Raw genomic sequence first — 140,498 nt, forward strand, 5'->3', positions numbered from 1 at the left:
TCTTGGTTTTGCTCAGGTCATGATCTCACAGTGCATGAGTTCGAGGCCCGCATGGGGCTCTGCACTGACAGCACGAAGCCTGCCTCTGATTCTCTGTCTCCCTCTCTCTCTCCCCCTCACCTGCTTGCTCTCTATCTCTCTCTCAAAATAAATACATAAACATTAAAAAACAAGAAGACATTTTAAAAAACAGAACATTCCTCGTCTTGTGTTTATCTGATGTTTTCCCATGGTTAAATTGAGATAACGCATTCTCAGCAGGAATACTGCTGAGGCAATGTGTCCTCAGGATATCCTATCTGGAGACACATGATGTCCCTCTGTCCCCCATAGATGATGTTAATTTAGATCACCCAGTCAAGGTGTTGCCCAGTTTCTCCACTTATGATTACTTTTCTCCCCCTTGCAACTAATAAGCAGTCTATGGGAAAACACTTTAAGACCATTCAAATATCCTCCGCATCAAAATTTCCCCTAGATTTAGCATCCATTGATGGTCTAATTCGGGTTTACCATGGTGGTGTAAACATCTCTTTGCACAAGTTTGTAGAGATGGGAATGTATCAGATAAAATGGGAACATACTGAAAGAACACAGGAGCAGGGAAATGGCCAGAATCTGGAACAATCTAAGCATTGAAATAAATAATGATAATAAATTATAACATTGAAGGAAAGTAATAATCCACGAACCCACAGTAAACCAAGCCTGGGGTGGCTCAGTCTGTTGAGCATCCGACTTCAGCTCAGGTCGTGATCTCACAGTTTGTGAGTTCGAGCCCCACGTTGGGCTCTGTGCTGACAGCTCAGAGCCTGGAACCTGCTTTGGATTCTGTGTCCCCCCCTCTCTGTGTCTCCCCTCCTTGTGCTCTTTCTCTCAAAAATAAATAAACATTAAAAAAAACCAACAGCATAAATCTCAGTTTGGGCTTCCAGTGACCCCACTGTGCAGTGGTAGCTATGCCCCTCTATGCTACTATATTGCTGTGCCTCTCCTCTGACCTGCCACCATCATGTGACACTTTCCTAATTAGGAAACAGAGCTGAATTGAGCCCTGGCCTCTATCTCCTCCTGCCCCAAGGGAAGCAGGCCCTGCAGGATCAGGTATGGGACCTGGAGCTGAGGGTCTTGGACCCTGGAAACTGAGTCACAGCCTCAGGGTCCCCTTGTCCCAAGGGTTCAGCTCTGCCAGAGGGCTCTATTTTCCCTTTTAAAGAGACACCCAGTAGGGGCGGCTCGGTCAGTTGAGCATCCAACTCTTGATTTCTGCTCAGGTCATGATCTCCCGGTTTGTGGGATCGAGCCCCACGTTGGGGTTTGCACTGACAGCGTGGAGCCTGCTTGGGATTCTCTCTCTCCCTCTCTCACTGCCCCTCCCCTGCTCATTCACTCTAAATAAATAAATAAATAAATAAATAAATAAATAAAAACTTAAAAAATAAAAGAGACACCCAGTAAGTGGAATCTCCCTCAAAGACATCACTCAGCCCTCTAGGGAGGGTCCCCTGCCCACCACCTTGGAACTGGCCGTGGTACAACCCCAGGGAAGCTCTTCTGCCAAAGAAGAAGATATTCCTGCCTTTCCACTAGTGCCCAGAGCCTCACTCAGGGGCCGATGATGTAGCGCCAGCTTCCTCTCTTTCCTTCCTTGGCCATTTACCGGCCCGCCCGAGGGGTCCTCCCCAGATGCTCCTTTACCTGTGGCTCTGCTCCCCAAATCCGACTCAGGAATATTCATCTTGCCCCATCCCCAACCCCCTCCATGAATCATTATTTCTGGGACGGACCAGATCTAACGTCTTAGACTAATTTGATTTCGGGCAGGCCTCTTTGAATTATAAGAATGACAGTAAGCAAAACAGGCATCATTGTCTAAGTGTATTACAGTGATGAGGAACGGACACTGCAGCCAGACCACCTCCTCCTGATCCCAACTGTGCAAAACAAATGTGCACAAGTTACTTAATCTCTCTGTGCCTCAGTTTCCTCATCTGTGAACAAGGCCTGATGGTAGTACCTACCTGAGGGCTGTTGAGGAGTAAATGAGGTAAGAATGTTAGTGTTGGGGAGCCTGGCTGGCTCAGGCAGTAGAGCGTGCAACTCTTGATCTCAGAGTCCTGAGTTCAAGCCCCAGATTGGGCATAGAGTTTAAACGTTTAAAAAAATTTTTTTTTAATTTTTTATTTATTTTGAGAGACAGAATCCCAAGCAGGCTCTGCACCATCAGCACAGAGCCGGATGCGGGGCTTGAACTCAAGAACGGTGAGATCGTGACCTGAGCCGAGATCAAGAGTCAGACACTTAACCGACTGCGTCACCCAGGAGCCCCTAAATTTTTTTTTTTAATTTTTTTAACGTTTATTTATTTTTGAGACAGAGAGAGACAGAGCATGAACAGGGGAGGGTCAGAGAGAGAGTGGGACACAGAATCGGAAGCAGGCTCCAGGCTGTGAGCCATCAGCCCAGAGCCTGACGTGGGGCTCGAACTCACGGACAGCAAGATCATGACGGGAGCCGAAGTCGGACGCTCAACCGACTGAGCCACCCAGGCGCCCCTTTTTTTTTAATTTTAGAGAGAGAGAGTGTGGGGGAGAGGGGCAGAGAGAGAGAATCTCAAGCAGGCTCCACACTCAGCATGGACTCGATCCCAGGACCCTGGGATCATGACCTGAGAGAAAATCAAAAGTCAGTGGCTCAACTGACTGAACCACCAGGAGCCCTGGGGGTAGAGTTTAAAAATAATAAAAATAGGAGCGCCTGGGTGGCTCAGTTGGTTAAGTATCTGACTTTGGCTCAGGTCATGATCTCAGAGCTTGTGGGTTCAAGCCCTGCTTCAGGCTCTGTGCTGACAGCTCAGAACCTGGAGCCTGCTTCAGATTCTGTGTCTCCCTCTCTCTCTGCCCCTCCCCTGCTCGTGCTCTGTCTCTCTCAAAAATAAACATTAAAATAAATAAATTAATTAATAAAAAGACTTTTAAAAAACAATGTAAAGGTTAACTGGCACATAGTAAGCATCATGTGTTTGCTTTTATAATAATTGTAATTGTTAACTCCAGGAGTGTAGTGAAGGGTATGGACTCTGGAATCACAGGCTGGGTTTGTACCATGGTTCTCCCACTTATGGTTGGAATTTGGGCAAAGCTTTTGACCTCCCTCTGCCTCAGTTTCCACATCTGTGAAATAGGAGTGAAAAACAACTCTTGCCTTTTAGGGTGTTTCTGGATTAAATGAGGTAAAATGTGCCAAAGTGCTTAAAACAGGGTCAGACACATTGTAAATTGTTCAAAAAACTTTATCATTTACTATTATTATTTTTATTTCACTGTTTTTATTTTTAAGTAATCTCTATGCCCCATGTGGGGCTCAAACTCACAACCCCAAGATCAAGAGTCATATGCTCTACTGACTGAGCCATCCAGGTGCCCCACACCATTATTATTTTTAATCTAGTGAGGAAGACAGTGATATTCTTACTGTCATTTTAGAGATGAGAAAACTGAGATTCAGGCTAAGTACCTTGCCAGTAAGTAGTACAGCAGGGATTTACTTGTGCCCTGGTCTGACTGGCGCCAAGGTCTTGGTCACCACACTATGCGGACGGAGCAGGTTTAGAGGGAGTTTACGAGGAAGAAGGAATCTGCTGCTCCGAGCCAGGATTGAATGTCTAGCCTCGTGAAATATTTGTGCAGGCTCAAAAGCCACTTCGTCAAAGGCGCCCTCTCTGATCTCTCCCCCGTGACAATGAACCCCTTCCTCCCTAGATCTGCTTACACCTTGACCTTCGTGTCACACTCTGCCTTGTCTTGTTTGTCAGCTGCTCCACATCTACTTTCCCCTTAGACTTGGGAGGTGAGGTGAGGAAGGGCTAGACATTGTTCATTTTGGGGGTCTCAGTATGGGAAGTGGGCGAAAAAGGTCCTAGAACTGGCTTGAAATTGCCTAAGTTAAATGTAATTACGGAGGGAAAGGTATTTATGTTTAACTTTCCTCCTTCCAATCAAGGTGACCCTGAAAACTATCACAGACATATACATATATATGATTACAAAGGAATGTACATTCAACGTAGGAAATTTGGCAAGTCCAGAAAAGCATTAATTAATAATAATTATTAATAAAACAAAAGTTATCTGGGGTGCCTGGGTGGCTCAGTTGGGTAAGTGCCCGACTCCTGATTTCAGCTCAGGTCATGATCTCATAGTTCATGGGTTTGAGCCCCAAATGTGTTTGAGTGCTCTCTCTCTCTCAAAATAAATAAACTTAAAAAAAAAGATAAAATAAAAGTTATCTATAAAACTCTCATTCAACAATTTGTTAATATGTTGGCAAATTTTCTTCTATGCTTATAACTAAATAAATAAAAATAAATAAACGGGCTCATAATGCATAAGCTGTTTCATAGCCTCCCTTTTCCAAACACATTGTGAACATTTTTGTAGACATTAAATGTCCTTTTTGTTTGTTTGTTATTATTTGTTTATTTTGGGGAGAGTGCAAGCAGGGGAGGGGCAGAGAGAGGGGACAGAGGAGCCAAAGCAGGCTCTGTGCTGACAGCAGCAACCCAGACTCGAACTCACAAACCACGAGATCATGACCTGAGCTGAAGTCGGCTGCTCGACCCACTGAGCCATCTGAGGCCCCTGGATAAAGGTTACCTGAAATTCCATTTATGTATCCCTGATCTCCACCCCACTGCCTTGTAGAGGACAAGCTAGCAGACTTTGTACAGGAGGTCAGGACCCCTGCAGCCTTACAAACTGCTACCCGTGAAGGGAGGACATGTGGTTTTTGTAAGGGCAAACCAGACGCGTCTCACCCACCTGTCAGAAGTCAGTCCTTTGGCAAATAGTTACAGACAGTCCTTGCCTTTCAGTGGTCCAGTTTGTGATTTTTCGACTTTATGATGGTGCGAAGCACATACACATTCAGTAGAAACTCTACTTCGAATTGTGAATTTGGATCTTTTACCTTGAAATGTGAATTTGAATCTTTTCCCGGGCTCGTGATATACGAGGCTCTCCCGTGATGTCGGTGGCAGGACGAAGCTTCTAGTCAGCCCCAAGATCAGGAGGGTCACAACCCATACACTGATAACCATTCTGTACCCATACAACCGTTCTGTCCCTCACTTTCAGTACAGTATTCAATACGTGACATGAGACAGTCAGCACCTTATTATATAATTTTTTTTAACGTTTATTTATTTTTGAGACAGAGAGAGACAGAGCATGAACGGGGGAGGGTCAGAGAGAGAGTGGGACACAGAATCGGAAGCAGGCTCCAGGCTGTGAGCCATCAGCCCAGAGCCCAACTCGGGGCTCGAACTCACAGACCGCGAGATCGTGACCTGAGCTAAAGTCGGACGCTTAACCGACTGAGCCACCCAGGCGCCCCAGTCAGCACCTTATTATAAAATGGGCCCTGTGGTAGATGATTTTGCCTACCTGTAGGCTAATGTTAAGTGTTCCTAGCACAGGTCAGGCAGCCTGGGCGAAGCTGTGATGTTCAGCAGGTTAGATGTATTCGATGTGTTTTTGTCTTATGACACTTTCAATTTAGGATGCGTTTGTCGGGACGTAGCTACTGTAAGTTGAGGGAGATGTGTACTCACTCATGGCGCTGCCAGGCTGGGTGGTGCAAGCACTGAGACAGAGGACACCCCCTGTCTCCCAGGAGCTCATGCGGAGAGCTACTACCTTACCCTGAGCTATATGTAGGCAGGATGGACAGAGGGACCGCTGGGGAGCAGCGGGCTACTCAAGAGAAGGAGAGTTCGCAGAAAGTGCTACAGGCATGACATTGGCATTGGTGCCCCGGGAAAGGGGTGAGGGGCCTGGGAATCCTTCTCTCGGTTGGAAGTCAGGTTGGCAATCCCACAGGTTTCCATCTAGTTACCATCCCGGGAGGGGAGGTGCGTACTCATTTATTTTGAGTAAAAAATGTCTCCCCTGTTTCCGTGTTTCTCTCATGTGTTCTTTCAAAACCCCCACGTGTTACTGCCAATTACTTGTCAGCGTCCTCTGAGTTTCCTGCTCAGATCAGTAAAGCTGGAGAAAGGGATAGGATTACCCCAGTTGTCTGGATGTTCGCGCCACTTTCTTTTCCACCTTGGACCTGACTAAGCTTCAGTGATGCTAGAAGGCTTCTCTTTAGGGCAAGAGAATGGGCTGTTTCCCAAGCCGCAGCCACGTGTTCTTGTCCACGATTTGTGCCCCAGCATTTGTCTGGGGCTGCGGAAATCCCAGAAGGGCAATGTCTGGTTTTCCCTGGGGTCCAGTTGGAACCCGCTCTTTCCAAGCCTGAGCCCCACAGCTCAGCCTCACCCTCATTGCAGAGGTGGGACACAGCGGATATGCTCCCACTTATCTGTGCTTAGTATAGCCACAGACTTGGCAAGAAGCTTTCCTCACCTTCCCATTTGCTCAGTGGGAACAGCAAGTGGTCTTGACTGTCCTAGCTTGGGGGTAAGGGGCAAGGACAGGAAAGGGGAGGGACTGGAGTGTAGGCGAAGGGCAGGCTGGGAAGGGCCTCCCGAAGGAGTTCAAATTTTATTCTCCAAGCAATGGGTTGTCATTCGTATCTTTTCAACAAGACAGAGACATCACCAGTCTAAGCTTTAGAAAATAACCTGCTAGCATCGAGAAGGACGGATTGAAAGTCAGGAGCCCTGGTGGCACCAGCAGAACAAGGGCAGAGCCGTGGGAATGCAGAGGGGGCACATTCCAGAGACATTCAGGAAGTAGAAAGCCCTGAATTCGCAGCATATGAACTTGGTAGCTCAGATGAATGGGAGGTGCCCTTCTTCAGGACAGAGAGTTCTGGCGAAGGAGGATGTGGAGTTCACGGCTTCCAGGCTTGCCACGCTGAAGGTGAGGTGGTTCTGCGCCAGGCTGTCCAATGGCAGTTACACATTCCAGGCAGGAGCTCAGGAGAGGGAGTGGGGACCCCAGGATGGGTCATCACCCCAGACAGCTGGCGGCAGACGCCGTGCTACTATCATCAGTAACGATGCTAGCCGTCACTGCACATTTTGATGTGCCAGGCAGTGGTGTGGGCGCTTCACATGCGTGGATTTGTGTAAACCTCACCCCGATCTTTGGAGGTAAGGCACTGTTGTGAGCTCCAAATTCAGGTGAGGAAAACAGGCCCAGAGAAAGTTCAGTAACTGGCCTAAAGTCATGCAGCACGCAAGTGGGGGGCAATCGGGGCTTGGTACCTGCTCCACTCTAGCCCCACTGGGAGAACATCTTGGGAGTTGTGGGATTTAAGGAAAAGGCAAGAGGACTGTACCCTGGAGAAGCTCCTGGGGCAGGCAGGGCTGAAGAAAGGAAGGAGCTGGTAGGAAAACAAAGGTGGGAAGCCACGGGGTGGGAGTCATTTCAGGGTGTTAACTGCCCCTGGAATGCTGGGGGCAGGGTCTCAACTGCAGGATCCAATGGGGATTGAGGGATTAGACAGCATGTCTGGTTTCTTTCTGGAGAAGTTTATTGAGCTATCGAGGAATGGGCAAGAGAGAACCAGGGCAATGGCCGGAGGGCAGGGCAGGGTTACATGCTTCTTAAAAAGGGGGGCATCCCTCAGGTTTGAAGGTATGAAGCAGAGAAGGGGAGAAAGAACCGATGGAGCCTCCTGGAGCGTGGGGGTTGTGCCTGAGAGCATATGTCATCCTCTGAGCTGAGCAGGGACAACAGGGGCCCAACCCAGGGCAGAAGCTGGGGGAATAAGGTGGGGGTGGGGTGGAGGAGGAAGGAACAGGACTTGGTAACCAATAGAATATAGGGCAAGGGACACTTGAGATCTGAGGTTTCCAGCTGCCAAAGAGGAGGAGGAGGAGGATTGGACAGGCAAAGGCTCCGAGTTCGATTTTAGCCTCCTTGCCTGTGAGGTGTCCGAGGGACCTGCAGGCCTGGCCTGGGAGCCTCTGGGCCCTTATGGCTCAGAGGCAGTGGTAGGAGTGAGGGAAGTTACCCAGGGTGGGTATCAGAGGCAGGGGAGGGGTCTGAGGAAAAGCTTCCAGAAAGACAGCCCTGAAAGGAAGGATAAGGTAGCAATGCCCAAGAAGTGTCCTTCAATGAAGAGCGTCCATTCGAGTGACTGATTTCATTTGATGACTGTATTAATAGCGTATTAAAAGATTTTATGAACACTCAGGGGCAAATGCAAATAGCGGTATCTCCAAGTCTGCGGATGCGTTTTCTGGGCTCTGCAGGTGACAGGGAGGAACTGCAGAAGCATCTTGCAAGTAGGCAGAAAAGTGAACCGCACTGTGGGCTGGAATAAGGTAACACTCATGATGACATAATCTCGAAGACCCGCAAAGAGGATCAATCCCAAGCTCCCAGTTACAACTTCAGGACAGGAGCCAGGAGGCAGTTGGTCTAGATTAAGGGTCTTTGATCTGGGGTCTAGGGACTACCTCCTGAGGTTTCAAGCACCCCCCCCCCCCCCCCGCAAGGGCATGTACCACCAAGTGAAGGAGCATGAGGTGGGGTGTGGGGTGGAGAGGAGATCCTCAGAGGGTCTGGGCACCCCACCCTGGAGCTGTACTCCAAATGCTAACCTGATGTTGGACCTCCCCAAGGAGGGTGTGGTTCTGAGGTTTCTCCTCCTCACAAGTTCCCAACTTGCTAAAGAAACCTTCCCTTGACATGCAAATGATGGAAACACACGGTGTCTGGGGCACTCTGGTTTGTGGTTTTTACCATCAGATGTCTCTGTGGCTGAGCAGGTTGACTTGTCTCAGCAGAGCTAGGGGGAAGCCCTCAGAGGAAGAGGGGAGAGGGGCTATTCCCTGGAGTCTGGGCCCACATGGGAAGTGGGCCTCCAAGGCAGGCTGTGGAAGAGGAGGGTGCAGACCCTTCGCAAGCTGTCGGGGGCGGGGCTGGAACTGCACCCTCCTCAGACCTCCTATGTAGCTCCTCTTCAATGCAGAATACTGGGCTGTCGCCACCTGCCCCCGCCCCCCGCCCCGGCCCCACACTGGAGTTTGAAGCCAAACCACATGAAAAAGAATAGTCAAATCTGATCTCCCATTTATTGGACAAGTTCTTCTGTGGAAAATCTTCTCAGGGCTCAGAAGCCCCCAAAAGTGACCGGGGATGCTGGGAGATGGGGAGATGGCAGGAGGTATCTGATGATGTGATGTGATGGATAACCGCTTTGATCTCCTGACCCCCTCCTCACCATCTCCTCCGACCTCGGCATTTTGTTTCCTTCCCGGAGCCCTAGCTTCCCAGGGGCCACCCTTCCCCCACACCTCAGCTGTCCCAGGCCCAGATGTGCGTCGTCCACCCTCTGCACCCGCCCGGGCAGCTCTGCTCTTAGGTGGCCCTCCGACCCACGCGCTCGGGTCCCCGCCCCACCCCGGCCCGTCTCCGGGAGCGCCTTCCCGGCGCCGGTCCCCGAGCAGGGAGGGGCAGGACGCCCCGCACCCCACTAGCCGGGGGAGACCGAGGCTCCTAGCTCACGCCCTCCGGCCCGCCGGTGGGGGCTCACGGCGGCTGGTGCGGGGGCGACGCAGGGGAGACCCCGCCAACCGTCCCCCGGAGCCCCCCAGCCCCGCGACTGTGCCGCTTCCCGCCCCCCCCCCCCCATTCCGGCTTCCCTCCTCTCTCGGAGGGGGTCGGGCCTCGGAGCGGGTCTGGGGGCGCCGCGGCCTGGCCGGCGCCCCGCCCGCGGTCCCGCTCCTCCCCGTGCGGCCCCACTTGTGGCCCCGCCGGCGGCCGCGCAGGGACAGCTGCATTTCTCGCCGCCCGCCGCTAGGAAGCTGGCCTCGCCTCGCATTCTCCGCCTCCCGCGCCCCAGCCGCGCCGCCGCGCCGGGCCCGCCGCCGCCACCGCCGCCACCGCCGCCGGCGCGGGATCGCGGCCCCTCCCCCGCCCGCCGGCCCCTCGGGCCCGCGGGGCAGCGGACGCGCGTGGCGGCTGCTCGGTAAGACCCTCCCTTCGCTCCCCCGCGCGAGCCGGCTCCGGCCCGGCCCGGCGGCCCCACCTTCTCGGGCGCCGATCGCCGCGGCGCCGCCGGGAGGGCCGGGCCGGCGCGAGTTTGATTCCCGGCGCTGCCGCCGCGGCTTCCCGGGAGCCCGCGCCGCCCCAGCCGCGTGCGCCGGGTCGCGGCCCTCGCCTCCTCCCCGAGCCCCCTCCTCACCCAGGCCGTGGGCGCGCGAGGCGGGCGGGCACAGGGGGGCGGGGAGCGGGGAGCGGGGCTCGGGGCTCGAGGGGTGGTCGCGGGCGGGCGGGCGGCGCCGGGATGGGCTGCGAGGCCTCCCTGAGCCGGCGCCGCCCTGAGCCCCTGCCCCGGCCGCTCCCCCTTTTGTGTGGGCGCCCCTCGCAGCGCTGCCCGGGCCTGGGGGCGCTGGCTGGCGGGGGGCGCCTGCTGAGGGCAGAGCTCCTCCTAGGAGGAGGGGAGGCTGGCTTCCCGTCCCCGCCGATGTCACAGGTCGGCTCAGCCTTTTCTGGTCCCACCCGGTCCCCTGGGAGCTGCATCTCCCGGTGGCTCGCTAGGGAAAGTTCAGAACGCACTGTCCCCGCCCCTGCTCCCCCGCCCCTCGGCTCGGTATGCCCCGGGCTCTAAGCTCCAGGGGGTTGGTGTTGGCGTTTATTCATTCTTTCCTCTTCAGTTTCTCCTTGCATTGTTGCCTTACACCCGGCACCGGCTTGGCCTTTTCTTTTCTCCTTAAAAGAAGTTTTGGCTGCAGGAAATTTTTACTGAAATGAAATTCCTGGAGAGGGACTTGTTTTAGGGGAAAGGAGGTTTTAGATTTTCCTTTATTTTATTAATTTTATTATATGTGTGTGTGTGTGTGTGTGTGTGTGTGTGTGTGTGTGTGTGTACATTCACACACACACACACACACACACACACACACACACACACACACACATATGTATGTATTTTGGTGAGAGTGAGGGGAATGACTGGGAGTTTAGATGTAAGATGTCCTAGAGGTGGTACGGGATGCAAGGAGACCATCTCACTCCCCACCCGGCCCTGAGGCAGGAACACCACCCCACATGGGGAATAACCTTGCCTGTTGGTTATTCTGAGCATCCTGAGCCACCTGGTCCTGCAGAAAGGACTCAGGGAGATGTTCTGGGCCTCTCATGCTCTTTCTCTGGCAGGCATGCTCATCTTTACCGCCTGGTGGAGTTAGCCATGTATGCCTGAAGAAGTGAGGGACACAGGGAATTCTCATGGAGGAGGTCACCTTACCATGAGATTTGGCCCCTTTGTGGAATCAAGTGTGAAACTGGGCCCTCTCTGTTGTCAGGGGTCGATGCCATTGGGACCTCTATTTTGAATGGAGGGTGGCATCTCTGGGATGGAGAGAGAAACCTGGCTCACGTCACCAGGAGGCTGAAGGGTGTGTGCAGGAGGGTTGGGTTTGAAATCCGCCTGTCCCCTTTCTGCTGCTGGAAGGAGCAGGAGACAAGGGAACAGGAGTGGTGCGTCAGGCCTGGGCACATCCTTAAACAGGAGAGAGAACTTGGACGACTAGGATGGCCCAGCAGTGGTAACATGACTAGGGAGGGGACTTGGGGCCAGAGGCTGGGGTCATGGGCCCCTTTGAGAATCTGGTGAAAGCCCCAGCTCCTGCTGTCTCCAAAGTGCACGTGTGCAGGGACACATTTTGTATACGCTATCATGATGTTACCATACCCTTTGGAACTGGAACCCCTTGGAAGACCCCTGATCTACAGTCTCGGTCCAGCAAAGTCCATTCAGAACGGTTCTCTCCTTTGTGGCCAGTCAGTGAATAATCCCAGTGTGCGAAGAGTAGACTTCTCAGGAGGTCGTTTCTCATGACCTTCTCATGCAACTTTGGGCGTGTGGCCACGGTGACCTGGAAACTCTGGACCAGAGCCCAGCTCCCTACAGTCAGCCAGAGGATGGGGGCAGATGGCTGGGGCAGGGGGCTTCTCCAGGGGCTGTCTGTGTGGCGAGAAGGCTCTAGGCGCTGCATGGGGGCCACAGTTCTATCGGATTAGAGGCAAGTATAATTTCACTGGGTATGGAGCCAGGCGCTTTAAGAGCCCCAGCTTATTCTTGGCGAATAGGGCTTGAGGTGGAAGGAGGAGCTTCAGTGGAGAGTGCAAGTGTGAAAACACTGCCCCTCTTGAGGAGTTTTGGGGCACCATTGTCCAAGGCCAGGATCCAGGTACTGTAGGTTCCTTTGGACTTTAAACGACAGTGGGGGGCCCAGAGGAGACAGATGTCACCGACCCCAGTGCACCCCAGGAGGTGTGGCCTGCCTTTGGTTTCTTAACCAAAGTGCCCTAGTTTGGCTGCTCAGGTGTTCGTGGCACCTACGCTTGCTGTCGGATCTAGAAGGGCCTTTAGTAGGGGTTGCCATCTCTGACCTCTCTGCTTTGGTGTTGAGAAGCACTTCTGAGGCTCAAGTGCCCCGAGACAGTGGTAGCTCATGGGCATTTTGCTTTATTTAAGTAGCCAGCACAGTGTTTGGGGTACAGCAGTACCCACACTTGTTCCCTCCTTCAGAGCTTCCTACATTTCCTCAGGAGTATTCTAAAGCCTTGGGGGCAGGAAGCTGGAGTCAGGCAGGGGTCACCTCTAACTATGCAAAATGGCCCAGAGGAGGAGATGCCTCCATTTCATTGACTCTGACAGGCTCCTTTGCTTACAGGAAGAGCCACAGGAGGCCTTGGAGACGCCATAGTCCAAGTCCCTGAATTTGGGACTTGGAAGTTGTCTTGGTGAGATGTCAGGGTCCTGTGGCAGTGACTAAAATTTCACATTCACTGCTGCTGCCCTGGATAGCACTGGCGAGTTGAGGATGCTGGTTGTGGTGGCTCACTCAGTGCTTCTCTGATCTCTGCCTTCAGCCTCCCAGTGAGCACGTCTGATCTGTCACAGCAGTTATAATGGGCTCCTAATAACGCGGCTATTACGCTTATTTTTAATTTTTGGTTTTTTGTTTTTTTTAGAGAGTGCACATGAGTGGGGGAGGGACCGAGGAGCGGGGGAGACTCTCATGCAGGCTCCACGCTCAGTGCGGAGCCGGACACGGGGCTTGATCCCACGACTCAAGGATCATGACCTGAGCGGAAACCAAGAATCGGACGCTCAACTGACTGAGCCACCCACAGGGGCCTCTCTTATTATTTTTAAAACAGGTCATAAATGGCAAATGCTATAACAATGCCTGTAAACAGAAACTCCCTTGTAAAATGTGGCCTTTCCATTTCTGTTATGGTGGCACCAAGTGTCTCTGAGGAATGATTGGTGAGATAAAGAAGTTCCAGCTCCCTCTAACCTCCTTCCCCCAGAGGCAGCTGGGGCCCTTTGGTGTCCTCCCCCCACCCCTTAGCTCAGTGGTTTGGAGCATAGGATCCGAAGTTAGAGTCCCAGCCCTCTCTCTTCCTCTCTGATTTTATAAGTGCCTCAGTCTCTCAGCTTTAGAAAGCGTGGAAGGAGAACTAATGTGTATGCCAAAGAATAAATGTTCTTTAGTGTAGAAGCTATTAGTACTATTATTTTTGTTAACTTTTTTTTAATGTTTATTTATTTTTGAGAGAGGGTGTGCGGCAGTGGGGGAGGGGGAGAGGGAGAGGATCCCAAGAGGGCTCTACGCTGACAGCAGCTACCCCATGTGGGGCTCGAACTCACAAACCACAAGATCATGACCTGAGCAAAGTCCAACGCTCAACGGACTGAGCCACCCAAGTGCCCCTATTATTACTGTTATTATTTCTGCACATGGGTGCTAATGTTCTGAGGCTCCTTGTTGTTAAGGAAAATCTTTGGTAAAGATTTTACAGTCTAAAGACTGTAGAGGTGGAAGCTGGCTTTAGGAGGAGTAGGATGAAGTGTGTTCAGGCTTTTAAATTATGAGCAAAGGGTTCTGCATGGTGGGGAGATGGGAGCCTGAAATGTCAAGGGTGATGATAGAGAAGCATAGTTGGGTACAGAATGACTCAGCATCTGTAGCCCTGCTGTGGAACCGACTCTTCTCCCTTCTTTTTGGGTAAGAGAATAAGCTGATGAGAGTAAGGGAGTTGGGAAAGGGTCATAATAAGGTAGGAGAGTTGCATGACTTTTATGTTGATGCTAACATTGGTTCTGGAGAAAGGGAGTGTAGCGGGGGTGGGGGGCAGGCCCCCTATGCAGTCAAGAGTGAAAGCTGCAAGGTGGAGGGGGTTTCAGGAAGGAATAGATCTGCTGAATAATTCCAGCACTCCCTGAGCACTTGCTATGGCTCAAAGCCTGTTCCAGGTGCTTCTCACGGATCAGCTCATTTAATTCTCACAAGACTCTATGAGATGTCAGATCTGTTTTTCAGTTAAGAAACAGAGACGTAAAGAGGTTAAATAACTTGCCCAAGATCACATGTCTAGAAGGTGGTAGAGCCAGGATTTGAATCCAAGAGGCCTGTCTCTGTAGAGCTTACATCCTTAGAGAAATTCTGGGCTAGGGGTGGAGAGAGGCGAGGACGGTGGGGCTGGGGCTAAAGGCCTTCGTGCTCTGCTGGAAGGGCAGCCCAGGCCACATTCAGACATCACCAGAAGGTGCCTGGAGTGTTCAGTCTGCCGAGAACCGCTGGCCAAGTGCCAGGCACTCTGCTGGGGCTGACCCCCCGTACAAAGGTCATTGAGGCCCCTGCCTGCAAGATGCCTGTGGTCTTGTAGGGGAGACAGGTTAGCCCAGAACTCCACGGCAAGCACTGCTGTGAGACAAAGCACTGCAGAGGGGACGCTCTACCGTCCAGAAGAGCTGGGGTGGGGAAGGCTGCCTGCAAGAGAGGGCACTTGAGCCGAGTGAGAGCAAAGGTGGCCGCTGTCTCCAGGACATCACTCTCCCACTCTGTGAACTTTGATTAGAACCGAGGGTCAAATTTTCTGGATCCTGCAACACCCTGGCTGGGGTGAGGCAGGAACTGGGAAGTGCAGTTGGCTTCCTTGATGTCTTTGTGGTTTTTAAGTGTCATCTCCTGTAATGCTTGCAGTGAACTTGCTGAAGAAGAAATAGAAATCTAAGAGTTACTGCCCAGAGGGGCACCTGGCTGGCTCCGTCGGTGGAGCATGCAACTCTTTTTTCTTTTTAAGTTTATTTAATGAGAGAGAGAGAGAGAGAGAGAGAGAGAGAGAGGGCAGGGGAGGGGGAGAGAGATAAAAGAGAGAGAGAGATTCCCAAGCAGGTTCTGCTTTGTCAGCACGATGCGAAGCCGGATGTGGGGCTCGAGCTCATGAACTGTGAGATCATGACCTGAGCAGGAATCAAGAGTTGGATGCTTAGCCCGCTGAGCCACCTAGGTGCCGCTGGAGCATGCGACTCGTGATCTTGGGGTTGTAAGTTTGAGCCCCACGTTGGGTGTAGGGATTACTTTAAAAAAAAAGTAGAGTTATTGCTCAGAGCACAGTGATTCACTCCTGTCTCTCCAGAGGCAAATGAACGTAAGCTGTGGAGGAAGGACTCGAGTAAGGGATGAGGAAAACGTTCCTTGCAGATAGGATGTGAGATGTGAGAACAAGTGACTCATAGGAGCAGAGGGGAATGGCCTCCCCTGAAGGTCTTTAGAAATGGGAACAAGTTTCATTTGTCTTGGTGGTTTCAGAGATTTCATCTGGAGACAGGAAGATGAAGTAGAGGCCCCCAGAGGTCTGTGTCAGCTCAGCGATAGGAGGGTGAAAGGAGCTGGAATTTCTGAGCTAGAAGATGGCTCAAATCTGGCCTAGGTCCTTATTTTGCCGTAACACGGAGCGGCTCATCCATTAGTCAGTGAGCCGGGACACGAAGCACATCTGCCCAACAGCTGGGGTCTTGCCCTGCGCTGATCCCAGTCAGAGGGGATGCTTACCGGGAGTGCCCACGGGGTGGGGTCCAAGCCTTGTGACGAGGCCTGCGGGAAACCCGCAAGGAGTTGACCTTTGGGCTGTTGGCACTAGAGAAAAGCATCAGCTGTGCTCAGATGCTTCTGAGGATGCCTGTTCCCTGCTGGAGCTACTGGGTCATCCAGGTCACCCTGCTGGCCTGGCACCCAGAAGAGCTTTGGGTGCACATTTGGCGCCTTTGGCGAACCTTGCCGAATGAAAAGTAAATAGCAGAAGTCATTACTCTTTTGCCATACACTTGTTGGGCCAGCACCCTTGTCCTTGCACTTCTGTGTAGCATAGGCCGACAGTAGAATCATTGTCTAATCCCCCCAGGCGCAGAGAAAGGTGTCCCAAAGCGTGCTGGGGCGAGGGGAATTGACACAACACAGTTTAGGATCTTCCTCAAAACTTACAGTTCTTTGAAAGAACATCAAGGGCTGACGTTATGTTCATTTATAATGACCTGCTTTTTTCGTTTGCTTTGGGTTTGTCATTGATCCTAGCACAAAAGTAAAGGCTGAATTTTCCAAATTGAGAAAAAGCATAAGGATATAGTGATCTAAACTGCATTCAGCAAGAGAGCCACAGAGATCTCTGAAGAGAAACAAGGCTTGCTCTCAGAAGGGAATCTGATTAAGAATGAGCCAACGGGCGCCCGGGTGGCTCAGTCGGTTAAGCGTCCAACTTCGGCTCAAGTCGTGATATCACGGTTTGTGAGTTCGAGCCCTGCATCGAGCCCTGCACTGGCAGTGCAGAGCCTGCTTGGGATTCTCTCCCTCCCCCTCTCTCTCTGCCCCTCCATAACTTGTGCTCTCTCTGTCAAAATAAATAAATTAAAAAAAAAATAAAGAATGAGCCAAATATGAACAGATGCTGAACAGTGGCTTTGAAATACTGGGTGGTGGGCTTCACTTGCTGGGATCAGTTTAAATGGACTCATGCAAATTAAAACAAAGCAGCAACAGAAATCACTCTGCCTCCTCCTCTAACCTTGTTGTTCCTTGTTTGTTAAGGAAGCAGTAGGTACTAGGGGGCCATTCTCCAGAGCTCTGGTTTGGAGCTCTGTTGAGAAGATTTTCAGTGGTCATGTAGGGTGATCGGGCATAGGAAATGATTTCATTTTGTTCAGGTCTGAGATTAGTTTCGGTTTCAGGCTGTGCCAGGAGCTGAGAGAGCCAGCGAGCTCTGGCGAGCGGCGGGAGGGGTGAGCTGGGAGAGAGCCTCCCCGCTGGCCGCGTGTGGGCCCGTGGTAAGGTGGCCAGACAGGGAGCCCCTGGGTTGCGCAGGGAGAGGAAGAAGATGAATCAGAGATGGAGTCGGGCTAGGAAGCCGTGGAGGGTCTGTGTGTCTGGGGACTGGGATGTGTGATGAGGAAGGGAGTGTATGAAGATATCAACAGGAGTGTGTAGGACACAACGTTGCGCAGTTACCTGACTGCTGAGCCACCGGGCTGGGCGGTCACAGGGAAGCTGTGAAACACATCACCTGCGTCAGGTGGATTTTCCACGAGCAGATGTAGACCTGAGAGGAGAGCAGGTGTAAGTATGCCACAAGGCCTACACACACCTTGGACTGACATCCTTGAAACTAGCCCCCACTGTGCACATTTTCTTGCATTTGACTTTCCTTAAAAAAAAAAGAAAAAAGAAGAAGAAGTCAAATTAAGGTTTGCGCGCTGACAGTTGAGAATTAGCAGACCCTAGCAAGTTTGGGGTGTCCTGTAAGAACTTCAAGCTGTCATTTTTCCAAAGACGGTTTGGGGCCTGTCTGGTTGTTTTACAGGGTATCATTATCCTGGAAAACCAGGAGTTCTCCTCTGCTGGTGGGATCTGGGGAAGGCACACACAGATGTTTCAGTCCATCTTAGCAGTCCCACCACATCATTGCATTTTATTTCTCCAAGTCATAAATTCATTTTATTTCTAAAAGAGAGAATCACTGGGGTGCCTGGCTGACTCAGTTGGTAGAGCATGTGATTCTTGATCTTGGGGATGTTGGTTTGAGCCCCACACTGGGTGTAATGATTACTTAAAAAAATAAAATCTTTTAAAAAAATTTTTAAATGTTTTATTTATTTTTGAGAGAGAGAGAGAGAGAGAGAGAAAGAGAGACAGAGCATGAGCAGGGGAGGGTCAGAGAGAGAGGGAGACACAGAATCTGAAGCAGGCTCCAGGCTCTGAGCTGTCAGCACAGAGCCTGATGGCAGGGGCTTGAACTCACGGACCACAAGATCATGATCTGAGCTGAAGTCAGATGCCTAACCAACTGAGCCACCCAGGTGCCCCAAAATCTTTTTTTTTTAAAGTTTATTTCTTTATTTTGAGAGAGATAGAGCATGAGCAGGGGAGGAGCAGAAAGAGAGAGGTAGAGAGAGAGAATCCCAAGCAGCCTTCGTGCTGTCATCACAGAGCTGAATGCGGGGCTCGAACTCATGAACCGTGAGATCATGACCTAAGCCGAGATCAAGAGTTGGATGCTAGGGGCGCCTGGGTGGCTTGGTCGGTTAAGCTTCCGACTTCAGCTCAGGTCATGATCTCACGGTCTGTGAGTTCGAGCCCCGCGTCGGGCTCTGTGCTGACAGCTCAGAGCCTGGAGCCTGTTTCAGATTCTGTGTTTCCCTCTCTCTCTGCTCCTCCCCCGTTCATGCTCTGTCTCTCTCTGTCTCAAAAATAAAATAAAAAACGTTAAAAAAAAAATTAAAAAAAAAAAAAAAAAAGAGTTGGATGCTTAACCGACTGAGCCACCCACATACCTCCCCCAAATAAAAATCTTTAAAAATAAATAAATAAGAGAGAATTACTGAATTTCGTTTATTTATAAAGTTTATTTATTTGTTTTGAGAGAGAGCAAGCAAGCAGAGGAGGGGCAGAGAGAATCCCAAGCAGGCTGTGCACTCTCAGCCCAGAGCCCCACGTGGGGCTCGAACCGGGAACCACAAGATCATGACCTCAGCTGAAACCAAGAGGCTTAACTGACTGAGCCACCCAGGTAGCCCTTGAGGATCACTGAATTTTAAAGCCAGAAAGGATTTCAAAGCTCGCCCAGCCCGTTCCTGGAAGAATTTGTGATCCTGGGTTGTTAAGGCAGCTCAGAAAGACCTATGGTATGTGGTTAAGAACATGAGTTTGAACGCCGCCTCTGCAGTCGCTGTTGGGTTTTTAGGGCAAGTTACTCAGTCTCTCAGAATCTTGGTTTCCTGACCCACACAACGAGGGTATCGCTGTTCCCTAATAATTGCTAATGATAATCAAATACTTAATGGTTTTTTTAACTTTTTTTTTAAAGTTTATTTCTATTTTTGAGAGAGAGAGAGAGAGCACGAGGGGAGGAGCAGAGAGAGAGGGGGACAGAGGCTCTGAAGCAGGCTCTGCACTGACAGCAGAGGGTCTGATGCGGGGCTCAAACCCATGAACTGTGAGATGGTGACCTGAGCCGAAGTCGGACGCTTAACGGACTGAGCCACCCAGGTGCCCCGTGAATCAAATACTTACTGAGTCCTTAGCGCAAGGCTTAGCATATTTGCAAGTTAGCATATTTGCTAACACGTAAGTGTTAGCTGCTGTTGCTGGTGCCAGTTGTTGTTTGTATTATCATTTTGTGAAATGACGTGGTAGTTGGTGGTAGGGCCAGGGCTACATGTGAAACGCTTTTCATTGCTAGCTCTCCAGCATGGCCAGAAGGTGACTTCATCAGTCTTGATATACGACGTGAAGAGCATTCATGGAAGCGCATGTGTAGAAATCTTGTAACGAGCGTTCATAACAGAGCTAGAAGAGATGGGCTTAATCCATTGATTAGATACAATTAAGAGTTTGGGCAGGAGCATATGCTTACCAAATAATTTGTTTCCACAAGTATCATTTACTCGTGTTTGGAGGTTCCCTAAATGCCAGCTTGGTTACCTCTGCTGGAAAGGTTGGTGTGTTTTTTGATGTTTTTGTGGAAGAGTTCGTCTCAAACTGGAAACCTCCATTTCGATGAGTTGTGGCGGCAAGTGAGGCTTTGGTTGTAATGGAAATATTTCTGTAGCCTGGCTGCTATTTATCAAGGGTGAAGACAGTGCGTGTTTAAAAAAACTATGGGCTTGGCAGAAGTCCACACGGCTTAGGCCAGGCCTGCATAAATGTGCTCCCAAATGATTTGCACTGACCTTTTTTGCAAATCGCTGACAGCCTAGGAGCCTCCCGAGGGAGCCCTTTTAGTCTGAAACATTATTGAGGCCCGTACAAGCCTCCGCCGTGAGTGGTCTTTTGACACCTCTGACGGGGTGGCACCTTCTCCTAAGGCCGCTTTGGTGTGTTTTCTTGGAATATGAAAACAAATGGAAATTGATTTTGTTTGGCAAATCCTGCACCCTTCCCTTGAGATACTGCCACTCTCTGGGGGCTACGGAACTGAAATCTGTTTTTGATGCTGATCCATGGCACTTCTTAAATTTCTGTGCCTGAGGGAGGGAGCGTGCGAAAGTGTGAAGCTCGTCAGCGTGTCATTTGGAGTCCAAGACCAGAGGTCCGGTCTCACCCCTGCCACGAATGGACCGTGTCGTTCTGAGCAGATCACCTAACTTCTTGGTTTGTACTTTTCTTGAGGTTAAGCTATTGTTACACCCACAACAACAAATGCCTATTGAACACATCTGCTAAACAGAGCTGTGAATAATAATCCCTATCGCGCAGGATCGTTGTGATGGTCCAGTAATAACAGCTAGCATTTATTACATGCCTGTTGCCTGCCAGCCACCTTCTTAAGCACATTAATTTATTTACTCAGCCCTAGACGAGGATGGTATTATCACCACTTTACTGAGGCACAGAGGGTTGAATCAACTCGCCCGAGATCCTTCAGCTAGTTAGTTGAGGAAGTGGGACGCGAACCCAGAAAGCCAGGCTGCTGAGTCTGTAGATGGTGTTTACAAGAGGGCTTTATTCTGTGGTAGCGTTGGACTTTTTATTCTTTCACTGCTCCTCTTCTTTTATTTGAGGAGCCGAGGGAGGGATAAGCTGAGCCTGGAGGTAGATTAAGTGTACAGATCACAGTGTTGGAAAGAATGAGGGGACGGAGCATATGAGAGCTTTTTTTGGAGTTATAGGGAAACAGCTGCTTCTAAGTTTGGGACAGAGTTGAGGAGAGCCGCAGGGACAGAGAAGGACGTTTTCTGGGTGGATTTTTACTATCTGCCATGAGGGAGTGCACCGTCTATGGATTTAAGAGCCACGTGCCTCTTTCCCCTTCTATCACATTTTATCTGGAAGCCTGTCTTTCAATCCCAACTCAGCCCTCAGCTGTGACAACTATAGAAACTTAGAAAACGAGCCAAGGATAGTGAATTCTTGGGACGTGAAAGGAAAGGTGAAGCAAGGGCTTTTTAGTGAATTTCTTCCTTGTTACCAGATTTCTATCAAGGACTTATGGGGATGAGCCATAGAGTGGCTTGCGTTTAATGAAGAGAAGATTGGAAACTTGGGTGACTTCCTTTTTTCTCATGAATCGACTTAATAAGGGACTGAATCATCCTATTAGCTATCGTCCTGGAAAAGAAAAAAGAAAGGAGAGAGCAAGAGAGTGGGATGGCATTTGACCAAAACCAGAAGCCTTCTGTGGCAGTCTCCCCAGACAGAGGCCAGGCGGACACGAGGGGCCTTGAGGTTCAAGCCAAGGCTGAGGTCCCTCCAGGGGCTCTGGGAAGAGCTCCCAGCTTCCTGTCACTGCCACCCTCAGCCCTTGCCATCCCTGTGAGGCTCTGGGGAATGAACAGGCCTTAAGGGGAAATGAATAGGGGGTGTAAGGGTCATTTTTAAATGACAAACCACTGGTGCAATTCACACACAGCAGTGATAATTTTGAAGACATTAACATACAAATTCATTACATAAAACTAGACAATTCAAAAACAGCTTTTGACCTTCAGGGATGTGAATGGCTACTTCTGACCCCTGTCCTGTGAAGGTGGCAGGGGCCCTCCCTGTGCTGATGCCTGATGCCTTGGACCGTCTTTGGGGATCTCTCGGTCTCTTCCGGGACTCCAGACAGGAGGCATCCAGGTGTGAGCACATCCTGCCTGCCCAGCCCCACCGGCAAGTCGCCCTGTTCTCTGAGTTTGCCAAGAGGCTGGGGAACACATCCTTTTCTGAGCCACTCTTTGTGACCTTTTTGTGGACCTTAATTTGGATTCTGAGCTGAGGCTGGGGTCGCCAGGGGAATGTGAAGTCTGCCCGGGAGAGACGGTGGGGAGGGTTGCAAGGAAGCTCCTCACACCAGCCCCTGGAATGTTAAAAGGGTGGTCGTGTTTTCAGACTCTCTCTGGCTTCGTGGCACACATTTTCCAGAGTGTTGGCTTTTCTCAACAATGTCTCTCTGTCCCCATTTTGCCTCGTTTTCCTTCCTGCCCCAGCCATCAGCAGCCGCCACTGTTAACAGCTCCCATTCATAAGAGGACTTATTCTGTGTCAAGCATTTCACTTAAGTAATTCAATTTAGTCCTGTATCAGCCCTGTGAGCCCGGGACTGTTGTCTGTTTAGAAGTAGGAGCTGTGACTAAGGACTAAGGTGTGAAGTAACTTGTCCAAATAATGCAGCCATTTACTAGGTAGGACGGTTTTTGGTTTTAAACTTGTATTGCGAAATTTTTCTTTTCTTTTCTTTTTTTTTTTAATGTTTCTTTATTTTGAGAGAGGGGCAGAGGAGGGGCAGAGAGAGAGAGAGAGACAATCCCAAGCAGGCTCAGCTCTGTCAGTGTAGACCCCAAATCGGGGCTCGATCTCATGAACTGTGAGATCATGACCTGAACTGAAATCAAAAGTTGGACGCTCAACCCGCTGAGCCACCCAGGCGCCCCTTATTGTGAAAATTTTCAAATATACACAGAAGTAGAGAGACCAGTATAGTACATTCGCATATCCTCATCATCAGACTTCTCCAAGCTTTATTTATGGAGAAGCACTGTCTCCGTGCTTCTGTGGGTTCAGCATACAGCAGATACCGTCGTGTGAATTAGAAGACAGGACCCTTTCTCGGGGGACCGAGCTTGGTAAGCAGAGCATAGGCTAGATTCCAGCCCCATTTGCCCCCTTGGATGGGCACCTTGTGAAGTGAACAGCTCACACAACTGTATATGGCAACCCTACGAGCTAACTTCTCATCTAACTTCTGGCATAAAGGAAGGGGACAATAGCGAGATACCAGTTCTGGACAATGATGATTTCTCTGGTTGGTCCTCAACTATGTGGGGTCAGGAGAGAAAAGCGTAGTCGTTGGAGACTTTTGGGGCTAAGATAAATGAAGTGGGGGGCGGTGATTCCCAGAGGAGATCCTTCTGCTACAGAGGAGGGTGCGGGCAGAGGAGTTGTGTCTTCCGTTGCTCTTGCTTTCTACCAGCCACCTGCTCTCTTGGTGACTCCTCCCTGATGCCTTCTCTCTTATGTTCTGTGCCCAGGGCAGGGGAAGCACTTGTGTGTGGCCATGAGGCCGGTGGGAGGGGAGCTGGGAGGGAGCAGGGTGTGAAAACCTGCTGTGAACTCACTCTTGGCTGCCACCGTCCTGGAGTTGCTGGGACCAGCTGCCTTTCCCTCCTGGCAGCTTACCTTTTCTCAGAGCTCAGTGTAGCCAGGCGCTGGCTGGGGGGGGGAGGGGGGGGTTGGGGGGGGGAGGGGGGAGCTGCTTTCACACCTGTGGAACTGTTCTTTTTTAAAAAAGCCCCAGAGTGAGCATGTGGGTCACCAGATGAGGAGCTTCTTGAGGGAGGGACTGGGTCTTTTTTTTTTTTTTTTTTTTTTTTTTTTTGGTGCAGTGCTTTTGGCTCTCCCCATTACAGCATTTGGCACTGGTGCTCTAAAAATATTTGTTAAGCAAATGAATGTTAAAACAAACAAATGTAGCATCCTGCAGACCAGGCAAATGTGCTGAAGGGCACAACAGGTCGAATAACTTGTGAACTTCAGTCAGGAGAGGCTAGACCTGTGCTGTAGTAATAATCAAACCCTAATGTGCCAGGGGCTTGACACAATCTGGGTTTCATTTGTGCTCATGGAGAGTCTGATGCCGTTCAGCAGTCCTCCCCTATCCACACCGTCTGAAATCTGGGACCTTTAAAGTTATCACAGGAGGGGCGCCTGGGTGGCGCAGTCGGTTAAGCGTCCGACTTCAGCCAGGTCACGATCTCGCGGTCCGTGAGTTCGAGCCCCGCGTCAGGCTCTGGGCTGATGGCTCGGAGCCTGGAGCCTGTTTCCGATTCTGTGTCTCCCTCTCTCTCTGCCCCTCCCCCGTTCATGCTCTGTCTCTCTCTGTCCCAAAAATAAATAAAAAACGTTGAAAAAAAAAATTAAAAAAAAAAAAAGTTATCACAGGAGTGGAAGAGAGATGGAGACAGCCCCTGGCTTCTAGCCGCCTCGCAAGGAACAGACACCCCTACTTCCATTCACATTTCATTGGCGGGAGCTAGTCCCATGGATTCAACCTAACCGCTAGCGAGGCTGGGAAACACAGCAGGGCAAAGGGCTGTCTTCCCAGTTTAGAGGTGAGGATTTTGTATTTCTTGCCGGTGGCTTTAGTCCATTGGAGTGCCCCCGGCCTAATCACTTATCCTCAGTTATCCGAGTTTTGTTTCGTTTTTTACCTGCCACTACCTTTAATCCTTTAAGGGGAGGAGGCACGAGATGGCACTGAAGGAGAGTCACACAGCACCGACTGTAACCTCTCCTTTACTACACGTTGGTCATGTGACTTCCATTGAGTCACTTCACCTCTGTGAGCCTCTTTCGTCATTTATAAAAGGAGGATAATAGCGCAGCCCATCTCTTAGTTCAGACTCTACTGACAGCCAGTAACAGAAACCTAGCTTGAGCTATTCGAAACCACAGGGGAATGGAAGATGGAGGGCAGGGACTACGGCTGGCCTCCCAAGTACCTACAAATGCAGGACGCCACTGCTTCCGTGTGTGTGTGCCAGAGGTCATGGGCCCTCAGCTTCCAACTAGACCGGTTCTGGTTCCAGTAACCATCAGGCTGAATAGCAGCTCAGAACCTTGATTCAAATTCCTGGTGAAAGAAGCTGGTTGGCCCATTCGTGTCAGCTGTCTCCTGTTGGTCTCATCAGCTGGAGCCAGGAGGCCATGGACTGTATAGTACCACCAAGGCCTGGGGGGTGACCCTGTAAAGGGGGGTAGAGACGGTCCTCAGAAAGGGGCCTGTGCTTAGCTGGTTCAAGGACTGGCGAGTCGGTTGGGTAATATCTGGAGTGCTGCGTTAACGTGAGCTGGCCTGTTGGTGTGCGATTTCTCATTAGGAATCTCGGAGATTGCACTGCCCCGAAGGGGGATGGGAGAGGTTGTAATCTTGTGAGCGAGGGGCCTACTTTGAAACAGAAACAAAAGATAAAACTCTCCTAGAGGCAGAGGAGCTGTGTGTGGGAAGGTCACGGAGCCTGGACCCTGGATGGGAGGGAATGGACAGGACTGGCTTGGGGCATTGCCCAGGGTCAAGCTAGGTTCACAGGCCATTAGACCCTAACATGGTGAAACAGAGAGTACCTTGACTGTGCTCTCACCTGCCTAAATATGGATGCTTCTGTAGCTGAAACTGTGATGTGGAAAGGAACTGAGCCCAGGTTATGGCACTTCGTTCCTTGTCTGGCACTGTCCCAGCTGGCTGTGTGACTGTGAACGAGTCACTTCACCTCTCTGGGCTGAGTTCTCTGAAGATCCTGAAGTGCAGTATATGCGTGTGTCTGTGCAAGGTGGGGTTAAGGCCTGGAGTCTGGAATTAAGACAGCTGGGGCCGAGTCCTTATTCTCACTCTGCTAAGCTGTATGAGCTGGGGAAATGTCTTTACCTCCTTGAGTCTGGGTTTCCTCACTTGTGAAATGATGATATTTGAGGTACCTTCCTCATATGGTTATGGTGGGGATTATATGAAATGAGTGCCCCATAAAATATCAGCTAATACTATGAACAGAAGCCAAAGCTGGCCACTTGCAGGGACCTGTGACCTGGTAATTCTGTGCCCGCAGACCCTCTGCGTTGGAATGAGCATGAGGGCTGTATAGGGGTGTGGCGGGCCGGGTGCAGCCAGAAGTCCTGAGAGGCTAGGGGGCTGGAGGGAGCTTGGGGAGACTGCTGACAGAGGCAGGTCTAGCAGGCTGACGCTCAGGTCCTTGTATTCATTCAGTTCTGCCAGCACTGCCAGGTGCCAGGTGCCAGGTGAAGCTTACAGCCCCTGGAGTGCCTGCCTGCCCACCATTCTTCCCACACCCCATCTGCTTCCAGCAATTTGTTGAATTCGGGGGTTGGGGGGCTCCTTCCTTTCAGCCCTGGGGGGTGGGTGCGCGGAGGTTTGGGAGGCTCTGGGTGCAAAAGGGGGCTCAGGGTTGGGATTAAAGTGCTTCCCTTTGTGAAACTGCAGACCTCGGAGAGCTGAAAAATAAATGAAGAAACCCTTCTGAGCGCAGAGCAATTTGAGGGCTGAATTATTTAGAGGCTGCTATCCCTCCGGCCGGTCCTGGGGGAAGGGGGGCTAGGGAGGAATGTAGGACCCGCTGGGGCCGAAGGTCCCTGACCCGGCCTGGGCTGCCCCTTTGTCCTGGGGTCAGCGCCGCGGTGGCCTCCCGCAGCCCGGCGACCCCGGCTGGCCTCCCGGGTCCTGCTAGGCTCCGATGCGAGGCGATAATGAGTTACATAAAGAAGTGACCCCATTAGGGGCCGGCGGGCAGTGTCACCCCCAGCGTGGATGGGTCACCGGCCCCTCCTCCAGGGAGCCACCGAGGGGGGCTGCCGCTGGGCTGCTGGGGGGAAGCCCTAATCCTCTTTCGTTTCGTTCAGGATTATGTTTTGAGCCGAAGACTTGAGGAAAAGCAGCGCCTCCAGCAGCTACGGGGCCCCGGAGAGGGTGTCCCGGCGCTGAGGCCTGCTGTGTCCTGCCAGGGGTGGACCGTGGCCATGGCAACTCCTGCCCAGGGCTGCGTAAACATGGGCTTTCAAAGGGGGCCTTGTTCCCTGCGGGAGCCCTTCAGTTCCAGTCCGCTGGGGCTTTTCAGGCCTGGGGAGGAAAGGGAGGGCAGCGGGGAGGGGCGGGCCTGCTGGTGCTGGTGAGGAAGTGTCACTCGCGTCCCCCCCTCTCCCCCGCCCTAGGAATGTTTCCTGGAGGCCCCAGTTTCCAGAGCTCCTGCTTCTGGGGAATGAAAAGAAGCGTAAGCATCAGGAATTCGTTCAGTCTCCAGGCAACAGGGTGTGTGTGTGTTTGTGTGTGTGTTTGTGTGTGTGTGTGTGTGTGTGTGTAATTGAGGGGAGGGAAGGAAGCTTGGAAAAAAAAATCACTCTCCCTCTGGCCACCTCAGAACGGAAGCCCTCAGTCCCCAGACGGATTTCAGCAAGCTAGCCAGGGCCACCGGAAGCAGATCCTTTTGGCAATGAATATCAAATGAGTAATCTCACAGAAAACGTCGAATCATTCATTAAGTGTAATGTAACCTCATGGGCAGTGTGTATGCTTATGTATGAGAATACATACAAAATACCGGTGAATTTTTGTGAGAAGGCTGATCTTTGGAGCTTGAATAGACTCCACTGTCTTTGGGGGAGCCTGGCCCTGGGTTCCCCTCCCATCATTTTGTCTTTAAGGTAACCCCAGTGTAAAAACCGGGAAGGATGCGTGGCTGATCACTAAACATCCACGTCATTTATAAGGCATCTTCTGTGTGTTGGTTACTAAATGAGTGATGAATGCATTTCCACTAGGGAAGGTGGGGTTGTGACCCAGTCTTTCCCCTTGACGCTGCCCTCCTCTCTGGCCTTGTGTGAAGACGCATCCAGCAGGTGTGGGGAGGAGAGGAGGCAGAACACAGATCTGACTGCTCTCTCAACTGTTAAGGTTGGCCAGCCCTCTGTGAGTTCTGATGCTACTGGGGCTCCTTGAGGGACGTGTGAGAAAAGATGCTAGCCTTTCAGGCTCAGATTCGGACAGCGGGTTCTGAGCCTGCTTATATTATTTTCAAGTCACTGTCAGTCTGAGGACCACAGGGTCCTGTCTGGTACTGCTACCAACCCCCAGTGTCACACCTTACGTTCTGGTCAAGAGGGGTGGGAATCGGGGCGCACCTGGGAGGCTCAGTCGGTTGAGCGTCTGAATCTTGATTTTTGCCCAGGGCATGAGCGAAAGGTTGGTGGGATCCAGCCCCATGTCCAGTTCTGCCCTGACATTGTGGCGCCTGCTTGGGATTCTCTCTCTCTTTCTCTGTCTCTTTGCCCCTCCCCTTCTCATTCTCTCTCTCTCGCTCTCACAAAATAAATAAATAAACATTAAAAAAAAAGAGGGATGGGAATCCACAAAGTTGAGTGAACATAGGTGGGTGCCCTGGCCACTCAGCCAAGTTTCCTCACACCCAAGGGAGAGCATGAAGGGTTCTCATTCACAGGCTGGACACTGAGAGCAGAAGCAGGTGGCTAGATTCTCATGGACTCTTATGTCTTCTGCCCCCTCCTCCTCTCAAAGCTTGGAAGGGTCTAAATTCTTCTTGTCATTAGCTGCTGAATTTGGGGGAGCTGGTGCTATTTGAAGCGGCTTCTTCATTTGAAGATGGAGTGGAGGAGGCTCAATAACTTTCCAAACTTTTCTGATTAACACAAAATAGGAGAAACTGCATGGAGCTTTGTGGAGAGAGAGTAAAAAAAGGAAGATATAGTTCATGCTTCTGGAGAGATCCGGTCTAATGGATGAACCAACCAACACACGAAAAGAACATTAAGGGTTTGTAAAGTGACAGACATTCTTGTTTGCTTGTTGAATCTGGGGCCAGAATCAGAATGGTGTGGGATGGGGCCCTGGCGTGGGTGAGTTTTATAAGCTCCCCGGGTGTTCCTCATGTGCCACCAGTGTCCCAGGGCACTGTTCACAAATGGGGATGGTTCTGTTTCCCGGAAGACATTGGTTGTGTCTGGAGATATTTTTGGTTGGCATTCCTGGGGTTACTGGCATTTGTGGGTAGAGGCCAGGGATGCCACTACCCATCTTCCAATATACAGAAATATGTCTCCTCAAAGAGAATGATCTGGTCCCAAATGTCAAGACAATGTTAAGAAACCTTGCTCTTGTGACCGCACCAGACCTTCTGGAGATTTGTGTTGAGCAGAAGTCTGAGAGCAGGAAGGACCAGCGGTCGGGTGCAAAGGAGCCAGGTGGGAGCATCGTGCAGGGAGATAGCACATGGCGGGGTTTGGAGGTAGGAGAATGTGATATGGTTTTTGCAAAGGGAGAAAGGCTTGTGGTTGCATGAAAGTCATCTGAGACGTAGAAGGAGGTTTTCAGCCATGTGTCCCTTGGAGTTGGGCTTGCATCGGGTCGGAGGGACTTTTGGTTGGGACATCAAGCCCTTCTGACTGTTGGCTGTGTATGTCAGTGACTCTTAGGCCTCTGTCCGCTCTGGGTGAGTGAAGGAGCCCCTGTCAGGTACCGTCCAGTCTCACTCTGGGGCTGGCTTTCCTTGAGCTCATGCATATAGGAAAGCTGCCCGCCATCCCTCTGGCACCAGGAACAGGCAGTGCCCTTTGCCTTAGTTAATGGCTTCGTGCGTGGCCCCTTCTTTCGTGTCCTCCCTGCTTTTTAGGGAAGGTGAGGAGAGGCCCAAGTCTGCTGAGTCCATGCTGTCTGCCCACTTCCTAATGGTCCTGGCTCATGGCAGTTGGTCTGTCATGTTTTTGAATAAACGAATGAATCCTTGAATGAATGGAAGATCGGGGCCTTCCGCAGTGAATTGCCCCTTTTATAAGTACATAGCCCTTCAGTCCTTGTGCCATAAGTTGTAATAGGAGAGGCTGAGATTGGCAATAAGGAGGAAGGTCTCTATTGTCAAGAATTTCCAGGGAGTAGAACGCGTAACCGGAGGGTCACCTGAGGGAAGTGGGGGCCGTTCCTCTTTGGAGAAGAGCTGGCCTTTTCTGGCTGCAGGATTGGCCACCGAGGGGCCAATTTTGCCCTCCCAGGGTGACCCACATTACGTTCCCTCCTCTGAGGCTTCCAGCTTTTAATTAGATTTCTTAGCTCTTAGAGTAGACGTGAATATCCTTTTATAAGGAGTAAAAAGTGCTGTCTGAACACGCACGTGTAGTAATTCTCCTGGGGCATCACTGCTGGACATCCACAGGCTGGCACTCTGGCACGAGCGGAGCGAGGCCGTGAGCACAGTTCAGCCAAAACACCCCCTCTCCTAGGGTATGTTTAGAGGCAGCATTCCTCTGAATGTCTGCTCCTGCTTCTGAGCTGGCTTTTCTCTGCCTTCAGTCAAACCCTTGGGACAGAAAGGGCTTCTGTTGGTGCAATTCAGGAGAAAAGGGCCCCTGGATGTCCCAGGCTCAGGCTGGTGTGGTAAAGGATGTGTCTCAAGGGCTGCCTGTGAGCTGAGCCCAATCCTACCTTCCTCATAGCCAGGCCCAAGTAGTGAGCCTCTTCTTGGGCCCTTTGCTAGACTCTGGCTGGCTTTGTCAGGCGAAGTTTCTGGCACCTGCCTCATCTGCCGTGGTGTGCTTGTGCAGTTAGAACCTTGCTGCTCAAAGTCCAGACTCCGGACTGACAGCCTCACATCACCTGATTAGAAACGGGGAGTCTCAGGCCCCACCTCAGACTGCCAGAGTCAGTCTGCGTTTTACCAAGATCCCTGGTGGTTCATGTGCACGTTCAAGTCTGAGAAGCACCATGCTAGAAGACTTTGCATGCTGAGTGGACAACTGAGGGGATGGCTGGAGGCTCGCGCACATATGCCCCCGTCTTTGCAGAGTGCTTTAGAACAGGGCTTCTTTGGGGCGCCTGGGTGGCTCAGTTGGTTAAGCGTCTGACTTCGGCTCAGGTCGTGATCTCATGGTTCATGGGTTCAAGCCCCTCATGGGGTTCTGGGCTGACAGCTCACAGCCTGGAGCCTGCTTCGGATTGTGTGTCTCCCTCTCTCTCTGGCCCTCCCCTGCTTGCTCTCTGTCTCTGTCTCAAAAATGAATAAACATTAAAAAAAATTTTTTTTTAAATAGAACAGGGCTTCTTCAACCAGCTGAGGTGAAGGATGGGTTGTTTTCATTCGTTCAGGGATGGGTATGGGGTCCCAATGAGTATGACCAGTCTGCACAAGTCTGACAGTGTCTGAACGGCTCTGTATGTGTTCCCTGTTCTAAGAGGCAAGTCCACCACCACCTGCTGGGTTGCTGTGGCAATGTCAAATTGCTAGAAACATCTTTAAATCTACTTTCTTTTCCTGTACTTAACTTGCCAGGGACCCATAACAGTTTGTGGATGGTCTGTGGACTTGCTTTCAGTGGTCCTGGTCTAGAACCCTGTGCTTAGGGTCAGATAGACCCAGGTTTGAACCTTGGCTCTCTCACTTATTTGCTGTGTTTTCTTGGGCAACTGTTTGACCTCTCTGAGCCTTCATTTTGTCATCTGTAAATCAGAGATGATAATGTCCTTACCTCATAGGATTGGGATGAGGATTAAATGAGGGAAGCACAGAGCCCAGCGCACAGAATGCACACTTAATGGTATTGGCTGTCCAATGGCACTATTGTTATTGTTTAATGTCTTGGAACATCTGAAAATGAAGACAGTAGTGCTGGTTAAAGGATGCCTTTGTTTCTAGATATATAGTGGTCTTTAAAACTAGCAAATTCCTTTGGGACAGAAACATTTTTCCCCTGCTAACTTCTGGTAGTTTAGGGCTGCTGATAATGAATTTTCCTCTGTATGGATCCAAGCGAAACCCAAAATCGGAATTAGGACAGTGTTGGAACTTGTTTTTAAGTGATGGAAAGAAATAGTAAGCACTGTAGGAAATCCCTATCGTCCCGCAGGGCCTTGCTCTGAAAGCTTTCTCTTCCCTCTACCTGGGTGGACTTTCAGTGCCAAGTTGCCTAATCCTAAACTGCCAGTTCATCCTTCCTTTCTGGAAATTCAGGCTGCCCTCTTGGCTATTTCTTCAGAGGAAAGAGGTAAAGGGAAGATGTAGAGGACCCAAGTCAGAAGATCTGTGTTCTAGAGTCATCTTAGCAAGGCTAATACCTCATTGGCATACAGTTCTTGGCCTCTTTTTGAGGCCCAGGCCCTTTGGATAATCTAAAGAGAACTTTGACACTCCCTTCCACCCTGAACAGTGAATGCACACACAAACACCAAGACTGTATGTTCGATTTTGGGGGACTGGTGGGGGTCGGGTCCATGGACCTCATCAAACCCTCAAGAACTCTTCCACAAGGCTTGCTTCTCGTGTACCAGAATATCTAAGTGACCCGCAGCATGGGACAAGGGTTAAATGCACAGGCTTTGGAGTCAGAGTGCTGGGGTCTCAATCATTCTTCTGCTAGTTGCTAGCTTGTTGACCTTGGGCGAGTTACTTATGTCTTCCAAGCCTCAGCTTTCCCATCGATAAAGTGGGGATAAGAGTGCGCCTACCTCAGTAGGGTAGTTGTGAGATTAGAACAGGTAACATTTGTCAAATGTACATATTGCACTATTGTTTCCCCTACAGAATGTCCCATTGCCTTCTGAAGGAGTCCCACGTCGGTAGCAAGAGCCCACGTAACCCCTTTTTCACAGCATCCAGTATTTGGACTGAGAAAATGAGGCTTTCCTGTGGATGGGGCAGTGGGGGGGGGGGGGCGGGTGGCACAGACCCCTTGCCATACCTCTTGGAAATTTGAAGGGCTGGGGAGCTTTGGAGCAAGGCTCCTAGAAACCCACTAACCCCAGCTGCTCCTGTTCAGTAATTGCCATGCGCTGTTGGTTTTGGCTGCAGGCGCACAGATCCCTGCCTCCGGAGCTTCCCTGAAACTAGACGCCCAACCCAGAAGGCTGGGGAGGAGTCGAAATGAAGAATGGAGAAGTAGACTTTTTTTTTCTCTCCTTAATTAACTCTGGCTCTTTTGCTCCCTGGGCTCTCTGCAGCCCCAGCAATTAGTGGGAGTGTTAACTGGGGTCAGGGCAGTGGCAGGGCTTCAGGGAGCTCCTGGGGAAGTGCTGAGGAGGCGGCGGAGGAAGTGCCTCTCAGGCCAGGAATGAGGGCTTCGCCTCCTGCTGCCCCGGGGCCCTCCTACCCCTTGCCGACCCCTTTCAGCTGAGCTGCCCAGACACCCAGGCTGCCCCCGTTACATTCCCCGCTCTGGCTCAGCTGTTCTGTGAGAATGGCGAGGAGTAAAAGGACTCCAAACATTGGCCCCCACCGGGCCCTTAATTACATTAACGCACAAAGCGGCAGTGCCGGCCGGCTGCTCCGGGTGCAGCGCCTGGCCTGTCCCCGAACAATTGCCCTTCTGTTCTCACGGCCTGTTTTCCCCCAGCTGCGCCTCCTTTCATCTGGGCCTCTTTCCCAGGGACGCGGGCGCATTCCCAGGAGGGTGGAATCTCAGTCCTAACCTTCTTACTTCTTCCCTGGTTTGGTCGGTTTCGTTTCCTCCCTTGGCCTCCCTGAGCGGTCCCTTTCCCCTCTGGTTCAGGAGGCCCATATGAGCCCCGTCTCGCACGCTCTGGACGCCGCCCCGTCCAGTCTGGGTTTGGAGCGTGTGGGGGGGAATGATTGCGGTGGGGGGGTTAATGTGCTCTTCTGTTTTTGGTTCTAGTTTGCAAGTTGTCACGAAAGGGAAGCAGAATGCCCACTTTATAACGACACCCCACTAATCATAATGATGCTTTCCATTTGTTTAGAATTTGGTAGTTTTTAGAAGTGCTGTCCCATACATGTCTCACCGACCTGGGAATTTTTGTGTACGGCGGCCAGGACGGGTACCCCTGACCCCTCATTCAGGGGAGCTCAGGGACCAGGAAGCCACAGAGCCAGGCCAAGACCCAGGGTGGACTCCCAGGCCCCCCTGCCTCCTTGGCTTCATGAGCATGGCCCTTTTTCAGGCCTCCTCAGTGCCTCAGCAGAAATGCTGGCCACAGAAGGATGTCCAGGAGGGGCACTGTTGGTGTTGGTGAGCTGGAGCTCCTTGCCATGACCTGCAAGTGAGGGGCCCCCGAGAAGTTGCATTTCCAATATCTCCACTTGACTCTGTCCCCTTCCCCAGCTTCAAGGGCTGAGGCTGTCACTTCTGCTTCTTACTCATTTTAGTGTTGAGCCATTCCAGATGCTTAGGTCTTTTGAGACTCCAGAGAAGGAAATTCTCTAGTCCTCCCCACATTCCAGGGTCAGCCGGCCCTGGCACGCGGCACAGGCCTCCTGACCCTGATGTGAGCTTGCCAGTAAGCGCACCCGTGGGATCTGCTTTCTGGACCTGGGCTTGCCTGCCCAGCTCAGGGAGGCAGCAGGCCTGCGGCCCCAGCCAGATGCCCTCTCACCACCGCCGGGCCGGCCATCGGGCGGCTAAGCACAGGCGGCTGGGTGCCTGCTGCCCCCCCACCCCATCCCCCGGGGAGCATCTCTGCTTGCAGAACCAGGCCTTGCTCAGGCGGCACAGCCCCTGTAATTAGTGTTCTTCATGAGACAGCTGGTGCAGTTTTTTTTGCTTTAAACCCCCTTCCTTCTTCACAATTGCACACGGCTTAGGGACCTGCCATTCTCACTCCCACCGACATTCCCACGAGGCTCCTGAACCCCATATGGTGAAGCTTGTCTCTTTTCTCTCCTTGTGGCCGGGTGGGGAGTGGCGCAGGCAAGAATCCTTGTCCGCTGGGGGTCTCCAAGGGACACTGGGCCCCCGCGGGTGGCAGCTGGCTTCTGCTTCTCTGCCTGGGGCGGGGCACCTGACTGGGCCCTGTTTCACTTAAGCGTCTTTCACCAAAATCTTTTAGAGCACTTTAAGAGCTAATGGGCTTTTTGTTAACATTCCCTGGAGAATTTCAGCCCCTTGGGAAGGGTACCCCACTGGCTTGTTGCCCAGGTGTCAGCACTGCGCCCGCTAGCCTCTGGACTGCAGCTGGGCCAGTTCTGTGTCACTGCTGAGGGTCGCCTGGGGTTTATGCCATCCCCGCAGATCTGCATCCGGACTCTCAGGCTCACTGCCTGTAGTCAGAATGTGTTCCTCTTATTCCTGCGCACTTTACATGCTCATGAAGAAGAACTGGAAAATGGTTAATTTCTGACACAGAATGATCATTCTGATAATTTAAGCACTGCCACTGATAACGTTTGGTTGTATTTCCTTCTGCTTTTTTTTTTTTAATGCGCATAGATTTTAAAAATAGTTGTAATCTTACTAATTACCTACTTTTTTTGTAGGTAGCTTTTTCGTGTAACTGCAAAATGAGCATTTTTAATGTAATGGCATGATTTTATTTTATTATTACTTTTTAAATGTTTATTTATTTTTGAGAGAGAGAGAGCGCGACAGTGCAAGTCGGGAGGGGCAGAGAGAGGAGACAGAATCCGAAGCAGGCTCCAGGCTCTGAGCTGTCAGCACAGAGCCCACTGTAGGGCTCAAACTCATAAACCCTGAGATTATGACCTGAGCCGAAGTCGGACACTTAACTGACTGAGCCACCCAGGCACCCCTGAAATGGCATGATTTTAAAACATGATTTCTGGGTGGCTCAGTCACTTAAGTGTCCGACTTCGGCTCAGGTCATGATCTCGTGGTTTGTGAGTTTGAGTCCCCCCACTGGGCTCTGTGCTGAGCCTCCTTTGGATTTTGTGTCTCCCTTTCTCTCTGCCCCTCTGCCACTCATGCTCTCTCACTGTCTCTCAAATAAATAAACATTTAAAAATTTTTTTAAAAATGTGGTTTCAAATGACTGTAAGATATTTCATCGAATGGTCATACCATTGTTTATTTGCACATTCCACTGTTGTTGACCTCTCCCTCCCCAGTTCGTCTTTGTTTTGAGCCTCAGAACTTTATGGAACATGACAGTCAAGAGCCATTTGTTTGGGTTGTATTGGTGTAATATTAATCCAGAACTGGGACCTCTGCCAAGGCCTCTTCTTGCCAAGGTGCTGGGAGGAGGGACCTGGCTATGGTATAGGTCTGGCTGCGACAGAGGTTCCTAGCATGGCCCCTTTAGTCCTCAACTTCCTAGTCCTTAAAGTGGGGGGACTCATGTGAGTGGCCATCAGGAAGCTTCTGTGGCTTATGCAGGGGTAACTCGGTGGGACACAAGTTTAGACTGGCTCTCAGAACCCATCAGGAAATTGGTTGAGTCTCATTTCCAGCCTTGGGCCTGGCATGGTGGCCCAGGTGCCAGAAACATGCTGCTGTGACCCAGCTTGGTCTCCTTCCTTGAGCTGTTTTGGACTCTTGCCCTATCCCACAAGCAGAGCCATCCCTCCAGACCTCCTGGGTATTCGCCCTGGAGTCATCAGGTGCTGTTTACCCTTTCCCAGACGGCCTGGGAAGCTCAGTGGCCTGGGCTGCTGGACACTGCCTAGGGCCAGTGCCTTGTTTAGCCACTCTAAATGTCAGGGCAGAAACCAGCCTTCTCTCCCAGTGCCTCTTTTTTTTTTTTTATGTTTATTTTTGAGAGAGAGAGAGAGGGAGAGAGAGACAGAGAAACAGCACGAGTGGGGGTGGGCAGAGAGAGAGGGAGACACAGAATCTGAAACAGGCTCCAGGCTCTGAGCTGTCAGCACAGAGCCCAATGTGGGGCTGGAACTCCAGAACAGCGAGATCATGACCTAGGCCGAAGTCGGACACTTAACCGACTGAGCCACCCAGGTGTCCCCTCCACCCCCCGCCCAGTACCTCTTAATTCCACATCTGATGGGGGTGCCTGGCTGGCTCAGCCTGAGGAGCATGCAACTCTTGATCTCAGGGTTATGAGTTTGAGCCCCACGTTGGGTGTAGAGATTACTTAGATAAATAAAGCTTAAAAAGCTTAAAAAGAATACATCTGATGGTGATAAGGATTAATAATAAATATAATGATAATAAGCAGTGTCCTTTGTACTTGAGACCCACAGCCACTTTCAGTTCTGTTGACCCTTTTCCCTCTCTTCCTGCCCCAGTGAAGGGATAAGTTGAGGCGTTGAGAGATTTGAGTTTGGTGCAGTAGTGTAACTAGGCAGGAAGGATTGGCCAGGCTTGGGTTCCAGTCCTGGCTCTGTCCTCTGATGTTCCCTTGTTGCTCAGTCTTCCTCAAATATCCAATGAAAACAGTCTTCCTCAAATATCCAATGAAAACAGCGATGCCTGACTTGCAAAGCTGATACAAGGATCGCATGAGAGTCTTTCTGTAAAATTCCCTGTGACATAGTAGGTGCTCCCTCAGTCTTGTTTTGTGGATATTGTTCAGGGTCACAAAATACCAGAGGGACTTGCCCACCCAGTCCCCTCCCTGCTCACGTTTTCCTGGAGTCTCTTCAACTGTGTGTTTACCTAGCCAGCTCTAGGCAGGAAGCTTTCCTGTTGGGCCGATCAGAGAAGTATGGCAGACCAGAGCTGACATCGTTTTCAGCTCCTGGCTAGGACATTCTGCCAAGACAGGCCATGTTCTCCTACACCTCGCTCATTCAAGTGAAAGTAACTGGGGCCTTTTCCTTTTGGCTTTATCCTTGGCTGGTCTGGAGAAGGCAGCTCCACATGAATGCTGGGTGTGGTGTCATGATTAATTTGCAAGTATGTCTTCTTGGTCACACATGTCTGCAGGCTCTTGTTGGAACCTAAAAAAGCCAACAGGAAGCCCAAGAGAGTCATCTGGGAACAGGCTTTGCTTCTGGGTCCTGCCACCCTAACTAAGGTCACAAAGTTGGCTGCTTCCAGCAGGCACTGAACTCCAGCCTGGCTAGACTGAGCTGGCTCTTGAGTGTCCAGAGAAGAATCTTACAGACTTTCCAGCCGTCTTCCCAAGACCTTGAGTTTTGGATGCCATTCCTCTGGAGGCCACGGATCCATAGCATCGACATCACCTGGGAGCTAGTTGGAAATGCAGAATCTCAGGCCTCAAATCAAACCTATTGAGTCAGGACTTGGAGTTTAGCAAAATCCCTAGGAGGTTCGTGTATATGTTAGAGGTTGGGAGGCACTGATTTAGATCAGTTCTCAGCCAGGTGAAGTTAGAATCAGCTGTAAAAATGGGGCACCCGGGTGGCTCAGTTAAGAGTCTGACCTCAGCTCAGGTCATGATCTCATGGTTCGTGGGTTCGAGCGCTATATTGGTCACTCTGCTATCATCGCAGAGCCCCTTCGGATCCTCTGCCCCCCTCTCTCTCTGCCCCTCACTCACTCTCGTTCTCTCTCTCTCTCTCTTTCGATCTCTCTCTCAAAAATAAATAGACATAGGGGCACCTGGATGGCTCAGTCGGTTACATGTCCTGACTTAGGCTCAGGTCATGATCTCGTGGTTTGTGAGTTCGAGCCCCGCGTCGGGCTCTGTGCTGACAGCTCAGAGCCTGGAGCCTGCTTCAGATTCTGTCTCCCTCTCTCTCTGCCCCTCCCTTGCTCATGATCTGTCTCTCAACAATAAATAAACGTTAAAAAAAAATAGACATTAAAAAATACAGTTAAAAAAAAAGTATAAGCTGTAAAAAATGTACTGATTCCCTAGGTCCTTCCCCAGACCACTGAATCAGAATCACTGTGGATAAGATCTGTGCACTGGTGGTTTTTTGGTTTGTTTGTTTTGTTTTGTTTTTTTAAGTTTGTTTATTTATTTTGAGAGAGAGAGAGAGAGAGTGAGGGAGGGGCAGAGAGAGAGAATGCCAAGCAGGCTCTGCACTGTGAGTGCAGAGCCCAATGCAGGGCTTTAACCCGTGAACTAAACCATGAGATCATGACCTGAGCTGAAACCAAGAGTCCAACACTTAGCAGACTGAGCCACCCAGGCTCCCCTGGGCACTGGTATTAAAAAAGAAAAAAATTTCCTCAGTGATTCTAATATGCAGCTGTAGCAGAGAATTAGTTTAGACCCTTATCTTTGGGATGGATGTTCGTAAATGACGATGATCATGAGAGTGCTAGTTGCTGTTTATTGACCTTCTACTCTGCAGAAAGGTCATTACCCTTACCTAGCGTGCTGGATGAAGGTCTTTAGCTTTATCTAGAATCCTGCATGAAGGTTCTTTACCTTTATCTAGGATCTTTACTTAAACCTGAAGGTTGTAGCCCTCTCACTGAGGCTCAGAGAAGTGACGCAAGGCCCCCAAGGCCACGTAAGTGGTGGGGCTGGAACTGCCTGCCCAGACGCTATACTGAAGCTCGGGATGGTTCAGATGGGTCTGGTTCTCCTTGGAAAATCCGGCAGCGGGTTCTTTTCTTTCCTGCCTCAGTTTCAATGGTACTTTCAGATGGTGTGGCTTGGGGATCATTTAGTTCGAGGAAAGGCACAGCAGCTTTTAGCCCTCAGATTCATGTGTCTCCTAGAATGAAGGGATGGGGGCGCCTGGGTGGCTCAGTCAGTTTAACGTCCGTCTTTGGCTCAGGTCATGATCTCACAGTTCGTGGGTTCGAGCCCCGCATCGGGCTTTGTGCTGACAGCTCAGAGCCTGGAACCTGCTTCGGATTCCATGTTTCCCTCTCTCTCTGATCCTCTCCTGCTCACACTTGGTGTCTCTCTCTCAAAAATAAAATAAACATTAAAAAAAAAAAAGAAACATTAAACATTAAAAAAAAAAGGGGCGCCTGGGTGGCTCAGTCGGTTAAGCATCCGACTTCGGCTCAGGTCATGATCTCGCGGTTCGTGAGTTCAAGCCCCGCATCGGGCTCTGTGCTGACAGCTCAGAGCCTGGAGCCTGTTTCAGATTCTGTGTCTCCCTCTCTCTTTCTGACCGTCCTCCATTCATGCTCTGTCTCTCTCTGTCTCAAAAATAAATACACGTTAAAAAAAAAATTAAAAAAAAAACATTAAAAAAAAAAAGAATGAAGGGATGGAGGGGTGGGGTGAATGGCAGACAATGATAGAGAAATCTCAGGGAAGGGAGGTATTTCCACAGGTCATAGAGCCCCAGCCCAGCTCTGTCTGTGTGAAGCTAGCGGTGGGTTCCACCAAGTCCCTGTGTCCCTGTGTCCCCAAACTCCGCACTCCTCCAGATGAGCAGTGCTCCTTCCAGTTCTGCAAATCTGAGTTTCTACGATAACAGTGGGGAGACTGAGGCATTGGCCAGAAGCAAGCCAGACCGCAGACCCTAAGTCATCTGCTCCAGGAGTAGCCGGGAGGCCACCGCGCTGGGGATGGTTGCCATGGGGGAGTCAGCGCACGGTGGAGGGGGGAGTACACAGAACCCTGAAGCGGAACCTCCCCGGGAGTTGTGAGCCTGCAGAGAAACCAGGCGAGAAGTGCAAAGAAAATGGGCCAGACATTGAGAAATGGCCCTTTCTTTCATGTTTTGAACCATGTCCAAACCTAACTTCTGAGTTCGAATAAGGATTTGAAAATCAGCCTGAGGCTCCCACGGAATCTAAATCCAGGTTACTGTGTGCATCTTCCTTATAAAGTCATGGAATCGCTGTGTTGAGGGAATGGAATGAGCAAGGGTGGGTGTTTCACTGCTTCTTTTTTTTTTTCTTTCATTGCTTTTCTTTTTAAGAAAACTCCTCGCCCTTGTATTGTATGGCACCTTGCTATTCTCAGGGGCCTTTGTGCATGTCACTGCATTGCTGATCCCTGCACCATCTCTGTGGGGCCCAAAGAGTGTGTGAATGACCCCCGATATGTAGCAGAGGACGCACAGGCCCACAGATGCTAAATGAGAGCCTTAAGGCCCCACAGCAAATTGGGGCATAGCCTGGCCTGGAATCTGGGTCTTCAGACCCCAAGCACAGCAGTCCTTGTGTCCCACCAGTGCTTTTCTGGTGACTCCCTCCTTGGGCCTTCCAGGGTCTGGAGCTGGACGCTGTCATAGCCTTGGTGTAGGTGTAGCTCATAAAATACAGTCAGTTTCAGTCATCTGCACTTGTGTTTTACTTATTTATTTATTTTGAGAAAGGGCGCAGTGAGTGAGGGTGGAGAGAGAGAGAGAATCCCGTGAGAGCAGAGAGAGAGAAGCGGGGCTCACCTGAAGCGGGGCTCGAGCTCATCCGATGTGAGGCTCGAACTCATGAACCGTGTGATCATGACTTGAGCCGAAGTCCGATGCTTAACCGACTGAGCCACCCAGGCGCCCCTGCACTTCTGTTTTAAAACATGGTTTCCTTTTAAATTATATAGCCAATGCACAACTATATTACTTTCATTAAAAATTTCAAATGATACAAATAAATAGCCCCCTTTGGCTACCCTCTCCCTAGCCCACTCTTCAGAAGCAACCACTGATGATAATTTGATGTGAATGCTCCTAGTCCGTTAAAAAAAAATGCATTTTGCACGTGTTACTGATGGATTATTATAATCCCTAACCATCTTGCTTGCTTTAATTGCCAGCTGTGAGTGCATGTGTGTAGAGAAAGCAAACGTTCTAATATTACCTTCAGCAAGATAAAACCAGGGTGGTAAATCAGCCGGACTGGGGGTTTAAAGCAGTGATTCTCCAACTTGCATGTGCATATGAATCACCCATAGATTGTTCTAAAATGCAGATTCTGATTCAGCAGGTCTGGTATAGGTCCTAGGATCCTGTATTTCTTTTCTTTTCTTTTTTTTTTTTTAATGTTTATTTGTTTTTGAGAGGCAGAGTGCGAGCAGGGGAGGGGCAGAGAGAGAGGGAGACACAGAATTGGAAGCAGGCTCCAGGCTCCGAGCTGTCAGCACAGAGCCCGAAGCGGGGCTCCAACCCATGAACCGTGAGATCATGACCTGAGCTGAAGTTGGATGCTTAACCAACTGAGCTACCCACGCGCCCCAGATCCTGCATTTCTAATCAGCTCCCAGTTGGCACAGATTCTGCCAATTGTAGGCCACATTTTAAGCAGGAAGGGTTTAGAGCACAGGCCCTGGGCTCAAACACACCTGCCGGGCCTTTCATTGCCAGGTGACTGAGCTGGGCAAGTGTGTAAGCTTTCTGTGCTTGTACAAAGAGGATAAGAAGGACACCTTATCCATGGGATTCTTGTGAAAACAAAATGATCTGGGGCACGTGGAGCATTTATTCCAGTGCCTGGCACGTAGTGAGCGCCCGATAAATATAAGTTATTAGTGTGACCTAGAGATGAACACCATTATGTTGTCTAAGCCAAACAGAAAACGCTTGCTGGTTGGCTAGTATTTGGAACTGTCTGTACTGATGCACTTCTCCATTATTCGTTCCGTGTCATAATCACCATCGTCATCATCAGGATTTTTAATACGCTTTGTATGGTATTCTTTACTTATGAGGGAACTGAGGCTCGGGGAGTTTTTGAGTGAATTAACCAGATCCACAGAGCTAAGAAGTAGCAGAAACAAACTTACACCCAGGTTCCAGGTCTGGTGCTTGTTGTATATACGCTGTAGCTGACTTCTCTTGTCTGCGGAGCGGGAGCTAGAGCCTCTGAGGGTGGTGCCAGGGAAATTTTGACAAACTGTATCCCCTTACACATTTTTAAAATTCACATGTAAAGACTTCTATCATAACTTTAAGTAGAGTGTATTACCAGGCTGACGGTATGTCACCTACTTGCTTCGAATATATTTTTGTCAAACACAGCCCTAACACAGCAGGCTCAGCCCATGCAACTACGGAAAATGTCTGTCATAATTCCTAATGGGCAGACTGGACCTCGTTGTTCGAGCCCTCAGCCAAATCTTACTTTGTGTCAGAAAAAGTCAGACTTCATTTTGCGATTTGAATAAATGTGTTAAACGGGTGTCCCTGTGTCCGCTTCCTTGCTTCCCGATCCTAACCCTGAAATAAACAGATGGGTAGGTAAGGAGGTAGATAAGGCCTTGGTAAAATAAGGCCAGCTCCCTTCTCAATGTCCATCCCCTGGGGACTCCCCCCCCCCCGCCCGCCCCCCCCACGGGGGCTGCATTCTCCAGTAGTCCCTTTGTTTGTCTGGTGGCTTTCACCGCCCACCCCCCCTCCACGGAGAGCACCAGCGTGCAGTTAGGATGGCTAGGGGTGGGTCTTTCTTTTGGGAAATGTTTAGGAGGGCCATCATGAAAAGAGAGCTGTAGATCCAGATGGTTCCCAGCACCGTCTTTTCTCGTTTTGGAAAGGACTACCTGGGGCGCCTGGGTGGCTCAGTCGGTTAAGCATCTGACTCTTGATTTCGGCTCAGGTCATGATCTCCTGGTTTGTGAGTTTGAGCCCTACGTTGGCTCTGTGCTGACAGCATGGAGCCTGCTTGGGATTCTCTCTCCCTTCTCTCTGCCCCATCCTGATGGGTGCTTTTTCTTTCTCTCAAAATAAATTAAAAAAAAATTTTTTTGGAAGGAAGGAAGGAAGAAAAAAGAAAGAACGAGAAAGAAAGAAAGAAAGAAAGAGTGAGCAAGTGAGCAGACTGTCTGTGGAAATGAGGTTTTGGAAATTGATTCCTTGAAAGCCAACACCCCGGGAAGTGCCCGCATTTCCCAGATGTATGCTGGTGGGAAGAACACTAAACCAGGTGCCCCACCAGAGATGCTACCCAGGGTTTTGCTCTGCAAATGTTATACCGCTCACTCCAGAGCTTGTGGGCCTTTGGGACTCTTTTGCTGGAGCTGGAGTCTTCCTCCTGTGGGCTCCCCAGTGACACCTTGGACCCATGCCCCATTGTCTCTTCCCAGCTCCCCTTTTCCCAGTGAGATGGCAAGAGCTCACACTATATACCTCCTTGTTACAGGTAAACTGAGGCCCAGAACAGGAGACTAACTTCATGGCCACACGCCAGTCCACGTACCCCACCAAGAAAGCCACTGGCCTTCCCAGGGGGAGCATCACAAGGCAAAAAAGCCTTGGGTGGGTCAGAAGAGCTGGTCTTCAGAGCTCATCCCCTGCCTCAGTGAAAGTCACTTGCACTCTCTCGTCCTCAGCATCTCTGCTAAATGGGCTGATGTGGCAGGCATTTGGCCGAGTGTTCACAGGCTTGGAGGCCGGGCACACCATGCTTTGCCATTTACTAGCTGAGTGACCTTAGACAAGTTTCTTACCTCTCTGTGCCTGTCTCCCCCTCAGGAAACCGGGATAAGGATAGTATCTCCCTCCTGGGCCGGTTGAGAGGGTCAATGAAACAAAAGCTATTTAGTGTCTGGCCCACACAGCATGCTCAGTAAATATTATTGTTGCTGTTATGCTTGTTTTTTGTTCTCCGTAGGAATTGTAGTCAGGAGAAAAAACTGAGTGGAGTGAAGTCCCAGCTGAGGCTTTCCAAGGGCAGGGCTGTGCTAGTGTGTGGCATCGTCTCCTTCCTAGGATGGCAACACGTGCGGAGGGGCGCTTAATATGTGTCACCTGATGACTGACGAGAGCCAGCCCGGAGGCTCTCATTACTGCCCTGGGCCCCTGCCATCTGCTGAGCCTGCGGTTGGCATCTTCCTCTGGCCTTCACCCTCCCGGGAGCATTTCAAGCCTCCGGCCTTGTGCCCGGGGTGGGTGGGGGGGGTTTGCTGAAGACTGCCCCCTTCTGCTCCCCACGTTTCCCCTCAGCTAATAGCTTTGAGAGTGCCCTGCTTTTGGGGTCCACCTGCCTGGCCCCTCCTGCTGCGGGTTCCTGCGCTCTTTGGGGGTGCTCTTTGGGTGTGCGTGGGGCCACAGACGCTCAGCCTACTCACCCTTCTGTTTCCAAGCTGGCCCGTCTCCGTTTCTCACGGGCCCCTCCCAGCAGATATTTCATAAAGAGTCTTGTCCCCACCCCTCCATCCCTTCCCCTTGGGAATTTTGTCATCTTTTCTTACAAACTTTCAGCTGGAAGTCACTCCCTGGCTCTCTGTCCTCAGCCTCAGACACGGAAATAGTGAAACAAAATAAACGCTCCAATTCACCATGGGCTTTTGCTGTTCCAAGGAATCCCTTTGTCAAGCAAAGAATCCTTTTGTAAAGTGAATAATTGCTCACTTTGGATTTCTATCCGGGATTTTTTTTTGTTGGGGAACTTTCTCAAGAGTGGGGCCAGGCTCGTTCGTAGGCCTGGGGGGTGGAGAGGCTTCTCACCTCCCTCTCTACCAACTGAAAAAGCTCAGGGTATGGCTTCTAGATCTTCTGATTACCTTTAATCCTTCCGCCGTCTTCCTGTCAGGGCTCTAGCCCGCCAACATCGATCATGCCGCCCGGAAGGTGGTGACGGGTTTGTGTTTCTCGCTCTGTTTTGTTCCTTTGCTCCGCCAGTCGTGTCTCCATGGAAACAGGTGCAGCCTTTGTGTTGCGTTTGCCTGGGGCAAATCGATGCCTAGTGGGGATTTTTCTTTGCTCTCCACCCCCCCCCCCCAATTTGGCATCAAAGACAGAGGTGGGGGCAGCGCAGGGATTTACAGGGGGACTCTGGTAGCCGGGAGCACCAAGGGTGGGGAGCTCTCATCAGTCCTCCAGCGGGGACTCCAAGACTTGGAGCCTGGCCTGGCCTCCCTTCGTGGTTGCCGCATCATGAGGCTGTCAGAGGGAGGGGACCCCGCAGTGGTTTGTAGATACTCAGCCCTCCTGGGCCCTTTGTATTTTCAGGGGCAGCTGCTTGCCAGGGCGGCAGGGGCCGGGGGGGGGGGGGGGGGGGGGGGGACGGGACGGGAGGCTGGGTGGGAAAGGTGACAACAGCACTGATCCTTTGGCAGGACCTGTGGGGCGAGGACTTTGACCTTTGCGGGCCTTGGTGTCTTCTGAGAGAGAGAGGGTGGGAGGTTTTAAACCTCTTTGGTACTTAGACTCCTTTTACCTTAAGGAAACCCCACATTTGGGTAAACTCTGCTAAATTAGTGTCACATGATTGTCCCATGGTGAAGAGTAAATGCTGTGTTTGATTCAAACCACTGAGTTACCTGGTTTGCGATGAACCTTCAGAATCAGGAACCTCTCTTTAGACTGAACCTCGTGCTTCTGATCCAGCCCCCCTCCTCCCAAGCTCCCCCTCCTCCTGCCCAAGGTATTCTGCATCCCTGGCTGATCACAGTCTAGTAGGTGAACCTTCTGTTCCAGGTCAAAGCCCCAGGGTTGGCCCCAGCAGCCTGGGGCGACAGCAGATCCGCTCTGTGTTCTCAGAACCCTCCCAGAAGTTCATGGGCGGGTGGGCTTCGAAGCAGCAGTGTCCTGCCTGAGCCCTGCCTGCCGTATTTCCCACAGTCACCTCTGGTCACCACTGCTTTGACCAACTCCGTCATCCAATAGACGACACAGTAGGCTTCTGGCAATACTGCACTCGTGCTAACCTTAAGGCGGTCACATCCACTTCTTTTTTTTTTTTTTTAATTTTTTTTTAACGTTTATTTATTTTTGAGACAGAGAGAGACAGAGCATGAACGGGGGAGGGTCAGAGAGAGAGGGAGACACAGAATCTGAAACAGGCTCCAGGCTCTGAGCAGTCAGCACAGAGCCCGACGCGGGGCTCGAACTCACATACCGAGAGATCGTGACCTGAGCCGAAGTCGGACGCTTAACCGACTGAGCCACCCAGGCGCCCCAGTCACATCCACTTCTTGATTGAATCAGCAAACTCCAAACTTCATTTTCATATCTGAACTCTACCCAGCTGCTTGTCAAATGAAGCAAAGGTTGTATTTAGCCTTGGCTTTGCATTGTCTGAAAGCCTCCCTCGACACTGGACCTGGAGCAAAATTCCCTGAGGAGACTCCTGAGCATGTTAGGAGATACACTCGCTAGTGGTGGTAAAGGTCAAGTTGTCCAGTCTCCTGCCTACAGAATGGGTACATGGTGGGGCTACAACTTTCAGGTTTCTGTGCTGGAGCGTGAACTCTCTAATGCCTCTTCATAGTCAACAAGTTTCTAATGGAATCTAACTTCAATCCCATCTCATTTTGTCCTGGCTGGAGGAAAGATAGAGAACAAAGAGCAAGTATCCTTAATGCTTTACTCAAAGGACCTTAAATCTCTGCTCAGCCTTGGCCAGACACACCCCATTTTGGAGGGTTGCCTTCTCGCTTTCTCTCCTTCCCGCAGAACAATGCCCGAGTTTGCTGTTGGTAAGACAAGGAGAATAGTAGCTGTCTCATTGGGTTGGTGTGAAAATTAAATGGAGGCTCTGGGAATACACCTCACTGTGCACCTGTCCTGTGGTTCATTTTCAGTCACTCCAGTTGAGCCTGAATACATTTTATTTCCTGCCTGCTGTTATGCCACTCAGCGTTCCTGCTTTTTTGCACAGCCTCTCTGGAGTAAAGCCCCTGGGCTAGTGGGACCTCCTCCTCATTGTTCCTGGCCCAGACAGGCCGGGTGGGGCACGTGCAGGCGACCCCTCTGCTGCTCCCGAAGAGATGTGGGTGTGGGGGAGAAAAGCCTTTCTACGCCAAGGTCTTGGACGGCATTGTCCCTGTCCCTGTTTCTCACCTGACCTCTGCTCCAAGTTGGAACCGCTGACGCCTGGTCTCTCCGCAACCTGGATCCGTGCTTTGTCCAAAGCGCGAGGTATGAGCTGCTGCGACCCCTACACCTCAGGGAGCGAGGGCTTCGGAGGTAGCAGGTTTTTTTCTGGGTGTTACTCTTTCTCCCTTTGAACCCCACATGCCCTAGCAGACTGGTTGAGAGCAAGGAGCGGGGAGCCATGCTCCCTGGGTTCTTGCCCAGCTCTCCCACTGTGCCTCCCTGGGCCTCAGGCTTCTCCATGGCACGTGGGAAGTGCTAAAACAAGTATTTGCTAGAACTAAAAAAATTTGCCTAGTGGAGCTGTTTGATTTAAAACCCCCTCCCCCTTTCTCCTGGTCAGCGTAAATACCCATATTGCTTGTCCGCTTTATGCTGCGCACTGACCTAAGTGTTGGGGCGGAAGAGCTGAATGAGACCAGAACAATCCCTGCCCTGCAGGTGGGCACCGGCCTGTTGGGGCCACCGGTCAGCCGCACACTGGTGATTGTGATACGTGACGTGCTGATGGTGCAACAAGAATCTAACAGGCCAAGGCTGCGTGGGGGTGAGCCAAAGAGTGCCTCTGGGAAGACTTCTTGGAGGAGGAGGACTGCAAACTGAATCCTGAGATAAAGAGTTGCAGTTGATCAGGGTGAGGCTGTTGGGGCCAAGGCATTAAGAGCACCAGGAAAGGGGCACCTGGGTGGCTCAATTGGTTAAGCGTCTGAATCTTGATTTCTTCTCAGGTCACAATCTCACGGTGTGTGGGTTGGAGCCCCACGTCAGGCTCTGTGCTGACAGCGTGGAGCCTGCTTGGGATTCTCTGTCTCCCTCTCTCTCTGCCCTCCCCCGCCCCACTTCTGCTTGCTCTCTCTCTCTCTCTCTCTCTCTCTCTCAAAATAAATAAATAAACATTAAAAAAAAAAAAAAAAAGGAGCATCAGGAAATGTGCCAGGATCAGCGGTGGTCAGAGGAAGCCGTGACCCAGGACTCGGACAGGCACTGGCTAAATCAGCAGGTTCCTGGAGGGCAGGTCCGCCTGAACTAGGAGGATGGCATCTCCTCTCCAGAACCAGATCTCTGAGTGTGCCCCGGGGTGGGGCTGGGGGGCGGAAACTAAGAGTACCTCAATGTTGACATTCCTTCTCCTCTCCAGCTGATCTCTAGGTTCTGGTGATGTTTTTCCCTACAGCCCCTGCCCCTCCCTTCTCCCTTCTTAGATAATGATTTGCTACTCACTTCAGGGGAGCTGGGTGGGGGGGAGGGGTAGTGTCTTTTAAATAGAAGCCCCCAGAATACCCTGAACCTCTTTGACTTGCTTGGGGTGGGGATGGTTGGGAATGAGAATTGCCTGTTCGTCAGGAAATTCTGATTCAGTACGGGGCCCTGGACCTTTGTCTTTCACAAGCACCCCCCCCCCACCCCGTGGTCCTGTTGCACAGAGGGGCGGGGGGCACAGACCCCCCTGCCTGGTCTCCTTGCAGTTTTTTTATTTTACTTTTACAGGAGGCATTATTGTTGCTTATTTTTAAATCTCTCCTTTTATTCTTCCAATGGGGATCTCTATCATCTTGTTTGGGGCTTTACTACTTTTTAAAAAGATACTGTTAGCTAGTGAAATGGGGGCGCAAAGAAGTAGAAGTTGCCCAAGGAGAAGCCAACATCTGCCTTATAGAGTCCATGGGATCTTCAGCCTGCTCAGAATGTCTCGCCAGGCAGAAGCCTCAGTGCCCAGAGCCCCAGATGTTTGCAGAAGTGGGACAACGGTCTGCTCCTCAGACATTCGCTACCTTTTTATTATAAGGCAGGGTATCTTCTTGCCTCCCTCCCTTGGGTTCCAGGCCTGTGTCATCACAATTGACATAGGCTAGCAGTCCAGGGACCCGGGGCAGTGGGGGGTGGGGGGGGGCACAGGACGAGTCAAGAGGGTCCTTGGCTTCATGCAGGATAGAAATCAAATGCAAGCAGGGTTTACTAAACAGCTTAAGTGATAGGGTATAGCAGACGGTGTTGTCTGAAAGACTCAGAAAGGAAAGTTGTCTCTTGGGCTTAGGGGTTTATATTGGAAAGGGGTCCAGGGTACGTGTTCCTTCAGGAGTCCGGGATAGGGTCCAATCCAAAGTGAGTGTCAGGTGAACAATAGGTGTTGTTTCATAAATCATCAAAGGGAGGGAGTATTGATGCCAGCGTGGGCCAAGGTTTGTTCGAAGCTAATGCCCTGGAACATGTCTGAGATCTGGTTCTTCTTAGATGGTGTCATGTGTCTTGGGGGCCTGGGACGAGACTCAGAGAATGATTAACTTCCTTGTTTCCCCCTTGCAGTGGGAACGTAGCTTCTCTGGTTTACCTAGACGCAAGGTGGGATACGGAGCATGTGTAAATGGAGCCTTTCTAAAATGGAGTCCCTTCCGCTTCCCTATCTCACAACCATTGTTCTGCCCACTTTCTTGAAAATCTGTTCTCCTACCAATACCTGCCCATAAATCTTGTCTCCAGGAAGTCCTGGGTGGCTTAGCCAGGGAAAAATGAAGCCTGCAAACGGCAAGCAAACCTTCACCATGGCTACACATGGGTGTGACCACAGCTGTGGTCACCTCTCAGGCCAAGGTGGTGTGTGGGTAGCCGTCTCTGGGGCTGCAGAGGTGGGAGGAGCCCTTTCTGCAGGCTTCTGTGGCAACGTATGCTATTGTAATTCTTGTTCTCCACGAAAAAAAGATATTTTCCTCTTGGGTATCCGACCTACAGTAGGTGCCCCCTAAGTATTTTTTGACTGACAGTGAATGAACGGGTGCATCGTTAGGAGTCTGTGTGTGAGTGAAACAGATTCAGTTCTCCTGGGACATTTAGAATACCTCCTGGATAATGTGGGGTCACTGAAGAAATGTTCCCCCCAGCCCCTGCTTTTAAGAGCTGATACGATGGAAGGAGGCAGTGAATGGCAAAAGTGCCACGTTGCCCATCCACATGGCCACTAAGTGCTCTCTCCCCTTTTCCAGACCACCAGAACACTTTCAGTGCTAGGGATGGTCTAGAAGAACAGAGACAGATCGATATGGGCTGACGTTTCCAGGGACTGCCTCATGGAAAGGGGAACTTGCACTAGCTCTTGAAAGCTGGACAGGGCTTGTTTAGGAGACGGAGGAGAGGTGCAAATCAGTGTTCTAAAGTGTGGTCTCTGGGGGCGCCTGGGTGGATCAGTTGGTTGATTTCAGCTCAGGTCATGGTCTCGCGTGAGTTCGAGCCCCGTATTGGACTCTGCGCTGACAGTGGAGCCTCCTTGGGATTCTCGGTCTCCCTCTCTCTCTCCCTCTCCCCCCTCTCTCCCTCTCTCTCTGTCTCTCTCTCAAAAATAAAATAAAGTGTGGTCTCTGGACCAGTGGTGTCAGCATCACCTGGGAACTTACTAGACATGCAAATTTGGGGGCCCCACCCCAGACCTAGGGAACAGGAGCTGTGGGTTAGAGCCCAGCAGCGTGTGTTCAAGAGCCCTGCCGGTGACCCCAATGCTCTCTGAGTGTGGCCACTGCTGATGCAGACAAAGGGAGGAGTCTGATCTTTCCAGGAGAGAGGAGCTGGGAAGTGACACGGCATATCGGCATATCGTAGATGAGTCCTTCTGTTGGCAGCACAGAGAGAAGACAGGAGGGGGACGGGAGAGCGCTAGGAGACATCAGAGAAGCAGGCATGGGATAAACTTGAGGTTTGCCCCACTTTAAGAGCATTCTTTTCAGGGCGCCTGGGTAGCTCAGTCGGTTAAGTGTCAGACTCTTGACTTCAGCTCAGGTCGTGATCTCATGGTTTGTGATTTCGAGCCCTGCATTGGTCTCTGTGCTGACAGCATGGACCTTGCTTGGGATTCTCTGTCTCCCTCCCTCTCTCTGCCCCTCCCCTGCCTGCTGTCTATTTCTCTCTAAATAAATAAACAAAGCACTCTTTTCTTTAAACGTTTAAAATGACTTGTGCCCTGTCACACTTATATGCTGATCATGGAAAAAATGTAAGAAGGAATGAAAGGTAGGGGCGGGACGCAGAAATCTACCATCCAAGACAACTATCGAGAGACAGCGTGTTTCCTGCCACCCGTCCCCCTATGTGTGTTTCCTTGACAGGGCTGAAAGCATACCATATGTATCCATTTGCATCCTGCATTCTTACTTAACAAAATATTGTAAGCATTTCCTGATGTGCTTTCAGGCTGTCTCTTTTATTGTCGTAAGAGCCCTGTAAATTGCCCAGAGGCATTGCTGGTAAGGAAGGAGTACCTGAGGCCCAGAGAGAAAAGGAAACTTGGTCCATGAACTTCAGACAGTTAGGGAAGCCCATAGTCACATGGCCTGGGCTCATCAATTCACAAATTATAAGGGGGCAAAAAAAGGGGAGATGACGGGGGAAGCTGTAGATTAAAATGGGCTTAAAGGACAAACAACAGGCAAGACTAAAAGTACAGTGTCCAGGGATGTACATTTGAACAATAAAGTGCACAGACGTGATTACTGCAAAAGTCAGTGTGTGGCATGTGGAGGGGTTATGGAGTGGCTGGCCACGTCTCCTTTCTTTTTTATAAATTTGTTGTTAAGTTTATTTATTTACTTTGAGAGAGAGAGAGTGAGAGAGAATCCCAAGAAGGCTCCACACTGTCAGCGCAGAGACCAACATGGGGCTTGAACTCATGAACCACAAGATCATGTCCTGAGCGGAAGTCGGACGCTTAACTGACTGAGCCACCCAGGAGTCCGGCCAAGTCTCCTTTCTTGGCACGAATGTAACAAACTTACATTTGTTTAGAGCAGTTTTCTCTTATTTATTTATTTATTTATTTATTTATTTATTTATTTATTTATGGAAAATGTTCAGGGGACGAAGGTGTTGCTCAAGGAGCTATGTGGCAGAGCCAGGAGCAGAACCCAGGCTCAGAGGTTCCCCTCAGGTCTCCGTTCCCCATCGTTCCCACACTTTGTGCATTGTCTGCTCACCTGCCTCCCAGCCCCCAGCCTCCATCTGCCGCTTGCTGGAGAAACTACAGATTGATGGTTCGTGTTGGTTGACTTTCAGGGCTAGGCCAGAACACGCTTGGGGAGACCGGTGATGGCCCTTGACTGAAATGGGGAAACTCTGAAGGAGATCGGTCACGTTAAGAGTGAAGGTGTAGGGGCTCCTGGGTGGCTTAGACAGTTAAGTGTCTGACTTCAACTCAGGTCATGATCTCCCAGTCAATGAGTTCGAGCCCCGTGTCGGGCTCTGTGCTGACAGCTCAGACCCTGGAGCCTGCTTCGGATACTGTGTCTCCCTCTCATTTGCCCCTCCCCTGCTCACGTTCTGTCTCTTTGTCTCTCTCAAAAATAAACATAAAAAAAAATTAAAAAAAAAAAAGAGTGAAGGTGTGTCTGACACCATCTTCCGTCATCCTGTGCGGTGTGTGCTGGGCCGGGGGGTGCCTTGACCAGTCCTGCTGTCTCCGGTTGGTTCAAAGACAGACACCCAAACACCCAATAATGCTTACTTCTCAGAATCCCTTTCCTTAGCCCGGTCCATCAGTTTCCTTAAAATACTGTTTTTTTCTTTAATAAGCACTTACCGTCCCCCCTCCCCCCATACACGTGGCCCCTCTGCCTCAGGTGTTCTTTTCTTCTCTTTCCTATTGTTTTGGACAAGCCCAAGGAGGCAGTGCCAGGGCCACCACGGGGCACACCTAGGAGAGGGGACAGAAGATGAGCCCTGATGATATGAAGCATACCCTTTCTCCCGGCAGACAAATAGGAGGGCCTTTTCCAAATCTGGGCTTCTGAGGCCAGGGCCTTGCGAGTTTTGAACCCGGGACTTGGGCTTCTAGCTGGACCTCTGCTTCTCTCTGCCCAGACTGGCAAGTTTCATAGAACCAGCTGAGGTTCTGTGAGGACCCCAGTGGGGAGGGGTCCCAGGGCTCACCGCAGCCCTGCCTGCTCAGGAGAAGGGGTCTCTGCACTTACCCACCCTTCCCGAAAGGATGTGGAATTGGTCCTCTGTCGGGGATCAGCTGCCCACAGTCCTTGGTCTCTCCCAGATAATTGTAACAAAGGGCTCCAGGGCTTTTCACACTGCTAAGGAGGAAGGCTCCCCTTTCGGTTCTAGAATAGCACTGATAGAACTTCCTGAAATGTTGGAAATGTTCTAAAATATGTACTGTTCAATATGATGGGCATTGGCCTCGGTGGCTGTTGAACACTTGCAATGTGGTCTGTGAGGAACTGAATTTTATTTTATTTATAATAAAAAAAAATTTAATGTTTATTTGTTTTTGAGAGAGAGACAGAGACAGAGCATGAGTAAGAGAGGGCAGAGAGAAAGGGAGACACAGAATCCGAAGCAGGCTCCAGGCTCTGAGCTGTCAGCACAGAGTCCGATGCGGGGCTTGAACCCACAGACCTCGAGATCATGATCTGAGCTGGAGTCGGACACTTAACCGACTGAGCCACCAGGTGCCCTGAGGAACTGAATTTTAAGTTTTATTTCATTTTAATTAATTGTAATTTAAATGTACATGTCATATGGGACTAGTGGCTACCTTCTTGGACAGTTCTAGAAGGAATGGGTCTCTGAGAAGTCCACAGTGGCCACGTCGAGATGTTTCAGAAGTGCCTGCCGCCCTCTTTCCTACAAGCCCACATACACACATTACACATTTCAGCAAGGCCCTGGATACAATGTCCTTTTATAACAAAGGCCACTGTTTAAATATTCTTATCTCGAATGAGGCGGAGCAGCCACGGACCACAAATGTGCCCCCACGCACGGCTTCCCTTTGTCCTTGCACAATTGAAGGCAGGCGGGGTAAGACCTCAGGAAACCGTGCACCTGAGAAGTCCCAATCCAGCAGACAAGCCTGCTGTTGCGCCCTGGCATAGGGTCTTGCCCTTCCCAGCTCCTCGCCTTCAGGAGGAATGAATCCAGTACCAGTTGATGCCTGGTAGCTCGCCGACCCGAACGCTTGTGTGAATGAGGCCTGGTCACCGGGGTGATCCGCCCACACTGGCAGTTTTGATCTTACTTCCTTTTGAACAGCTTGGCCCTCAAGTAAAAAGGATTTTTCCTTTCTGTAAGAAGGTGGAGGCTGGGGGCAGTTTTGGGTTTCTCGGCTTTATATATGTGTGTGTGTATATATATGTGTGTGTATATATATGTATGTGTATATATATATATATATATATACACACATATATCCATATATATCCATATATATATATACACATATATCCATATATATCCATATATATATATAAATATATATATGGATATACATATATATATATATATAAGTTTATTTATTCTGAGAGAGAGAGTGAGCAGGGAGGGGCAGAGAGAGAGGGAGAGAGAGAGGATCCCAAGCAGGCTCCACACTGCCAGTGCAGAGCCTGATGGGGCGTTCAGACTCACGAACTGTGGGATCGTGACCTGAGCCGAAACCAAGAGCCAGACACTTAACCGACTGAGCCACCCAGGCACCCCTATATGTACATATTTTTGAGCAGGATGGGTGGTGGCATGGAGGTTTACCAGATGTGTCGGTTCTCTTACCCCCTGCCCCCTGCCTCCCATTTTCCCAGTGTCCAGAGCCCAGGAGCGCTCTGTAATGTTTGCTGAATGCATGAATGAGTGATTTCCCCCTGCCAGAGCACCCTGTAAGACAGACCTCTTCTTATCCTCCTCTGTGTTAGGCTCCTTCTGTCTTTTCTTCCTTTGCCCCTGCAGTACAGACAAGCCACCTCCCCTCCCTGCTCCCTTTCTGTCCCAGGCTCTCAGTCGTGTGCTTCATTTTCCAGCACGCTAACCTTTTCCAATAGCTGTTTCCCAGTGTGTCGTAACCCACCTATTCCGAATGTTCCAGAACGTATCCCTGCACTGCCATCTCCCCGCGGCCCCATGGCATGTGTGACTCTGCAGGACCACGTGAGCAGTCCTCATCAACAGGGGTGTCATTGTCCCCTGGCCCACTCCATGCAGATGGGGACAGAGTCCCTCTGTGCTGGCAGGATTTCCTGTGCACTGGTTGCCCTGTGTCCGAAAAGAGCCTGAGTGGTGCCCCCTTCTGTCTGGTGATTCCGCCACCTCCTCCTGCCTGGCTTCCTTAGGTCTTTACTAAGGAAAGACCTTAGTCTGTCTAAGACTGTGGTAAAATCTGTATAACATAAACTTTACCATTTTAACCACTTCTAGGGGGCAGTTCGGTGGCATTCAGTACATTCACGCTGGTGTACGATCATCACCACCATCCACTTCCAGAACTTGGTCATCATCCCAAACGGAAACTGGGTGCCTCAAACCATAACTTCATTCCCCCGTTCCCTCGGCCGCCGGTAACCTCTGTCCTAATTTCTGTCTCTCGGAATTTCTCTATTCTAGGTAGCTCATAAAAGTAGGATCATACAGCATTTGTCCTTTTGTGTCTGGCTTTTACATGTTTTCAAGGTCTGTCCGTGTTGTAGCATATATTGCAATTCCCTTCCTTTTTATGGCAGAATAATGTTCCACTCTTCCATATGTATACACTATAATTTGTTTATCCATTCATCTGTGGATGGACTCTTGGGTCATTTCTACCTTTGGGATATTGTGAATAATGTTCTTAAGAACATGGGTGTGTACGAATATCTGTTTGAATCACTGCTTTCAGTTCTTCGGGGCGTATACCTTCGGAGTGGAATTTCTAGAACATATGTTAATTTTGGGTTTAACTTTTGAAGGAACTACCAAAGTGTTTTCCAGCGCAGCAGCATTTTACATTCCCACCACCAGTGCACTTTATTACTATTATTTTTAATTCTTAATTTTAAAGTACAGAGCTAATACGTGTTTGTTGAAAAACTTCAAAGGATACAGGGAGGCGGGAAGTAAACAGCAGAAGATCCCCCCTGGTGCAGCCCCACCTCTACTATAACTGCTACTTAGTAGCTGGGGTGTCTGCACTTCCTGTGCAGGTCTAGATACGCCAAGTACACACTCAAGACACCTGAGTGCAAACAGTGGGTGTGCACGTGACCCAGTAACTTGGCTTTCTCCTGTCATTCCTTGTTGGCCCCTGAACGTCTCGGCTGCATGCTTTCCCGTGTTGGGGGTGTATCCTGTGTTATTTATTGGTTAGTGGGTATTGAGAGACAAGTGGGGGGCTTTCCCCTCTTTGCTCTAGCAAACTGCACTGAGCTTACTGCTTTGCACACACGTGGGCCACAATCTCACCAGATCACAGCCTATGTGGGAAAAATGTGAGCGGGGCTTTGTACTGGGGAGGCCATGCGGCCCAGAACCACCTTCCCCACCAGTGGCCGCTTTTCCCAAATTGCTCTCCTCTCCCAGGGCAGCTAAGCTAAGCTGAGCTGTGAGCCTCTTTGTGAGGGCGGGCCACCCACCTCAGCCAAGAGACAGCCTTGGCCGGGCACGCCCTCCCCTCTGGGAATTCCCAGAGTCAAGTAACTTAGAGCTGGATGGAGAGGTGAGCAGTGGGCTGGAGAGAGGGAGAGAGGGAAAGAGTCTGGGCTCTGGTGCGGAGGGGGGCAGGGCGGGGGTTTCTTTTAGGGGCACGGAGAAGGTGCTTGTGAGGCTGGCAAGGCATCCAGTGCTCTGACACACTAGGAAAGACCCAGTTTAGGCCTGGCAAGAGTCCACCTTTTAAGCCAAGGACCAGCCTGTCTTTTGCCAGCACCTTTTTCTGCAAAGCCCCAGGCAGCTGGTGGGAGAGTACAAAGCGGCCTGGAAAATCCATAAACTGCATAATCAGCCCCTGCATCTTGGCCGCTTGACTCTGTTTATTGCTTCCTGTCCCCGAAAGCCCTTTACAAACAGAGCGGCTTTGAGGGGGGTGAGCTGGACCTGGTGGGTGGCCTGCCCCTGCCAGCGGGGGCCCTAAACAAGCCCATTCCCTTGTACTGCGCCCCCTGGAGGATGAGAGCTAGGGGACTGTCTGAGGGTGTGAGAAGACACCCCCCAAAGGAGGGCGAGCCCCCAGAGAGCTGTTTACTTTGTAATTGACAAAGGACAAGGATCCCATTTCTACCAATTTCCTTGAAGGCCTGGAGGTGAAGCTTTAATGAGGTGCAGGAGGGGAGCAGGTGAAAACCTTAGCCTCTGACTGACCCCTGCTAGGTGGCGGTGGGGGGAGCAGGGGCCCATTCCCAGGGATCTAGGGACAGCCCTGGTTCCAAGGGCTTAGGCGACTTGCTCAAAACCTGTTCTATTCTTGTTGTATTACTTTTTTTGAAACAGGTTTTCCCCTGCTGACTGACTTCTTCCTTCCCTCCCTTTCCTCCCCCAACTTCATCCTCCCTCCCCCAGGATTAACTAATTCACTTTACATCCCTTCCCACCACTGTCCGTGGCCAGGATGTGACTCTCTCAGGGGAGAGCTGCCGCCCTGAAAAAGTTGGTCTAGACACTGCTGGGGTGCCTGTGAGGGCTGTTTGCTGTACTTTCCTTGCCTCTGGGTGACGCGGTGGCACCTGCTTGGTGGGAGGCGGGATGGTAGGCAGGCTTCCCAGAGCTGGGGCAGCCCCTCCCAGCCAGATGTGTTAGAGCCATCCCTCTGGAAGACCTGGGGCTCCCACCCCCCGAGGGGGTGGTTGGAGGCCTGAGTTCCCACCCCCCTCTGCTGCCTTGTTATTTCCTTCCTTTACTTGGCTTCCCTGGATGGTTGACTACAACGCCCTGATTTAAAAAGCAGTGAAGGGGAGCCTGGGTGGCTCAGTCGGTTAAGCATCTGACCCTTGATCTCAGTTCAGGTCATGATCTCACGGTTTCATGAGATTGAGCCCTGCATTGGGCTCTGCGCTGACAGTGCGGAGGCTGCTTGGGATTCTCTCTCTCTCCCCCTCTCTCTCTCTTCCCCTGCCCCGCTCGCTCGCATGACACAGTCTCTCAAAATAAATAAATAAACGTACAAAAAAAAAAAAAAAAAAGACCGTGGAGATGGCTTGGCCTGCCTCCTCTGTGTGGACCGGCCGTGGGTTTGCTTGTGCTTTTCCTCAAAGGGCTTGTCTATACAGACTTCCACGTGGGACCTGTGTGTGTCTGAGCCTGCTTTTTTCGTTGTGCAATTCCGAGCCAGCCCCACCCTTCCAGCTCCTTCCTGAAAGTGAAATGTTACAGTCCTTGCTCAAGAACAAAAGCCCCAAGTTCAGCCCTGCATGTTAATGATTTTCAAGTGTGGCCACTTCCTCCTGTGGGGCGTGCAGCGGATTGTTGAGGACAGCCCAGACCCTGACCGGGAGGTCGCGCAGCGGGTGGGAGAGGGAGCTTGGCGCTGTCCCCTCCGGGCCTGGGGCTGCCGTAGCCGAGGAGGCATGTGGCGGGACTGGCTCAGCTCTCAGCTCGGCTGCACCTACTTCGTTTCTATTTCCCTGCTCTGGGGCCTACTCCACGCAGGGCTTCTGCTCCTGCTCCGGGATACCTGGAGGGGGGTAGGGAACCGTTGCCAGGCTGACCGGAGCCTCAGTTTCCCTGTTTGCCCCATGCAGAGGTCAGACGCCCTCTGAGGGTGCAATACAGTGAGAGTGCGCTAAGTGGTCGGGAGTGTGGGCTTTGGGGAAGAATCCTGACTCACCACTTCCTGGCTATGAGACCTCAGGCGAGTTAATTCCTCTGTATCTCAGTTTCCTCATCTACAAAATAATCTACTTCCTGCCTTGGAGGATTGTTTCGAGGATTCTGTGTAGGTGAAGTGCCTCACACAGTGGCAGGGTGAGGCCCTACTGGAGCATCCATGCCCAGCCTAGAGCCCGGCTGAATGGAAAGGGCTGTGGACTCTTTCTCCAGCATTATAAACTGTGAAGTGCAGAGCACATGTAAAGCACGGTCATTTGGGGCAGTCAGCACGCTCAGAGTGAGAGAATGATCTATTTCGGTACCCTTAAATGAGTAGAATCAGCAGACCCTAGCAGTGATTCCCAGATGTTTCCCACTGTAGAAGTTGGGTTTTCATTCTTGCCTTTTTTTTTTTTTTTTTATTTGAGAGAGAGAGAGAGAGAAAGCACAAGGAGGGGAGAGGGGCAGAGGGAATGAGAGAGAAGATCCCAAGCAGGCTCCACCCTGTCAGCACAGAGCCCAATGTGGGGTGCGAACCCATGACCGCGAGATCATGACCTGAGCTGAAATCAAGAGTCGGGCACTCAACCGACTGAGCCACCCAGGTGCGCCTCATTCTTGCCTTTCTTGTTTGTCCTTCCCCTTGGTTAATTTTGTGAGAACACATACAGGTTCACCATATGCAAAGGTGGCACAAAGCTGAATTCACCCTGTGTCCGTGGGCTGTGGGCCTGATAATCCCCACAACTCCACTGTTAAAGATGCATAGACCTTGAAGGACAAATCAATCATATGTTTGCTGCTAGTAAGCAATGCTTGAGCACTAGCTGGATACACTGTATTTTAACTGGTGATTATCAAGGAATCCGGGGACTGAGGAATGCCCAGCTGCTTTTCAAAGGTCCCAGCAATCATTGGGTGCTTCCCAGGCTGTTGCCTCACACCCCTTAGGTCTGGATACCTCGTGGCCCACTTCCCATGGCTGAGGCCGTTCTGGCCATACCCTCTATCTGACCCAGCCACCATTCTGTGGTGGGAGGAAGGGCGTGCAGGGTCCGCACATCCCAGGCCGGGTGCTTCCCCTTGAGAAACAGAGCGGGTGCGAGTTTGGGCTTGTGGGGTGACTTGGCAGGGCCTTTGTGTGCTGACTGTTGACTAAGCCCAGGTGTGCAGACCCAGTGTTTACAGAGTCCTGGTTGGCTCAGGCTGGAATGAAGAAAGTCGATACTCAGGGGAGGGGGACGTGTTATGGATAATCCAAAAGCCATTTGTTTGGGGCCTGGAGCCAGAGATAAGGTATTTTTGCAGATCTCCCTAAATCAATCAGACTGGAACTCTTTTTAATGTGTGCCTACAGTGTACGTTGGAGGCTACGGGGAATGAACAGTCCATAAAATTCAGTTCATACACCTGTGGACCATCTGGGGACTTAGGGCGGACACAGAGGATGTCAGAGGAGAGAGAGGTCTGGAGATCATTTAATCCTCCCTGCCCATTTTTCTGGGAAAATGGAGGGAAGCTGGAGGCCCAGGAGGTAAAATGACTTGCCTAAGGTCACTTAGCTGGTTATCGATGGAGCTAAAACTAGAATGAAAGGTTTCATACTGCATCAGGACGTAGTGGTCCTCGCGCTTTACTGGGCACCAGAATCATCGGGAGAGCTTGTTAAAATGCAGATTCCAAGACCATGCCCCCATAGATTCTGATTTTAGTAGTGGGGTGGGGAATATGTGTTCTTAGCAAACACCTTGGGGGAGTCTGATGCAGTCTTACCACCCTCTGGGGACACACTTTTTTTTTAATGTTTATTTATTTTTGAGAGAGAGAGAGAGAGAGAGAGCACGAGCAGGGTGGGGGAGGGCAGAGAGAGAGGGAGACACAGAATCTGAAGCAGATTCCAGGCTCTGAGCTGTCAGCACAGAGCCTGACGTGGGGCTCGAACCCACGAACTGTGAGATCATGACCCAAGCCAAAGTCAGATGCTTAACCGACTGAGCCACCCAGGTGCCCCAGGGATATGCTGCTTTAATGCAAGGAGTAATTGCTTCTGAGACTGATAGGGAGGCACGATTATGCTTCCCAAAGAGTGGGTGGTAAGCAGTAGGGCAAACAGGCAGAGATGCAAACAGCTCAGGAGATGAGAGCATGGGGGTTACTCTCCCAGACTTTAAAACTCTCGCAGGTAACTAGGGTGTCAGGAGACTTGGCGGGCACACTGGTCTTTGCCATGTAAGGCCATGCAGGTTGGAGGTGGCACAGCCCTGGACAACCTCTAGGTCACACATGACTCTGGAAAGTGGCTCTGATAATGGTAGAGGGCGATGATTTACAGTTCCGGATGATCGTGAGGATTAACTGACCCCATGCACCGGCAACATTGCCCGCACTCAGTAAATGGTAGGTTCTCTGACGATGCATAACTGCTGGGGGTGGGGGCAAGGGTGGGTTTCTGCTTAGTGTCATTATGGAATGGACTTCTGCTGAGGATTTCGTACGGGGAAAGGGGTCTGGTTCTGTATCTAAGAAAGGGTGCCAGTCCTTCCAGCCCTAGGGTACTGGGATCCAGCCACCTCCTTCTGCAGACACACCGTCATGGTTTGTAACTAGTACAGTGGTGCCTTTCTCTGGCCCCAGTTCACCCCTACCCCACCCCTGTCCTTGCATCCCTGGGAGATTTCAGTGATGGGAAAGGTCGACTGAATCGGGACTGTTTCTGTCTCTAGCGGTGGAGACTGAGGCCCCTACAGGCAAAGAAGGCTGGTTATGGGACACCCAAGAGTTCCTGCCCCCTTGCTCTGACTTTCAGATTTCAGGGCCAGGGCTCCCAGCCCCAGCTGGCCTGAGGCCCTTCCCTGCACTCCATTCCAGGAGCTGGTCCTACAAGCAAGTGGGAAGGCCGTGCCTTGGCCAGGGTGCATGGCTTCCTGGTTCTGGCCAGTTCTGCAGGTCAGGTCGGCCTGACCTCACCTTTGCTGCACCAGATGCTGTAAAAACAATTCTGGGCACAGATGGGGACGAGAGAAAGGGCCTGGGGGCTCCCGTGGTCCTGCCGTCAGCCTAGGGAAGGGAGTGGCTGGCATGGTGGGCTGCAAGACGGATGGAGGGTGGTGTTAGTGCAGTTAGTGTGTGGGGAGGAGAGTGTGGCTGTAATTTTAAAAACACAGCTTCAGAGTAAGGTGAAGGGAGGAACGGATTGAGTACCTAGGCTGGCTGGGAGTGTTCGGGAGAGATCTAATGAGGGCTGTCTGTGTCCTGTGGCTGTATGAGTGAACGGGTTTGGGTGAGCCGGTGTGCGTAGCACACGCAGACGTATGGGCTGTTTTGTAATTACTAGCATGTGCACCACCAGGGGAGAGAGCACCGGCCCAAGAGTCTGGGTTCAGATCACAGGCTCTGTGACCTTTGGCAACGGGCACCATCTGGAAGTGACAACATTGAGATTTCTTTCTGCCTTCCCAACCTGGCCTCTCTAGAGGGCATGTGTAGGCACATGGCTGTCTGGAGGCGAGGCCGTGTGGGTGAGTAAAGGCCTCAGGTGGGGAGGGGATGCCCGACAGCTGGCTACTGGGTGCCCCAGGCTGTGGAAGGGGAGCTCTGCTCTGCACAGATGAAGAAGGGGCCAAGGCGAGGAGAGGGGAGCAGCCTGCGGTCGGGAAAGTAGCTGGCCTGCTAAGTGGCTCTAAACAATCCCATCTGCTGTCTGGGCTGGCCCTTCTTGCTGGGGTGGAATTTCTGATGATGTCTTGGCTGCCAGAGGGGGAGGGCCACGGCCCTCCCAGCCACAGCTGCTGCCTGTTCTTTTGAAGCTCAGGGCCAACCACCCCCTCCCCAAGCCTCTGCTCCCCGGCCCGAGCCTGCATTCCTCAGCTGCCAGAGGCGGCACTTCTGAGAAGGCCACTCAGCCTGTAGGCCTGTGCTCCTGCTGCCCCGGGTAGGGAGCCCCTACCGGAGAGCCGGAGAGCCAGGCCCCCAGGAGGAGTGGGAGGGCCTGGGCGACCCAGGCCCTGGTATATTCCAGTCACTTCTCCCCCTAGGAAACACAGCAGAGTATGGACAGGCGTGGGGCTGTTGGCCCAGCTCCCCACTCCACTCAGGGGCCACAGAGCCCCTCAGCCCGAGGTCCTGAAGGCCCCTGAGGGGAGGCCTTTGTGCTGTACGCTGTCCCTTCGGGGCTGGATTCAAGGTCCTAACTCCAGGCTTGACTCCTGGGCCAGGCTCTAGACTCAGCCCCTGAGAACTGTGTGGCCTTAGAGCCTTACTAACAGCCGCCCCGGGCTGAGAGCATCTGTGTGGAGCCTGTGTGTGCCCATGGCATGAATCCCCCTCAGAGGGGAACCCATCCTCAGAGGAACAGGCGTCCTGTTCTACAGGTGAGGAAACTCACTCAGGAAGTCCACTCACCCAAGCAGTGTTGATCAGAATGTAAGCTGAGGTTGGCTTGGAGCTAAAGCTCCCTTTTTAACCTCCGTGCTCTACAGCCTTTTACCCCCGACTCCGCGCCATTCAAAAACCAGCTTGTGGGGAAGCCTGGGTGGCTCAGTCAAACGTCCGACTCTTGATTTTGGCTCAGGTCACGGTCTCACAGTTCGTGAGATCGAGCCCCGTGTCGGGCTCAGCACCCGACATTCTCTCTCAAAATAAATAAATAAACTTAAAAAAAAAAAAGACTAAGTTAACTTAAAAAAAAAGAAGAAAGAAAGAAAGAAACAGCAACCTGTGGTTTCCCCTCTGCAAGGAGCTTCCTGGCCAGACCCGACCCTGCCCTGCCCCAGCGGATCCCCCACGCTGTGGTCTAACCTCTGAAATAGCTGTGGCCTGGGCCTCCACCTTGCTCATGGGCCTTCAGTCTGCCCTGTGAGGCCACCAGGAGGCGCGTGGGTCACTGAGCACGAAGGGGCGCAGTGGGAGGAGTGGCGCCCGGTTCCCACTGAGGCACGACTATAGGAGACCTGCTGAAATAGTAGAGGCGGGAAGGATGGAGCTGGATTCTAAGGATTACAAAAGTTCTAGAGTCCTGGAGGCTCTGGGGTTTGCTTTTTTCATACGCTTTTCTTCTGTCACCATTCAGTTTTTGTTTTGCTTTGTTTTAATTTTTTTTTAATGTTTATTCATTTTTGAGAGAGAGAGACAGACAGAGCATGAGCAGGGGAGGGGCAGAGAGAGAGGGAGACACAGAATCTGAAGCAGGCTCCAGGCTCCGAGCTGACAGCACAGAGCCCGACGCGGGGCCTGAACTCATGGACCGTGAGATCATGACCCGAGCCTAAGACGGACACCCAGCCGGCTGAGCCACCCAGGTGCCCCTGTTTTGTTTTGATTAGAGAGACAGTATAAGGTGGAGGTTAAGAAGAGCATGGACTCTGGGGCCAGACAGTTTGGACTCGGATTTTGGCTCCATCACTGACTGTGTGACCCCACGTAAGTTATTTGAACTCTCTGGGCCTTAGTTTCCTTATCTGTAAAGTGGGTATAATAATTGCTTTACTTTGAGGCTTGGATGAGATAATGCATGCCAAGTGCTTAGAAAGTAGATGGCACACAGTGAACATTCAGACATTTGCTATAATTATTAAAAAGTAATTCACGTCCATTGTAAATAATATACATATGCAAAAGGAAAATTAAAAAAAATCACTGTAATGCTGTCATTTTGCTATTCTTTATAGGTTATTATTTTATTTTTATGTTTTTATTTTTTAGATAGAGAGAAAGACAAGCAGGGGAGTGGGGGAGAAAGAGAGAGGGAGAGAGAGAGAGAGAGAGAGAGAGAGAGAGAGAATCCCAAGCAGGCTCCACACTCTGCATGGAGCCCAACGCGGGGCTCGATCCCACAACCTTGTGATCACGACCTGAGCTGAAATCAAGACTCAGACGCTCAACCGACTGAGCCACCCAGGTGCCTCTGCTAATTTTACTTTTAAATTAATGAATGTGAATCAAAACTTAAAAGATATACAAAGATTTACAGAGACAAGTTTCCTGGTCTGTCTCTTATGACCTAATCCTTCCCAGTGGAAACCTATGGAATCAGTTTCTTACGAATCCTTTCCGAGTGTCTTCTCCATACACACTGACATACACGTGCCATAACGCACTATAGTATGTTCTGTACACACTGTGTTCGGCCTTGTATTGCTCCCCTGAGCGATGGGTCTTGAGCAGAGAGACACAAAGAGATGCCTCATTTTAGTTTACTCTTGTATAGTATTCCATTATACATATTATATGCATTCTATAGAAGAGGGGTTCATGGATCAGTGGATGGGTGCACAGTGTATGTTAGTGGGGGGAGGGAATGGGGGCAGGAGTTGGCATTCTTTTCCCAGGACCCTCCTCTGCCCACCCTGAGCACCCCTCCCTAATCTTGGTTCCTTGAGCTGGATTCCCTGGGCATGCTCAGATACTAAATTGTCTGGCATCATTGACTGACTACCTGTCCCCAGGGGCCCAGAGACATCTGTGACTGTCTAGACTTGAGAGCTCAGCCCCAGACCACACAGGCCCTGCCTACGGAGGGGCCTTCAGCCTGACCGCCTGAAGGAGAGGCCCAGGGAGGGGCCGCTGGCCTGTCTCTCCCAAGGCGCTGGATCTGGGCCAGCATGAGCTCATGTCTGGAGCCAGCTCAGCTTTACTACCTTGCACCTGAGCTGCCAGTGGCTCCCTTCTCCCAGTTTGGGCCACGGACTCGGTCCCAGGTACACATACATTGGTGCCAGCCCTGAGGGGTGGGCCTACGGCCCCTGGGTAGGGCAGTGGGGAGTAGCACCCGCCCTGTCCACTGAGGTTTGATCTCCTCCCAGTCTCCTGGGCTGAGTGTCTTGGCTAAGCTGGTACAATTTGTTGATGGGGAGAGGGATTGTTGTAGAAATCGGTTTTAAGCAGCTCAGGTAGAAGTGGAAAACAGTTGGTCGTCCGGCCAACACCCTTGGTGGGGTGCGGAAAAGGGTTTTGTAAGGAAACTGCCACGGTTCTGTCTGTCCTTCAGGATGAGGCTTTGCCTGCAAACTTCCCCTTCCTCTTCTCTTGCTCCCCCAACACAGGCACCAGTCACCCCCAGCCTCTTGAAGGGCAACTCTGCCTGGTTAGGACTCAATTCAGTCCACAGGTGCCGAGTTCTTGCCATGTGCCCAGCTCTAGCAATACAGAGGAGTGGTTGAGCTGGATGGATTTACAGTGCTGGCTCCGGAGTCAGACCTCCTGGGCTGAAATGTCAGCTTGGCTGTGTGACCTTAACAAGTTACTCGACTCTTCTGTGCTTCATTTTTCAATCTGTAAAGTAGAAATCGCAGTGACATAGGCACCTTGTAGGGCACAAAGAGCAGGTGAGAAGAGCTAACATGCATAAGGCACAGGGAGTACGGCTGACTTGTAAAGAAGCAGGCAACATATGTACCATTTTCCTACCAAGATGCGCCAAACAAGTGACATGTCCCTCGTGCCTGAGGAGCTTCATGTTGGGCCTTTTCAGCTGGAATGCAGAAGTGGTTTCCTGGTGGTGCCGTTCACATAGCCAAGCCCTGTATTTGGGCCTCAGGAACAGAGATGAACGATGGTGTCCTTAGGACTGAGGCTCCAAGGCAGATGCTTCCATAGGGGAGGGACCTTTTTAACTTCGTTGGAAACCTCTTGCCCTAGTCCTTACTGTGTATAGTTCCTGTTGGCCACAGACCTGGCCATGGGAGTTGAGGCAAGAGAGGGAAAAATTAGGAAAGAAAATGTCATTCTTCTCCTTTTTTTCTTCTACAGACTTTTAAAAGATTTTTTTCTGGGGAAAGGGATTTTTTTTTTTTTTCTGCCCCAGCCTTAGACTGGACTAAATGATTGGGCATGGCCCAGAGAAGGTAAGTGGGCAACCCAAGGTCACACAGCAGGGCATGGCAGAGCTGAGTCTGTCTCTCCTTCTTTTTCTCCTGCTGCTCTCAGGTCTAGCCCCCCCCCGCCCCCCCCCCCCCCCCCGCATGGCTATGCCTGAGGGTCCTCTCTGCTCCTAGTGCCACCCAGAGGTGGGCACAGGTGTGGCCGCCCAGCAGCTCAGTCCCTCAGAATGAGGCTGGCTTTGTCACAGCCCCAGCAGCTGTGGCCGTTTGAGTTTCCATTAAGCCTTTTCCGCGCCTTGGGCAGGAGCAGGAGGCTCGGCATTTAAAGGTCACCCGGCTTTTGAAGCTGCAGCGACATTAATAGCTTGGGAAGAAAACAAGCCTGTGCAGGGGCAGGAGGACAAGGCGCCTCTGTCAGGGCCGCCCCTCCTCCTCCCGCTGGGTGCGCACACGCATCCACACAGGCTTATACGCTTGTGCACCCACACGCAGCCCCCGAGAGCCTCTCTCTGTCTCTTGTGCCCCCACCTTCCTTCCTCCCCCCGCTTCTGCGGCCTCTCCGGCTCAGGAGCCAAGATGCTTAGCAGACTAGCCTGCGCCCTGCCCCCATGGCGTCTGAGGTGACAGTTGGACAAGGACGCAGCTGCCCTGAGTCCAGCAGCCTCTCCATTAGCACTGCCATTACCCGCCTGAGGTTTCCCCGGGACTTAACCATGGTTACACAAGCGTCCCAGGGGTCATATGACCTCATTCTGGCCCCGCTGGCTTTTGCAGCCTGGATTCCCGATAAGACGAAGTAAGCCCGGGCCTCGGCTTCTCATATGGGAATGAAAGGGCTGGCAAGCAGGGCCTATCTTGCTTGCCAATTCTAATCACCTGGTAGGGGCTCTGTGGGCTCCAGAGGACAAGAATACCTGGATAGATTAGTGATGTCTGCCAAGGACATAGGCTGGAAATCGGTGGCCTGTGTGCCTTGCATTTCCCACTTGGAGAATAAGTCATTTTGAAACTTCCAGTCTTGGATTCTGAGACCCTTGGGCTGGTTGGGTTCCTCTCCTTTTGAGTCGGAGGTGGGGGTGGGACAGATTCTTGGGTTCTAGGAGAGAAGCTGCTCCGTTTGCCCTTTCCCTGGGAGCCCCGGGGCCTGAGCCCTAGAACTCCACCTAGTGGCCTGGCATGGCAGTGCCACAGGGCTGGGCCTCTGAGTCCCCTCTGCCGGGCGGGATCACAGCAATTACAGATGGGTCACAAGACCTGGTCTGTCCCTTGTCCCTCAGGGATTTTCAGAGGAGGGAGCCAGGGGTGTGCAGAGACAGAGCTGGCCTCAGGCAGTCCCTCCTCCTTCTAGAAGAGAAAGGGTCGGGCAATTGGGACCTCTGGCTTCCCAGCCCCACATCTCTTCCTAGGGCCTCCTGTTCTATCCCTGCTTTCAGGGTTGGGTTCTCCCGGGGTGCAGTAGAATGTCAAGTCAGATCTTGGAGGGGGTTGATCTCCTGTCCCCTGGAACTGACGCTGGCTTGGAAAGGGGACCATCCTGCCATTAGCCTTGTGTGCCTTTTAAGGGATGAGGCCCTCAGGCCAGGCAGCAGAAGGCTCACGGGACCTCAACCATGTCACTGATTGCCTTGGCCTCAGCTGTTTCGTCTGTGAAATGGGATAATAATGCAAGCCCCTATAGAAATTATAGCTTTTTTGTGTGAGGACTAAATGAGAACATAGAGGAGAAAGGGCTTTGGAAACTAAAAAGTCCTCCCGCTAACCCCCATCTTGCTATGAGCCAGAGGGAGGAGGGGAAGGGAAGACAACCCACAGTTAATTGTGCTCCTGCGTCTTTCCTTCCCTTCTTTATCCACCTAACAAACCTCTGTTGTTAGTGCCAGGCACTATTTTAGGCACTTTACTCAGCACAGTGAATAAAACGGAGACCTCGCCCTCACGGACCTTGCATTTGAGTGGCAGAGGTGGTCAGCGACAAGCAGAGAAATAATCTCTCAGGTGGCCTGTTCCATGAGGAAACGAAAGTAGGGCAAAAGGGGAGGGAACGTGGCAGAGGGGGGTGGTGATGCCTCTCTGGTAAGGTTGTGCTTGAGTAGGGGCCAGAGGGAGGGGAGGGAGGGCGCACATCGATATTTGGGCAAAGAACATGGCAGGTAGTAGAAAGAGTAAGTTCAGCATGGGAGTGCATGTGGCTTGCAGGTTGACGAGCCAGGATCCAGGATGCCCAGAGCGAGTGAGGGGAGGGGACAGAGTGAGGTTTGACAGTGAGGGCAGGTGGCACAGGCAGGACAGTGTGGGGCCTGGTGGACCACGGTAAGGCTCTAGGTTGTGTTCTGAGGACATGAGGAGCCATTGTGGGGGGTGGAGCAGAGGAATGGCATGACCACCATGGTGAGTTGTCTGCGGAAAGGCAATGGGGGACACAGAGGCAGGCAGGGGTGGTAGCAGTGGAGGTGGTGGGGCGTGGCCAGATGCCGGGTTTTGAAGCTAGGGAAGATTGGATTTGCTGGGACTGGGTGTGGGATGTAAGAATTCGAGCACTCGAGACGCTCAAGCTTTTGGCCTGAGCCCTGTGGAGTTGCGGTTAACAGAGACGGGGAAGGTGGGGGGAGCAGGCTGGGCTTGGAAGGAACCAGGGAGTCAAACTCAGATGACCCATTCTGTCGGAGCTGCTATTGGACATCCAAGTGGAGGCAGCAGGTCAGATGTGCAAGTGTAGAGTTGAAGGGCATATTCCCAGGAGGCCTCAGGGCAAGAGAAATTTGGGAGCCGGTATTCAGCATGTAGATGGTATGTATTTAAAGTCATGGGACTGGATTACATTGTTCAAGCCACAAGTGTAGCCAAGGCAAAGGGCCAAGACCTGTGCCTGAGGCCACACCAACCTGTCTTCTTGGGTGCTTCCTGGCTCCAGGCACCCGTGTAAGTTCCATCAGAGCACCCCCTCCAGGGCGTATTCTCCCAAGTTTTACAAATGAGGAAGCTGAGGTTCAGAGAAGTGAAATGATTTCTCCAAGTCACACAGCCTTACTAGGCCCAGTGAGAATGGAAGCCCAGGATTCTGGCTCCTAGGCGCTCAAGTCTCCCAGGTGGACCCTACCTGGTGCTGCGGGAGACGGGCTGGGATGACCTTGGGCAAGGTCAGGCGGCGAGCTTGCCGGCAGCCTGCCCACCTCCCTGCGCCAGGCCAGGAGTGACTCAGGCCTTGGCTGTCTCCTCACGCTTGGAGTGAGGATTGGCAGGCTGCTGCCCCCCTCCCCCCAGTCCCAGATTCCTTTATGGGGAAGTGGAAGGCCTGGCTCCCTGGGACCTGGGGGAGGACAGGTGTGGGATTTCTGCTTCCCAGTGCCTAGGTCACACACAGCCCAGAGTTCAGGAGAGCCTTAGAGTTGGCCTCCAAGACCAAGACCTCCAACAGGCTCAACGGGTTTCATTCACTTCCTTTTTCAGAAGTGGGTCAGGGGTTATCTCCCTCTGTTGCCCTGCCAGAGCCCCGCAGCTGGGGTTCAGAGAGGTCAAGTGGTTTCCCCAAGGTCACAGAGCCAGCTCTGGGGCTGAGCCAACAGACACCCTTTCCCCTTCCCTCCCCCAGTGCTGTCTAGGTCACATTTCCTCTGCTGGAATGTCAGCCAGGCCGGGCCCTGTCTCCTGAGCCTGGGCCACACACGGTTGCATTTCTGAGCCTCCTTGGCTCCTAGCCCTTCAAGCCTGACTTGGCATTTTGGGCTCTTAGGAGGTGGGTTCCTAAATCTGGCCTCTCTACGTACTGGCTGCGTGACTTTGTGCAAGTTACCTAACTTCTCTGAACTGGTTTCCACAGCTACGAAATGGAGACAAGAGTGTCTATCTCTGGAGTTGTAATAAAGATTAAATGTGAAAGTGTCTGGCACAGGGCTGTAAACCTAAGTCACCTGCCTTAATTCTTTCATGTGGTTTTTAAAAAAATTTTTAAAAAGTTTGATTTTGAGAGAGTGAGTTGGGGAGGGGCAGAGAGAGAGAGAGGAAGAGAGCGAATCCTAAGCAGGCTCCAGCTGTCAGTGCAGAGCCCAATGCAGGACTCAATCCTGACAACTGTGAGATCATGACCCAAGCCAAATGGAGTGGGACACTCAAACGACTGAGCCACCCGGGTGCCCCTCTTCCATGTGTTTTAAATTGCTTTTCACTTGAGCTGTGCTCATTGCAAAAGGCAGCCTGGCACAGATGACCCTGACCCCTAGGACAGTCCTTCTCCCTGCTCCCAGTGGTGCTAGTCCACCTCAGCCCTGGCCTCACGGTTTGCACTTGAGCTTAGCAAGGGATGGTCCTGTCAGAAGGGGGGAGGGGCATGCACGGCCCCACCTGGTGCCGATTATAGGCAACTTGGCTTTTGGATCTGTGCATTCCGGCAGAGTCCTGTGGAAATGGTGTTTCTGAACAACGACCTCTGTTCCCTCACGCTTCCCATTAGCGTTTCTGAGCCACTTTCTCCTCACAGAATGACCTTTGATGGAAGAGTCTAGGCTTTGCCACTGCCGGCCATATTGTCTTTGGGCAATTCTGACAAGTCTTGGGCGTCAGTCTCTTCATCTGCAATGTGGAGCACGCTGTGGGGCTGGCCCAGAGTTGTCATCCATCACATATTGGGGCACACACAGAAAAATGCTGTTTTTCCAGGCTTTTCACCTGGGGTAAATGGAAGAGGAGGCTGCTTGACCTGCGGTGTCTCCAGCCGCCCAGGCCAGCCAGGCTTCCCCCGGGGCTTCGCGGATCAGTACTCCTTCCAAGGGCTGAAGGACGCCCCACCCCCCGCCCCCCGCCCAACCCTGGGTAGTAGTTCGGCCAGTGTCCCGACTGCTGGCTCTCTGGTTTAATTCTCACTGAAGCCCCATAAGTACGGGTGAGGTCATTGGGCACCGAGAGGAGAGAACACTCCTGGGAGGTCCCACAGCTGGGGAGTGGCAGAGCAGGGATTGCAGCCTGGGTCTGAGCCACTGCACTTCCTGTAAACGGTGGGGGTGAGGGAACTTCCCGACAGTCACACCCCGAGGGGCCGGTCTGGATGGCCACTAAGGGGGAAATGTGGACCCCATCATTTTCCCTCCTCCTCCACCAGGGGTGGATCAGGTCCTGGCTTCCATCTCTAAGGGTCTCCCCTTGGCTAAGTGAGAACCAAGTCTCTGTCTTAGTAAATTACTTGCAGGGCAGGGGAGAAGGTGGCTTTACTCCAGAGGGTGTTCACACAACGCACTGACTCGAATGTGTGATGACACCAGGACAGCAGACGGCAGCCCTGGGCACTGGCCTCCCGGGCCCCGTGTCCCTGAGGTCCTTGTTAGAGGCCTCAGCGCAGGTTTCCAGAGCTCGGGGTAGTGCCTCGCCCTGGAAAGCGTTCTGGCAAAGTCAGACCAGCATCCTCACCTCCCGATGTGGCGGGGTTGGTGGGAGGTGTGGACGTGGGGGGTTAGGGTGTCTAAAGCCAGCTGTGGGAGGCCATTTTGTACTTGGCGACCTTCCTGTGCTCATGTTCATAACAGTTCCTGGACTGATCATTTGAGGTCACCCCTCTGTTTCTCCTTGTGAAATGGCTCTAGCCTCTCTGGAACGTGAGTTGCTCATTTGGGAAGAGAGGGCGTGTAACAAGTTGGATGGTAAATCGTGCTTTACCCAGTCAACAGAATACTACTCAGGCATTAAAAATGATGCAGTAGATCTCTATGTTCTGACATGAGAAGATGACTACAATACATTACTAAGCGGAAAAAACAAGTTGCAGAGAATTTATGGTTTGATCACATTTCAGGAAAAAAAATTCATACATATGGGAGTAGATGCATAAAGGAAGTATCTAGATGTAGATACACCAGAGTGTTCACAGGTGTGTTCCGGAAGCTGGGAGGGATTATAGCTCTGTAACATCGGTGTCCAGAGGTTGCATGGGGCCAAAGTGCTTCTAGTTTTCCGTTCTTGAATACAGCTCACTTCTCTGGACTGGGCAGATGCCCACCCGACAGGCCCCAGAACAGGAGCCCTGGACAATTTCCACGTGCCTCTCAGGATGCAGATCTTTCTAGTAGGTTAGAATCTCAGCATGGTGGCACTGGGGAACAATATGCAGCCTCATTTGACCTGTGCGGAGACTGTCCTAAGGGGAGAGAGGGAATCCGTAGTAGTGCTGGCTCTTCTGACCCCAGAGGGAGTGAGAGCCCATCTGTTGCACTTTCCACGCTCCTCTGCTCTTGTCTTTCCTATACCATCAGCTGTTTGACTGTTGGAATCATGGCAAGGAAGATCATCATGTCGATTTGCTCACACGCACGTTTCAGTGTCAGCTGTTAACGATTATGATCCCAAGTCCTAGAAAAGGGAAAACAGGTTTGCACCTGTTTCATCAAACTTAGGAAATACCCTTTGATGGAACGGTCCCTTGAAATAAAGCTGCCACTTTTCTACAACTAACAAAATTACTGTGAATCTTGGGGTAAGCATGAGAAGTTCAGAATTTGATGTTTTTAGATGTACTCACCTCGCAGTTGACTGCACTAACAAAACTGTGACCTTCGCAGTGATTTACATGCTTGGTGGTGAGTGGGCAGGACAGTTTTGTGTCGCAGATATGATGGCACTCTCCACAAATTGGAGGCCATGGTGTTGGGATCAAGTTGGGACCCTGATGTGAGAAGCAGAGACTGGGTGGGTCGGAGACCTGAGGGTCAGGATGGGACCTGTACAGGCCCCTCCTGCCCTCAGGTCCTCAGGGCTCCTTGGCAGTAGGAGCAGTGATTGAAACCAGCAGCCACAGTCCTGGGTTCAAATCCTAACTCCACTTCCTCAGCATCTATGCCTCAGTTTTCCTACCTGCGAAATGGGGATGCTAGGGCCTACCTCACAGTGGTGTCCTGCGTCGACCCACGCAGAACCCATGGTGCCCGACCCAGAGTAAGCCGTGGCTAACAGGTAGCAATCCTGTGTCAGTACAGAACGTGGCTGTTTAATTATCGCAGGTGGAGAGAAGGCACAAAGAAGTGGTTCTCCCGTGGGCGAGGCAGGAGTACCCCCCCCCCCCCCCCCCGCCCCATTCCCTTGACATTCAGCTCCTGACTCCTCCTCCCTCGGTTTCAGGTGGGACCGTCGGTGGAGCCGGCTCCAGGATGCCCCGGGGGTGTGGATGACCAGCCGCCCAGCCCGGATGCCGCCGCCCCGCGAGGGCCGCTCCCCGAGGGCCGCCGGTGGCCCCGCGCCCTAGCCTCCTGACCCGGGGACCCCGCGCGCCCCGGCCGCCCAGGGGAGCGGGAGCCACGGGAAGGAGCCTCCCGAGCCCGCCGAGCGAGCGGCCACGGCGCAGGGACCCGGGGGCAGGAGCTCGGCGCCGGCCGCCAACATTTTCCCCCAGCGGCTCGGCAAAATGACCAGCCTGTTCCGCCGGAGCAGCAGCGGCGGCGGGGGCGGCGGGGGCGGCGGGGGCGGCGGCTCCGCCGGGGCGCGCGGGGCCGGGGCCGGGGGCGGCGCGCCCGCCTCGCAGGAGCTCAACAACAGCCGGCCCGCCCGCCAGGTGCGCCGCCTCGAGTTCAACCAGGCCATGGACGACTTCAAGACCATGTTCCCCAACATGGATTACGACATCATCGAGTGCGTGCTGCGCGCCAACAGCGGCGCCGTGGACGCCACCATCGACCAGCTGCTGCAGATGAATCTGGAGGGCGGTGGCGGCAGCGTCTACGAGGACAGCTCCGACTCGGAGGACAGCATCCCCCCGGAGGTAGGGGCGCGGCCCCGATCATTCTCCTGGAGCTCCAGCGCTGTTTGAACCTCACAGAGGACTTGGGTTGTTTCCCCTGGATGAGTTCTAACTCGCGGATAGCGGGTTTCTCCTAGGAATACCATACCCAAGTCAGCCAGTGGCCTTTTATGGGCAGAAATCATGCATTCAACAAACATTGAACACCTACTCAGTGGTGTGCCACGCACTGTACTGGAGCCAACTCAGGGGTCATCAGAATCGAGGAGCTTGTTAAAAATGCAGACACTTGGGCCCTACCCCAACATACTGAAACGCAATTCCAGGCTGGGGCCCTCTAGCCTGTATTTTTCTAGAAAGGCTCCTTTTGAACCTCTAAGGTGTCCACCTTGGCCAAGTCAGACCAAGTTTTGGCCTGCACAGAGCTCACAAGAATCAGGCAATGACAGCCTCCAGTGGTAAATGCTATGATGGGAGAAATGGAAGCAGGAGAGGCTTCCAGGGTGGCTTCCCAGAGAAGGGAGGGCTAAGCTGAGGCCCGAAGAAAGAGTACGGAACAAGGGAAAGGATGTGCAGGCAGAGGGAACCACTCGTGCAAAGGTTAAGAGGTGAAACAGAGCACGAGTCACTAGGGAGCTGGCCATGGGACCATCTGTCAGGACCCTGGAATGAGCAGAGACCGGCAGCTCGAGGAGGCCTGGTGGTTGAGAGTGAGCAGGGCTGTATCCTTAGAGCACAGGGAGCCGTGGAAGAGGAGTGACCTCAGACTTACTAACTTCCTCTGGCCAAGCCATGCCGGAGGCGGGAGCAAGCAGTGCCCGAGCGGTTCCCTCCTTCCTCAGGGAGGTCACTGGGGGAGAAAGGGCCACCCTGCTGCATCAGGGCCCAGCCGGCCGCATCCAAGAGTCCAGTAAATGTTTGGCCCCTCAGTCTCCGCAGGACCTGCAGTGCTGGGTGCAGAAGGGGCACACAGGTCACCACCTGCAGGGACATCTGGGACGTGTGGCCATGGGCAAGACTGAGCAGGTGGGATTTAACTCCGCTCTTCATGGAGTCCCAGCCTGTGCCAGGCACCACCCTACATGTTTTAGATGTATCGGTCCTTCCAGCCCTCATACGCTTTGTGAGGTGGCATTATTATTACCCTCTTTCACAGAGAAAACCTAGACCCGGCTCTGGCCTCAGACTCCATCTCAATGTCAACACAGCCCTGCAGGCACCCACTTTCCGTCAACACAGCCTTGCAGGGAGATGCCCACCTGCCCTCCCTTAGTGGGTGCTGCCTGGGATTTCTGTCTCCAGGCAGGGGAGAAGCTCTGTGGGCAGTGGCATCTGACTCACGCCCGTGTCACCTGCAACACCCAGCATGATCCTGGCACAAAGCAGGCACCCAAGGAATGTTTGTTGAGTGAATAAATGTTGCTGCTGTCTTTGCACAGCTTTCTTTAGTCTCTTTCGTGAGGAGACCACTCTTTGACCTGCCTGGATTAGCCAGTGGAAGGAGTCTTAGAAAACCCAGATGGTCTTTGTAGAAAGGAGGGGTGTGCGTGTGTGCGTATGTGTGTAGGTGTGGGTGTGTGTTTGCAAATACATCCTTTAAGTGTGAGCAGGAAGGAAAGTATTTTGCATACTTTGACCCCTTCCACAGTCTCATTTATCCTGCAGTCTGGCAGGTAGGGGAGAATAATCTTTCCTCCTTTGTCCATGGCACCCACAGGGCTGTGAACCTTTGTGGGGCTTCACCATCCCCTAGTTAGGCCTGTACTGTGTGAGCTTCTGTTTTTCTGAGACCCTTGCTTTCCAAATTGAGCCCCTTCTCAGCACCCCGCCTTGGCTGTGTCCCCAAGCCCCCACCTTTGGACCTCTGCCTGGCCCGTCGGCAGGCAGTTCCTGAGCCAGCGGAAAGTGCTTCAGAAAATTTATGAGCAGCAGCTGGAATGACAATAATGGCTGACTGGTGGATGGTGGGCTGCCCGAGGGGGATCCTTGCTACAGAAACATATCTCCTGTCAGACAAATGGCCCAGCCCCCAGCCCCGAGAGCACCTGGCAGGCATCTGTCACCCACACGGAGTTAAGCCAAGAGGCCACAGAGCCGAAAACTTCAGCACCTTTAGAGCCAGAAGAACAACCTCATTGTGGCTGGTGGGGTTGCAGGGAGAGCGGCAGAGGGAGGCCAGAAACATGGCTGGGGTTACTCTCCCTGGAGACTCGGGATCAGCCTTTCTGGAGCGTGCCTGGCCCACTGCCTGCCTCCTTGGCGTTTCCTCATTCTGCTCCAGGAGCCTCTGATGAACGTCTGGTTCTTGCGGCCCCAGGAGGCTGTGCTGAGGAACGGAGCGGCTAGCAGGGGAGGGGGCCTCCTAGTGCAGCCCCCAAGGCCTGCTCTCCCTGAGTCTGGAGGCCGGCCACTGCAGGCCACAGTTTAGGAAACCCCAAACAGCTTCCTTCTGGGCAGAGTTCCTTCCCAGCTCTCCCCTCCTCCCCCATCTCCTTCACACCAGCCTCAGTGGGCCAGGTCGGCCAGCCACTGAGGGAGAAGCTGGCCTCAAGGCCCCGGTCTGGAACCCTGGCCCTCAGAGCAGCAGGGTCTGAAGAACGGGCTGGGGGTCAGGAGCAACACGTTCTCTGGGGGCACCTGGTAGTTGCTGAGCCCCTGTCCTGTGCCAGGCACCAGGGGCTCCCCAGTGAACTGGACTGGAGCTTGCAGTGTTCTCTCTCTCTCTTTTTGCTTCTTGTGGAAATTTGGGGTAAGCAGAGCAGCGGCCCACAAAGCAGCTACATTCTTCTTTTTCTGCAAAAGCATCTGTTTAAATACTTTCCGCCTCAAAGGAAAGAACGTTAGTGCATTCCAGGGCGGGAGGCCTCCTTGGGTCGGGCTGGCTGTGCATGCACGAAGTGTGGCAGTGCGTGTGTGAGTGTGTATGCACTTGTGTGTGTGCTCACTCACCTGCCAGGGTGTCCCTGCAAGACCCTGGGCGCCTGGGCATGGGTGGGCTCAGGGCAGAGAGGGGGTAGTGCAGCCTGGCCCCGCCTCGGCTCGCAGAAACAGGTTAGCGTGGCTTCTGCAAACTTACTCGGGGCTAAAAGGCAGGGCCTGGGGCCTCAGGCCCATTGACAGCCTCTGAGCCCTTCCCATGTTCCTTGGTCTTGGAGGAGATGGAAACAGAAGTGGGGAGCAGAGGACGGGAAGCTAAGGTGTAGGTCAGCTGGGGTTGGTTTGACCTGGGATCTCCTGGTTGATGGTCGCCTCCTGCCCCGGACTCCCCTGTGGATCACTGGGGAAGGATCTAGGTCAGTCCACGGCGCAGGAGCCCTGGGTCTGGCCCAGCCCTTGGCTTTTCCCTGCCCCTCTTTCTGGCTTCTGGATGAAGAGAGGAGTCCAGGAGGGAGAGACATTCTGGGTCTCTCAGGTCTCCCTGAGACCTGGGTCTCTCCCCTTGCCACTGTTCCCCCCCAGAATCCAACCAGGGTGTGTAGGCGTTGTGCCTGACAGACAGGTCTTTGCTGTGGACGCCATGTCCAAGTTGAAAACTCAGTTCTGAAAAGAACACATGGCTTTGCCATGTCACTTAGTCAACCTGGGTCTCAAGTTCCTTATCTGTAAAATGGGAGTAACAATCCTTATCGTACCTTGCCAAGTCGTTTGAGGTTAAGGTGAGCTAATTGAGGTAGAGGCAGTCTGAGAGCATGAATGACGTTAAAGTTACTTATCAGAAGGAACACACATACCGAAGGGTACGTGTGGCCGTGTGGCTCGATGAAGTTTCCCCAGCACCCGGGTCAAGAAACATCAGCAGAGCCCGGAATCCGGGTGTCTTCGCAGCCTTCTCCACCCCCCGCAGAGGTCATATTGCTCTGACTTCTAGCACTGTGATTTGTTTCGCCTGTTTTTAAAGCTTGCTTGGGTGGGTAATGCTGCTCTGAACATTCTTTCGGGGACGTGTGCTTTCATGCCCATTGAGTATGTTGGAACTGTAGGGTCAGAGGCGGCCATGCGTTTAGCTTTACAGAAGCCCAAACAGTTTAGCAGAGTGGCGGCCGTGTCCCTTTACACCCCCACCAGCAGCACAGCGTTCCCTTACTATGCATCCTTGCCCACACTTGTGATTTTGTCTGAATGTTATGTAAATTCAGGGAAGGATTGTTAACATTTTTTTTTTTTTTTATTGTGTCTGATATAGATCTTGGAGAGGACTTTGGAACCTGATAGCTCCGATGAAGAACCCCCGCCTGTATACTCCCCGCCAGCCTACCACATGCACATGTTCGACAGGCCTTACCCGCTGGCTCCCCCCACCCCACCTCCCCGGTGAGAATCCATCTCCTCTCCGGGCTCAGGGCGGTGGGGCAAGGGATCAGGGGTTGGGCTTGAGAAACAAACACAGTGGGAAACTTGGCTGGACCCCTCAGTATATCATTCCACCAAGAACAGGCTTCTACAGCAGCAAGAGACATTTTAGCTAGATACCAAGGAGAACTTTCATGCCGTAAGGATCGAAAGAGCAAATATTCACTAAATTCATCCTCTAGGCCAAGTGCTGTGCTGAAGGTGACTGGGGACACGATGTTAAATAAGGCTCAGCCCTGCTCTCTGGGATCTTACAGTCAAGGCTGATGCACGTGGGAGAAACATGTACTGACGCTTCCCCTCCTGAGCCGTCGGCAAACATTACTAATTGATCACTGTGCTCTTTCCTGCTCCGTTGAGACAGAGCTTCAGAATCCTCTCCAACACAGCACTCCCAGAGTCCTCAGTGACTGATGGAATGGAGATCTATTGGCTATCCCTGGCCTAGGCATGTCGTGGGGATTTTCAGGCAATGGGAGCAAGTTAAGTCTTTTTCTGGGATAGTCTGGTAATTGGAGACCGAGGAATGGACTGCTGGGTCCTTGGAGACTTCTGGCAGGTGAGGGACTCTGTAATTTCGAAGTTTAACCGGAAGCTCGTTGCCAGAGGGGTCCCACGGTCTCTCGGGGGCTTGTTTTTCTGTGCCTCGTGTCTGTAGGGGGGCTGCTGGGTGGAGTCCAGGTGCCTCTGTGTCCGGGAGTTTCATTTCCTTAGAATGGCTCAGGGCGGGGGTGCTGAGGAGTGGGGACACATGATGGGACAGGGGACTTTTCCAGTGGATCGTTTCTTCTGGGGATCTTGGGAGCCTCAGATGGCAGTAGTGAACTCTGTCACACCCCCATGGAGAGTAACAGCAGCTACCGTTTACTAAGTGCTGGAAACCGGTGAGGCTTTGTACGTTCGCCGCTTAGGAGGCAGGCACTGTCATCCTCATTTCACAGGGGAGGAAGCGAAGCCTAAGAGAGGTTTCGTAACTTGCTCAAGACTACAGAGCTGAGCTTTGATTTGGTTCTGAGTCCACAACCAATGTCCTTGCTGCTGTCTGTTGCCTCCCTTTATGAGAACATTCTCTGCGGTTGCAGCTCAGAGGAGCTGATGGAGGCCTAGAAGTTTACACGGCAGAGGGGACAATGTTTTGAGTCAGGGGGAGGAGCAGAGCTGGGTCCTTCCTTGATTGCAGGGGGTGCCAGGAGGCTGCAGTGTGGGGCGGGGGAGAGGCAGGGAGTAAGTGGGTTGGTCTGGGTGAGGCCTTGGCAGGACTGGCAGCCTGGCACAGGTCATGGAACCCAGGGCTAAATAGTTTTCCTTCGACTTTTCTTTCTTTTTTAAAAATATGCCGAGATGCTTTCGCAAAAGGTGCAGTTTCTGTCAGGCAAAGTGGTTCTGCCTGTTTTTCAGAAGCGAAAACTGAGGCCGTAAGAGATGGGATCCCAGCGTGAACCCAGGGGGACCCCGGCCACATCCTTCTTCCTCTCCTTTGGCCGGGTGTTCAGCTGCTGTGGGTGCAGTAGGGCTGCGGGCAGGGGCGGTGCAGCTCAGTGATTGAAGCCACTGTTGGGGGCAGGATGACCTCAGCACTAGACCAAGGCTCCAGAGCCCTGAGACCTGGAAATGAAGGCTTCGCTAGGCCTGGGAAGGATACAGGGAAGAGAACTTGAGTCGTGCAGTCAGAAAAAAGGAAAGTGCTCTCCCACCCCTGTCTTTCAGCTGCCCAACTTCTGATACTTTAGGTGCTTCTGCTGTGTGGGCTTTGGCTCACTACCTAACCTCTCTGAGCTTTGCTCCCCTCACATGTGAAGTGGGACTACTAATCCCGGCCTCGGCACTGCTGTAAGGACTAAAAGAGATACCGTGCGTGGAGCACTTAGCAGTCCCAGGCGTGAATCAGACCTACTATCTGTGGTTTCCTGCTCCCTCCCATCCCTGGCTGTACCACTGGCCTCTGAGCTCTAATGTGGAACACTGAGACCAGTGGTGAGGCTTCTCTCAGGGGCCAGTGTTCAGAAGAAGCGGGGCCAGGCTCTGAGCGTGTGCCCCTTTGTCCCAGGATAGCCCAGATATGCCCCTAGGCCATCTCCAGGCGTAGAACATTCATTTCCAGCATTTATTGAGTCACCTGCAACATGCAGGTGCTGAACCATGTGTGTGACGCTGAGATGAATATAGCATTGCCTTGACCCCCAAGGAGATCGGAGTCTGGGGGAGGTACGGGGCTGGGGCAAGAAAGCCTGCCTAGAGGAACTCATGTCTGAGCTGTGTCCTGGAGAGGTAGAGGACAGGAGGGCATTTCAGGCAATGGAAGCAGCATGTGCAAAAGCCAGGAGGCAGGAAAGGGGGAACCATCCAGGAGCTTCAGGATTCCGGGGAACTCCGGGAAATGTGGAATGGCCTTGAAGGCTGGAGGTCATGGGGAGCCTCTGGGTCCTCTGAGGAGCTTTGGTCTTATCCTGCAGCCAGCAGGTTTAAGCTGGAGAGTGACAGGATCAGGTTAGTGTTTTAACAATCTCCGTCTGGCTGCCAGGAAGGGGTTTGGGGGAGGAATAGCAGGAGGTCCCTGAGGGACTGCAGCCAGGGCGGCAGGGTTTGGGAGCTTGCCTTGCTCAGACACAGAGAGGCAGGGTGATCCGAGGGGTAAGTGCCCGGAAAGTCAGGACCCCTAGGCCCAGATTTCACTGGCCCCATCTGTGTGTCCCTGGACAGGGCCTGGATCCATCTGGGCCTCAGTGTCCAGTGTTTACCAAAATTCCTGCCTGGGAGGTTTATGTCTGAAATCTTCCTCGAGTGTGATGTTCCCTGGGTAAACCTGCGGGTCTGATGGGTGTGCGGTTTTAGTTTTGGGGTCTAGGGGCCAGGAGAGCCTCCCAGCCTTCTCTCTCCTTCCCCTCCCCCAGCTTGCCCTTCCCTCTATCTGAGGGATGAAAGAGGTCTCTCAAACCCAAAGGCACCCCTCCGCACTGGCCACCTGCTGTTTTTCCATTGAAATTACAGCCTTAGAAGTTTTTTATTTGCCTCTCAGCTCATTTCTGACATTCCTTTCCGACCACAATGGAGTTGCCTGGGCTCAGGCCCCCCCCCCCCCCCCCCCCCCCCCCGGCTCTCGCAGCTGTGGCTGACCTCATCTCTGCTGGTGCCAGGGCAAGGGCTGGGGAGGGACTGGGCACGTCCTTCCTTGGGACCACGGGCCCAGCAGTCAGGGAAATGGGGCTGAGGAGGGGGCCTCCGGCTCCTGTCCCCCCTCGCCTCTTGGTCTCAGTAACTAATGGCCAGAGGGGTCCCAATGCAATTCTGGGAGTCTCTCTCTGCCCTTGCCTGGGTGGCTCTGGGTGTGGTTGAGTTGGGGTGGGTACCTGTGTCCTAGGGGAAGGTGCTGGAGAGGAATTCTCTGTGCTGGGACCAACCCGGGTGGTCTGCGAGTCCCCAAGAGACATCCTCTCCTCTGCCTCGGGCCCTTGGGAGAAATGAAGCCTCCAACAGTGACAGGTGGCAGAGTGATGTGGAGAGAGATCCGCCTAGGACTCAGAGTCGCGGGTGGTGATGTGTGCTCTTCTGGAGCAGTCCCTCACCTGTACACGAGAGGGTGGACAGCGTGCTGGTTTCCTTGGCTCCCACCGCGCACTTAGCAGCTTGTTATCCCGTCTGCTGCCGCCCCCGCACCCCCCCTCGTCCTGCCAGGCCACCCGCCCAAAATAGAAAAGGAAAGGAAGTTATTTCCACAGTCAGCGGCAGCCCGGAAAAGCTCCCCTCTAGTGAGGGGGCGGGCGGGATTCCTGGAGCTGGAGACAAATCAAAGCCAGGCGAGAGTGGCCGCCACCCCCAGCCCGCTGCCTTCTGTGTGTGTCATTTCCCTGATTCAGCAGAACACGTGTCCTGCGGTTGCCACGCTGCAGGCTGCCGAGGAGCTGTGGGGAGCTCCTGGCCTGGCCCCAGGCTGCCCTCAGGCCCGGAATGGCAGGGCAGAAGGCTGGGGGTCAGGGGGGGCCCATGGCCCCCCTTCTCTGCCTGCACACGCCTTCCCCTCCACCGTTGGCCTCTGCCTTGGCCCTCGGACCTCCTGCCAGGCACCTTGCGAATGAGGAGCCGCTCCTGAGCACCTCTTGGAACAAGAAACTTTCCATTCCCACCTTCAATGTGCCTTTTCAGAACTCTGTTCAAGACATAGCCTCAGAGGGGCGCCTGGGTGGCTCAGTTGGTTAAGCGGCCGACTTCAGCTCGGGTCATGATCTCGCGGTCCGTGAGTTCAAGCCCCGCGTCGGGCACTGGGCTGACAGCTCAGAGCCTGGAGCCTGTTTCAGATTCTGTGTCTCCCTCTCTCTGACCCTCCCCTGTTCATGCTCTGTCTCTCTCTGTCTCAAAAATAAATAAACATTAAAAAAAAATTAAAAAAAAAAAAAAAAAAAAAGACATAGCCTCAGAGCCTCATGAGGGGCTCCTGTATGCTTGGGCAGGGAGGCAGTTTTTCCATGAGGAAGCTGAGTCCCAGAGGGGAGCAAGGTCTTGCCCAGGACCGTCCTGCTGGCTGTGACTGAGCCAGAACTGGAGCCTGGATCTGCTCTACTCTGTAGGGATCCTGCCGTCCCCATGTCCCCCCCCACCCCGGCAAACCAACATTCGGGCGGACTGGGCTTGGTGGTTTATGTGTCTGGTCACTGGGAGCACACCTGTTCTCAGCAGCCGTGAGGGCACACTGTCCTGGGTGCTAGGGAAATGCCGCTGTGTTTAGAGGACATTCGTAAACATCTACCTGTGAATCCATGACACGCAACTTGAGCGCCGTGAACACAGAGTGCTCTAGGCCTAGAGATCTTGAGGGCACAGGGTGGCTGGAGAGCAGGGACTGTCTGGAGCACGAGAAGGCTAGGCCCTGGGGCCAGAGACTGAGGTTAGCAGAGGCCTGATTGGGAAAATGAACTGGAGCCCTCGGCCTTCGTTCTGGAGGCACTGGAGGCCTTGGGAGGCTTCAGAGCAGAAACACCATTCTGAGCAGCTTCCCGGTGTGATGGGCCGGGACCCCCGTGTTTGGGCCTGACCGTTCCCTCCTCATTGTTCCCTCTCATCCTCCAGCATCGATGTGCTGAGCTCCGGACCTGCTTCGAGCCAGAGGCGCTATCGTAACTGGAACCCACCACTGCTGGGCAACCTCCCGGATGACTTTCTCCGCATCCTGCCCCAGCAGCTGGACAGCATTCAGGTAACGGGGGAAGCCCCTAGCTGCCTGTGCCACACCTCCGCTTGCCCACGGCTTGTGCCAGCCGTTTTCACTTCCTGATGTTTAAGCCCGGGTGAGCTATTTCTGTTGCCTTGGGTTCGCAAGGAAAAAACGCTGAGCCCAAAGCCTCATTTCCTGTCTGGGCCTGCAGGTTTCCTATTCCGCCCAGGAAAGGTGACAGCCCTGAGGAGTCTGTGGCTGCAGCCATCAGCTCAGGCTGGAGGGAGGTGGGCCTGGGGGCAACTGGCCGTGGAAGGGCAGAGCACCTTCCCTCCCTCCCGTGGGAAACGGCCAGGGGCAGCTTCTGCCCCTGACGTTGGCACAGCCCGAGGGGCCCTGCAGAAGGGGGCCTCGCCCTGGGACAGGTAGGACAGGGGGAGTTGGGAGTTTGGGAATCCATGTGGAGCTAGCCAAGCTATTGAGCAGTTTGCAGATCACTTTTCAGGACTGATCCCTCGGGACTGACGAGGGATGGGGTGGTCCAAGGGGGAGGAAAAATAGTTTTTAAGACCTAGCCACTTTCCCCGCAGAGAGGCCTCTGGCCTGCTAAGTTGGATTTTGGCTGACCCTTAGAGCTCAGTAGCAGGTGCAGGCCCCAGGGTGCGGCTGGAGGCTCCTGGGAAAGAGCACGTGTGCACCCAGATGTGCGTGGATGTCTGTGCGGCACGTGCCCTTGCGAGAAGCCATTCGGTGTGCTTGCCTCCCCGTCAGGGTAACACTGGGGGCTCCAAGCCCACGAGCGGAGAGAGAGGCCTGCCCCCCGTGGCTGGGCCCGGGTCCCGGGACCAGGAGAACCGCTGGAAGCAGTACCTGGAGGACGAGAGGATCGCGCTCTTCCTGCAGAACGAGGAGTTCATGAAGGAGCTGCAGCGCAACCGGGACTTCCTCCTGGCGCTGGAGAGAGGTGGTGCACCGGGCGTGGTGCCACGGTCACTTCTGTGGTGGGGAAGGGGGCTGGAGTTGGCTTTAGCCTTGGGGCTCAGATGAGGCACTGAGCTGGAGGCCAAGGTGGCTTCTGTCCTGTTGATACACGACCCCCACCAAGTTAGCCCCCCCGGGATTCTGGGATTCTGCCAACAGGGACACGGGTCAGTGGCCAACTCTTCTCCCTCCCCTGGGACTCAGAGCAAGAGGGATGTGCCTTCTTAGGCCCCCTCTTTGCCCCTGTGCCAGGCACTGGCCGTGGCCTGGAGCTGGCTCCATAGGGGCTCTCTGAGCAGAGGACATCAGAGCAGGGCCTCTCAAGTGTTTTGGCAGTTTGGGTTATCTCTGGCTGGGGACTGTAGTTCCCAGTCTGGCTGCCTTTCTCCTTCAGGGTGGGAGTTTGTCTGTGGTGGGGTGCGGTGAGAGGCCTGTGGGAGGCCTGTCTTGTGAGGGTGTGTGTGTGTGTGTGTGTGTGTGTGTGTGTGTGGTGTGTGTGTGTGTGTGGCTGACAGTGTGTGGTTGGGGAGGAGTAAGGTGTGCAGAGAGAAGGTTGGCTCCAGACCTGCAGCACAGGTGCTGGGGTCTCAGGGCCTGGCATTTTATTTTATTTTATTTTATTTTACTTTATTTTTTTAAAGTTTATTTATTTTGAGAGAGAGAGAGAGAGAGAGAGAGAGAGAGAGAGAGAGAGAGAGAGAACAAGCGGGGGAGGAGCAGAGAGAGAGGCGGAGAGAGAGAATCCCAAGCAGGCTCCATGCTGTCAGCTGGAGAGAGAGAGAGAGAGAGAGAGAGAGAGAGAGAACAAGCGGGGGAGGAGCAGAGAGAGAGGAGGAGAGAGAGAATCCCAAGCAGGCTCCATGCTGTCAGCTGTAGAGACTGACGCGGGGCTGTATCCCATGAACCGTGAGATCATGACCTGAGCTGAAATCCAGAGTCTCTTAGCCCACTGAGCCACCCCGGCACCCCAGGGCCTTTCCTTTTAAATGAAGGGTTGGACTACATGATCTCTCAGCGTCCTTCTAATTCTGATGTTCTAACATTCCATCCACGTGCTTGTCAGGGCAGTAGTTTCTATGGTACGGCTGGTTCTTTGAGAGCCGGTTGACGTGTGTGTGCACATATTTTGTGTGTGTCATGTGAGATCTGGGGCCTTAGCCGCCAACGACCTCCTGTGTCTCAGCCCAGGGTGCCCCTGGGAGAGAGCTAACTGTCCTGACAGGAATGTGGTCCTTTTCCAGATCGTTTGAAATACGAGTCCCAGAAATCCAAATCCAACAGCAGCAGCAGCAGCAGCAACAGCGTGGCTGTGGGAAATGACTTTGGCTTTCCCTCTCCTGCCCCAGGTAACCTTGCCTTCCTAGGAGAGAGGCCCAGAGGGCATAGAGACTCACACCCCAGCTGTGCTTTGCGTGTTTGGAGTTTAGAGGTAGGGTGAGGAAATAGGCTGGAGGGGAGGGTTCTGACCCCACCACCGCACTGTGGCGTCAGAACTGTGAGCGACATGGCCCTCCACTTAGCAGGCCTGGACTCTTACCAATCCAGTGGCTGCTGGAACCCCCCCTGGGATTGGCTAACAGGCTGGCTGAGCTCAGAAAGTGCCTGGAGCATGGCCAAGAAGGGGACATACAACATCACATATGTCCCGTGGTGGGTGGGCTCAGGAAGGACTCAAAGACTTCTAAGGCTTGATCTCCGCCCTGGGGAATGCAGGAGAAACATCCCCCAAAGGGGTAGAACCAACCAGCAAAGCTGAGGACACACTGATTATAGCAAATGCTCATGGTGAGAAGGGCAGGGAAGGGTTTATTCATTCATTCGCTGGGGGAATCCCCGTCGTAGCCAGGCCCTGCCCTAGTGTTGGAAGAAGAGAACTTTGAGTTTCATGTACAAGGTGGTAAGAAGCAAGAACTGCCCCAAAAGAGGGGCAGGCCCCTCCAGGAGCCCTAACCCGCTAGAGGTGGGCCAGGAAGGGACAGCAGGCTGTTGGGATGCATGAAGAAGCGTCAGGCTGGAGCTGGGAACATGGGAACAGAGAGGTCTAGGAGGCCTAGATTCCGTACTTGACATCTGGACCCTGCCCATGTGTCCCTGTGTGTGCGTCGGGACCCCTAGCCAGTCAGTTCCTTCCTGCGTACGTAGGCTGCCCACCTCAGAGGAAGAAGCAGCAGCGGCTTTTGCCCAAAGCGCACCTCACATCACGCCGTGGAGTGGGGTGGTAGAGCAGAGGATGGGAGCTCAGCTGATCCCAGCTCAGAGGAAGAAAATCCTGTGGAACTGATTCATAAGCAACAGGCTTGGAGCTTAGGCCCCACCAGATGTGCATCTGGTAGTCTTAACGACAGTCTCTTGTCCTTGATCCTGAATTAACTAGACACACCAGGGCTGCTGGGATGGATCATAATGACTCACAGGGGACTTAGCAGGCAAGGTGACTCGGGATTAGCCGAGTTGCAGGGTGGAGAGCAGGGGCTTTAGAAGGGCAGCGAGAGATGCAAGTGGGTGCTGAGTGATCGGGGAGACTCTAGGTGGCCAGCTGGGTTTTGACTTGGGAACTGGCCCTATTCTCATTCCTACTCATTGTCTAAGGAGTCAGGAACTCCATGTCTGGAGGGAGTTAATGGAGGAGCTGACCCAGGCAGGAAGGAGAAGGGAATCAGCACGGACAAATGTCTGCTCTGTGCCCACGCCTCGTCTCCATTCCCTTATTAACCCTCTCACTGGGTCAGGCTGCAGGCCAGCCTCTGTGTGCTGGTGAGTATCTAACAGCCAGATCAGGGTGCAGGGGCAGCCCCAGTGCTTAGCGTCTGTGACTTCCATGATGTAAACACTCCCACCATACTGGTTTCAAGCTACCAGCATGGCTTTGCGGAACATGGAGTTGGTCAGAGCAGTGGACGGTTGGAAGAGTGTGTGAGCCGCGCACACAGGACATACCACTGTCTTGCCTTTTACACAAAAAAGCAAAGCAGGGCTTGGCAGAGAAAGAAGTCCTCCTCAAACCCCTAGTGTCCTCCTTTCTTTCTTTTTTTTTTTATTTTATTAAAAAAAATATTTTTTAATGTTTATTTATTTTTGAAGGAGAGAGAGAGAGTGCAAGCAGGGTGGGGGGCACAGAGAGGGAGACACAGAATCAAAAGCAGGCTCCAGGCTCTGAGCTGTCAGCACAGAGCCCGACGCGGGGCTCGAACTCACGAACCGCGAGATCATGACCTGAGCCGAAGTCGGTTTGTTTAACTGACTGAGCCACCTAGGCGCCCCTCCTTTCTTTTTCTTTTTTTTTTTTTCTTATATTTATTTTTTAGAAAGAGAGACAGAACATGAGCGGGAGAGGGGCAGAGAGAGAGGGAGACACAGAATCTGAAGCAGGCTCCAGGCTCTGAGCTGTCAGCACAGACCTGACACGGGGCTCAAACTTAGGAACTGTGAAATCATAATCTGAATCAAAGTTGGAGGCTGAACCTACCGAGACACCCAGGTGCCCCTAGTGTCCTCCTTTCTTAAAGCTCCCTCTTGGTTAGGGAAGAAGCCTGATTTTTGCCTCTCTCCTCAAATGGAAGGGTTGGGGCCGTCCCCTGTCCTATGGGGACAGCCCTGACCTGCTTCCCCTGGGCCCCCAGCCCCGGGGCCTTGGGCAGCTACTCTCCCTCTGCAGCCGGACCTCAGAGGTGTCTTCCCCTTCCAGGAACCAGTGACGCCAATCCTGCTGTGTCTGAAGATGCCTTATTCAGGGACAAGTTAAAACACATGGGAAAATGTGAGTCCTGCCTAGGCCCCCTCCCCATCTCTTCTAAGACAGGCCCTGTGGCCTCGTAGGAGGGAAGGAGGCACGGGTGTTTTTAAGGTAGCTGACTCTGGGTGAACCAAAGTGACATTTTAATCGCAGGCTGGCTCCCTCAGCCTTCCTGCCTCGCTTCCCTCTCTGCGGCTGAGTGTGGATACAAATTAAGTTTTAAATCCTCTTGAGCCAGCTGTCTGCAGAAAAATAATAATGTGCTGCACCCACCCCACCCCGTCCCTGTTTCAGAGTTCACGTTCTTTGTGGCTTGAGGGGACTTGGCCTGATGAGTGGGGAGGCCCGTGTTAAGCCCACTGTCTGCAGGCAGGAGGCCAGAGGGGTCGGTGACCTCTCCCCGCAGAGTCCTGGCGGCCAGGACGAACCTACCCCCCTCCTCCCCTCCCCACCACCCAACCACGTGTGAATGAGGCTGCCATCCTTCCAGGCTCCATTTCAGGGAAAATCTCGGATTAGTCATGGAAATCCCAGAACCGACTCTGGAGGTGGTGAAGGGGGCGGGAGAGGCGGCGGCGGGAAAGACAGCCAAGACGCATCGGTGTCTGTCACAGCTGGGGAAGGAATACCCGGATCTCGGGCTGCCTGCCCGGGCCTGGTCCTGCTCTCGGTGGCCTTTGCTGCCCCTGCAGGCCGGGCCGGGAGGGCAGCCTCCCTGCTTGGGGATGCCCGGCCACCCGCCGCTGCAGCCACCGCCGCCGCGTTCCTGTCGCCCTCCCACCCGGGGGAAAGCGGGATGGCCCCGTGGCTGCGGCTCTCCGCTCACGGGTCTCTCTGCCCCAGCCACCCGGAGGAAGCTGTTTGAGCTGGCCAGGGCCTTCTCCGAGAAGACCAGGATGAGGAAGTCAAAGAGGAAACACTTGTCCAAGCACCAGTCGTATCCTTTCCGGCCTGGCGCTGGGGGGCTGCGGGCGCCGACCCCCTGGCCAGACTGCCGGGGCTGCGCTCTCCCTGGGGCTGGGACCGGCTCTGCGGCCACCCCCCTCCTCCGCGCGCCCGAGGCCAGCCCACCGCCCTGCCTGGACCACCGTGACCGGCCCTGGGGACAGGCCAGCGTCTCCTGCTGCCTTCTGTGGGCTCCCAAGGAGAGAGCTCCACTTTCTGGCCGGGCTAATCTGCTCTTGGGAGAAAACTTGGTTCTTCCACTGAAACCAGCACACCTCTCCCTGATTTCCTGAGTTGAATTGATCTGTAGCTCTTGCTACCTCCCCACTTTCCTCTTTGTCCCCTGCCTCCTCGCTTTCAGTGGTTCCTTGAGGAAAAATAGGGTTTTCCACATTTTAACCTAGACTCCCACCCATGCTTGCCACATGGGACCCAGGCTACTAGAAGCTGAAACGGCCAGTGGGGAGCAGGGAGGAAGCCCCTTCTCCACCCCAGAGATGGGAGCTGGGTGAGAAAGTCTCCCCCCCCCCAAGGAAAGGAGGCTTTGGGGAGCCCTGGGGGAGAAGGCTGGAAGGGAAGGAGTCTCCTGGACTCGCAGTGGGTGGTAGCCAGCCAGGGGCAGGGGGCGGTACAACTGGAGGACGATGGCAGTGCCCCCCCCACCCCTGAGACGTTTTCCTGAATGGCCTGGCAGGCTGGGAGCTGCGGTGTCAACGGCTAATCTGCTGGACGACGTGGAGGGTCACACTTGTGGTGAGGCGAGGAGGGCAGGGAAGCTGGAGCTCTAAGTTGCTTGTGATGGGTGATCCTCCAAGAGGAGGGCCCGGCTATTTCATGGGTGGGCCCAACCTGGGGGGGATACATCATGGATAGGTGGGCAGGTGACCCAAGGAAATGGGTCCTCCTGCTTGGTTCGTGTCGCCTCTCCCTTCCACTCCCCGAAGGGGGCCCCGGCCGCACCTCCACCTAGATCTCTCCCTGGAGCACAAAGTGTCAGGTGCTGTTTCTGGGGAGTCTTCCCTGGGGTGGGAGGGGGCAGGCAGGGCTACTCACGTGGAGGGGCCTCCCCTTGAGAACCAAGCGCTGTGCAGTTTTAGTCTCTGGGCCCAGACACCTTTCAGCGTGCATGCAGTCCCTCCCAAAAGACACTGCCTTAGATGCTAGCAGGCCCATAGCTGAACCTGATCCTTAGGCCTCAGAGCAGAGGGGCCCTTTGGTCAGGAGACACCCAGAAGCAAGGGCCAGGGGGGTCTTAGAGGCCATATGGAGGGTGCAACTTCCGCACCCATTTTACAGATGAGGAAGCTGAGGGAAGAACTTGTCCAGGGTCTCAGAGCTCAGTGATGCAGCCAGGCCAGCAGCTAGGTATTCTAACTCCACACTGTGCCCTGGTGCCCTCACCAAACCCACGTATCCCCCCGCCCCCACCCCACCCCAGAGTCAGCTTGTGCCCCAGCAAACAAGGGGGATGGAGAGAGTTGGGTCAGTTCCCTTGCCCAGCCTGGAGGACGTGCCTGCGTGACACCCTGCACGGTGGAGGCTGAGACAACTTCCCTCTGCTTTTCAGATGAAGACTTCCGGGGAAGGCGTCAGGACGCACCCAAGATGGAGGAAGCCCTACGGGAAGGACAGTAAGAGGTAAGGCCTGGAGTCACAGCTGCCCAGAGACCGGGCCTGCCATGCCCTCCTCGAGGTGTCTTCCCAGGGCTCCGGAGGCATTGGGCTCAGGCAACTGGATGGCACAGGTCCTGGTTTTCTTCCCTTGTTGTGAGAGGGGACATGGTCTTCTGCATGGAACTCGTCTTTGGCCTGCCTTCCTTCCTTCCTTCTAGCAGAGTAATCACACCTGCCTGTGCCAGATCCTGGGAAGAAGGGGGGGGAAGTCAGCTTTGACCTTGAGAGTTTACAGCCAAATTGAGAAGACAGTCCAGGACACACACTGCACAGTGGGAGGGCCACTTAAGAAAAAGTGACATGGCCTCACCACGGCCGAGCACACGGAACCCTCCCACTGCCTGCTTGGGTTGGGTGGTGTAGGATCGGCCAAAACCAGATGAAGAAACAGCCTGTCTGGAGGCAGCTCTGTTTCTGGCTGCAGCCCTGGGCCCTCAGGCTGCTTTTCCTCCTCTTAACCTGTGCATCCCCGGGGTTGGCGGGGAGTGGGGGGGTGGGGGTGGGGGTGTGGATCAGGGAATGTCAGCACCTCCTCCAGGGCTCAGTGGAACCTGTCCCTGTTCCAACTCCCTCTCTGCCCATGCTTCCTTCCCCTAGCCGCTGTCCTACAAGGCTCCTTGAGCTGACGGTGTGGCAGGTATGACCCTGTTTGACTGAAGAAATACTTGCCTCCCTCAGGATAGTTGTAGTGGAGGGAGATTGGCCAGCTGGCCTTCACATCACTTCAAGGTGACTGCCTGTCACACCCCCCACGATGTGGACACACTCAGTCTTTCCTCATGCACGGAGCTGCACCCACGATTTCCACTGGTCCGGAATGCTCAAATACGGCCAGCCGGGGAAGGGCCCCCACAGCCCCACCGCTGCTGCCATTCGGTCTCCTTTCCACTGCTCCCCGGGAAACTGTGTCTGGTCCAGAGCCACCCCCCACATCAGGACCTTGCCATCATTTATTTCTCTCTCCAAGTCTTCGAGCTTTTCCTTTTCCAGCGTCTTCCTCAAGTCTATACCCTGTTCCTCCTCATCTTAAAAGCCAAGAGATTTCATCGTTTCCCTTCATTGCCCGACTTGTGAAAAAGTGGCCTCCTCTCCACCGTCCCCAGGTTGATCCAGGAAGGTCACCGGCAGGACCAGGTCCTTCTCCGGTTCTGTATCTTTGTGCCATGCCCCGCCCCCCTACCCTGCTTCTGTGGCCCAGGGCTCCTGGGCCGCCTTCCTCTCTTCCTCTCTGCTGTGTGCTTCCTGCTCCTGATGGCCCTCTGGGTCCCTCCGCCCCAGCTCTCCCCCGAGGTCCACCTTTGACTCTCTTCCAAGTCTTCTCACTCCTCTCTGGCAGTCCACCACGCTCATTTATAGCAACAGCAATACTTCTGTGCAGCGGGCTCCAGAACCTGAATCTCCCTCTCAGTCTGCCACATCCACCCTGAATCCCCACCGTGCCCAGGATTGTCTTTCCAGCCCTGGGTATGAACTCACTGGCAGCCAAACAACACCTTCCTCCTGACTTCCCCATTTCATTTCCCCTACCCCTTTCAGCCCCGCGCTGGCAAACTCTCACGGCCTGGTTAACGCTTGCTGGTCTCTTCGCTGCCCCTGCTCTGCTCACCCCATCTCCGGGACACCACTCTCCTGCCATTCCCCTCTTGCTGTTTGAGCGAGTACAGGCTTCCGAACTCCCAGCCTGGTGTGTGTGGCCCGCTGAATTCTGATCCCAGTTTAGTTTTCTGCCCCTCCAGGTCCCCTGGGTCCAGCTTATCTGAGCTACAGCTGCGTCCCGGAATGGGCTGGCCCCTTCCCCACCTCTCAGCCTTTCCTATCCAGCCGCTTCCCCAGCCCCCTACTCTATCTCTAGCTGCCAGAGGCTCTGCTCTCACTGTTGTAGGAGCTTGGGTTTGCGGGGGCAGGGCATGACCCGAGGCAGAGTTTCAAGGCTGGCATAGAGTCCCCGGAGGAAGGACAGGGCACCTGTCTTTGGTATCTTCTGCCCCAAACCGTCTCTCCAGGAACCACTGACAAGGAAAGACCCCCTGGGCTCCATTGAAACACTTCTTCCATCTCTCTTCCCCACCAGATGCCAGCAGTTCCTCCTCACCGGACAAGATCTGACCTGGCAGAGGCGGCTGGAGAGCAAAACCGGCCCCCAGCTGAAGGGCCCAGCTGCAGCCGGACAGATGGTGCTTGAGTACTGAGGCCTCCTGATTCTCCGGCCCCAGTCCAGCCCAGCCACTGCCACTGCCACTGCCACTTTCACGGGACTTAGAACTTTGGAGTTTTGTGCTGTGATTGGAGGAAGGACCTGGGGCCCCTAGGGGCAGCAGCCAATCATGGCCCCTTTTGTAGCCAGGCTGTTCTATGGGCAATGAGCAGAAATGCAGGAACCACCATCAACTTGACCCCCCCACCCACCTTGTTTAAAAAAATCCCGGAAAATAGGCAAAGGTGGGGGTGCCCAAGAGGGCAGGATGGTGAAGGCCCGAAGGCAGAACCCCTGCCTCTCTCCTTTCCCCATCTCTCCTTCTGGGCAGCAGACACTGCCCGACACCCCCCCCCCCCCATTCCCATCCTCAGCTCCCTCCTGGGCACCTTGGGCCCTTGATTCCCATGATTTCCTGCATCCCAGCCTTTTCCCCAGGGCTGCTGACCCTTGGTACCATCCCTGCACAGATCCGTGGGTAGGAGAGCCCTGGGCAGTCACTCAGGCTCCCTCTGAGTAGTTACGGGCCACCGCAGAGAGGTATCTACTGACCGCCCCTCTGGCTGCCCCTGGGGTTTGCATGGGCCCCCAGCAGGGACGGGGAGGGTGGCCCCCAGGGAGCTGGAGGACTCTGGCCAGGCAGGAGGATTCTTTACTGTGGCAGGAGACAAAAACCAATTCTGGATGGGAACTGGGGAGGCGGGGGAGGGGGGGGGGGCGCGGTTCACGGGTGGGGTGGGGGCCCTGAGCAGAAGTCCTGCTGTCACTAAGGGTGGGCAGCAGCAGGTTCTGAAGTGATCCTTGAGAAAGTGCAGGACTGAGGAGCGTGAGGGATGAGGCTGCCAGCCTGGGTGGGGGCGGGGCGCCTGGGGCAGAAGGGCTTGCTGGGCGTCTCTTGCCTAGAACAAGAAGGTGAATGATCCGAGGAGGCACACTCCGGTTCTACGAGCCTTACCGGGCACCGACCACTGCCAGTGGGAGGGTGGCTGGCCCGGTCTCTCCGGCCAGACTTCGAGACGGGAACGCGCTGACCTCTCCGGAGAACCCGGGAGCCTGGGCAGGCACGAGGCGTCGCGGCCCCCGCAGTGGAGAACCAACCAGCCCAGCCCAACCGCGCGGGGTGGGGAGGTTGGAAGTGGGAGCCAAGCCTCGGCGGGGCCCTGGTGGCCGCAAGTCGCCCCTAGATAGTGAGGACTTGGCGGGCGCGATCGCACCTCCTTCCGCCGAGGCCGGGCGCACTCGGTGGCCCAGCTTTCCCGGCGCGCTCCGAAGAGGCGGCCCCCGGAGGACGTGGGGGTGGGGATCGGGACGCGCAGCGCCACCGCGGAGCCCGACCAAGTTTGGCACCCGCGCGGGGCCTAGGGCGCTGGCGCGGGGCCGCCCGCCCTCTGCTGCTCCCTGCGACCCGCCTGTGGCCCCCGAGGAGCCCCTGGGCCGCCAGCCCGAGCTCCGAACAGCCTGGGCCCGGGGGGCAGAGGAGGGGCCTCTGGGCTGTGGCCGTGACCCTCCCGGCGCATGGCGGGGAAGCCCCAGCCCCACGTCTGTGTGTGTTGCTTTGTTAGTTGTTTTTTCTCCTATGTGTGGGTTTTTTCTTGGAGCTGTTTCATAGGAATTCCTGTAATAAAGACTTGGTGTTCTCTTGGTGCTCTGATGTGGCCGGCAGTGTGGGCTGGACCCTTCCTCCTCTCTTCTTGTCCTGGGCAGGGTTTGGCCCCTGGAGCCCCCCCTTGCCCCCGAGGGTCACCTGCCTCAGTTAACCCGCAGTGTCTGTAAGGCCCCGAGGGCTCAGCTTTCTCCGCAGCGCACTCCGGAGAAGAGACCTGCCGCCCGCAGGGCAACCTCGCCCACCTGCTGCTTTGCTCTGCTCAGTCGCCTTCCTGTTTGCCCTGGGGAAAATCCCTAGCTCCTCCGCAAAGGAAAACTCCAAGGCAAAAGCCAGTGTGTGGCGGAAGCTTACCCAGATATCCAGAAAGCTTCAGGAGTGACACTGACGGGAGGCTGCAGGGAGGTGCAAAGGCCCGTAGAGATCTTCCCATTCAAGGACCTCTAGCTTTCTTTCCCTTACTCCCCAGCAGTGTAGGACTACCGCCCATGCCAGGGAACTCCCAGCCCAAAGAGGAAGCTGGTGCCCTTTGCAGACAGGGCAGTTCTGAAGGTTAAAAGGTTCTTTGTTGTGTTGAGCCCATAGGCCTCCTTGTGGCTTTCACTCACATTTTATTCTGGGCTCTCAGTCACCCAGGCCAAGGCCACCGCTCTAACCCCTGCTGCCACACATTTGAGCTCAGTCTGGAGGAACAATGCAGGTTCTCCCTGCCCTCCTATAAACAGGTTCTCCTTCACCCCCAGTTAGACCAAGGTAAGACAGCGGGTGATGCTCTTCATACATACTGTTTGGATGTGGGCAAACCAAGCTGATCCTCTAACCCTGGCTCTGTGCATTAAAAAAAACAAAAACAAACAAACAAACAAACAAAAATATATATATACTGTATATTATAATATATATGTAATATAATATATATATTTAATGTTTATTTTTGAGAGAGAGAGAGAGTGCGAGCAGGGGAGGGGCAGAGAGAGAGGGAGACACAGAATCTGAAGCAGGCTCCAGGCTCCGAGCTGTCAGCGCAGAGCCCAATGTGGGGCTCAAACCCACGAACAGCGAGATCATGACCTGAGCCACCAGGCACCCCTAAAAAAATATTTTTATGTAATCTCTACACCCAGCATGGGGCTTGAATTTACAACCCCAAGATCAGGAGCATGCTCTACTGACCGAGCCAGCTGGGTGCCCCAGTGTTGTGCATTTTTTACTGATAGGTGTGTAACCCTCAGGTGTGTAACCTGGGACCTTGTTAGAAATGCCAATTCTCAGCCCTACCCTAGACATACTGAATCAGAGACTCAGGGAGTGCAGCCCAGCAATCTGAGTCTTGTGTTTGGGAACCACAGTGCCAGGCCCCTACCTACTACTGGCTGCACAGAATTACCTGAGTAGCTTAAAAAAAAAAAAATCCTGATGCTCAGTACCCTATATCAATTAAATCAACAGCCATGGGGTGATTTATTTTACAGCTCCTCATGTAATTCAAATTTGCAATCAAGTTTGAGGACCAGCACACTGGGCAGTCTGGTAGTGTTTCATATTAGCTCAATTAATCTGACCCAATAATGGCCACTTTACGGATGATGAAATGACAATTCAGAAAGTAACTTTGCAAGGTTGCAGAGGTAGCAAGGTGTGAAGCCAGAAACACGGTCCAGGGGTGCCTGACTCCAAATGCTGTTCAAGGTGTGCTGTGTGGACCCGCAGCATCAGCATCACAGAGCACATTAGAAATGCATGCTGTGGGGCCCTACTCCAGATCTACTGAATCTCAAACTGGGAGTATTTTAACAAGCCCTCCAGATGATTCTGATACATGCCAAGTTTGAGAAGCACAGTTCCACAACTTGCTACTCAAAATTTGGTCTATGGACCGGCACCATCTGTATCACCTGGAACTTGATAGAAACACACAATTTCAGGGTCTACCCTAGACCTACTGGACTAGAATGTCCACTTTAATATATATATATATATATACACACACATATATATGTAATTTTTTTTTTTTTTTTTTGAGAAAGAGAGCAGGGGAGAGGGGGAGAGGGAGAGAGAATCTGAAGTAGGCTCCATGCTGAGCATGGGGACTGATGTGGGGCTCGATCCCACAATCCTGGGATTATGAGCTGAGCTGAAATCAAGAGTTGGACGCTTGACCGACCGAGCCACCCAGGTGCCCCTAGAATGTCCATTTTAATAAACTCTTCAGGTGACTTGAATGCACATTGAAGCTGGAGAAACACTACTCTAGAACACCAGTTCTCAAACTTGCTATATACATTGGAATTCTTTTTTTTTTTCAAGTTTTTTAAATTTTTTTTAGTAATCCCTACACCCGATGTGGGGCTCAAACCCACGACCCTGAGGTCAAGAGTTGCACATTTCTCCATTGCTCTTCCCAGCCAGGCACCATGTACTGGAATTATTGCTGAAACTTGGGTCCCATTCCCAAAGATTCTGATTTCATTGGTTTGGGATTTAGCCTGGGAATCAGAGTGTAAAAGTGCCTCAGGTGATTCTAATATGCAGCAAAGTTTGAGAACCATCCACTCTTTTGCCTTTCAGTTAACTGACTGAAGGTAATTGTATCCAGAGAGGGGATGTGGGGAGAGAAGGCAAAGAAAGCGATCCAGATACACCTGGAAAATGGAGATGCACAGCAGATGAAGCCTCTGCTCCGTGATGAGTCCCTCTGGGCCAAACAGTGTTTATAGGACCTAGGAGGGAGTCAGGCTGGGCCAGGCAACCCCCTCATCCATCTGCCCTCACATGCCAGGCTCGTCTACAAATGTTGGGCTCCTGGTATCCACAAAGTGATCCTTGGAGAGTGACCTGCTAAAGTGCTGAGCTGGGCTGTCTGGAGTCTGGTCCAGCTAGTGCCTCTCCTCCTTGCTTCAGTGTCCCCAGGGCTCAGCCCCAACTTGAGAGATCATGGGTCTGAAGAATGCTGTGCCCAGAAGAACTGGCCTGCTTATTACCAACCTGGAGTCTCAACCCTTCCTCTGTTCACTTGAGGCACCTGGTAGGGGCCTGAGATTGGAAGAAAGACAGGAGGACAATTTGGTTTGCAGAAGGCAGAAGACAGGCAAGATACAGGATGATGAAGATGATGGCTGCTCATTGAGTGCTTATTGTATGCAACTTTTCTGGGGAGCTTTACATACATTATTTTACATAATCCCCACAACTATTATATGAAATCAGTATTATTATTTGTATTTCACAGATCGGGAAACTGAGGCACACATGCCCCTCAGTAAGTGGTAGTACTTACTACCCCGGCAGCCAAACTCCAAAGTTGTTACCTAAACACTAAGCTATACGCTCGGGCGGGGGAAGAGGTGGTAAGAACTAGAACCTCGCCATAGACAGGATCTGCCGAACACAGAAAGTTCTACCTGCTTAAAAACATCTCCATAGTGTGATGTCTGATCCAACAGTGTGCTCGGACGTCACCTATTAGCATTCTTTATTTGGTTTTAAAAATGATCTTAGCATTCCCATTGAATGGAAAATATGCTATTTAGAGAGAAGCACATGAACTCCTTTGCCCATTATCAGAGCATAGATTAATTTGTTGGATTAGCTGGCTAGGCCAGCTGGAGGAAGATTTAGAAATTTCTGGAGATGGGGGGGAGCGGGTAGGGAGCAGGGCGGGTGGTTGAAACGGGGCTGTGTAAATCTACTGCCACCTGGTGGTCATCTCACAGAACTGGCCATTGAGAGGCCAACACCGTTTTCCCAGAAGGAAGTGAGCACCTGTTTGGCCAGAGGCCAAAGAGACAGAAGGGAATTTACTCTATTTGCATGGTTATATGTTTTGCAAATTTTGTAAAACAAAGATATTTTTGTACTTTTTTTCTTAAAAGAGCCACTAAGATTATATAAACCTTAGGCCCTACAGAGCCAGCATCTACCCTGTCATTTCTAGAGATTAAAGAGTCACAATTCTTTATCAGGTCAAGAGGATTATTCAGGGGACTCTGAAGTGAAGGGCTGTAAAGCTCAGTACAAACTCAGCTGGCTATGTCCTTGCTACTCGAAGTGTGGTTCTGTGGATCCAGTGACCAACTGTCCTGGTTTTCCAGGTCTGCGTGTTCCTTGGATGCGGAAATCTCAGTGCTAAAACTGGGAAAGTTCTGGGCAAACTTAGGCCAGTTGGCTACCTTACCTGCAGGTTAGCAGCGCTGGCATCGGCTTGGAAGAAGACCGTTAGAAATTCAGAGTTTCAGTCCTCACCCCAGACCGCTCGAGTCAGAATCTGAATTTCCCAAGATCCGGGAGGTTCCAGAGCATATTAAAGATAGATTTGCTCTGCCTTCCACAAGAAGAGGGGGGCCCACACCAGCCTGCAACATCTGCCTGCAAGGGGCTCATCCTCTGCTGGGAAAGCTCCAGAGTGATTCCAATTGGCCTTTAATTCTAATAATAAAAGGCCAGATTGTTGCTTCAGGCCCAGCTGGCTCCTGTTTCCTTGGCTACAAAAGGAGCCACAGTGATACAGGGCTGGTAGCGGCATAAAGTGCTTTTCTTTCCTCTGCTTGAACTAGATTCTTGTTGGGGGTAAGACTGTTTGCTGAAGAAATGAACAGGCAGCTGTGTGAACATGCCTTGCAAATTGTTAGGTGTGACTTAATTGTAGGTGTGATTTAATAAATTGTGATTTGTTGCTCTTAAACGTGCAGTGGTCAGAAAATGTTATTATCATCACTCTTATTTATTGAGCCTGTACACTAGGCACTGTTTTAAGCACTCGGCAGATATTAACCCACTGACTCCTCATAAGAAGGCTACAGGGTGGGTGATCCGATTATGCCCATATCACAGGTAACGGAGCTGAGGCCCCGAGGTTTGTAAACTGGATCTACCTGTCAGTGGGCCACAGAGGATAGCCAGGACTAGAAATGACCAGGTTCTTGGAGGAGTGGAGGGTTATCCCCATTCAGCCACAGCTTTTGCCCACATACCCATAGCGTGTCTGAGGAAGGCCTCCAGAAAGGAAGGCCGGGGTGGCTCCCTCATTTGTCCTAACTTGGCCTGATTCAGCCATGCTGTTGATGACAAAACTTTCTGAGAGCCACCTCTGAGCCAAGCAGCAGCCCGGGCGTGGGGAGGCAGAGATAAGACAGCCAGTTCCTGCCCTCAGAGAGGCCCAGTTAGACAGACTCAGACCAGTGAACACAGTTACAACACCACATTCCGAGAGGGAAAAGCTTAGGGAGCGAGGGAGCAGAGTCTGGCAGAGTGTGCGCTGCGGGCCAATGTGCCCTCCTGGCTGACCCTCGAAAGGAAGCGGAGGCGTGGGCCTCCGAGCAGGTGTGGGCCTCCAACCCACGCGTGCCAGGAGAGAGAGCACACAACAGCCTGGAGGTGGGAGACGACGCTCCGGCCTCCTCTTTGCACATCTCCCCCGCTGCTGCTCCTCCCCCTGGTCCCTGTACTGTGTATTGAATGTATACTATTGTTTTCCTCCTCTTTTGAGGCGAGCAGCTAATTTCTCCCTGATCCTGGCTCTCTGCCAAAGATGGGTAACGGTATTCATGATTTCATCAATACGCTGGGATTTTCACTCACCAAGGCCGTTCTGCCAACGGGGATGCTTCTCCACTTTTTGTCTGACAAATTCCCAGGCACTACTTAAATAAGGGTGCTATTTATAAAGACGTGGGCAGAGTGTAGGGAAGCCACAAAGGACGGCCTAGAACCTATGGCCAGTAACAGAGGGGCACAGTTTGCTGAGTCTCGGCCTTCAGGGGCAAGGGAGGGAACAGTGACTGGAACCCGGTGAGAGCTCTGTGTGAACAGGTTGCCCTGTAGAGCTGTGACTTTATGTTCCTGCACTGTGCGTGGAGGGAGCCAGGGGAATAGAGACTACCTTCACTCTCCTCGTTCCTTCCATTCCCCTGCCAATGCCTCCCACCGGTGGTACCTCCTGGAACCCAACTGGAAGCAGAGGGCCGTGGTTGCGGTTCCTAGAAGTCAGCCTCCCGGGGAACAGAGCAGGGTGAAGGAGAGCACAGAGTGCGTGTGCACCTGGCAGGGCACATGGATGCTGTTCAGCCAAGTACTTATCAGTCAGTGTCATGGGGCTGAACAGTGTCCCTTCAAAATTTGTATGTTGAAGTCCTAACCCCCAGTAGCTCGGGATGTGACTGTGTTTAGAGATAGTCTTTAAAGAAGTATTGAAGTTAAAATGCAGCCATTAGGTTGGGCTCAGGTCCAATATGACTGGTGTCATAAGAGCACACAGGCACATACAAAGGGAACACCATGCGAGGACACAGGGAGAAGGTGGCCGTCTGCAAACCAAGGAGAGAGGCCTCAGGAGAAACCCACCCTGGCAAGTTGATCTCGGGCTTCTAGCATCCAGAATAGTGCGAAAGTATCTTTCTGTGGCCTAAGCCACCCAGCCTGTGGTACTTTGTTGTGACTGCCCTAGCAAACTGATATAATCCACATGCTATTCAACATAGAAGTTCTCAGTTATGAATTTGCCAGTCTCCCCCACTGGATAGTCAGCTTGTCCCGGACTCGGCACAGGGCCAGGCAGGTGCTTAAGCGCTTGTGAGCTGGACGGGATCATTTAACAAGACAATGAAACAATAAGGCAATTTATGAAATATCATCAAAATGCTGCAGTCCCAGGTGGCAATCAGGACACAAGAGCAACAGCGATGCTGTAACTGCCATCAGACTTGTTACTTACCAGCTCTTGTTTGGTCTTTGCAGAATGGTGGCTTCTACTCTTGCAGCAAGCTACGCAGGTAGTGGATACTATTTAGCGGGCACATCTAGCGGGGTCGAGCAGGGTAGCGGAAGGAATACGGCCTTTTGGAGAGTTGACAAGTTCTATTTCCTTCTGTGTGAGATTTGTCAGGACGTTACCTATGGCATCAGGTAGCTGAACAATTGAATAGGACAAATCCAGATTGCTGCTGCAGTGCAAGGCATGAGTGCATCAGCCCCTTGCAGCCTTGAGAGGTCCTGGTGAGAAGACAGAGGCCTCTAATGTCCAGTTTGCCTGCCCCCGGCTGCCCCACAGCTTCCTCCTTTTCATGAATGAGTACTCCCTTGGGCACACACTTCCTGTTGCAGGGTCAGAGGGTTCCCAATTCATCCTGCTGTCACATCCCCAAGGTCTTCCTATCTACCCACCAACATTCCACTCTCTCAGTCACAGAGGCATTAAATAGGATGCTGAAGGGGAAACTGCAAAGTTTATTAATTCATTTTGAGAGAGAGTATGTGCGTGTGCGCAAGTAGGAGGAACAGAGAGACAGAGAGAGAGAGGGAGAGATTCCCAAGCAGGTTCAGAGCTGTCAGCGCAGAGCCTGACAGACTCAGGGCTTGATCCCACGAACCATGAGATCATCACCTGAGCCAAAATCAAGAGTCAGAAGCCTAACCCACTGCGCCACCCAGATGCCTCAAGGAGGGGAAACCTGAAGGGCTCAGAAGAGGAAGTAACTTCCCTAAGAAGATCTAGAGGAGAAATTCCAATCTTGCAATTCCTCCCCCACTAAGGGTTTGGGTCCTTGGCTCTCCTCCCTGAATAAATTCTCCTAATTCTTTACCAGTGGTAACTGCAGTGGCCTAAGGGAGCAGGCCTGAGTGGGAGAAGGGAAGTGTGTCTGTGGTCTGGGCTGGCAGCTAGCTGGGACTTGGACAGAATTAGAAACTCGTTATGAGGCCTGGGAAGACTATATTTAGTTGGGAGTATGTTTGCTCGACCTAGAGCAAAGCCTTCCAGACCTTCCTAAGACTGGGAGACTGGAGTGTCTCTACACCTGGCCCAGCAGCCAGCACTGTGCTCTCTCTTCCCTGTGCCACAGGGCCCTGCAGCAGCCATGAAACCCACCTCTCAGGTTAGCCCTGGGCCTCAAATCCCTCCTCTCCTGCCCCTGGGGCCAGTTTTGGCTGACCTCATAGGTCTACCAATCTCCAGCTTGAGACATAGCTAAGGAGGGTTGTGGGTTTCTGGAAAAGGTCCAGGCTGTGTGGGAAAGCTGGCTCTGTCAGTTAGGTGTCTGACAGGTTACTTCACCTGCTATGGCCTCACTTTCTCATCTATAATAAGGCTAATAATAGCTACCTTCTGGTTAGGTGTGTGGATCCAAGACAATACAAACAAACAAACAGTAACTGCTCCTGAAACATTAGTTTCCTCCTCCTCACCAGCCTCCCATAGAGTGGGAGTGCTCTGGAATGACCTGCTGCTCTTTCTGGCTGACAAAGATGATAATGGGCCCGGGGAGATATTTTGTGTGTATGCAATTCAAAACATTGCACTGGATTAAAAAGTTCAAACACGAATAAAAACTCTACCGATCAAACTCTGAAGGAAATATAAAGAAAAAATGCTGTCTTCTCTGGCAGTCTCACTGGAGATAACCAAGGTTCACAGCCTTGTGGGCCTTCTACGTAGTTTCTATCTTCATAGAAACACAAACGCATGTACAGGTGTTTTCTTTTTTCTTTTAACAGGTTAGGATCCCACTAAAAGATGTTTCTCTGCAACTTCCCTTTTCATTTAACTCTAAGTCATGGGCATTCACAAGTGGATATAACTTGTTCATTGTTAACAGCTGCATAGGATTGCATGGGACACACGAACCATAATTTTCCATTTGATTTTTTTCCTCCACTGCAGTGACGATCCTTGCACAAACATCCTCATGAAAGAAATTGTGCTTTCATTTCTTTGGGGTACTTTACCCGAAGCACGATTATTGGACCAATAAGTAACCCCGAGAGGCTACTTTTCCCAGATTTTTGGGTCTCCGTCTGGGAATTTGTTTCGTTCACTTTCGCTTTGCCAGCCCCACGGAGGAGCGAGCCCGCGACGCCTCCCGCGGAGAAAACACTAGTTGCCGGGCGCATCCCGAAGGGAGCAGATGCAGGAGGCACTCCAGGGCCTAAGGACTCACGGGGCGCGCTGCACAGCAGGGCACGGAGGACAGACGCTTGAGCTTTAGTGTGACCCCAGGCCAGTGCCTGCCCGTCCCAGTGTCACGCCAGGCCAGTGACTGCCCGTCCCGGCCTCGGTTTCCTTCTGCGGAGTCTGTGGCTCCAAGCAAGATAAGGCGCAGTTCGGGCCCAGCGCCAGCGTGACCTCTATCTGTGCCTTTACGTGTGTCCTGGCCGGGCTGGTTCCCCGGACGTAGGCTGCGCCTCCCTCCTTCCTCCCCCTCGTCTTCCCTCCGCGCCGCCCCACCTTCCAGACTGGGTGGCTCAGCAAGGCCAGAAAGGGTAAAGCAGTCACCAGCGTGAATCCCTCCTCGAGATCGGTCATTTATTGCTTCTGCCCGGCTCTGGCCGGCTTCCTTCCTTTCGTCTCGGCTATCGAGTGCTCGCGTCTGAATCTGGCCGGGAGCCGAGGGCCGCGCCAGTTCGGCCCATCCTTTGCTTCTGCCTGGCTCGGCTCTCCGGCTGGGGCTGCGGAGAGGGCGCCGCGATCCTCGGCTCGGCCAGCAGCCTACGCCCTCTTCGCCGCCGCGGGCGCTTCCGGTTCCGGTAGCCGCTGGCCGTGTGTATCCCAGGCGCCTGCCATGGCGGGGAGCCGGTTGCAGACGGTGGGGAGCGTTTTCTCGCGGTGTGTGCTCGGAGGCGGGGTGGGCTGGGGGCGCCTCCCCGGGTGGGCTGGGGGCGCCTCCCCCGGGATGGGGGCTCTTGACCGGTCGCGCTTTTTCTGGGTGGGTGTGAGTAGGGCGAGGCATTCTCCAGAGTGCGGAGTGGGAGCCGGGGGATGCCCTCTCGTGCTGTCCGCCGTCTCTGAATAGGTGTACTTGACATCACTCCCCGAATGTACCTTTCTCGTTCAAGATTGCACCTCTCCCCCTGCCGGGGTGGAGGTCTCTGGGAAGAGGAGGGGAGGAAGATGCTGATGGGCCCAGGTGGAGCCTCTATTTTCCTTGACTGGACGGGGATGGGGGGAGGAGGCGTGGGACGCACCTGAGAAAATAGAAGGACTTAACCCCTGAGCGTTGTTAGGTTGGTTTTAGAAAATGGAAGTATCTTACCTGTAGGTGGGGAACACCCGTGCTGCGGCCTCCTTCCGGTTCTGTGTTTCGGACTCCGCAATCCCACTGATCCCCCAGGCTGTGACTAGACTGATTCATGGGCTTAGACGGGCTATTGTAACTGGCTGACCTTCGTTATTTTCCCTTCCTTAAGGACTCGGGACCTGATTCGGGCTGGGGTGTTGAAGGAGAAGCCCCTCTGGTTTGACATATATAACGCTTTTCCTCCACTGAGAGAGCCGGTCTTCCGAAGGCCCCGCCTGAGATATGGCAAAGCCAAAGCTGCCATCCAGGACATCTTGTACCCCGAGGATCGGATTAGAGCGTGAGTGCAAAGCCCCCGTGGTGGACAGGAGGCAGCGCGATTTCAGAAGGAAAGGTTTGGCTAGCAGTCGGGTGACTTGCAGGAATTGAGTCAGGGCTTTCCCTGTGGAGAAAGTCTTGAATATCTAGCCTGGTGAGGGAACCAGTGCCCCTCCCACATGTGAGAGAAACAAGTTCTGGGCAGTAGAGTCTGGAGCTCAGCAACGGACTGATCGTTGCAATTATAGCTGCCTGTTTCTGTGCATGGATTAACACTATGCTAAACCCTTAAAAACATTCTCTCATTTAGGCCTTACTTTAACCCTACAGTATTTTGTCTCCATTTTATTCATAGGACTATGGGGTTCAAGGAAGTGAGCTTGCTGAGAATTCAGTGGAAGAACTTTTTCCCTCAAATGTTGATGCCAGTTTTTAGTACCTAGAATTTGTAGGATTCTGCTTCTCTTAAATATTAAGATCAGAGATTGTACTTTAGTCAATTGAATATATACACCTTATTCTTATCTCTATTTCTGGTTATAAGAAAACAAAACTTATAAAGTCATTATATTCTCATTTGAGGTCCAGGCCCCTTTCTTTTGAGGAATCTCCTCTCTACCCCCCTCCCTGCCCCCAACACTCCTTGAGGTAGTAAAACAAGTATGTTCTGCTCTACTTGGAAATTTTCAGAGTAGGACATGAGATCTTTGGGGGTATTAAATACTTTGACAGCACTTTTCTGCGCAGGCTCATTGCATACACTTGGAAGCATTTGGCAGTTTGCAAGGCCATATTGCAAATGCACATACCTTGAGCTAATAGTACTGTTATTATGAATCTATTCCAGACTTGCATAGTGTACTAAGAAATATTGATAAAGGTAATCATTGCAGCACTCTCTAGAGTAGCAAAGGATTGGAAACAGAAAAGTTCAGTGATTTGAAATGATCTTTAAGAACTATTAAGGAGGGGCGCCTGGGTGGCTCAGTCGGTTAAGCGTCCGACTTCGGCTCAGGTCATGATCTCGTGGTCTGTGGGTTCGAGCCCCGTGTTGGGCTCTGTGCTGACAGCTCAGAGCCTGGAGCCTGTTTCAGATTCTGTGTCTCCCTCTTTCTCTGACCCTCCCCTGTTCATGCTCTCTATCTCTGTCTCAAAAATAAATAAACGTTAAAAAAAAAAAAAAAAAGAACTATTAAGGAGAAGAGGCAAAGGCTTAATTAAAGTTATTTGCTCTTAGCTTAGAATATGAATTGCCCCTTCTCATTCTGAGGTGGAATCCACCAGTGACAACAGGAGTTGAAATCTGGGGTTCTGTCTTCCATAGAATTTGTCCCTTTGTCCTCAAATGAATCACTTTAATTAAAATAACTTAGTGATCTTTGTCTTGCTCTCTCAGCTAGAAGAATTTTCTCCAAGACTCAGATTTGCCCTTGGATAGTTAAAAATATTGCATGGAGAAACTCCTTTTATTTCCTCTAGAAATACCTTTCCTGGTAAATACCTTTTTATTATGAGTGGATATTTTAGTTGATGTCTTTGATAAAGATTATAACACCATAAACAAATTTAATATAGTTCAAGCCAGGGCAATAGAAATATTCTTCAATATTTGATTCTTTTTGGGCTGAACATAATGCCTAGTAAGACTCAAAATAAACTTGGTGAATGAAACAAAAACAAAAAAAAAAAGGAGAAGAGGCAAGATGTACTAGAGTGTTTCCTGTCCTTTGGGTTAAATTACTCAGCTTGGAACAGGGAAGGATAGGTGTGCATATGCTTATATGTTAGGAGAATATTCTTGGATGAATGCAGAAGAAACAGATTGGTATTGATTCCTGGGAGGGTACTGGGGGTGGGAGGAGGTGAGCAGGAATGTCACTTTCACTGGCTACCTTTTTGTAACATTTGTTATATTTACCATATGCATTATTTAAAAAAAAAAAAAAAAAAAAAAAAAAAGCTTCTGCTTAGCCTAGTAATTTTTCTTTACTTTGCTCTTGGCCGTGATCTGTAGTTGGAAATTTATATTGTGTTGTTTGTATTTTCTAGGAAATTTTATTCGGCCTATGGATCTGGTCAGAAAGCTTTTGATCTGTTCAATCCAAACTTCAAGTCTACCTGTCAACAGTAAGCCATCTTACAGGTCCTGTGTTGGTTGTTGTTGTTTTTTGGTTTTTTTTTTTTTTTTTTTTGTAAGGAATTTAGTTCCCAGTGTGAGGAGTTTCATTGAATTCCACTTGAGGAAAAAGATGTTCCTGTAGGCGGACCTGTTGAGCTGCTTGATGTTGTGTACATCTTGATGACTCTCCATGCACAGACCTAAGATGTGACTGCTTGGAATTCCAGGTTTGTGGAGAAGTACATTGAGCTACAGAAGCTTGGAGAAACGGACGAAGAGAAATTGTTTGTGGAAACAGGAAAGGCTTTATTGGCAGAAGGTGTCATTTTAAGACGAGTAGGAGAAGCAAGGACTGTGAGTATTTTGTTATTAAAATTGTTGTTAGATTAACTGCCTGTTCGTTAGAGGTTAAAGGAAGGCTTGGTTTTCCTTCCCCATCCTTGGTTTATGTCCTTGAACACCGGGTCAAATACTGGTAGATTAAATATACTGAAACTTGAAAAAATGTATACACATACACACACACACACGTATATGCACTGAAATTTTGTGATAATGACTGCTGCTTGGAACAAGTGAGTTGTCGTTAGGACTTTTGAAATTATGGTTCTGTAGAGATTTTTATCATGGGTATTGCTTGTTATAATAGAATCTGACCTGGAATATAAATGTTCCGTTTTTGACTCCGTGATAGAATGTGCTTAGTCATATAGCTTCAGCCAGTCAGTGGACTGAAAATGACAGCATCTGTGTGACATATTTCTGTCTGGTCTTTTAAGCAAAAGGCAGGTAGTCACGTTTCCTGGGAATCTGAACCTTCGGATGTGAAATCCCAAACAGTGTTGGAAAACAACAAGCCTCTGCCGGAAGCTCTACAGGGCCAGCATATGGAGCCGTCGGAGGAACAGTCGAAAGGTCTCTCACCTCCCTGACGAACGTGTATACTGACATCCAAACTGTATTCACTGGATGAATGTTGAACTGTTTTTAACAGTGGAACTGTGTAAATGTTTCTTGATCTCTAAGGCATTATGTTTGCCTTCTTTCAGTTCCTATTTCTAGGTTGTCATAAAACTCAGTTTCATGGTTTGAATGAACTTTTATGTTAGGATGGTATTAAATAAAGAATTCCCTGGCTGCTTATAAAGTAAATTTACTTTAAAATTGTAAATAGCATAAGGAAACCTTTGTAAGTATTGTTTGAATGAGACTCGTTCTGAGTAGGTTTGCTTGGATTTCTGTGTTAACGTGTGGGTTGGCTCTATTTGATCCTCTGGTGTCTTTTTTCCATCAGGCTTTTACTTGTGCATGTGGTATGTTCCCTGGGCCAACTGTTTCTGTCTGCAGATAATCTTTACATTTTGCTCTAGAACTATCTTGATCTTCAACTTGAGAGGCTAAGCTGACTTGTGCTTTGTAGTAAGAGTGAGAATCTGTCACTGACGATGGACAAAGGTCAGAACCATAACTTTAATTTCATAGATTGAGTGTGCTGGAGACAGTTAGCATAGGCCTGAACATAGTAGTCTGCTCAGTAGAGATTTGAGTGAATAAGCGATTACATCCAGCTAAAGACTGAACTCAGAGGACCTCTCTGTAGATACCTGGATTGCCAAGAGGGGGCCAGCTAATTTAGATGCTGTTGTCCACCAGTGTTCACCTGCCTCCCTGGTGGTGTGATGTGCTTACACGACCTTGTCAACTGTTCTGCTTTCTTCATTTTCATATCTTTTAGCGAACATGTGAAATATTCCTTTCAGTTTGTAGCCCTTTTATTTGTGATCAGGCCAGTGGTTTTCAGCTACTAGTAATAAGCTGCTTCATAAATTGTTTATTTTATGTTATTTTATTTATTGTTTTTTAATGTTTATTTTAGAGAGCGACAGACAGCATGAGTGTGGGAGGGGCAGAGAGAGGGAGACACAGAATCCAAAGCAGGCTCCAGGGTCTGAGCTGTCAGCACAGAACCCGACACGGGGCTCGAACCCACTGACTGGGAGCAGTTTTCAGCCACGCTGCATCCTCCTGCCACCTTTATCGCTGTTTGGCAATTCCTCTTGTTTGGGAATGCTTTACTTTTATTTTATTTACTTGTTTATTTTTTAAGTGTATTTATTTTGAGGGGTGGGAGGGGCAGAGGGAGGGGCAGAGAGAGAATCCCAAGCAGGTTTCACTTTGCCAGTGCAAAGCCTGACACGGGGCTTGATCCCACAAACCGGGAGATCTTGACCTGAGCTGAAATCCAGAGTCAGATGCCTGACTGATGGAGCCACCCAGGCGCCCTGGGGATGCTTTACTTTTAGATGGGAAAGTAAATCTCATCCATTCAACAACCGTAGACAACCAGTGAGTGCCAGGCCTTGGGAGGAGGGCTTAAGCAGGTGGAAAAGATGATCGTGCTCTCAGAGGAACAGTTGGAGAGTCACTCATTATTTTTCTAAACCTTAGGTTTCTGGGGTTTAAAAGGCAGTTTCTTTGCCATAGTGATGAAAACATTTTTAGAAAGTTGTTGCATAATTTTTTTTTTTTTTTTTCTATTTTAGAGAGAGAGAGTGAGCCGAGGAGAGGGGGCAGGGAGTGGGGGAGAGAGAATCTTAAGCAGGCTCCACACCTAGGGTGGAGCCTGACATGGGGCTTGATCCCACACTCCCTGGGATCATGAGAGGAGCTGAAACCAAGAGTTGGACGCTCAACTGACTGAGCCACCCAGGAGCCCCTTCACGTACTTTTTTAAAAAAACTATACATGCACATGGTTCAAGATTTAAAGGTAAAACGCTGGTCTCCTTTCCAAAACCTGTTCCCAGCCACCTATTTGCTCCCTCAAGGCCACCATCATCACCATTCCCTGTTCAGAAATATTTTGGGCATATGCATGGCGACACTATGCTTGCCATCCTGCACCTCATTTTCTCCCATCCTCTGTATGGATGCACAGTGATTTAGTGAGTGCCAAGGTGAACAAAAGTGGCTGTGCGTTTTCTTGTGCTGTAAACAGGCCAGTGTTGCTGTGGGTGCATTCTTAGCAGTGGTGCTGCTGGACTCGGGAATAGCTCGTCTTTACTTCTGATATTGCCCTGCATGGAAACTGCTCAGTTCTACGCCTGCCAGCAATATAGGGGGATGCCTGTATCCCCACATCCTCACCAGTACATTCCAGTCTTGTTAAATCAGGCAAGGATTCTTCCGTGAGGACACCCTAAGCCTGATAGAAGGGAGAGAGACTAGCCCTTATGGCAAACTTCCTTTAGGTTGAATCTCAGTGGTCAACACGGTGAAAGTCGTGAAGTTTATCGGGGATTTCAGAGCTCTTCCCCACAGTTGTGGGGGCAAAAGCCACCGTCGGGTCCCTATAGGGATGTTTGGAGAGAATGGAAGTGTGACCTCATTCTTGCCTTAAAGAGCTTTAAATCCAGCTGGGAGACCAGAGTGACTTTGGAAGCCATAAGATGAACAGGAATCCTTTTAAATTATGATAGAAAATTACAGTAGAGCTGGGGGGAGGAGCCAGGTCTGGACCAGTTCAGGAATATGCACAGAGGGCCTTGCAAGGTGGGAGCAGTTGGAGAATGCATGCTGTCTCCTCTGCCAGGAGTGCCCTCCCTGCCACCACGGTCTTCAGAAACTGTACCTTCACTGCCATTTCCAAGTGATGTCTGCTCAGAAACGTTAGCTGATGTTCAAGTCAGATCTCAAGTCCCTTATGGAGTCCCTTCCAGGCCGCACTCATGCCCATCATTCAGTCGGCACACCTGGCCCGCTGTTTACAGTCCTTGCTTACCTGGTTGTCATTCCAGGGTTCCTCTTTCTTCCTTTCTCTAACCCTTCCTCTCCCCTCCCTTCCCCTCCCCTCCCCTCCCCTCCCATTCCCTTTGTTTTTCTTTTTTTTTTTTTTAATTTTCTTTTTTTCAACGTTTTTTATTTATTTTTGGGACAGAGAGAGACAGAGCATGAACGGGGGAGGGGCAGAGAGAGAGGGAGACACAGAATCGGAAACAGGCTCCAGGCTCCAAGCCATCAGCCCAGAGCCCGACGCGGGGCTCGAACTCACAGACCGCGAGATCGTGACCTGGCTGAAGTCGGACGCTTAACCGACTGCGCCACCCAGGCGCCCCCCTTTGTTTTTCTAGCAGTTTTTTCTTCTTTTAATGTATATTTTTTTTTGAGAGAGAGAGAGCCCAAGCAGGTGCCATGCTGTCAGAGCAGAGCCCGATGCAGGGATAAATTCACAAACTGTGAGATCGTGACCTGAGTGGAAATCAAGAGTCAAATACTTGACCAACTGAGCCGCCCAGGAGCCCCAGGGTCCCTCTTCCCATCCAGAGTGTAAACGAGTGTGGAAATTCTTACTTGTACCCACTAAAGCATTAAACAGAGCTTTTCTAGAGCAGGCCCTCCATGTGGGTTTGCTGAACTCAAGCCAAGAAGGGTCCACGTCCAGGTTACAGTGCAGTTTACGAAGACAAGTTTGAAGATCCGGGACTAGCTCTGGTTCCTCCAGTTTTTGCTGGTGTGACCTCGTGCCTATCGCAGTCTCAGATTACAAAATAGGGGCAATGTTTGCCTCTTTGGCTTCTAGATCGTGTTGTGGAGATTGAGACAGACTGTAAAGCTCACCTGTAATATTACAGATGCTTTCATTACTCTTGAGGAGTAGTGGGAAAAGGTTTGAACAGATAGGCTGGGATCAGACCACGTGGCCCCAATAACTACTCAGAGTTGTTCCGTTGGCTGTAAGAAAGTTTGAGCAGGAGGTAATGTAGTGAAAGCAGCGTCAGGTGGAAGGAAGATTTGCTCAGATGTGATGCAAAGAATGGGATTGGCGGAGCGCGCAGGGAAGGGAGAGGGAGGGAAGAGGAGGCCCGTCAGACTTGGTCTCTGCAGCCATCCCAGTTGGAGGCGGGTTCCAAGGTCACAAACCCGAGTGACCAGAGGAATATGTGCCTCACTAACAGGCAGCAAGGTTGGGAAGAGGGTGGTCCTCAACACACTGAGTTAGGGGGTGATGCTGCATCATCCAAGTGGCAGATAGAGATGAGTTAGATGTCTGGGAGATGGGGAGGAAGTCCCTAGCAAAGGGTAAAGGTTGGAGGTGGGAGAATGAATGAGCTCTCCAAGGGGAGGATAGAGAGGTATGGGATGCTGGGGGCTGAACCAGGTGAATCCTCTTAATTAAAGGACAGAAGGGACAAGAAAGCCAACAAAGGCAATAGGTCCCACATCTTCCATCGTCTACATAGCAAGACTTTAAAGTGGTTTTGGATTCATAAAGTTTTATAGAGTTCTTCATTTCCTTTTGTTCAGCAGGCCTGATTCTTGATCATGTGTCCTTAAAAGGCAAGCCCTAGTGGTTTTCTAATTTTGTGTAATATTTAGTGTCGTGTTTTCTGATAATGAAAGTGGTTTTACAGAAAAATCAGTGCTCCCATAGGATTCCTGATTTTATTAAAATGATAGCCTTCCCTACACGTAAATGGTGGCTTGCCACTTAAAACATCCTACAGCTTCTGTGGCTCAGTCAGTGAGGCTTCTGACTTCGGCTCAGGTCATGATCTCACCGTTTGTGAGTTCGAGCCCCGCATCAGGCTCTGTGCTGACACCTCAGAGCCCGGAGCCTGCTTCAGGTTCTGTTTCCGTCTCTCTGCCCCTCCCCTGCTCGTGCTGTCTCTTTCTCTGTCTCAAGTGTAAAAAAATAAAATAAAAACATAAAATCATTCAAGTGGAAGGGTAAGATTTTCTCTGAGCCTAGCACTTCTGCCCTTGGGAATCCAGACAGGCACACAGCTATGACCAAGTATGGCTCTGAACTGGGCTGTCAGTTTTCCTGACCGCCAGGGCACTAGGGCATATGACATGATGTGGCTCTGACAGGTGCTGGTACTGCCTCAGAGGCATGCGGAGCTGAGAATGAGGAAAGGTGAGTGTATGTGTGTGTGCGTGGGCCGGGGCATGCGATTATGACTGTTCTGGGTCTCCATGCTCCTGAGCTCTATTCCAGAACAGCCAAAAGGTAGAGGACTGACTGGCGGGGTTGGTCACGTGTTTTGAAGCTTGGCCGGTGCTCAGTGAGATGGATGCCTGAGCAAGTTCAGTGGGCCACTTGGGGTCACCTTGAGTGGTGGAGGAAGGGCACCTGCCTTCCCGTGGGCAAGACGGGAAATGGCTTCCGTGTCACTCCTAGGGTAGTGCTCCGTGGGGCATCTGGGTCTGTGACTGGGTGAGTCTGGTGCTGGAGCGGTTTCTGGGGAGATGCCAAACGCAACCGTTGTTTCCTGTTTTTGCTACAGCACTCAAATGAAAAGGTTGCTAGGGGAAGGCAAAGGAGGCGGCAAAGGTGAGTGCTACCTCTTCTCCAAGATGTCGCCAGCATTGACCTCTCCGGCCAGACGTATCACAGGAAGAGGACTTTTGCTGAATGGTAGCTGACAGTGAAATTACGTTTTGGATATAGTTTTAGTCTCGATTGATGCTTTTCTTGGACTGGAAGTTAAATGTCAGTCACCTGACCTTCTAGTTGTTCCGTTCTTTTAATTAAAAGATGGTTCTAAGCAACATCCAGTAGTGGTCTATTTATTATTTATCAAGCATTTTCCTTCCAGCAGTTAGTGAAAGGTCAGTGGCTTCAACGGATGCTTTGTTTTTGGTGAGTAGCTTAGATGAAAAAGATATACAATCAATCTCTGCTCCCTCCTGTTTGCTCACGGGCAGGACACTGTTTAATAGTCATTGTGGCATTTAGATCGCAGCCCTCTGAAACATGCAGAAAAGTGCATGTGTATCCCTTGCCGCTGAACATTTCTCCAAAAGTAAACATCAGGTTGTGATTATGGTTAATAATGAGATATTGATTGTTTGAAAATGTCACCGCCAGGGACCATTGGCCCAAGAACCACTAGGTGGCGCTGCGCTCATGCTGCTCAGCCACAGTAATTTTACTACCTTGCCTTTCAAGGTTGGCGAGTGTCCTTGTAAAATACCGTTCTGGCTGAGATTTAGGAAGCCGAGGTCCTCGGGTGCCTGGGATAGGGTAGAGATGGGAGCAGAGAGGCCACAGGACAAATGACAAAAGCCTGCAGGGGGAAACCGACACTGCGCCATCATGGGAGCCGGAGAGAAGAGCGCTAACTGTGCGGAGCCCCTACAGACTGCTCAGATCAGTGTTTCCTAACCTTCTCCAGTCAATGACAGAATCTGCGAATTTGCTGCGGAGGTCGACGGGAGAGCAATGCAGGCAGTGTGGGCCAGTGGAAAAAACCCAGGCCTTGTGGAGTCAGACCTGGGACGGAAGCCCTGATTGATTGCTTTGTCTTGTGCCATTAGGGGAGTTGGTGAATAACTTGACCCTCGGTTCCCTTGTCTGTAAAGCAGGGGTCCTAACATCTCCCTCATCAAGTTGCTATGCGGGTTAAATAAAAGCAGGAACAAAGTTCTTGGCACGGAGTCAGTCTTCCCTCTCAGTGCTTGGAAGGTTCTCAGCAACTGTTGCTTCCCACTGGGTGGAGGCGAATGTGCATTATATTAAAACAGAGAAAGAACAAAAAACTAGGATTGTGTACCTTTTCACCAGCTACTTGTCTAACCGCTTCTCTTTTCTGGGCCCCTCCCCACAGCAGTTGCTATCTCTTTTATCTCCTTCCAACCTTCTAGCGCCAAACCAATCAATCGGCCAATCAATCAAACAATTATAAAAAAAAAAAAAAAAGGAGGAAACTAACGAACAACCTGGGAACTCGTCCACTATTGGAGCTTACCCAGTGCTGGTAGGTTTCACTGGAAAACTTGCCTTTTTTAAATTATTTTTAAGGCAGAGAGACAGAGAGTGAGTAGAAACCAACGTCTTAGTGGCCTTCCTTCTGTTTCTTCTTTCCTTCCTCATTGTTGCCCCCCTCCGCCCTCCTCGCAGTAGACTTTGCTCCCTTCTTCCTTCCCCCTGTCTCCCCAGATTGTGGAGGGAAGCCAGAGGTCACTACCTAGAGGTCCAGCAGAAGAAAATGGCTCCAACCTCAGAAGACATTGTTTCTGGGGTCCAGTGCTGCTAACAGTTGGGGCAGGAGTTTCTGGAACTCCCTCTGGTCCTCCTCCCAGTGAAGGACAGGGGGGATGTCAGGGTTGAAATGGTGGGTGGCATGGGAATGAGGTCTGGAAAGCCAGGAAGATCTATTTATGTCCTTCCCACTGTCCTGTGCCCCTCTCACTCCATTTGACTTTGGTTTGTCTGTAGGTGGGCCGTGGGGCCCCTCCACCACTGCTCACCTGGGATGCTAGGCTAGAGGACACCAGGGCTGAGGGTGCCACCGAGGTACCCGACCGAGGCAGAGCTCTGGCCTCTCTCCTTTTTAGGTCTCAGTCGAAAGAGCTGGGTTCCAATCGTGGCACTGCTGCTCCCCGTGTGACGGTGACTTCGGGCAAGTCACTTAGCCCTTCTGAGCTGCATTCAGTTCCAGCACAGGGTCTGGAGCCTGATAGATCCTTGAAAGTGTGCTTGAGTGAGTGAATGAATGAACAAATGAATGGTTTCCCTGACTACGGTAGGGACACTCGTACTTGCTCCAAGGATGTTTTGGGGGTGCAGAACCCAAAGAAGGTGCTGGTTGCGGCAGAACTTTGTAAACGCAAGCCTTCTGCAGTTACACAAAATAAAGATGCCGGGTGGAAGAAAATGGCTATGGAGCTGCTGGGGCTGGGCTTCCCGCCTGAGGAGAGCAGAGCCCAAGACTGTGGACTCAGGAGAGGAACGGCAGCGGGGAGGGTGACTGGTCTAGTCTCTGCTTGCTGAGGAATTCTGCAGGAAATGCCGGGTTGTTCTTCAAACCCTCTCCTCCGTGCTTTATTTCAATCCCAAACATGCTCGGGATTATCTCTTGAATAGTAAACACAAAGACAGTTGGATCCTGGGCTTTATCACCCGCTTCCCTTGGCTCCTGCCAGGTGAGGTGAACCGGCCCTGCTCTATCTCAGCAGCAGAGGGTCACGGCGCCCCTGCCCTGCTGGAATTCATCCCTTCTTCCGGCCTGGCCCCCTGCTGGGAACCTAGTTCCCCTGCCCTGGCATATATGTCACTTTGGCTCCTCAGGGCTTCCAGCCCCTTAAAGGTATAACTCAAGGGCCGATGGGCTTGTGTTACCACTTCTGCCGCAGCCCTGAGCTGACTCAGCGCCAGCAGGGTCTCCCTTTTCAGGCTGGGAAAGCGTGGGCTCAGTGCCTGGCTCACCTCAGTGAGCATGCATGAGCCTCGGCTCCTGGTTTCCGGGTCCAGCCACACTGCCGGGGCCCCTGAGGTGAGAGCAAGAGGCAGCCAGCTTAATCCCAGAAAGTTTCCAACCGAAATCCTAAGAAGGCAAAGCTGGTCTTTGGCCACCCTGCCCCATCCCTAACTTTCCTACTTTTGGTTGTGAGAGAAGAAAAACGGGCCGTGGGAGACAAGCCAGAAGAGTAGGAGGGGTCGGGTAATCTGAACTGCAGGCAGGTAGAGGGTACCAGAATGTTCCACGGTCCTGCCGCAGTCCAGCCCTGTTTCTCCTGGCCTTCTCCAATGCCGCGTGTTCTCAAGGTTGGAGCTGTTTATTCCTTCCCTTTTGATTATTGATCGACACACCTACTGTGGCTTTTTGAAAAGAGCCACTTTGTTGGGGGCGCCTGGGTGGCGCAGTCGGTTAAGCGTCCGACTTCAGCCAGGTCACGATCTCACGGTCCGTGAGTTCGAGCCCCGCGTCAGGCTCTGGGCTGATGGCTCGGAGCCTGGAGCCTGTTTCAGATTCTGTGTCTCCCTCTCTCTCTGCCCCTCCCCCGTTCATGCTCTGTCTCTCTCTGTCCCAAAAATAAATAAAAAACGTTGAAAAAAAAAATTAAAAAAAAAAAAAAAGAAAAGAGCCACTTTGAATACCTGTAAAAGTCAAAAAGGTCAAATTTAGGAAAGTCTCAAAGAAGGACTTAGTTCCCCCATGCAGTTGTCTTATAATTAATAACTATGTTATAATATTATTATAATAGAGTTGATTATAGTTGTTATATAATAATATTAATGAAGTTAATTAATATTATAATTAATGTCAGTGGAAGATAGATGACAGATACTTGTGGCTCAACTGACACACACCTTGCCAGGCCTCCAAGGGGTTACTTTAAGGCATAAAGGACCTGAACGTACTTTACTGTCGTGTTGAGAATAGAGCTTTCAGGTATAATCAAGATTTCTTATATATGAGAACCCAGTGACCCGTAGGCAATGTCTGCCTTAAAAAAAAAAAAAAAAAAAGAACTGAGTGTGCCTCCATTGTTAACTGACACTGAAAAATAGCTCCTTCAGCCCACAACTGAGGCAGGAGATGGCATGGGACAGCAGCCGGGGACCTGGATGGGACTCCTGGAGACCCCGGGCCGGCCCCAACTCATCCCACTCGTTGGCCCTGTGAGTCTGGAAAGTCATTCAACCTTTTTGGCCGTTTGTAAAATAAGGAGGTTGAAGTACAAGGCCTTGGAAGCCCTGATCGTTGGGTCTGTGGGTCCAAGAAGAGTTGCAGTGGGAGAGAAGGCGCCTCCCAAGACTTCAACTCTTGCCGCCTTAAAACTTTGATGGTGGAAACACTTATGACAGTAGAGAGAATGGTATAATCCTCCATATGTTCATCATGTAGACGTAACCATTATTAACATTTTTTTTCTATTTGCTCTCTCGATCTTTTCCAAAGATTTTGCTTATCCATATATTTCTTATATTTTATATTATTTTTATTTTTTTAATTTATTAAAAAAAAATTTTTTTATGTTTGTTTATTTTTGAGACGGAAACAGTACAAGCCGGGGAGGGGCAGAGAGCGAGGGAGACACAGAATCCGAAGCAGGCTCCAGGCTCCGAGCGGTCGGCACAGAGCCCAACGTGGGGCTCGAACCCACCAATGTGAGATCATAACCTGAGCCCAAGCCGGACGCCCAACTGACCAAACCACCCAGGCGCCCCTATTTTTTTAATTTTTTAATGTTTATTCATTTTTGAGAGACAGAGACAGAGTGCGAGCGGGGGAGAGGCAGAGAGAGAGGGAGACACAGAATACAAAGCAGGCTCCAGGCTCTGAGCTGTCAGCACAGAGCCCGATATGGGGCTTGAACTCATGAACCGTGAGATCATGACCTGAGTTGAAGTCAGATGCTTAACCGACTGAGCCACCTAGGTGCCCCAGTTTTCTATTTTATTTTTAGAGAGAGAGAGAAAGAGCACATGTGAGTGGGGGAGAGGGGCAGAGGGGGAGAGAGAGAGAGAGAGAGGGAGAGAGAGAGAGAGAGAGAGAGAAAGAGAGAATCCCAAGCAGGCTCCATGCTCCGCAGTGGAGCCCGATGTGGGGCTTGATCCCACAACCCTGGGATCATGACCTGAGCCAAAATCAAGAGTCTGAGCCACCCAGGCGCCCCATCTATATTTTAAAGCAAGTCCAGACATAACCTCTCTCACTCAAGGCTTCAGCTTGCTTCTCTGAAAAATAAGACCTTTTCTTACATCAAGACCATTACCATTATGAAGCCCGACAAAGTGGTAATTAACAGTAATTTTGTAATGTTACCTAATCGTCAGTCCATATTCAAATTTCCTCACAGTGCCCTGAACGGGCTCTCTGCCTCCTCCTACCTCAGCCTGTCCCTGGGGCCAACCAGGGTTAACTATTTTCAGTTTGGGTGCTTCTGGTGATTATCTTCGCACGTCAGTTTATACCCCCTACTGCAGCCAGTGTGTCCTCGCTTTCTGCCATGATGGAGGAAGGTGAGGCGAGTTAGATTCTCTCTTCCTTCCACTGTGGTATTTCCCCCCTTTAGTTCATCTGTTATTCACACCTATTAAGGTTCTGTTTCGAGTTAACTGTGTACTCCCTTCCCCCTCAAAAAGATACGTTGAAGTCCAAGCTGCTGATACCTGCGAGTGTGACCTTATTTGGCATTAGGGTCTTTGCAGATGTAATCGAGTAAAGATGAGGTCGTGGTGGAGTAGAGCAGGCCCTAAACCCAGTGACTGGCATCCTTGTAAGGAGAGAGAGCTTTGGAAACAGACACTCACAAAGCGGGAAGACAGCCTTGTGGAGACGAAGACAGAGATTGGAGTGGTGCAGCCACGAGCCAAGGAGGACGGGGGGTTGCTAGCCACGATTTTGGGGGAGGGGGGAGCTGGGAGAGCGAGGCAGGAATCTCTCTGGAGCCTCCAGAGGGAGCACGGCCCTGCTGACATCTTGATTTCAGACTCCTGACCTCCAGACTGTGCGAGAGAAATTACTGTTGTGTTAAGCCACTCCATTTGTGGCGATTAGTTCTGGCAACCCCCGGAAACTAACACAGTTCCTCTACTTTTGGAACATTTCCGTAAGGGAAAACTTGGTTTTCCACCTTCCTGTGCAGGGAAAACCCTCCTCCCTACTGCGTTCCTTCCCATGACCCTCCTTTACCACCCACATAAAACACTTTATTTCTGATCACCAAATGTGGCGGGGCGAGGGTGGGGGCGGGTGTTGTCCCCTCAACAAGCAATTGTCTGCTACACCAGCTTGGTGGCTTACAATTTCCTTTCATTCTAACACTACCCAGACGTGGTGTCAGATCCCACAGGTTAAGGGCTCAATCCCACAAAACTGCCCCTCAACCCACATACACACACACACACATGCACACGCACTTCTGATGCCAGTTGAAAGTCTAGGTTATCACCTACACTTCTCACCAACCGGCTACCGATTGCATGTTCCAACGACCTTCTCCTTGGGTTCGATTGATTTGTTAGAGCAGCTGCATCAGGGAAACACATTTACCAGTTCATTAAAGGATAGGACGCTGGACACAGCTGAATGTCCACACGGAAGAGATGCATGGGACAGGTATGGGGGAAGGGGTGCGGAGCCCCGATGCCCCCTCTGGTTGCGCCACGTTCCCAGCGCCTCCCTCCACGTGTCCACCAACCTGGAGGCTCTCAGAACCCTGTGCTTTTGGGATTTTAAGGAGGCTTCATCACGCAGGCGTGATTGATCACTGACGCCACTTCTCAAGAGAATGGGAGGCAGGGCTGAAAATTCCAAGCTTCTAATTTCGGCTTGGGCTTTCCAGCGACCAGCCCTCATCCAGGAGCCACGCAGAGTCACCTCATTAGAACAAAAGACACTCCTGTCCACGCAGGAAATTACAAGGGTTTCAGGAGCTCTGTGTTAGGAGCTGGGGGCAGAGACCAGTATGCACGTCTTTTTACAAATCACAATATTATAATCACGTAAAGTACTTACGCTTCTATTTCTTGTTCCATCTACTACCTCTTGACTCCCTACTTTGTACGATGAGGGTAAAAACCAAAGGTTTAAACACAGCTGGATGGACCCAGGGTGTGAGAAGTCAGAGTGATCGCCAGCAACACTAGGCAAAGGGTGGATGCCTTCTGGTCCCGGGGCCAGGACCTTCTCAGCCTGCAGAGACGCTGGCCGCCTGGATGCCGTGTCCACAGCAACGTGTCCCAGCAAGAGGAGCAGACGTTTGAGGGAGAGAACTGCCCAGAGTTGAGGTTATTTCCTTCCCCTCCAGGGGGATGCCTTCTAGGGTCTGCCTGCTTCCCTGCTGCTTCACCCAGGCCTGTTGCTCTGGAAATGTCCCAGACGCTGGCAATAGAGAGGGGCCCTCATACGGCAGCTCTTTCTGAGTCTCGCCCTCACGTGAAGCCATTGGCATGCGTTGGGGGACGCTAGAAAATGGCTGTGTGATGCCCCTTCCCCCCCTTTTATTTCTGTAGGAATGTTGTTACTAATCATCTTTTCCACTGTGGTGACGCATGGACGAAATTCCTGTTACATCTTGATTCAGAGGAACCCCGTGTTGCTTCTGAACTATGGGGGTAGTTTATTGCCGTGGTCTCTGCCAATCTGGCACCTTAGGGTCCCTCCTAGTTCTGGCTGTGAGTCAATTCAGAGCTGAATTGACGGTCACATGCAGCTCACAGTTGCATAGGAACTTATGATGACTGTGTTTTGATAATTATGAAATAGATCAGGCGTACAAAAATGACAGGGAATACGTGACAAATGTCCCGCCACCCAGCTTCAGACGTAGAACTTAGCAAAGACAAACGCAGGCCTCTGAGCACCTGGTCCTGACCCCGTTCCCCCTCCTCCCAGCCCTGTGGGAGGGCTCTTCCTGGACTTGCTTTTTCCTTTCCTCTTTAAGAAAGAATAATTTTTCTCCAAACATATGCCTCTGTAACAAACATATGGTATTGTTTTCCATATTTAAAGACATTCTATAAGTGGTTTCATATTATATGTATTGCTCTGTAATTTTTTGTTTTACTCGAGGAGTATGCTTTTGTTTTTAAGGTTTTAATTTATTTTGAGAGAGAGAGAGAGTACGAGGGGAGGGGCAGACAGAGAGAGAGAGAGAGAGAGAGAGAGAGAGGAGTGAGAATCCCAAGCAGGCTCAGCGCTGTCAGAGCAGAGCCCAGTGTGGGGCTGGAACTCACAAACCATGAGATCACGGCCTGACCTGAAATCACGAGTTGGACGCTTCACCCACAGAGGCAGCCAGGAGCCCCAAGGCTTATGTTTTGAAACTTACCTGTGCTGACACGTGTAGCTCTAGTCAATTCATTTTTCGCTACTGTGTAGTATTCCACCTGGAAGAGAAGACAAATGATTACGTGGTGTCTCAGAGCTTGGCCCCGGGACAGAATGCCAGGGTTCAAATCCTAGCTCTGCCACTTACTAGTTCTGCGACCTTGGGCAAATTAACCTCTCTATGCGTCAGTTTCCTCGGCTATAAAATGGGCAAATGATAGCACCTACCTCAGAGAACTGATGTGAAGATTACATGATGTCACAGATGTGAGGCATTTAAAACATGCCTGGCACACAGCGTGCACTATGTAAGAGCTGGCTAGTACCGTTACATATTTCTTTTCCTATTGGTGGGCGTTTCCAGTTTTTTCCCTGTCTCCAGGATGGTGCAGGGAACATTGTTACATCGGTTCCTTTGTGCATGGGTACAAGACAGAGTTCCTCTGAGCTGGGGCACACACCTGGGAGTGGATTGCTGGGCTGTAGGGTGTGCCCAGCTTTACTTTTCTGGGCAATGCCAGTGTGCTCCCCAGAATGGCTGTGCCAAATCTCACTTTTGCCTGAGTGTGTGAGTGTGCCCGTTGCTCCTTCCCGGCTCATTCTCAGTGCCGTTTTGGTGCACCATTTTTGCCTAAATTTTGCTAAATCTTTCTTTCCCTGAATGTCCCTATCTACATTTTTTTTTTAAGTTTATTTTGAGAGACACAGAGACAGTGCGAGTAGGGGAGGGGCAGAGAGAGGAAGATGGAGAATCCCAACGAGGCTCCGTGCTGTCAGCATAGAACCCAACGCGGGGCTTGAACTCATGAAACTATGAGATCAGGCCCTGAACTGAAACCAAGAGTCAGATGCTTAACCCAGCCGCCCAGGCACTCTCCCCCTACCCCATCTACTTATTTTTATCGTAGTATGTATTTCTGTAAGCATTCTCTTGCCCAAAGGGAAGAATTGGCCCTTTTTCTTTTGAGTGATGCGGGATATAAATACATACCAATGAAACAAGACCCCACAGAATGAAGAGCACAATACCCAGGGGCTGCCTGCTGCCCCGGCCTTGACCTACAGGCTTCCTGGCTCTCAGGATTCATTAAGGTTGCTACCAGTCGTGCTAATGTTGGCTGAGTGCTTCCTATGTCATAGGGCTCTGCATACATTATCCTGTTCAATCTCATAGCAACCCCATGAGTAGGACCGTTATTCCCAGAACCTTGACTCAGATGAGGCCGTCTGATGCCAGAATCTATGCTCTTAATCAGGACCTCCTACAGGGCGGTGGTGTGAGGTGGCTCGGGCTGCACATTGCACAACTCTAGGGGGCACCATTTGCACAGATTGCGATGTGAATGGCGCCCTTTGGATTTGTGTAGTGCAGTGGTCCTGGCCTTCCAAGTAAGAGCTTAAAGAAAATGCTTTCTACCTACTTGACAGGCTTAGAAGGGTAGCCCCCACTGCCCACTGAGGGGCTTTTCTGCTCAGGATTTATAAGACTTTCTTAAGGTCATGGTTCTTCATGCTTTAAAAGCCTATCGGCACGAGAGCCCTCCCGCCTACATAAACATTTGTTGAGGAAGGGGGAGCCCAGCATGGGCCCCGCACGCTGACACCAACCATGTAAGGTCACGGACTTGGCCGCTGTTCGTGGCTTTCCCCCTTGGCTACCGCAGACTTATTGAGCAATATATTATGAGTGTGGCTCACTCTGATGATGTGTTATGGATAAATCATTAAGGAGGCAGCTCACCGCGGTGATGTATTGGTGTAATAGATCATCAGAGTGAAGTCTTCTGCCGACATACGGGCTGGCTCAAAGGGTGGTGTCATTCAGGGAAGAATTAGCCCAGCAGCAGATCTGGCTTAATTACAGGATAAAAGGTTTGTGAATGATAGGCTGAAGTCTGCGGCACTGGCATTTTGATTCTTGATGTAAAAATATAATTGGGCTTCCTGAGAGAATTTTTGATTATTTTCAAACAGCCTTCTGCTTTATCACAACAGCACAACCTGCCACGTGGTTGTAGGGGTACCTTTCATCGGGGGGTCTCCAGGCCCTTTCCACGTCTGAATTATTGTCGTCCTTTCAATTTGTAGGTCACAGAATGAGTTAAGGGAGATAAAATCCAGGAGGCCTGCCTTTAAGGCCTCCAGAATGATGTCCTTAGCAACCAGACCGCTGGAATTGAGTGATTTATTCAAATCATCATTAACTAAGGCAGTGGTTCTTGACTGGATCTACGTGCACGTGTGAGGAATACGGGGCAGCCCGGGGAGGGTGTGTGTGCGTGTGTGTCTGAGGGCATCAGCGTCTTAGGGATAATAATAATCATCATGTTTATCAGACACTTAACATTGTGCTAAAGGCTTTGCATGTATTATTTAATCTCGTTTAGTCCATACGACAACGTTGTCAGATAGACATTCTTCTTCTTCTTCTTCTCATTTTCCAGTTGAGAAAACCAGCTAAGACAGGCGCCACTGGCCAAGGTTGCACAGTGGCTCAGTGGCAGACCCAGTGAACCTGATGTTGTGGGGACTCCTACAGTCTTCCCTTCCCACCTCCAGACCCCCTTCCTTTGAGGACCTAAACCAGTGCGGTTGTGAACTGCAGGCCTCAGTAAGCGCAATTACAGATGCTTTGTTGAAAATTTGATTATTTTGTTTTAAGACACACAAATCAAACCTCAGGTATTCATAGGGTCCCAAATTTGTTCTGAGTTGGTTATTTTGCTTTTATTATTTATTTATTATTATTATTGTTTTCAATGTTTATTTTTGAGACAGAGAGAGAGAGAGACAGAGCATGAGCAGGGGAGGGGCCGAGAGAGATGGAGACAGTATCTGAAGCAGGCTCCAGGCTCGGAGCTGTCAGCACAGAGACCAACACGGGGCTTGAACCCATGCACAGCAAGATCATGACCTGAGCTGAACTCAGTTGCCTAACCAACTGAGCCACCCAGGTGCTGACTTTTATTATTATTATTATTATTTTTTTTTTTTTTTTTTTTTTGAGAGAGAGAGAGACCACACACGTGTGCTCATGTGCACAAGCAGGGGAGGGGACAGAGGGAGAAAGAGAATCTCAAGCAGTCTCCACGCCCAGCCCAGAGCCCAACACGGGGCTGGATCCCATGACCATGAGATCATGACCTGAGCTGAAATCAAGAGTTGGACGCTTAACTGACTGAGCCTCCCAGGCACGCTGAGTTGGTTATTTCTTGAGAAACTTGTAGGATGAACCTTCCTAGCAATGGCAAGGTAAATTACCTGGACCAACTCTCCCACTACATAAAATAACTTCTGAAATCTTCTTAAATAGTATTGCTGACAAACGGTAAGAAATGACTAGGTCAACAGACAGAAGAGTAGGAATAAAGAGGTGAGTGGGCACAGAGGCTGATTTTGCCCTGAGGGTTACTGATCCTGGGTGGCCTTGTAGCCTAATGGGAAGAGAGGGCCAGGAGCTGGTCCAAGGAGGTGGGTGGATGAGGGAGATCTGGAAATGGAGCACCTGCCACACAGAATTACAACACAAGGTTCCAATTACCAGATTGTCCTGGCCCAGGAAATTTCAGGCCTTGCACTTGGTTTAATTTGGGCCCAGACTGGTATGGCTCTCATGCATTAGAGAAGCAGATTTTTGGGCATAGGTACTTTTCCATTATGTCTTATATTATTCCTATCAATTATTTTTAAGATATTGGACTGCGGTCAGTGACAACCAGACACACAAGGAAACATGACTCCATGAGTGAGAACCAGCAAAAAAAGACAATAGAAGCAGATCTATAAAGACTTTCAATATGAAGCCATCAGACTACAGACAATAAATGACTTTTCCTTCTTACTATGTTTAAACAAATAACATAAGTTTGAAGATATCTTTGGAGAGCAGAGAACAATAAAGAAGAAGTTGTTACAGAACAAATATGCAGCTATCTATCCACTGTTCTTCCTTCCCACTCCTCACGTCAGACATAGAACTTCCTTTTGGCCTTTATTTGTGACTTTAAAAAATTATAATTTGAAAAGTGTCATTAATATGGAAGCAAGAAACACCTATAGACGAATTGACTGAAAAATCTGGAAAACAGACAACAGACAATATACCACACCCTTATTTTGGAAAAAAAAAAAAAAGTATACAGCCTCACATTTTTAAATTGTCATAGAAAATATAATATTACATTTGATATGTAAGTGTCAAAATCCGAAATGTAAGCAGCATGATGCTATGGCTATGATGCTATACGACATTGCTAAACATCTGTAGGATATCAGACTAAAACATCACAGTTAAAAATACGGGCTCTACCTCAGGTGGGTTGGTTGGGGTTCCAGCTCTCCCACATACATTTCATAATCTTGGGCAAATTACTTAACTTCTCAGAGCCCCAGTTTGCTCATCAACAAAATGGGGATAATAATAGCATTGCACCTGATTCCAACGGTTGAAGGAGCCAAAAAAGATCCCGAATGGAAAAAGCTTTCATTGTGCTGACACATGAAACATGCCACAGTGACTTTGGCTCCTTAGAACCGCATTTCCACATCCAGGTGAAGTTGGCATTTGCATTTTGCTTGTATTTAAGTCCAGAAGGATTTACGTAAAAAAGATTGATTCCCTATGTGTAACTAGTCAGAAAAACTCTTTTACCGTGAAAAGGTGATGAGATTTGGCTCCTGGGGGCTGGCTCAGAGCTGCTCAGGCTTGGCCATTTACTGTGAACCTTTTGATAAAGAAGCCACTTATTCTGGCCTCTAAAATCAAGGGCATCTCCTTGCGAAAGTAGAAATCCAGGTAAGATAAGATTGATAATCCTGCATTGCAGAATTTATTAAAGATGTCCAGATTAAAAATTGGGTTGTCTGTCAATCAATCAGCCTGTTTTCTACGTTTTTCTCTGTCATTTACTAAAAATATTCCTGTATAACACTGAACCCCCTGTAGACATCATAATTGCTAATCTCTCTTCCCTTCCTTTCAGAAGGACAAGCTTGGTTGTGTTCCCTAGCAGATGTCCCTGGGTTCGTCCTTGTCTTGCTGAAGGCTTTACTATTAATACTTAAAGTTTTCTTGAGTCATATGATTCAAAGTGAGGAAAAAGGGCATGTGAGTGCAATTCACCAATGAAGCGTGGTTTAGGCTGCATTCTCCTTTCTTTGGGTAGTTTCCTTGAACCCCGGTGAGAGGGGACAGTTTGGGAACAGCCAACCTGAAAATTGATCTAAGGCTTAACTGTCGATCAATGGGTTGCTGTACAACTGTTGGGGTTCCTTGTGTCAGGGAACCAAGTCCGCATTGTTGGAGTTTCCTAATATCTCAGCTTGAGTCTGGGGATGTTTCTCTGGAAGCGGACTCTGAGATGAAGAGCCACATGTAAACCCTTAATTAGGGTTGTTCTCTGGAGATACACCTGGAAGGGGGCAGGGAAGGCAGGATCAGACAGAGGGAGAAGATGTCCCCCAGTGTGGTTGCCATGGAGACCTCAGCTAATTGTACAAAGACTCTGCAAGTGGGGTGGCCCTTCAAAGTTTTCCCCAGGTAATGGGGATGGGCCTTTGTATCCCCATCCCCCATCAACCAGTCATTGCTAGGGCCATCCCCGGGGCGTGGGTGCACCTCGGGTAAAGCAATTTCCAGCATGAAGCTCTGAGCCATCAGTAGCCCATGTTTTCAACAACTTGAGGATGGATGGGTGGCCCTGAACAGGGGCAATCTCAGCAGACAGAACCCATGGCAGACTGTTCTTTGAGCTGTTCAGATTCACTTGCTTCATACAGTAAGTTAGCTCCATCTCTATGGAGATGTCCAAAGCGTGGACCTTGGAACCTCCAGGATCTGATGGGGCCTACCAGGCATTGTGCTGCCTTTTTTTCCCCCTTGCCACTGTGCTTCCTTCCTTCCTCCCTCCCCCCTCCCTTCCTTTCTTCTTTCTTTTATTTATTTTGAGAGAGAGAGAGAACAGGAGAGGGGCAGAGAGAGAGGGAGAGGGAGAGAGAGAGAATCCCAAGCAGGCTCCGCACTCACAGTGCGGCATCGTGCTTCTTGACTGGTGGCAGGAGCTGAGGTCCTGGCACTCTGGAGCTGGGACAGCTCTTCGGAACTCTTCCAATTGAGAAAAGGAGGCCATTGGGTGGCTCAATCAGTTAAGTGTCCGGCTTCGGCTCGGGTCATAATCTCACAGTTTGTGAGTTCAAGCCCCACACCAGGCTCTGCGCTGACAGTGCAGATTCTCTGCTTGGGATTCTCTCTCTCCCTCTCTCTCTGCCCCTCCCCTGCTCTCTGTGTCAAAATAAATAAATAAACCTAAAAAAAAAAAAAAGGAGGCCGAGTGTTTGCACCCCCACCTTAGTCAGTCCTTGGCCATAGGCTGCCCCCTAGAAGGGGTGTGATTTGGGGCAAGGCAGTTCCCTGGGCTAGAGTGACCCCCAGTGAAGGATGTTAGCCACAAGCCATCATCAGCTGATAGTCTCAGTAGCTAGAACGGGTGCAGAGAGGGTCTGGACAGAGACCACAGTATCCACACAAAGGATCAAACTCCAGGGCTGGGCCAGAGTAGGTCCCAAATTCAAGGATTCACTCATTCTCAAGGTCATACAAATGTACTTTTGGCACCTGCCTCACCGTACTCCTGGCCCCATCAGACACTCATGGGAATCTGATATCAAAAATGGTAGAAATTTCAGGTTGACCAGGATAAACATCCCAGTTACCATGAAGGCAGCCTCTTTCTGGAACTGGTGGAATCTTGGGCAACACAGTCTTAGAATATTTCCTTTCTATTTATTTCTCTTCAGGGAATGGAAAGGTGGACACTAGGGAAAGGTGTTACTTGTTACTACTGTTAAAAAAATTTTTTTAAAATACTTTTCCTAACCAGCCACTTCTTCTGTAACTTTGTTTGTCTAAGCCCATGGTCATTTCCCCATGTTCTCTGTGTTATGGGAATGAAGTCAGAGGAGGGAGTTTGAGCTAGAAGATTCATGTTTCTTCCTGCTACCATGACATTGAAGATATTGTCCAATCCTGACCCTACTGGCCACCTTCGGTGGGTGAGACCACTCCCCTGCACGAGGGGGCATACTGGAGAATAGTCAGCCATGCCATGCTAGGAGAATAAGAGGCGTTTGAAAGGCCAGAGAAACACATAACTCATATGCAAGTAGGAATCAAAGTTGGAGCCCAACAGGAAGAAAACACAGGAACTGACTACTGAGCAGGCTGAGTGGAGGGTGACATTCCAGAACGGATCGGGAGCAGGATCATTCCAGAACTGATTCGGAGCCTGTTGGATTCTGGCCACGGCATCCTGGGTAGGTGAGAAATCCATGCATAGTTTTTGTTTTTCCCTTTCACATAAAGAGTCTTGGACCATCCTTCCCAACTTAATATATACAGATAGGGCAATTCCAATTAGGTCCCATTGAGGTGTTCAATTTTTAACTTCACAAGTTGATAATAAAGTTCACCTGCAAGGAGAAATGCATGAGAATGGTTAATCAAATTTTGAAATATCAAAACATAGCATTAACTACTCACTGTCAAAGGTATTACAAAGCGACAATGATTAAGACAGCATGATATAGGTATAGGAACAGGCAATTAGACCAGGGGAATACAACGGAGAATCTAGAAAAAAATTGGTACATATATGGGCATTAAGTATATGACAAAGATAGCATTTCACATCAGTGAGAACAGGATAGGTTGTGAAATAAACTGTTGGGAATGGGTTGTGAATTTCAGGGAACATTTAAGTTTAATTCTCTATCTGGTACCATGCCCCAAATAAACCCCAAGTGAACTAAAGATCTAAAAACAGAAAGTAGGGGTGCCTGGGTGGCTCAGTCAGTTAAGCATCTGACTTCAGCTCAGGTCGTGATCTCACAGTCTGTGACTGCGAGCCCCGTGTTGGGCTCTGTGCTGACAGCTCAGAGCCTGGAGCCTGCTTCGGATTCTGTGTCTCCCTCTCTCTCTGCCCCTCCTCCACTCGCGCTGTCTCTCTCTTTCTCTCTCTCTCAAAAATAAATAAACATTAAAAAAATTTTTTTAGAGAAGCTTAGATTTGTTCTTTAAAAAATAAATAAAAATAAAAAGTAAAACTATGGAAGTACTAGAAGAAAATATAGGGCCTTTTTGAGCATGACACAAAATGCAGAAGATAGCAAGGAAAGAGTGACTACATGAACAAACAACAACTTCTGTATGTTGACAAATACCACAAACAACACTTAAAGAATGGAAGAAAATGTGTTTTTTTTTAAGTTTATTTATTCATTTTGAGAGAGAGAGCAAGAGCAAGAGAGCGCAGAAGCAGGGGAGGGGTGGAAAGAAAGGGATAGAGAGGATTCCAAGCAGGCTCTGTGTTTTCAGCATGGAGTCCGACATGGGGTTCGAACCCATGAACTGAGATCATGACCTGAGCTGAAATCAAGAGTTGGGCACCAACTCTTGGTGCCACTGAGTCACCCAGGCGCCCCTGGAAGAAAACATTTTAAACATATATACTAGACAAAAGACTAATGTCGATAACATACAGAGGGCTGCTACAAAGCAGTAAGAAAGAGAAATCCCATAGACAAATGAGCGAGGGTGATGAACAGGTAATTCGCTGAGGAAGAAACGCACATGGCAGACAAAGCATGAAAAGGTGAGCAAACTGAACAACAATTAAAACAACACACGTGAACACAAGGAGGGGTATTCTGCTTGTCAAAGCTGGCAAAGGTTAACCAGACTGGTACAATCTAGAGTTTGGAAGAATACAGATAAAAGTTATACGTAGTTGAAACTGAAACTTGCACTAATGTTTTTGAAGAATAATTCGGCAATACCAGTCAAATTTAAAACACATCTGCCCAAGGGGCGCCTGTGTGGCTCAGTCAGTTGAGTGACCAACTCTTGATATCGGCTCAGGTCACGATTCCAGGGTCATGGGATCGAGCCCTGCGTCAAGCTCCGTGCTGAGCATGGAGACTACTCAAAATTCTCTCTCTTTCCCTCTGCCCCTTGCCCTCACTCGTGCTCTCTTTTTCTAAAAAATAAAATATAAACAACAAAAAACCACATTTAAAACACATTCGCCCTTTGACCCAGAAATTGTACTTTTAGGAATTTATCATTTAGAAACCTACTGTCAAGAGAGAAGAGATGCACGGTTCCTGAGATCAAGCCCTGGGTTGGGATTCTCTCTCTCTGTCTCTCTCTGCCCCTCCCCTCCCCTCCCTCAAAATAAATAAATAAATATTTAAAAAAAAGAGAGCGAGAGAAGAGATGTATGCCCAAGTATATTTACTTAGCATCATTTGTTACAGCAAAACATTGCAAACAATCCATCAAGGTAAGAGAGGTTGGATAAATTATGGGATATCCATACACTAGAAAGCCATTAGAAAGGACAAGGCTGATCTATGTTGCACAGATTTGGAATAAGGTCCACAAGAAGCTGTTAGTTAAAGCAAAAAGCAAATTGACTATTACATGAAATATCTGAAGCAAATCCCAGATAACCTATCATTGTATCCATAAACGCTCAGGTCCACTTTCAGACTCAGAGGACAGTGCGGGAAGGGAAGCAAGGCCCAAGGAAATCACACCGAGTTGATGTCAGTGGTCATTGTAGGCAAATGGGATTGATGGGGGTCGATTTTTATTATAAACATTTCAGTATTATATGATTTGTTTTCGCACTATTTATTTTTGAAATAAGCTCAGTAAAGTTTTGAAGACAAAGAGAGAAACCTCAATCATCCCTTTTATCTCTACAGAACCTCTTTCTAAATTTTATTTTATTTTAATTTTTAAAATTATATATACAGAGAGAGCATGAGTGGGGGAGGGGGGCAGAGTGAGAGAGAGAGAGAGAGAGAGAGAGAGAGAGAGAATCTCAAGCAGGCTCCAGGCTCAGCACAGAGCTGGACACTAAGCCCAGTCCCATGACCTGAGCTGAAATCAAGAGTCAGATGCTGAACGGACTGAGCCACCCTGGTGCCCCCCACCTTCTAAATTAAAAAAATAAATAAATAAATAATAGTTACTTGATTTTTTTTTACAGTAAACTCTAGGCCGAAAGTGGGGCTTGAACTTACAATCCCAAGATCAAGCATGCTCTACCAACTGAGACAGCCAGGCTCAATTACCTGATTTTTAAAAGCCACCTCAAATCGTTTATGAACTTGGCTTGGTATTAATGCATCAATAAAGATATTAAAGCTTGAGTACATGATTAATACTTATTATTAGTGGAATATCCAATTTAGGTCACATTTTTGATAGTTGAGTTGTAGCCCTTTTTGTGCTGTGTTTTTGTGCTGTGTGTATGTTATAATACAGAGAAGCTCTTTTATTTATTTTTTATTTTTTTTAATGTTTTTATTTATTTTTGAGACAGAGTGAGAAACAGAGTGTGGGTGGGGGAGGGGGAGAGAGAGAGTGGGAGACACAGAATCCGAAGCAGCCTCCAGGCGCTGAGCTGTCCGCACAGAGCCCGACCTGCGACTTGAACTCACGAGCAGTGAGATCATGACCCGTGCGGAAGTCAGGTGCTTAACTAACTGAGCCACCCAGGCGCCCCAGAGAAGCTCCTTTAAAATCAATGCTGCTGTGGACTGAAAGTTTGCGTACCTCGCACATTCATCTATCGAAATCCTAATCCCCAGTGAGATGGTACGTGGAGGTGGGGGCCTTTGGGAGCTGATTAGGTCATGAGGGTGGAGCCCTCATGAACGGGATTGGTGCCCTCATAAAAGAGACCTCAGAGCACTGCCCTTTGTCCCATCCACCATGTGAGGACCTGGTGAGGACACAGCTGTCTATGAACAGGGAAGGGGTTCTCACCAGGCACTGAATCTACAAGCACCTTGATCTTGGGCTTCCCAGACTTCCCAGACCAGCAGCCCGGTCTATGGTATTCTGCTGGAGCAGCTCAAACAGATCGAGACACACGTGCACATTCATTACCGTGTTATGGAACTGCAGTCACTCTGTTGAAAAGTTCCCAGAGGGAGAATCTGATAGGCTCCCATTGGGTCAGCTGTCCCCTCCCGGCCCAGTCAGCTGTGAGGCGGGGAGGGTGGTGTGACCTCGGCGGACATTTTGCCTCCGCTGGGCCTGCTTCTCCGGTTCTCTCCCATGTTTCCTTCCCTGTGTGTATTGACAAACTACCTCATCCAGCCAGGAAGAACATCACGGAGACAGGGGAAGTGGCTTTGAAGGCGGATGATCCGGGTTTGAATTGACTGTGATTTTGAGGAGGTCCCTCATCTCTGAGGCTGGTTCCTCACTTTAGTAAAGGGATGTGAGGAGAAGATTCCTTATGGACGAAGAGTACCAGATCTATGCCTGGCACGAAGTAGGCCTTCGATGCACCTTTATCGTGAAGCGTGAGCCTGGGCTTCTCATTCGAGGATGTGCCCGCTCCCAGAACGTTCTGGTGTGGAGCCTTTGGAGTCGCCACAGCACGAGCCCTGTTCCCGCAGAAGCCGTTGGCAAAGGCCTCCTCCCTTCCTTCCCAAGCTGCGCTGACAGGACCAGGCACGTCCCCAGCCCGTGAAGCACCATCTTCACATCCAGGGGCTCCTTTGCTCTTCCCCCACGACCTTGGAGTTCAGCCCCCAGGGCATTTCCTCACAGGCCTGGTGTTCCCACTCAGGCCCATCTCCCTCGCCACAGGCCTCTCCACAAGCCCACTTGGCTATGCACTAATGCCATTATCTTTCCGAAATTAAAATCAAGCCTCAACCTATAATGTTTCACGGAGAGGGAATTGGGGTTATATATTCCTGCGTCGAGCGGTATTCTATTTCAGTCATAGCATTTAATTATGATTGGTATGTTAGTGCCCACCGGAGCATAACAAATTGTCATTATGTTATTCTGCTGAGTCTAATTTAATTGGCAAGTTGTCACAAAAGCAATTATCCATCATTTATTTTGTTGCCATAACCACATCTAGAAGAGCACCCGCTGTCTGTGAAGAGAAATGCGCCACAGTCTCTCAGCCCTGGATCCAGGCCACTTATCTGACACAAAGACATTGCTTCCCCTTCTGATTTAAAACTCTGTTCCTCATTTCCTGCTGCGGTCTCATGAATCCTCCTGGGGGAGCCTCGAAGTGCCAAAGGAAATTCACGGGCTGGGAAGTCGCCTGGGGCCCCACCGAGAGGCTGGAGGTCAGCCCTGCTCTGTCAGGGTGTGGGTGGGAGGCAGCAGGAAGAAACAGGCCCTGTGGAGGTCCGGGGCCTGACTGGGCTGGGCTGTGCTCTGTCAGCTGTTTCAGCTGCCACCTCGGTGATGGATTTATAAATATTTGTTGCTCTTTTCTCCCAAGGCACACCGTGTGCTCGCTCCCTGGGAAGCGAGATTGTTTGGCCATTTCACAGAGAGGGACCCTGAGGCCCTGGGGACTGGAGACTGAAAGTCATGAGGGAAGTCTGAGAAGGAGCAGGACAACAGTGAAGATCTCTAGAGTCCAAAGGCTTTTTTCCTTTTTCAGATCAGGCTCGCGCAGGCAAAACCAAGGTACCTTTGGGCCTGACGGAGTCCCAGAATGTGCCTCTGGTGCGGCAGGACATTCCTCTGGCCTCCTAAAGGCTAGGCTTCACTGGCTTTGTATCATATGGACATATGAGAGGTAGAGGCTGGCCGGTGGGAAAAGAACAGAGGCCAAAGAGAAAAGGGAGGGAAGAGCCAGCCGACTGCCTGCCCACTCAGAGAGCCTGAGACCCGAACTGCCCATTTTCCCCGGGAGCCTCCGATTCCCAACGCTTTGGAAGGTCCTGTTAGCCCCATCCCCGCCTGGTTGCCTCCCCATGCTTTGAACAGCATCCCCCATACCCAAGCACAGTAAGACTTTTGTGAGTGACAAAGTGATTTTTTTTTCTCCTCAAGTGGGAAGACAGTCATTCCTAAGGGAAGATGAAGCCTGCAGGTCTGTGCCCTATGGGCTGAAAGCAGATGGAAAATGACTAAATATTGTTCTTGCTTCCATGATGCTCTTATTAGCATAGTAAACAAAAGATTCCATTAAAAACAAAAGCAAAACCAAAACAAACAAACAAACAAACAAAACAAAACAAAACAAACCATCCCACCCACCGTGTTGCAAAGGGGAGAAAAGGATCAGACCTTTAAAGCAACCAGCTTTTCCCTCTGGGGCCAGTCAGCTCCAATTCTCAGGCCCCGTCTTTGGGGACACTGGAAAATTACCAGCTTCCTGAACATAGGCAGATCAGTTCTTGCAACTCTTAAAAAAAAAAAAAGTCTCATTGTAATTGCTGACTAAAAATAAACTAGGGATCTGTCAGGTTGCTCCCTCCCAGACCAGCATTATCCCTAAGGAATGTTCCTCACGGCTGTGGAGAAGTCGCTCTTGCCACCAGGAAGGCCACCACAGCAAAATGTCCAGGGTGTCTGCTCAGGGTGGGAGGCCCCCAGTGAGTCCCGGGACCAAAGCTTGTACAGCTGATATCAAAGCAGAAAAAACTTTAATGTGCAGGGAGGAGGCTGTGCCTGAGGGCCCTGCTGGGCCCAGTGGTGGGTACACGGTGGTGCTTGATTACAAGCAAGGGCGCCGATTAGCTCTAACTCTCTGGAAAGTAAGTTGGGTTAAATGGGTCAAGAGCCGTAAAAATTGTCCATCATCTTTGACCCAGGAAATCTGCTTAGGTTAAGCAAATTGTTTCAAAAACAGAAGGATGATACTTGCTCTGATGTTATTTTATAATAGCAAAAATAAAATCTGTGCCGAGAGCAAACTGACCCGAAGCACGTGGCTCTACGCCCATGGATGTTGGTAGAGTTTGCTTGATGTTCTCGGGGAGGGATGTTGAGTCAGTGGTTCTTTACGCAGTTGCATTAAGGAAGCATTTACTGAGCACCGGAATAGAGGCAGCTGAGTTATGTGTGGATGCAAATTCGACCGAGACATGGTCCGTCCTGTGTCCGTTTTCCTATTGCTGCTGTAACAAAGTACATCGAACTTAGTGGCTTAAACAATACATGTTTATTATCTTACAGTCCTGTACATCAGAAGTCTGAAACGGGTCTCCCTGGGGTAAAATCAATATGCCTGCACGGCTGTTTCCCTCTCCGGAGGCTTTAAGGGAGAATCTGTGTCCTTGCCCTTTCCAGCACTTAGAGCCTGCCGGTGATCCTAGGCTTGTTGGCTCCCTCCTTCACTCCCTCCTTCACTCCACAGCCAGCAACCGTGAGCTGAATCCTCCTCACATTGTGTCACTCTGACCTTCCCCAGCGGTCACAGCTCCCTCCGACTCCCTTCTGCCTCTCTGTTCCATTTGTAAGGACCCATGTGATTATGTTGGACCACCCAGATAATCCAGGATAATCTGGTTTTAGGTCAGCTGACTAGCAGCCTTAATTCCCCTTTGCCACATAATGCAGAATAGTTACAGGCTCTGGAGATTCGGATACGGACATCTTTGTGTGTGTGTGTGTGTGTGTGTGTGTGTGTGTGTATATGTGTGTGTATGTGTGGAGGACATTATTCTGCAACCCACACTCCGGACTAGGAGCTCACAACTTAGTGATAGAGACATGTGAACCTGTCTTTAGAGTATATGGCAGAGTGCCATAATCAGTCCACAATATCTGGGGAGGCAGCACGCACATTCCTAAGTAATCCAGAAATTCCTTGCCGAAGCCAGATGCTGTCCAACACGGATTTCCTCCTCCTCCTTGCAAAAGCTCTCTGCTCTGGTCACTCGAACCTCCCTGCTGTCACATGAGGACCACATGCTCTTTCCCAGTCCCACACCTTTGCCCATTGCTGCCCCTACGTGGCTGCCCTGGTTTCTTCTGACTCCCCGCCCAAATCCTACCCACCCTCACAGTCCAGATCAAATTCCACGTCCTCCGTGACTTCCACGTACGCCCTCACCCAGGGCTTCTATCGCATTTGTATTCTCAATTACATGATATGCTCCTGAAGTGTAATTGCTCTCAGGCACAACTATCTCCATTTTAGCGTGTCATTATGCCTCAGCTAGATTTTAATCACTCTGATATCAGGGGTCATGTGTTATAATTCTTCCGTCACCCCCACGGCACCTGACATTGTGGTGCCAAGGAAAAGTTTGCCAAATTGGTTCAAGCTAGCTGAACAAACCGAGAACTCACGAAGGTGCTGGACCCTGGGAATGGACATGTGCTCCAAAGGGAGTCCTGCTCTATTTTTTTTTTCTTAATGTTTGTTTATTTTTGACACATAGAGAGAGCATGAGCAAGGAAGGGGCAGAGAGAGAGAGGAAAACAGAGAATCCAAAGCAGGCTCTGCACTGTCAGTGTAGAGCCCAATGCGGTCTCAAACTCACAAACTACAAGATCATGACCTGAGCCGAAGTCAAGAGTCAGACGCTTAGCCCACTGAGCCCCCAGGCAGCCCTGGGAGTCCTGCTCTAAGACTATCAGTCTGGAGGCGGGGGACTGACAAGCTGATGAGTGGGTTATGATATGATGTGACAAGAGCTAGAATAGAACTACACATAGGAGGGGCATCTAGGTCAGCTGGTGGGTGGATCAAGGAAGGCTTTTCAGAGGAGGTGATGTTTGAGGTGAGTTTTGAGAAATGAGTAGGAGTGAGCTAGATAAAGGATGTGGGAGAAGGACTCTATTCCAAGAGGGAATTAAAAACAGAACAAAGAGGGGCACCTCACCCGCCTGGCTCAGTTGGTAGCACATGCGACTCTTGATCTCAGGGTTGTAAGTTTGAGCCCCACATTGGGTACAGAGATTATTTAAAAATAAAATCTTAAAGAAAAGCAGAACAAAGAGATTGACTGAATTCTGGAAAAGCTACTCACCTCTCTCTGCCTGATATAAGATGCTAAATTCTGTTAATTTGGTTTTCCCATCCTCCTAGTTTTCCCAGCCATCCTGATTAAGGATCACTTGAACCTCCTCTCTGTTATGTTCTATAGTCATGGCATGATTTTCCCCAGACCTTCACCCTTGTCCATTAAACCTGGAAAAAACAGTGAGAGCTGGTATTCACAAGTGAAATCGACAGAAATGATGGAGTCCTACTGAGTCAAAAAACTAACAATGATAATACCTGTGACAGACAATAAATAATATTGTGAAAGTATAACCTGATAAGGAAAAGGCAAAACTTAAAAAAAATGGACAAAGGATATGAACAGGTATTCAACAGATGAGAGAATACAGATGATCCACCAGCATATGAAAAGACATGCAACTCTATTTGTAGTCAGGGAAACGCAAAACAAAACAACAATTAGTACCAGTTTCACTCATCAGATTGGCAGAAATTAAAGATTGATAACATTCTATGTTGTCAAGTGCGTGGGTAAACAGACTGCAATGTGAATTGTTAAACCTTTTTGAAAAAGTAATCTCAAGGTGACTTTTAGAAGTAAAAATGAGCACATCATTTGGCTCCAATTTTGAGAATGTATTTTACAGAAATAATAGCATCAGTGTGAAGAAATAAAAGATATATACAACATATAATAAGACATAAATATGTATATATACAATAAGATATATATACATGCACACAAAAGATTGACCCTATTTATAGTAGCAAAAGCTGTGTATAATCAGAATTGTCCATCAAACAGAGGCATCATTTACATGAATTAATTTCTCATGTCTTTTTTTGAATGCCATGATCATGATCGTAGAACAGTTGCAATATAGATACTGATTTATGTAAAAGAAAAAAAAAGAATTGTCCATCAATAGCAGAATGTTGGAGAAATTATTGTATTTATTTATTTATTTACTTACTTATTTACTTGAGAGAGAGAGGGCGCGAGTGAGCAAGGAGAAGAGAGAAAGGGAGAGAGAAAGAATCCCAGGCAGGCTCCATCCTGTCCTCATGGAGCCCGAAGCGGGACTTGGGCTTACGAACAGCAAGATCAAGACCTGAGCCCAAGTCGGATGCTTAACCAACTGAGCTACCCAGGCGCCCCTGTTTTATACTTTTTATCTCGGAGGGCAGACTCTCATGCAATTAGCTCAATGACCTCCAATCCCCTATTTGTTCACTTTGGTATTTTCCCTTTCCTGGTGAGGGAAGGAGGTGAATCTTGAAAGATGGGGTAGCAAACATGGAGAAAAATTAGATAAAATTATATCAACAATCATTACATAAGTTGTAGTACTTATAGACTATTATGGAGGCACTGAAGAGTTAATTAGATCCGTATATGTTGATGTGGAGAAATCTCCAGGATGCCATGAGATCACCTTAGTGAGAGCAATGCAGCAGCAGGTAGGCAGAGGGGGAGGCCATCACGGGGAGTGGTTATGCACGCTGAAGTGATCCCAAAGAAAGCTATGGAAGACTATATATACTCCTGGATGTTAACACTGATTACCTCCACTGACTGCAATCGGAGGGGAGACGGTAACTTACAATAAATTTTGTATTGACTTGTGACGGTGAGCACCAACTATTTTTATAATTGCAAACATTAATGACATTTTTTTAAAAAGTACTGTGGAAGGAGCTCAGCGGGGGGCCTACCAGTGAAGGGGGTGAGGAATGATTCGCCAGGGCAAGTTCCTGAGTTCAGGCCTTTTGTCCCTCCCTGGCCTCTCTTCTATTCAAATGAGCTAATTAAACAAATGTGAGACAGCTTTCATTTCCTTGGTTAAGTGCCTTAGATCCTGGGATAAAAACAGCGTCATTTACATTTGTAGTGACCCTCTCTTTATATCCGTGAACTCCAATAATAAATTAATTAGAGCCATTCAGCCCGAACCCGCCTCCCTGAGGAAGGCCTTTCTTTGCGTGCGGGCGTCTGTCTGAATGGGGCTCAGGGCGAGGTGTTTTGTTAACGCTTCTACTCGGGAGCAGCAGGGGGAGCCCCGTGTCAGCTCCCCCGCATCTGAAGTTGTTTGGGTACTTTGCTCAAGGCTCCGAGCCTAAACTAGTCGAATATCTGCCCATCTGCCCGATTGACCAAGGAGAATACCATTTGCATCTCGGTTCCCCGCTTCCAGGCCCCGCAGGCCGGAGGAAACCCTTTCTTCGGAGTCTGAGCTACTCCAGAGGTCAACGTCCCACGGTCACCATGGCAACTCCCTGCAGGGGATGAGGGAGGGAGCGGGGGAGAAGAGTCAGAAACTTACCAGGGGGCCCCTGGAGAAAGCCACTTTCCCCCCGCCGAGAGGGATTTCAAAGCCTCAATTATTGGGCTGCTATACAGGGCACTGCTTTATATAGGATAATTATTTCTGGAAAAGTTGCTCTGGGTCAAGTTTTTGGGTAACATTTTGTAATTTTATTTTGAGCGCGCAAGTGGAGTTCCCTGTATTTAGAACCCTATTGTGAAGTCTTTTGTAAGGTGAATAAAAACACCTATTATTCTTTTAGTGCAAGCATAGATGTTCAGATGTCAGGTTGTTTCGAAGTTAGACACACCACTTTCCTTGCATTTTTGGATCGTGTGGGTGAGAGTTGGGGAGAAGCCTCCTCTGATTGATGCCTCAGGTGGTGTTTGGATGCTGTCTTAAGGTGACATTCTAGCAAAAGAAGAGCCTGGGTCAAAGATGCGGGTGCCAGTGATTTTAAGTCCACTGTCAGAAGAAATCTGTAGGGGAATGGGAGAGGCAGGATGGGGAAGAGAAGAAACCAAGCAAAGGTGAGATTTCCCATCCCAGACTCAGCCGGAGCTGTGGAGCGCAGATTACTCTTCAGAGCTTTACCACCTGGAATCAAAATTGCCAGGTGTTTATGCTCTCAAACCAGT

General features: G+C 51.0%; 2 protein-coding genes and 1 long non-coding RNA gene across 6 annotated transcripts; 2 read left to right on the top strand and 1 right to left on the bottom strand.

Annotated features, from left to right (window-relative positions):
- The first annotated feature begins 9,068 nt into the window (after positions 1 to 9,068).
- CUEDC1 (CUE domain containing 1) lies at positions 9,069 to 94,797 on the top strand. 2 transcript variants are annotated; one of them, XM_060646499.3, is made up of 12 exons: positions 9,069 to 9,930; positions 64,300 to 64,495; positions 73,515 to 74,151; positions 78,314 to 78,441; positions 83,542 to 83,668; positions 84,398 to 84,590; positions 85,849 to 85,953; positions 88,293 to 88,364; positions 89,184 to 89,277; positions 89,980 to 90,038; positions 90,853 to 90,923; positions 93,031 to 94,797. In XM_060646499.3, the coding sequence occupies exons 3-11, from the start codon at positions 73,798 to 73,800 to the stop codon at positions 90,918 to 90,920; spliced, it is 1,200 nt and encodes a 399-aa protein (XP_060502482.2). In that variant the 5' UTR covers positions 9,069 to 9,930; positions 64,300 to 64,495; positions 73,515 to 73,797; the 3' UTR covers positions 90,921 to 90,923; positions 93,031 to 94,797. The 2 variants fall into 2 exon arrangements, with proteins under 2 accessions (XP_060502482.2, XP_060502481.2); XM_060646498.3 differs by lacking the exon at positions 64,300 to 64,495.
- On the bottom strand, positions 36,881 to 45,139 carry LOC132687898 (uncharacterized). Its single transcript, XR_009614319.3, has 3 exons — positions 44,757 to 45,139; positions 42,380 to 42,474; positions 36,881 to 37,380 (listed from the first exon to the last, which is right to left on the bottom strand). It is a non-coding gene; the product is annotated as an uncharacterized LOC132687898 (long non-coding RNA).
- Positions 94,798 to 104,198: 9,401 nt separating the features above from the next.
- On the top strand, positions 104,199 to 113,753 carry MRPS23 (mitochondrial ribosomal protein S23). 3 transcript variants are annotated; one of them, XM_060646508.3, is made up of 7 exons: positions 104,199 to 104,351; positions 104,933 to 105,103; positions 107,131 to 107,208; positions 107,428 to 107,554; positions 107,980 to 108,115; positions 108,495 to 108,655; positions 113,487 to 113,753. In XM_060646508.3, exons 1-6 carry the CDS (start codon positions 104,308 to 104,310, stop codon positions 108,599 to 108,601), a joined length of 663 nt encoding a protein of 220 aa, XP_060502491.1. In that variant the 5' UTR covers positions 104,199 to 104,307; the 3' UTR covers positions 108,602 to 108,655; positions 113,487 to 113,753. The 3 variants fall into 3 exon arrangements, with proteins under 3 accessions (XP_060502491.1, XP_060502494.1, XP_060502493.1); XM_060646511.2 differs by lacking the exon at positions 108,495 to 108,655 and having other exon boundaries at positions 104,218 to 104,351; XM_060646510.3 differs by lacking the exons at positions 108,495 to 108,655; positions 113,487 to 113,753 and having other exon boundaries at positions 104,218 to 104,351; positions 107,980 to 108,469.
- The last annotated feature ends 26,745 nt before the right edge of the window (positions 113,754 to 140,498 follow it).

The sequence above is a fragment of the Panthera onca genome, chromosome E1, assembly GCF_046562875.1.
Source record: "Panthera onca isolate mPanOnc1 chromosome E1, mPanOnc1 haplotype 2, whole genome shotgun sequence".
Taxonomy (NCBI): Eukaryota; Metazoa; Chordata; class Mammalia; order Carnivora; family Felidae; genus Panthera; species Panthera onca.

Excerpts from the sequence above, each read along its gene's own strand:
- CUEDC1 (XM_060646499.3), top strand. The coding sequence starts at position 73,798 with ATGACCAGCCTGTTCCGCCGGAGCAGCAGCGGCGGCGGGGGCGGCGGG. Across the intron at positions 84,591-85,848 it reads CCTCCTGGCGCTGGAGAGAG|ATCGTTTGAAATACGAGTCC; the intron begins GTGGTGCACCGG and ends GTCCTTTTCCAG. Across the intron at positions 89,278-89,979 it reads CACTTGTCCAAGCACCAGTC|GCTGGGAGCTGCGGTGTCAA; the intron begins GTATCCTTTCCG and ends ATGGCCTGGCAG.
- MRPS23 (XM_060646508.3), top strand. The coding sequence starts at position 104,308 with ATGGCGGGGAGCCGGTTGCAGACGGTGGGGAGCGTTTTCTCGCG. Across the intron at positions 107,555-107,979 it reads GAGTAGGAGAAGCAAGGACT|CAAAAGGCAGGTAGTCACGT; the intron begins GTGAGTATTTTG and ends TGGTCTTTTAAG. Across the intron at positions 108,116-108,494 it reads GTCGGAGGAACAGTCGAAAG|GCTTTTACTTGTGCATGTGG; the intron begins GTCTCTCACCTC and ends TTTTTCCATCAG.